General features: G+C 45.1%; 1 protein-coding gene and 1 pseudogene across 1 annotated transcript; both read left to right on the forward strand.

Annotated features, from left to right (window-relative positions):
* Nucleotides 1-51,641: 51,641 nt before the first annotated feature.
* Nucleotides 51,642-99,109, forward strand: CCDC97 (coiled-coil domain containing 97). The gene is made up of 5 exons (XM_078661057.1): nt 51,642-51,762; nt 56,324-57,025; nt 70,304-70,546; nt 71,044-71,173; nt 98,519-99,109. Exons 1-5 carry the CDS (start codon nt 51,756-51,758, stop codon nt 98,640-98,642), a joined length of 1,206 nt encoding a protein of 401 aa, XP_078517183.1. The 5' UTR covers nt 51,642-51,755; the 3' UTR covers nt 98,643-99,109.
* LOC144783038 (dynein axonemal assembly factor 10 pseudogene) lies at nt 82,316-83,371 on the forward strand (annotated as a pseudogene).
* Nucleotides 99,110-144,179: the final 45,070 nt, after the last annotated feature.

The raw sequence follows: 144,179 nt of genomic DNA on the forward strand, positions 1-144,179 counted from the left end.
GATCTCAGTGTAGGGGTGGGGGAGGTTCCTCAGAGGGTCTCCGCTGCCCGGGGTAGCAGTCGACCACCACGACTCCACCCCAGGTGGGTACCCAGCACGGCCGCCTCAGGCCCAGGCCCACGCATCAGTTACAAGGGTCTGATCGGAGGAGGGGGCACCACTTCGGGTCTCCCTTCAGCAGGTTGCAGACAGCTTTGATCACCACGTGGCCCCGTAGCTTTGGAGTCCGTCTGGTGTTTGTTATCCCAGTACATCAGTAGGGCCCAGTGCAAATGAGTATTTTCCCCGCAAGGAGGTCAGCGGGTGACAGGCGCCAATGTCCAGGCCCAGGTCACAGCCCGGCGGGTGCCGCCATTTTGGCTTAGGGCTGCACAGAGACCAGGAGGCAAATCCGGCACTACAGAGAGTTCTGCAGTGTTTCTTCGGTACAGGTAGGCAGCTGGGATGATACTTGGTTATTGGCAGTGGGTCAGAGGAGAGAGTGATGGTTGATGGCGACGGATCCTGGAGCAGATGAAGGAGGGGTCCGGAGCACACTTAGAGTGCAACCGCCATCTTGACGCTCCAAGCCATTCCCATTTGCTGTTTATTAATACAATTTCGACAGCAGCCAATCAAAATTGGCTTTTTAAATGTACTATATTTCCCATTAACCTTAGCATGAGTTTATGTTTCCTACACCAATCATGTCTCTGCTCACATAAAATGCATTTTTGCCAAATTGTTGTCCTCTTTCTTTGCTGCTTTTCCACATGATAGGATGACTTCGATTTTACTTTATTTGCTATTCTTTGTGCTTCTCTTATCTTCATGAAATGTTTTGATATACAATTCAGGCCACATTACATTGGCAGTCAAAGGGGGTGCCCAGAAGCAGAGCACTCCAGCACAAACAGGGGATGAAGTAGCACCAGCCTCTGGGCAGAAAGTATGACTGGGAGTCTTGGACATGTTTGCGGCCGGTTGGTTTATGACGGCTGACCCTGGTTAAAGGAGGTGATTAGATACTTCATGGAGGGGTGTTTGGACCTTGTCAAGGGCTGTAAATATGTGGCCAAGTATGGCCAGGTCTTTGGCGAACTTGTCGCTGAGTGGCCTTCTTTTGGCTAATGGCCTCCGCATTAGCAAGCTTTGTTGGTATAGAGTCACTGCGGATTAAAATTGAGCAACTGCATTCTACAGACAGTGCACAACGGGTGTTACGCAGAAGGCACAATGCTCTTTGGGACCATCCTGTCAGGACTTCAGGGTCCCCTGGGTAATCAGTGTCTTTGGCGAGGACCAACATTTTAAGAATTTTGCATAGCGGGCGCTTTAAACAGGAGGCTAAATGGGGATTGTGTGTGACCTGGTAGGGAACGTCAGGCCGGGGGCAGTCTGAGCAGAGGCTGCCATGAACGACCCTGTCATAGCTCTTCCTAAGGCGGTCATGGGCGTTGTCACTGATAACAGGAAGGGGCGTCTAGTCCGAAGAGCGGGAATGTAGTAGTGCATCCGGCTTGAAGTCCCAGGAGGTGTCATGGTCAGAAGCGGGTGGGAGTTTTCAGAAGTGGACTGGTCCTGAGACCTTGTTTGTGCCTTAGGATGAAGATGGAGGCGTTGCCTGAGTCAGGGAAGGGAGGGTCAGAGCCTTCAGTGTCGTCGCCTGGAGGAGAGCGGGAGGTGCATAGGCCGCTAGGGGAAGGAACCACTGGGGCATAAGGGTGGTCATGAGGTAGGGCTTGTGACCTAGTAGACATTGTCGTTATATGGGGCCAGATGCCCTTAGAGAGTGTGGTGTCCTGTTGGGGCAGCGGTGGGATCCAGTGTTGCCATGGACGTGGCATACTTCCATAGGTGTCAGGAGAATGGCCAGAGAACCTCGGCCAAGGCCTTACGGATAGATTGGGGCCCAGAAGCAGCTAAAGCTTCTACAACGCTGTCTGTCTGCATGAGCTCATCCTCCGCGTCATGGAGTCATTCTGGAATGTTGTGGTGCTCCGCAATAAGGGAGGTCTGAGGTACTCAAAGGTAAGAGCCAAAAACCAGATTATGTCTGGCTACCGTTTATGGGAAAGGTAGTTTATTTAAAAGGTCTGTTTTGGCTGATGTTGAAATTGTATCAATAAACAGCAATGCTATTTTTCTCAATAATAATAAAATAGTCCTTTACATTTGCTTCGCTCTCCTTTTTACTGATAAAACTGCTTGGGTTCTATGAAACAAATGATGCCATTATGTTTACAGTGTTCCCGTTCAACATAAGTTTAGAACTGCGCCCGGCTCGGAGATTGCACACAAACAAAATGGAGCCTGTACAAATGTAAAGGACTGTTTTATTATTAACTAGCTTACCCGTCGCACGTTGCTGCGATCTCCAAAGCAAGGAAATTCAAGGAAACTCGTCATGATAACATTCAATTTACATTGTGTCATTTTTATTGAAACTTATTCATTTTAATATGGAAAACATTTCAAAGTGTCGTTTTAATTCTATTTACTTATTCGGGTGCTTGTGGATACACGATTATTTGTTTTTCCGTCTGGTGCGTACATCAGTATTCAAAAGATTATGAAGGCCCTGGGGAGCCGATATTTAATAAAGTTTTATGCTAGAAACCTTCGCGGGAGTGTACTCAACAACTTCCCAAAGTTTCATGGCGATCGGATGAATGGTGTAGTAATGCATATGCCAGAAACCTTCGCGGGAGTGTACTCAACAACTTCCCAAAGTTTCATGGCGATCCGATGAATGGTGTAGTAATGCATAAAGGACAAACAGACAGACAGACAGACATACATTCGTTTTTAGATTTTGACCTGGCGTTACTGCGCAAGCAGTTCGCGCAGGCGAAATCGAATGTTTACTATATGGGATATGGGAACGTCCCCCGGCTCCCATTGGCTAGCTCCATAAATGGAGGCTAGCCATTGGAAGCCGGATCTGTCCGTCAAGGCCGGACCAGATTCGGGGGCGTTCCCGCGATTTTTACTCATCCCACCCCTTTCCCTACGTCATGCGGCGGTGGGCGGTGTTTTTTTTTTTCTTTTTCAAGCGATGTTTTTGTCATTTGGTTGCCTGTGGTCTCCGTGTTATGTCGTGCTTGGCTCGTGGCTGTCGTCTCCGTCTTCCGTCTTTCGTCTTTGGATGAGGTCATGATGCGAGGGTCCAACCCATGAAAGCGACGTGAAAGCGGTTTCATGCTTGTTCTTATTAAAATGAAAATGCTTTTGCTGTGGCTCGTGGCTGTCGTCTCCGTCTTCCGTCTTTGGATGAGGTCATGATGCGAGGGTCTAACCCATGAAAGCGACGTGAAAGCGGTTTCATGCTTGTTCTTATTAAAATGAAAATGCTTTTGCTGTGGCTCGTGGCTGTCGTCTCAGTCTTCCGTCTTTCGTCTTTGGATGAGGTCATGATGCGAGGGTCTAACCCATGAAAGCGACGTGAAAGCGGTTTCATGCTTGTTCTTATTAAAATGAAAATGCTTTTGCTGTGGAAAAAAAATAACTATACAAAAAAATCTTGCCTTCGGCCTTAATGACACCACAAGAAACCAATATAATTAGAGAGATATTTAAATAAATGTATTATTAATTGTCCGGGTAATCACATTTTTAAAGCAAATGTGCTCCGCATGTTTTCTGACAGGCGCTATAAAAAATATATTGGCAACTTATATGAAATAATCTATTTAAAGGCTCTTAAATAGCAATTGTTTCTGATCCCCAACTAGGTGAAATTCATGTTCGCACCTCAGAAAGATGAAAGGCTGACTCGCCCTGTCAACGTGTAACAAACGGATTGTCTTGTTGCAGGTGCTCAACCCACTGTCCTCTCTACGTGTAATCGTAAAATGCAAAGTCACGTTTATTCTGCACGCCTGAGGCTGAAATCGCACAGGAGTGATTTGCCTAAGGTCACACAAGGCGGTTGAAGGTTGAGGGTTATTTCCTCATTAAAAGAAGCCCATCATAAGCCCAGGGAACAACAGGGCACTTTACCAACACAACAATGAGGCAGGGCCTCTAACAAAGCTGATCTGCTTACTGTAGTCCATCGAGGGGACGTGTGACAGAAATAATGCGAGGTTTCTCTGGGGTGTAGCCGGGACTCTGAAAGTTAAGACTTGTTTATCAGATTCCTCTCACAGGCAGACATTATTAACCAGACCTTTGATTCGCCTTCGGCTCTAACTCTTAAAGAATCTCTCACAAGTTTTGAAAAATGTACATGCAGGTGTGTTTGGTGGGTGTAACACCCGCCTCCATCCGGGGCCCTGGGCAGGGAAGCTTCCATTCTATTATTTTTGCTGTTGTTACTGCTAGGGGACATTCCAAGCCCAGCTTCACAGGGCCGGTATCATGTTGACAAAATAGCCATCAATCACCCCACCAGCACGCACAGCGGAGGCGTCGCTGTACATTTGGTGATGGATGAAAGGCAATAGAATTGCATGAGGAGTGGGCGGAGCTATCTACTGTACGACTGAACTTCAGGTGACCCGGCCGGGTGTCCTCAAGGCAAAACTGCAATGCAGAGTGAGCAGCACGATAAAGTCATCTGTATCCGTCAACCACTAAATGCCGTTTGTTTTCGAGAAAGATGAAGACGGCTGCACGAGAGCGAAGCATAAATAAAGTCAACAAAGTGACAACCCTGGGGGAGGCAGCCTCAAAACTGTTCACACACTCACTTATTTCACCAAAATGTTCCCCCAGTCATGCTGGGGTTTGGGAAGAGTCCCATAATTGTCCCAAGGCGGATTAGCTGGTTCTCCCTTTTATGTTATGTTATTGGTGTTTTTATAGCGCTCTAATCACTCGTGGGGGTGTCCAGGCGCTATGTATTCCAAAAAGAAAAGAAACGCTTTGTATTTGCAAAACACAAAAGAGAGCTCTCAGAACCCGTCAATGAAAGCTCTGGTTTAGTAGACACTGTCGCAGAAATCAAACCCCTAAACCCGGTCTAGCCTGCAGGCAGAGGCTCGTACCTCACACAGACTTGTCAATCCTTTGAAAACCACCGCCAGAGATTTACAACATCACATTATCTCGGGCTTCAATAATGCAAGAGCCGCGAGGAAGGCTTTCGCCTGCAAAGTATGATTTCTTTTTTTAATGCAAAAGAAAATGGGTGTTTTGCCGCACAGAATATTCAGCTCGAGTGTTTTGTCGCTTGCACCCTGCAAAGGATGCCGCATTTTACATTCACCAATGCCGATTTTCAGGGAGTGATGTATATCAACAAAAAGAACTTCAACACAACAACGGCCGCTACACAAAACGAAAAAGACCTCAATGCACACACTTGAAGGCGGAGTGTAACAAACAAAGCAACACAATACGTACCAGGATTTCAAATAAATATCTGGCCAAAACGGTATGGTATAGAAAAAGTTCTCTCACGCCCAGATATTCAATGGTGCGCATTGTGGCCAGGGGGCTACTGCCTGTGAAGCAGCCGGTGCAATGCCCGGGGCCCAGAGGCCTGAGGGGGCCATTGAACACCGATTAATGCTGTGTTTTCTACCGAATTAACATGTAGGGGCATTTTCATTACTTAAGTTGGGACCCATGGCCCCCTAGCAACGCTGCTTGTGGCGAAAGCTGTGCACACTATGCAAGTACAGTCAGTACATTAACAGAAACAATTCACCTCTCCGACCATTAAAAGGCAAACTAAAGAAATCCAAGATCATCGCCTCTTGCTGCTCAAGCAGTGGCTGACGCAGCCGACAGTCTGCGGGAGGCTGCCTCCGTCACTGAGCCTCATGGAAATTGGCAAGGAACGGCGCTCATAAATCTATCTTTCAAGTAACAGATTTAATTGGATTTTAATATTGAGCTAGTTAAAAATAGACGAGACAAACTTTTTGCTGTTGCCGAAAAAGTCCTCAACCTTAGATGTACCCTGTTCAGGTTAATAACTTAAGCATCTCAACCCGTCACGCTTTCCCTCTTTGTTCTATCTGAACCATATTTAGCCCACTGCAGTGCCAATGTCCTTTGTTCCCTTCTGTCCGCTGACCCTGTGGGTTGGAGTGGAAACCCCATCTGCGGTGATCCCGAATTTTCTCACCTAACACCCTTTGTCTTCTGTGTCAGTCAGTAGATTGTTTTTCACACTGTACTGTAGACGCCCCGGCTTCAATGAGGCCGGATACAACTTTACAATGTGGTAACGAGGGGCGGTCAGCGTCACTCCACTGACCTTCATTAGCTCGGTGGGTTACTGGAGGGGCGCGCTGTGCGGGGTAGGGGGGGTGCATGACAAGCTGCCGCCTGCTGTCTGACATATGGTTAAGAGCCGCGCATGTGCGCACTGCTCCAGAGTGTGTGCGTGTGTGACTACTCCAGTGTGTGCGTGCATGTGACTGCTCCAGAGTGTGTGTGTGTGTGACTGCTTCTGGGTGTGTGTGTGTGACTGTTCCAGGGTGTGTGTGTATGTGACTGCTCCAGAGTGTGTGTGTGTGTGTGTATGTGACTGCTCCAGAGTGTGTGTGTGTGTATGTGACAGCTCCAGAGTGTGTGTGTGTGTATGTGACAGCTCCAGAGTGTGTGTGTGTGTGTATGTGACTGCTCCAGAGTGTGTGTGTGTGTGTGTGTGTATGTGACTGCTCCAGAGTGTGTGTGTGTGTGTATGTGACTGCTCCAGTGTGTGTGTGTATGTGACTGCTCCAGTGTGTGTGTGTGTGACTGCTCCAGAGTGTGTGTGTGTCTGCTTCTGGGTGTGTGTGTATGGGACTGCTCCAGGGTGTGTGTGTATGTGACTGCTCCAGAGTGTGTGTGTGTATGTGACAGCTCCAGTGTGTGTGTGTGTGTGTATGTGACTGCTCCAGAGTGTGTGTGTATGTGACTGCTCCAGTGTGTGTGTGTATGTGACTGCTCCAGTGTGTGTGTGTGTGACTGCTCCAGTGTGTGTGTGTGTGTGTGTGACTGCTCCAATGGGTGTGTGTATGTGACTGCTCTGGTTGTGTGTGTGTGTGTGGGGCTCTGGGTGTGTGTGGCTCTGGGTGTGACTGGCACTGGGTGTGTGTGGCTGGCTCTGGGTGTGGGGCTGGCTCTGGGTGTGTGTGTGTGGCTCTGGGTGTGTGTGTGTGTGGTAGTAATTGCTGTCTGCTGAGCTCGTCCGTAGGGTACAATAGTTCTCACATTTGCGAGAGATTAAGCTATTGGCAATGTAAATGACAATGCCATTTATTTATCTGTTTTCAAAACCAACACATAAATACAAATTTTGTCTTTTACAATGCCAATAGCTCTAACTTCTCCAAAGGCGAAACCGTTGCATTGTATATATAGATGAGAAAAATAACATGGAGTGCGTGGCTGGCAATAGACATTGGATAACTGAGGTACACTCACTTGTTATCTTATTTGAAACGTGCATGATAACTTTTGCCAGCACTTCAATGTAGCGAATACAACAGTGACATTTATTAGGTCTCGCCTGACCCAGCGCTTGTGCTGACCTGGCCAGACCTTAAGTAAGAAGGGCTTCAGAAAATGCTACCCCGGCTACAGCTTGCAGTGCATGTGCGCAGGCGCGCTCTTGAGCAGAGGCCCATATGGCGTGATTATGCTGCACGCACATGCACTGCAAGCTGTGCCCGGTGGTATCATTTTTCCTCGCGATCACTTTCGCCCCAGCGTGCCATCTGGTGCCAATACGCTTTGCGTGTTTTTTTTTGTCAGTCCCCCCCGGGGCACAAGCATGCATCCACTTCTGTCTTTTTTGCTGCGATCAGCGGTCCTAACAGAAGTGGATGCCTGCTTGTGCCTCAGGGGAACTGACAGCAAAGACACACATGCATCCACTTGTTTTTGCTGCGATCAGCTTGTTTTACGTGGCATATTTACTTACACTTGTTCTGCTGGCCCTTATGAATGCGCTCCCCTTGTTTTTAATTTGTACAACTGCTGCTGGAAAAGAAGACCCAGCGCATGCGTATTAGGTCGTAGTTAATTTTCCAATTTTTTTGTCTTGCTTAGCGCCCCTTTATTCCTTCGCGATCCGTAAACACCAATTAAGCAAGGGCTCACCTGATGGGGTCCTGGCCTCCATCCTGTTGTTAATATGTGCTTTTCAGAAACAAGCTGAGGACCTTATGTTGTGTCCAGATGCTACAGTAACCCCAGGTCTCAGCCGGCTTCTGAACGAGAAAGCTGAAAGATTCACTGCTGACTGGGTGTTGCAGTGAGGGAAGAAAATGTAGGTACATAGACATTGAAATAGGAATGTGACTAGCATATAGACATGAGAAAAGGACAACATTTCACTACACTCTTTGTCAACGCTGACCTAAAGTTCTCATGTTGGTAGCCAGTTTAGTCATCACTCTAGTTATATATTTGAAGTATGAGGTCATTATGAAGACTACTTGTCATAGATATGCTAAATGTACTTTGAGTTGTATTTTGCTGAAACTGTCTGCGACTGTGTGTTTAGCTGCTTATATCCATACTTATGTAACAGTCAATGTAGAAACATAAATGATGTTAGGGTTGACATATGAGCAAGAAAACAATAAAAGCAATCGCTACATATTTACAGTACTGCATTTTCTCTGACAGTAATAACACGGCTCTCGAACAGTAACATTTTCATTTAAAAAAATGGGATTTCATTATGTCTGTTCTACTCAACAGGCAACCTTTTCCCTCAGGCCGTTGTCCAGTTTCCATAAGTGAAATTGACAGAGTGCTTCCGGGTCTGTCTGAGCTGTACAACTTGTAGCTGGTTATTATTACAAGACTAACGTCGCAACGTCTTTGCAACAGTTTAAGGTATGACAGTCTAAAAATGCTTCTACGTTGTTTTTAAGTTAGGTGTAATATTTATTGAGTATAGTTTTTCAGTGACCCTCATTGTGAAAGTATGACCTTTATTTGTAATGCCCCAAAAACCAGTTCGTCCATGGCTGTTACAAGCGACGTAGTAATGAAGAGATTTTTAATACCCGGTACTGCAAACCAATCTCTCCATGGCTTGTGTGGGATTTTTAAGACCTTGGTTTTTCAGCCGACAGGCCCGTAAACATGCTCTGTCTTGTATAACGGTATTTATAATGTGAAACCTCCCCGCACGCTTAGTGCAGTTGACTGCTAACCAGTCGTGAAAGTCACAATCATCACACGGGGGGTCTTGGTAGCTAGTCTTCATTTTGTTTTCTTTTTTTTTAAAAAGCTTAATTTATTGGCATTTTTTAAAACAAACATACAGTTATCTAAACAATTGAACAGATACTTGTACGGAAACAATCCCCAGCAGGAGCTGAATAGTTCTACTCAGTTCAATATGGTGAATCCTTTTCATTTGGGGGTTTTGTTGCTCCATGATCATCATTGGCAGGGCTTCATCACCTTCCTTATTCTGGGCCCAGCTAGTCACCCCGGCAACCTGGTGTTAGCTCTGGGTGTCCCATCCACCTCATGTGGGAATTCAAGATTTGAGAACATACGTGACAAGAATTTTCAATTCTATTAAGGACAAGGAGGCGAGGATTATGCTTTCTCATTCCTTTATTAGAAATGCTCAGCAGCCAATTAGAAAACAGTATACAAAAATAAAAACTACAATAACCATGAACCTTTGGGTATCACATGACAGATCATAGAGTCACTGGTATAAAAGGTCCCATAGAGAATACCAAATCCTCTTTCTTTGGCAACTAAAACAGATCAAGAACGAAAACAAACAGCAGTCCAATAGGCAGATCCAAAAGGAAGGAACCAGAGGCAACAGAAATCCATGAGGAGAAGGAAGCCAGAGGCTTGCAGTCGCAGGCAACTTGGAAGAGAAGGTAAGAGTCAGGACGAACCGTGCTGGACAGCAACCTCTATTTGGGGTCAGATCCTGATAAGAAACATAGAGCCGTAATATACACATCTAGTGTCCAGAAGCTCAATAGAATAGGGGGGGGGGAAACAAGTAACAATAAGAAACAAATGCCATATGCAAATAGCAGTAATCAATAACAAGATAACATGTAAATGCAGAATATGGGTGGGATAATCCTCGCCTCCTTGTCCTTAATAGAATTGAAAATTCTTGTCACGTATGTTCGCAAATTTTGAATTCTAAGTCAGGACAGGAGGCTCCGATTATGCTTGTTCAAAGCTGATCCGCCAAACAGAAGCAATATGAGCAATCAGCTTGTAATAAAATGTTTTAAACACAGAATCAGAAGACCAATCAGCGGCCTTCATAATGTCAATCAAAGTCACTCCCAAGGAGAATGCTTTAGAAGCCACAGCCCCTCGTGCGGAATGTGCACCAAAGATAGAGACATCAATACCAGCCTCGGACATAAGCTATCTGACCCAGCGGGCCAATATCGCTGGGGCGACAGGGTGAAAAGGCTTCTGCAAAGCAATTAATAATTGACCATGCATATCCTGACGAAAAGGAGCAGTACTCACCTAGTAATCTTTAACACATTGAACTACGCAAAGCTTGAGATTAATGGGAAAAAATGGATAGGTAACAGAAGATGTATCATTTTTTGTGCGTCTGGAAAGAACAAAAGTAACACCCTCAGGCGTGAAACTGCGACCCGCCAGGTCCAGCGCTCGAACATCAGACACGCGTTTGCATGAAACTAGACATAATAACATAGTCAGCTTCGCTGACAGCTGTTTGCAGGATAACAAGGAATTGGAATGCCAGGCCTCTAAAAATCGCAAAACAACTGAAACATCCCATAGGGCCACGTATTTGGGACAAGGAGGTTTCGCCAGGCGAATGCCCTTAAGCAATTTGGAAATCAATGGGTGCTCACCTGCAGGCTTACCATCAATATGGATATGACCTGCCGAAATGGCCGAACGGGAATTATTATTATTATTAGTTTTTTTTTTAATGTTTTTGTGTTATTTGCCTTACCCTCTTTCCAAGAAACGCCAACCACCTTACGTGTCCTACTTTGAGAGACAGATAAGATCTCAATCCTCTCCCATCCCAGACACGATTAACATAATGGCGGGAGACGAAACCAGAAGACACAAGGAGAGAGGAAGGGGGGGTGTGGACCAGCATTTAGTCCATCAAGGCATTTTTCAACCTGTTGGACTAGTTACACTATCCGGGGGAACCAGCAACCCAAGGTCCATAGAGCGTAGTAAGGATAATCATAGGTACCGGAAAAAGAAAAAAAACACCCCGGAAATCCTATCTCCATTGAACCAGCAAGTCCCAGAAAGACAGGTTTCGTTTACTGCAAGGTCTGGCCAAGTCCACCTTAGATGTTTCATACAGTGACATCAACCAGCCTGCATGCGATGGTGGCGTGGTATCAACCCAAAATTTACAAATTTTCCGTCTTGCCAGGAGGATTGCATAAAAAAGGAAAGTCTTTGCCTGGCCGGTGATGCTTTTGTCTAGCCCAAAGATTATCAATGGCAGAGTAATAGACACTGAAGTATTAAGGATAGACTCCAGTGAGGACTTTACTTCTTCCCAAAATAAACTAATGGAAGGGCAATCTTTAAACATATGTAGATCGGATGCTTCAGGGAGATTGCATTTATTGCAGCTCTTTCCTGGCTGGAATTTTGATAGCCTTAGAGGGGAGAGGTAGGCGCGATGTAATGTGAAGAGATGATTACGCCTCAGCCAAGCTGGTTTAACGGTTTTATAAAGAAGAGTAAAAGATCTTATCCATAGCTCCTCGCATTGAAAGCATAAATCACATCCCCAAAGATTGTCAGGAAGGGTAAACTCCCCATCCTCCTACTCCAAAATATTCCAGTAGCAAATAGCCACCTCTTTGCCTCCCTCTTGCCTCTCTACCAGTTGTTGTTCCAGGTTGCTAATTTTCCCCATTTGGATACCCTTCCTACCCGTAGCCCTTGCCCAGCTATCGAGCTGCATATGTTTGAATCTGGAGAGAGCCGGACCTACCCTATCACGTAGTACTTCCCATTCTACCATTAGCCCCCCTGCTAATAACTCGCCCCATCTTACAATCCCTGCATCCTTCAAGGGGATTGCGAGACTATCCTTCAAACATGGTGGAAGCCCTGGGGAATCCCACAGGGGGGCAAAATTTGACAAGTAAGAAAGCCCTATTCTTTTTTTTTATCTGCGCCCAGGTTCTTGCCAAAGGTTGTAAAATCTTCAGCCTCACCTTCTTAAAAAACTTCTGGTCCCCAAATTTAAATAAGAATCCATCAATTGGCAGGTCCGCCCCTACTAACATGGCCCTAAACATTGTTCCTGTAGATGAGCTTGTTGGTGTTTTCAGGAGCATTCTAGAGTGGGACATCTGAAACGCCCATGAGTAGTATTGCAGATTTGGTAGTGCCAGCCCTCCCTTTTCCCTCCTCCTTCTCAACTTCATCCAGGCCAGCCTAGTCGCCTTATAGTTCCATACAAAGGAGTTAATCTCACGCTGACATTTGTCCAGCTGTTTAGGATCAAAAGCCAGGGGAATGGTGTTAAAAATGAATTAAATTTGGGAAGAATGGACATCTTTACTAAGCTTACTCTCCCTAGTATAGTAAGTGGAAGGAAAGTCCAAGATTTTAATAGCTTCCGACATTCACTAAAGACCCGATATAGGTTGGTCTGCACGATGTTTCCAACCTCTTGAGTAATCCGTATTCCCAGATAACGCATGGAGGGGGGTCACTGCAAGCTGTGTGTTAGTGATATTTCAGGTCATTACCTCAGTTTTGCTTGAGTTGATTTCGTACCCCGAAATCCACCCAAACTCCTCCGCGCTCTTAATAACCATGGGACAAGATCGACCCGGGTCCGACGTATATATGAGAATATCGTCAGCGTAGAGTGCTCCCACCCTCCAAATTCGAAAGAGGGGATATTATCCTCTTCTCTCAAAACCTGCGCGAACAGCTTGATATATATATTGAATAGGAGGGGAGAAAGCGGGCAGACCTGCCTAGTGCCCCTCGTAATTTTAATGGGCTCTGTCAAGGCACCATTGACCAACAGTCTAGCCCGTGGGGCCCTATACAGGAGATCAATAACACAACAAAAGTCATCCCCAAAGATGAACTTTTTCATTACCGCGGCCAGATAGGGCCAGTTGACCCTATCAAATGCTTCGGTTGCATCTAAAGTGAGGGTAGCCAGAGGAAGAGAGAAGGTGGAGGCGATGTCTATCGCTCCCACCAGGTCATGGGTAAGATCTGCCAGCTTGTGGTAAATAAATAAATAATACCTCTATTTTTGGATGAATAAATGAATAACAGATAGCTCAATAAATAAGAGTCAAGATTCGAGGTAGTAGGAGTTTTGCAGGTTTAATACAGCATAAGGACAGGAACAGGACAACCTGCATAGGAATAGGATGGCAGGGCCCAGCAGCTGCTGGGGCTGGATCTGGGATGAGCGCGCTAACATTTAATAACAATACACGATCATATATACTAAAACAGTTGCATTACAATACATACGATAGGCGGAGCAGTGGGTGTGGTCAGTAGCGGTCGCGAAAGATAAGGGTGAAAGTGGGTGTAACAGAGGCGTATACATAGACATGTGATGCAAACGTAACAGAATATGTCATGAATGGGGTGGAAACCATGGAGGGGGCTACCTGAGGAGCCGGGACCTCTAACCTGATGGTGCGCGCAAACTGGCAATGACGTATTACTAGGAGAAGCTGGGGGCTTCGAACTCTGTGCTAGGAGCAGAGACTGAAGTCTGGAGAGTCAGGGCGACATGTACCTAAGCAGTATCTAGTATCTGATGTTTAGAGAACATGTTGATATGAACTAAGAGTCAGGAGGGGAGAGGCTAACGGACTCTAAGACTGGAGCATGCATTATTCTACATGTAGTGCGTGATGAAGGATATTAAATGACCATTAAATGCAGTATTTCTCTTACATGGAGACGTAAAGGCTAGACAATGACGGAAACTATTGATGCGATTCAGTAGCTTTAGGAATGCAGAGAAGGAGGACTGAACTGATAACTGGAATCATAACATACTCTTGGCAGACTCAGAGGCAGAGCCAGGCTGAGCCGGGCACTGCGAGGCAGGAAGTAAGTGAAGGGTCGAGGATACAGGTGGGGGCTGTATCGCTCCTCAGCGAGGCTTCAGGAGACAGGAGACAGGAGCTGAATCTGGTGTCCAGGCCCTTCTGAGGCCTAGAAACGGGGACTTTACAATGGAATAACGTGCACACTGAGAAACGTGGCAACGTAACTTTACATAGGCCTGATATTCGTAGTATTCACGAGAACTGGAAACTGACATACTAGAGATGGACACAACTGTAATTGCGTCATTAATCGAACATAGGGAATGCATATGCATATTTAATCATGCACACATAACATATGATGGAGGACGCGTAGGGACACAGAACATGGCAAAATTTACTTTTCCACATTCCCTCCTTGTCACTACGTTTTCCATCAGGAAACATCAATATTCATGATACCATCTATCATTTCATACAGTATCATTTGTTCGTCTCGAATTATCCTGGAACGGGATCTAGAACGAGGCTTGGGACTAGGAATACATGATGTAGCACAAATGCCGCAAATCGCAGGGCCACATTGTATACAGAGGCAGCAGCTGAATATGATCGCTACTGCAATACCTAGAAAGGATAAGACTTTCCATCCCCAGGCGGAAATTATATTCCAGAACCAACCGGACCATGTCCAGGTGCCTGGATCTTGGTGTAACAGATGGGCAATTTTATGGAGTCTGGTTATAGCTGAATAAACAGACGGCGCGTTATTTGGAATGAAAATGCAGCAACTAGATCCGATGACTCTACAGGCCCCGCCCCTATCGGCCAGTATGACGTCAAGGACGAGACGATTCTGTAAAACGACAAATCTCATAGCAGATTGCTCTTCGGTTAAGTTACCTAGAGCAGAGGCAGTCTCATTGACTACAACTTCAAGGGTTCTGGTTAACCTACGGATTAGCTTACTATTCTGGATAGGTCCTATAAAGAAAAAGAAACCTCTGTTGAAATCTGTATACTGTTCTAGGGCAGTTTCAGTATAATCGACAATGGGGGACTCCCTTCTATGTCTAATGTGTACTAGATGTGTATTTCTATGATAATCAGATGGGGCTAGGAAAACTGGTGGCAGTAGGAAGGCAATGTAACAGGTTCCCTCCCAATCGAGGGGCAGACGAATATATGCAGTTTGACCACAAATAAAATAAGAATGGCGTGAAGCTTTGAAAATAGATTTCCCACTGTCACTATACTTGACAATAGTAGTACAATCGCTATGTCCTACGTGTGTAGAACCATTACTCCTAACACATAATTCGCCTTTGACTGGTAGTACTGAAATAGCAGGTAAGTCTGGAGTAGTATCAGACTGAACATTCAGGACCATGAAATTCGAAGAATAATTACCTAAATTATACACTTCATTTTCTAGATCTAACCCTGTTCTGTGGGGAAGACCTTGCTTGTCTGGAAAACATGTACTGTTAAGAAAAGACATATCTGTTGAGGATGACGTTAACGTGGACCATGCTCCACACGAACCATTATGTGAAAATGGATAAGGAAAGAGTGGCAGAACTCCCTTCGGTGTCTGGAAAGGGGGGAGTCGACCACACACCCAACAATTTGTGGCATTGCTGGTCTGGTGTGAATAATGTAACATGCGGATGAAAGAATTATTTCGCATAGCGAGGCGGTAAGAGAGTTCATGAGGAGGCAGATCACTAAACGTGTGTTCTACTGTAGCATTAGCAGACTTATTTACATGAGAAACTGAAAAATACAGATAAAATGCATAACTGGTGCAGGAAATCATAATGCTGAGAAATAATATGAAACATAGAAAAACGATACATCGGATTGAGTTTTGACTAACTCTCTCACTATGGGGGTCTATTTTATACATGTCAGAAACAGTCTAACCGTTTCACCTAGGGGAGGACTTAGACAATCAAACTGGCTGACTTATTTTACTAGACCGGAGTTTCAACTTATACTCCTGTTGCGGTGTTTTCTCTAACGGGGAGGGTGCAGTATCATTGTTCTTTGCGGGACAGTCCTTGAGAATAGTACTTTGGCAATCCTTCAAATCCTGGGAAATGTTCTTTGAGACGGGTTTCAGTCCATAAAATTTCTTTACGTGCGAAAGGTGCACCCAGCCTTTGCGTCCCTCCAACTTCACGGCTGTACGGGTGGCGAGGAGGACCTGTCGGGGCTCCTTCCAGCGAGGCTCTAGCGGACTTGAGCGGTCAAAATTGCGAACCAGGACCATGGATCCTGGAACGATTTCATGCGGTGCCACCTCGGTATTGTCTGGAAATGCGGCGGCAACCTGTGAACGACAAGAGTTGAGGGCAGACATCAAGGAAGCTAGGTAATCTGTCAGCATATTACTTGAAACATCGGTAATACTTCGGGGTCTGGGTGTACCCCACATGTTAGGGGGGCGGCCGAATACGACCTCATACGGGGACAGACCTGATCTGGAATGTGCGACCATGCGCATATAGAACAAAGCGACTGGCAGAGCTACTAGCCAGTCTACACCTTTCTCTTGACAAACTTTTGCGATACGGATTTTCAAAGTCTGGTTATGTCTCTCTACGAGACCGGCTGCTTCAGGATGGCGTACACAATGGAACTTCCACTGGTACCCTAACAAAAGGGAAACATGTTTCATTAACTCTGAGGAGAATGGCTGGCCGTTATCAGAATATACGACCCTAGGGAGTCCATAACGGGGGAAGAACTCACGAACCAACTGCTTGGCAGTGGTCGCGGCTGTGTAATCTGGAACTGGATATGCTTCTGTCCACCTGGACAAAGCGCATACCACTACAAGGACATACTTGAAACCTCGACATCGCTCCATCTGAATATAATCCATCTGGAGGACTTCAAAAGGGTGGTCAGGAGGTTGGAATCCCCCTTGTTCCACCGGGACACTTTTACCTGGATTAAACTGGCAACATATCATACAGGTACGGACTTTCTGTTTGGCTGCAGCTCGTAAATGCTTGTTGAACCAAATGTTCTGGATACTGTCTAACATAGCTTTTTCTCCTAAATGTGCTGGACTATGTGCGGTATTGATAATGACTTGAACCATAGAGTCGGGGAGAAACCATGTGGCTTTTCCCTTCGTCACCCATCCCTGATCTGTCTGTACCCCTCCTTGTTCAGACCATTTCTTGATTTCATCGGGAGTAGCATGTAACTGGATATCTATGACATCTTGAGTAGGGTCTTTAACTGTCATACATGTAGTCGGATCTGGAGTGTGTGTCGGTGTCTTATTTACTGGAATGTCTGGTGTCTGAGCTGTAAGCTTGGCTGTGCGATCTGCTAGATCATTACCTTGGGAAATGGTGTCAGTAACCTTCGTATGTGCTTTGCATTTCATGATAGCAATGGATGTCGGTAAATGTATTGCATCTAACAGAGCTTGAATAAGGAGACCATGCCGAATCTTGGTTCCATGAGAAGTCATGAAACCTCTCTCTTGCCAGAGCACTCCAAAGTCGTGTACAACTCCAAATGCGTAACGTGAATCGGTGTAAATATTAACTTTCAAGTTCTTGGCGTGTATGCAGGCTTGAGTCAGAGCAACTAGCTCTGCGGCTTGAGCGGACAGGGTATCAATACGGTGTGTCTCAATAACTTCAGTGTCAGTAGTCACTGCATACGCGGCTACTAGTTCTCCTGTACTAGTTCTCATGCATGAACCATCCACATAAAGTGTCAGGTCGGGATCTGGTAGTGGAATATCTGTCAGATCTTGTCTTGGCTTTGTCATGATGTTAACTATTTCCACACAGTCGTGTGTGGCAGAATTCGAAGTAACTGATGGTAACAGTGTAGCAGGATTTAAAATATTGCAGCGTCTGATTTCTATGTGTGGCTGAAACAGTGTCAATTCATAACCTGTTAAACGTGCAATTGTCAAGTGCTGAGTTTGTGTTCGGTTTAAAAGAACTTCCACGGCGTGTGGAACTTGTACTGTCAGGGAGTGTCCTAATACTATGGAATCACTTTGTCTGATAGCTAGTGCTGTGGCTGCAACTGACTTGAGGCACGCAGGCAGAGCCTGGGCTACAGGATCTAATGTGCTCGAAAAATAAGCACATGGCTTGTATTGTCCTGCTTGATCTTGTGTGAGAACAGATAATGCTGTACCTTCGCGTTCAGTGACGAAAAGTGTAAAAGACTTACTGTAGTTTGGTGTAGCTAGAACTGGAGCTTGACATAGGGCTTTCTTTAACTCATTGAAACTGAGTGTATGTTCAGATGTCCAGGGGAGGACAGTCGATACGGCTGCCTCCTGTGTCGTTAACTGTATCAGTGGCTTGGCTAGAAATGCATACTGAGGAATCCATTGTCGGCAATAAGAAGTGAGGCCGATAAAAGCACGTACCTCCTTCTGGGTCTTGGGCTGAGGAAGACTCGCTATTAATTGAATACGGTCAGGTGTCAACTGCCTACCCCTCTTGGACAGTAAGTGTCCTAAGTAGACCACTTGCTGGACACAGAATTGAAGCTTCGAAGGGGACACCTTGTGTCCCATCTCGGCTAGGAAATACAAGACTGTAAGGGATGCTCGCTCGCAAGCACGTTCAGAACGGGCTGTGATCAGTAGATCATCGACATACTGGAGCAGGGCAGTGTCAGTTGGCATGTGAATGTTGTCTAGTTGTCTCTTAAGTGCTTGACTGTAAATACTAGGACTTTCTGTGAAACCTTGAGGAGCTCGTGTGAACATATAGCTCCTTCCATTTAAACAAAATCCGAAAAGAAACTGGCTGTCTGGATGAATGGGAACACTGAAAAATGCGTTCTTGAGGTCAATTACAGTAAAGAACGTGGCTTCGGAATCGATGGCTGTCAATAGGGAAGAGATGTCTGGGACAACTGGGTACTGAGGAATAATACATTTATTAAGCTCTCGTAGGTCAATCACTAATCGATATACTGGGGGTGCATTTGGATCAGTACGTTTCATGACTGGAATGATCGGAGAATTGCATACATTGGAGTCAGTTTCTACAACCACTCCTTGAGCGATGAGCTCGTCAATAATTTTGGATAAGGCTGCTACAGCCTCAGGTGGCAATCTGTACTGTCTGATTCGTGGTAACACTACACCTGGCTTGAGAGTCACACGATGGGGTGTGATTTGCATATAACCAACATCAGTTGGACCTTGCGCCCATAGATGCGGCGGAACATTAGACAATCTGGGATCAAAATCTCGTAATACATAGTGACCCTTGAAGTCACGTAGGAACAATCGTATTCCCTCTGGGGAACAGCATATAACTGCACCTAATTCTTTCAGTGTTTTAATGCCTAACAGATTTTCTGGACATGACTTAGTAAGTAACAGATCAGTAGTGCGGGACAATGGACCTACTTCTAGAGTAACTGGCTTTGATATTTCATTTACGACAGGTTTTTCTGAAAATCCAAGGGAAACATTTCTTGAGCCTGAGAGCGGAGCCCCTGGAACTTCGGCGTGGCTAATTGTGGTCCTACTTGCCCCTGTATCAATCAAAAACTTTCTGTCTTTCCCTAATACTTGACTGTGAACATAGGGACCTTCTTGATCTACTGGTATCTCGATGAGAGGCAAGCCTACCTCCCTCTCTAGGCTGTTTCATGAATATGGCTGATACTCTGGATACTCGGACTGTGCATACTGGTACATCTGCTGTGTAACATGCTGTGTTGCAGCGATAGGCTGCGGAGCTGTAACTGTCTGTGGTGCATTCTGTGGCTGAGGAATCTGTGAAACTTGTTCTTGTCTAGGCGGACGTGGTCTTTCTTTAGTCTTACCAGTAGCTATGTTGTGTTTCAGAACTGCACACTCGTTTATAAAATGACCTGGCTGTTTACAATAATTGCAGTTCCCTTTAACGGGAGCTGCAGGATGACTGGCTTGATTCGGACCCCTCTTCTGACTGTCTTGAGGAACGGATTGTGCAACTAGTACTTTCATTTTCGTGTCTTTCATACGCTTTCTCTCGTGTTCTTGTTCTTCCCTGATTCTATTCTGGTGGTATTGGAGCATCTGTAACATCTGGGACGGGGTATTAGCTTGCCAGGTACTTTCGACTTTCAAAACTCGATTTTTAATTTGTGGGCTTGAATTCTCGACTAATTTAGTAACAAAAAGATGAGGGTATGACTCACTACTTGTCTTGAGGCCACTGTTTATGGTAAAACATTTCTCAAATCTGGAATAATAATCACTAATATCTTCGTCTTGTTTCTGTTTACAGGCTGAGATTGCATCCCAGTCTTCCTTTCTCGTTGTTAACAATCTGGGTAAAACTTGAATCAATAATTCAGGTAATTCTTTACATTTTGCTCCAAGACCGGTACCTGGTACTCGTGCCTTATCTTCAGCTTCTAGAATTGCCCAATCGATCTTTTTCTCCCCCACCTCCCATTCTTTTTCCTTGAGCTTTTCATACACCCCTGCGGGCAACAGAACCTTTAACATTTTAATTATATCTGGATACGTGTATTCTCCCATACGGAGCATGTCTTTTAATTCTCGATGGAACCCTGCTGGATCTTTATCATGACAGGGGATTAATTTTTTCATCTCTAGGAGTTCCATCTTTGTAATCGGAGTGTAAACAAACACTCGTTCTAGTTCGCCACCCGTTCCTCTAACTGGGTGGACTTCTCGTAACGGATTCTGTCTGTCCATGTAGAATGGTTTACTTTCTGGGGGTGATACATGAACAAAATGCGGGTTCAAAAACGTTCTATATTTGTGACGCTGTTCTAGAATGACACTAATTAAATCGGTACCTAAACCTTTCCATTTATACTGGAGTAACTCATTCAGGACATCGTGTAACGGACCTGGATCAGAATGTTGACCCTCATACAATGTAATGAGGTGTTGAATCATATACATACCCGCCAGTCGTTGCTCGGCTGGGGGCATTTTCAGAAACATTTGTGCCACTATTTCGTCTGGAAAAGTGGTAGAATCAGTAATCCATCGGACTGCTGATCGGACCAGTTCTTGTTCATGCATAGTACTTAACTCACTATAACCGATTCGTGATTTCAGAATGTGATCGGTAGCTTGAAATACTTGTTCTAGAGAACCTTGTTCTGGTGCTGGATGATGAAAAATAGACTTGTGTTCTAGGCGTAAATGGCGATCTGGAAATCTAGATTTTCCTACATACGCTATTCTGTCGGGATTCTCGTCCTCTACCTCTTCAGTATCAGAGTTACTTTCTTTCTCGCTTACTTGTGCTGCTTTACGTTGTTCGTGTATCCTTATTATTTCTTTACGAATCTTCTTATACATACTCTCTATAGCACCGATAGTCTTGTGCTTACCCTCGGCTATATTATCACTCCACTTTGTCAGGGTTCTCATTTCGGCTTGATCTTTGGTCGGATAATCTTGTTCTCGTATTAGACAATTAATCAAAAACTTTAATAGCATGAGCTGGACTTCAGCTTTTCTTTGGCACATGACATCACTAATACTTTCTGGATCATTCCCTGTACGGATGAAACGATATATTCTGTCTAGATCTTCTTTCATATCTGGTAGGGTGACTAGATACTCGGTCACCTTTCTTACGCGTAATGAATATAAAACCATACTATCCTCGCCTGGGACTGGATCATAGCCACATTCGTTAAGGGCTTTTCTTATTTCTGCTACAGACTGATGTCTGGGCGTACGCTGTGACGCTTGTGCATGTAATTCGGCTGACGTTAAACGCTTATGTGGCGGCGGGGTTTGAGGAGTACCTCCTCCTGCGGCCCCTAAACTAGAATCGTCGACTGATCCTCTTCGTACTAGTGTGGTAGGAAATTGAAATGCGGGCTGAACTGGTATGGCGGGCTGGACCGGGGGGACCGTAACAGGTACTGCAAGGGGTACCCCGGTGTCTGGAGGAACGGGAAGTGCCTGATTTACAGGGACTGGCGGAGCGCGAACAGGATTTGCATATTCTGGGACTGTGTCGTCCAAATAGGACGAAATAAAAATATCAGCTGCGGTCGGTTTGTGACGTAGCTTGGTCGGAACTAATGGTGGCGGGAAATTACTGGATGCCTCTGGGGTCGCTTTTGGCAGGCCCTCGGCAAGGAGAGGATACATACCCTTAATAAGAGCATGCCTCTGTCTGTCTGACTGTTCGGTTTTAACTCGTTCACCAATCTTGATTAATTCCCTTTCTTGGGCTCGTTCCAAGGATTCTCTACTTAATTCTGACTTTCTGATTTCTTTTTCGGTTCTTTTATGAGCTTCTTTGCGCCATAACTCGATGGCATCTTTCTGTGACTGTCTGGCTTTCTTTTTCCATAATGCTTCTTCTACTCGCATGATGCACTCGGCATCCCATGTACCCGATACGGGCCATCTATACTTTTCTTCTAACTGTTTGGTATACTCTACCCATAAATCTAGATATAATATGGCACTTATGCCATGCTTCTGATACATAAAATGACCTGGACTGTCCCTAGGCGGAACTGGAACTGCTGCTTCCAGCAGACCCTTTCTAGTTTTTAACTGACGTAACTTAGAAAACAAGGGCATGACTGGACTGTAATCTAGACACAATACAATACACAATGAACACGATACTTATTCCCCATTCATACCACGACATTAAAATACATGAAGAACATTTAAAATAACAGTTCGGACAGAATACTACCTGGAATACGGAACACAGAATACATGAATTTTCTCGGGAACAGAACTGACTGGAACAGAAACTAGATGCACTGCTGAAACAGTACGAACTTACCGGTCTCATACAGAGACACGTCAGGACCCGCATCCACCGAAGTGGACACTTCGTTTGTGGGTCTGTGTACCACCAACCCACGGACCAGAGTCAATCAGATTGACCCTGTCTAGATACTACCCCAGTAACGGTACTCACCGGGCAGCAAGAACGGAAGGCCTCGGACTGGACTGGACTGCTTCGACGTCGGACGGACGAACCTCGGACTTCTGTTACGGGTGGGCCTCCGGATACCTCGGACCTTGGACTCTCGGCTTGGGCTCTGGTCGGGACTCGCCGCGTTCCTCCACCGCCTCGTCTGGATGCTGGACCGCCTCCTCCGTCTCCTCCGTGGGCCTGAGGGATACTTGAAGCAGAAATATCTGCACGTGCACGGTATGGTTCCGTCACGGCTGCAGAGGGTCAGGGGGCCGGCGTGGCTTCACCGGCGCGTGGGGAAAGGGCAAGTCCCTATTCGGGCGCCATTATGTGGTAAATAAATAAATAATACCTCTATTTTTGGATGAATAAATGAATAACAGATAGCTCAATAAATAAGAGTCAAGATTCGAGGTAGTAGGAGTTTTGCAGGTTTAATACAGCATAAGGACAGGAACAGGACAACCTGCATAGGAATAGGATGGCAGGGCCCAGCAGCTGCTGGGGCTGGATCTGGGATGAGCGCGCTAACATTTAATAACAATACACGATCATATATACTAAAACAGTTGCATTACAATACATACGATAGGCGGAGCAGTGGGTGTGGTCAGTAGCGGTCGCGAAAGATAAGGGTGAAAGTGGGTGTAACAGAGGCGTATACATAGACATGTGATGCAAACGTAACAGAATATGTCATGAATGGGGTGGAAACCATGGAGGGGGCTACCTGAGGAGCCGGGACCTCTAACCTGATGGTGCGCGCAAACTGGCAATGACGTATTACTAGGAGAAGCTGGGGGCTTCGAACTCTGTGCTAGGAGCAGAGACTGAAGTCTGGAGAGTCAGGGCGACATGTACCTAAGCAGTATCTAGTATCTGATGTTTAGAGAACATGTTGATATGAACTAAGAGTCAGGAGGGGAGAGGCTAACGGACTCTAAGACTGGAGCATGCATTATTCTACATGTAGTGCGTGATGAAGGATATTAAATGACCATTAAATGCAGTATTTCTCTTACATGGAGACGTAAAGGCTAGACAATGACGGAAACTATTGATGCGATTCAGTAGCTTTAGGAATGCAGAGAAGGAGGACTGAACTGATAACTGGAATCATAACATACTCTTGGCAGACTCAGAGGCAGAGCCAGGCTGAGCCGGGCACTGCGAGGCAGGAAGTAAGTGAAGGGTCGAGGATACAGGTGGGGGCTGTATCGCTCCTCAGCGAGGCTTCAGGAGACAGGAGACAGGAGCTGAATCTGGTGTCCAGGCCCTTCTGAGGCCTAGAAACGGGGACTTTACAATGGAATAACGTGCACACTGAGAAACGTGGCAACGTAACTTTACATAGGCCTGATATTCGTAGTATTCACGAGAACTGGAAACTGACATACTAGAGATGGACACAACTGTAATTGTGTCATTAATCGAACATAGGGAATGCATATGCATATTTAATCATGCACACATAACATATGATGGAGGACGCGTAGGGACACAGAACATGGCAAGATTTACTTTTCCACAAGCTGACGCCCTTTTATAAACAAATAATCAACGAAGTCCACCTCATATATAGTTGGTGTATATACTGGTGTTAATGGAATACACTGTGTGTGTTAAAATACCCCTCACACACCAAAAGGGCCCTTGGTGTCATGCTTCATCATTGGGGTCTTCCCGCCCCGCTGCGGGACGGGGCGGTGCTGCGACAAGCGACTACGCTGGAGCACCTTTAGGGTACTATGTGAGTGGATAGGAGTGAGTGTCAGTGGGGTCGGGATTAATAATGAAATGTGAAGTTAAAAAATACCTGGCCAAGTGGTAGAAAAAACGATTTAATAGACACTGGCTGGTATTGTTAAAAGGGTGAAGCGGAGAGGTAAAGCAAGTTACTGGGCTTACTCTCCTGTGTGGGTCAACATGTTTCGGGGCACCATGCCCCTTCGTCAGGACCGGGTATAGATCCCCCTGTCACTCACTAATGTTAATACCACAAAATTGGGTGGGTTATATATTCTTATTATCAATATGTATAAATATATTATAATTATACGTGTTCCTATCTGTATCAGGAGTTCTGAAGTTGTAAGCCTGAAAGAATAAGAGCACAGGGTTATTAGTGCGCGGATCCCAAAGCGCTAGACTATTGGTCACCTGTAAGGGAGGAAAAACGAAAAAAAACAAAAAAAACGAAAAAAACACACACATGTAGACTGTGGTATCTGGCATTGCAGTTGAATCTGGGAAGTGCCATGTTACCAGTCATTGAAGTGTAAATGACAAACAGTGACAACACACATATACATCATAACACTTTAAGTCTGCCAACACACGGAGGAAAATTTTTGTCCAAGATACATACTTAGGAAATTGGGAGTCAGTGCCCCATGAGCCAAGACTGGGCGAAGGGTATTAAGGGGGTCCAACTGCAATTGGAGAGAAAATAGGAATAAAGGAAAGGAAATAAATTGTTGCTTGTTCCTTGTTGTGCTATAGGTGAGCTAGTTTTCAGGTAAAAATAGCGAAAGCAGCTCTTTTCTGGTCCATTCGGCTATGCCGTACTTACTCAACCCCAAGCACCACGGTGCTTCCTCCTTCGTCAGTGGCTTCCGTGTTAATGAGAAGCCGGGATGGGGCGGGTATTATATACTGTGGGGTTAATTGGATAATGGCCAGTTAATTGGTTTGGGATTCCAACTCGGGACAGGTGTGTCCGCGAGAGAGTCATAGAACACAGTGCTTGCGGCGGCCATTATTGAGTGTATAATTGTATGAGGAAAAAGAGGCAAACTGTTGAAGTCATGCGATCCTGAAAAGCCGCTTGAATATTCCCCACTCGGTTGTATTTAAAAAGAGTTTAGATTGATCTGCGGGAGCAAAAGCTAACGCTAGTGGCGACGCAGGGTTCTCAACGCATTGCGAATGCGCGAAGGAGTACCGTCTTTTTATGACGTACTGCGCATGGGCGGGGAAGTGTTCTGATTGCGCGCATGTGCGCGCTGTGTCTCTAATGTGGGTTTAGACGCTCCACAGAAAATATGGGAAAAATGACAGACCCGAACGAAAAAGGGTTTTTTTGTACACTGTGTGCCAATAATGATAAGGGCAATTAAGAGGTCCTTATAAAAAGGCTTAATATCTCCCAGCTCTTTCTAAGTAGGAAAAAAGGATAGTACAGAGGTTGCTGCCATCTTAGAGGTGATAAGGAATTTCCTAGTTACTCTTTTAGAACAAGTTAAATTTTGAGTTGGGACCAGGGTATTTCATCATTCAAGCCTGTCTGATGAGTACCTAGGCGGTACACCCAACGTTGTTCCTTGGATAGGAGGTCCTTGTCGTTCTTGAAAGCCTCTATGACTGTCCATTTCAGATCATGGATGCTGTGTCCCATTGTCACATAGTGGGTGGCCATTCTGGTTGTAGTTTTTTTGCAGCGTACATTGCTGCGATGTTCTCCCCTATGTATTCTTTCTTGCATGGGCAAGTAACCAAATAGACTACGTTACGGCTGTTACAGTTTGTGAAAGAGCATTGCTCCCAAGTGGACTGGTTGGAGAAGGTAATGCTGCAGCTTTTTTGTGTATATTGACAAGACGCACATGAACCACAAGGATAATGTCCGCTTACAGATGTTAGTTTAGGGGGTTCATCATTTGCGAAGATTTTTGGTCTAGTATGGACAAACAGATCTTTTAGATTCTTACCCCGTCTGTGTGAGAACATGGGTTTTGGAAAATTCAGTTTATCACAGTTGAGTATTTTCCAATGCTTGTTTACAATCTTCGTGATGCGGTTCGAATTGGTGTTATATGTTGTAACGCAAATGGGGCGTTGGTCAGGTTCTTTTGTCACTGTTGGTTCTAATAATGCCTCTCTGTTGTTATTGTGAGCTCTTTTGAAGCCTTTATTAACTACAGTTCTTGGGTAGTTTCTGTTCAGCAGTTTTTTCTCTAGATCAGCTGCTTGGGTTTTGAAGTCTTTGATGGCACTGCAGTTTCGCCTCAGGCGAAGAAACTGCCCATAGGGTAGATTATCACGTAAGTGTCGTGGGTGAAAGCTACTGTAAAGTAACAGGCTGTTCTTCGCAGTGGGTTTAAAATGGGTGCATGTTTCTAGTTTACCATTGATGGGGTAGATATTCAAATCAAGGAAGACTAGCCTCTCCTTGGAGACTGTGTGGGTGAACTTTAGGAACCGGTCTTGTTGGTTCAGCCAAGCCATGAACTGGTTGACTGAGTCTTGATCGCCCCTCCAAATGACTAGCACATCGTCTATGTACCTTTTCCATGTCACTACATGGTTCTTGTATGGATTCTGGTCATTGAGAATTTTGGTTGTTTCAAGGTGGTGTACATACAACCCGGCTAGGCTGGGGGCACAAGTGCTCCCCATGCTTGTACCGTGTTTCTGTAAATAGTACGTATTTTCATACTGAAAAAAGTTTTTCTTCAGGGATAATGATATACATTCAAGGACCACCTGTCTTGGTGTGTGGTATGGATATATGACGTTAAAACGCATACTTTTACAACGCATACCGTTACAACGGGACTTTTACAACGCAAATACTATTACAACGCATGTATTTACAACGCATTTTTTTACAACGCAGGTACCTTTACAACGCATACCATTACAACGTAAGTATTGGTAAGTATATATAATTTTTTTAATTGTATATTATTTAAAATTAATATAATTTAATGTAATTGTATTTAATTTAATTTAATTTAATTTCATTTAATTAATTTAATTTAAATTTAATTTTTTTTTATTTTTACCCTGTACCCCTTTACCCCAAAACCCAAAACTGACCCTGAACCCTAAAAATACCCTTTTACCCAAAAACCCCAAACTGACCCTGAACCCTAAAAATACCCTTTTACCCAAAAACCCAAAACTGACCCTGAACCCAAAAAATACCCCTTTACCCAAAAACTGAAAACTGACCCTAAACCCTAAAAATACCCCTTTACCCAAAAACTGAAAACTGACCCTGAACCCTAAAAATACCCCTTTACTCAAAAACTGAAAACTGACCCTGAACCCTAAAAATACCCCTTTACCCAAAAACTGAAAACTGACCCTGAACCCTAAAAATACCCCTTTACCCAAAAACTGAAAACTGACCCTAAACCCTAAAAATACCCCTTTACCCAAAAACTGAAAACTGACCCTAAACCCTAAAAATACCCCTTTACCCAAAAACTGAAAACTGACCCTGAACCCTAAAAATACCCCTTTACCCAAAAACTGAAAACTGACCCTAAACCCTAAAAATACCCCTTTACCCAAAAACTGAAAACTGACCCTGAACCCTAAAAATACCCCTTTACCCAAAAACTGAAAACTGACCCTAAACCCTAAAAATACCCCTTTACCCAAAAACTGAAAACTGACCCTGAACCCTAAAAATACCCCTTTACCCAAAAACTGAAAACTGACCCTAAAAATACCCCTTTACCCAAAAACTGAAAACTGACCCTAAACCTTAAAAATACCCCTTTACCCAAAAACCCAAAACTGACCCTGAACCCTAAAAATACCCCTTTACCCAAAAACCCAAAACTGACCCTGAACCCTAAAAATACCCCTTTAAAAAAAACCTAACATATAACATTTTAAATATAATTATATACTTACCAATACTTACGTTGTAATGGTATGCGTTGTAAAAGTACCTGCGTTGTAAAAACATGCGTTGTAAATAAATGCGTTGTAATAGTATTTGCGTTGTAAAAGTTCCGTTGTAATGGTAGTGCGTTGTAAAAAATGCGTTGTAATGGGTGTATACCGTGTGGTATACCCATGGTGTGGAGAAAAGGACTTCCTCTATAATTTCCAAAGTTTCTTGGTGAGGGAGGCTTGTGTAGAGGCTCTCCACATCAAGGCCCAGAAGGAGGTCCTGTTCTGGATCGAAATGTACTTCTTTGACCAATTGCAGGACAGCTTTCGTATCCTTCAAATAGGTATTAGTCGCTTGCACTATAGGTCTCAGGAAAGCGTCAGCAAATTTTGACAAGGGTTCAAGGATTGACTCAATCCCGGACACTATAGGACGGCCAGGTGGGTAGGTGGCATCCTTATGAATTTTAGGTATCGTGTAGAAATAGGGTGTTTTTGGATTGTTCTGAATTAGGAAATCGCTCTCTTGTTTGGTTAGCCAGTCATGTGCTCTGGCTTCCTCAATCATTATGAGGATACAGATTCTGACTTCTTCAGTCGGGTCTTCTCTGAGTACCTGGTAGTTGCGTCTGTCCTCTAACAATTTCCTGCACTCTCTGTCGTAATTGGCATAGGTCTGTATGACCGTGGCCCCGCCCTTATCGGCTGGCTTAATTACGATATCTTTGTTGTTGGCAAGTTCATGGAGTGCGACTCTCTCCAGTCTAGTAGTGTTGTTGTAGGTGTCACCCGCGTCTGTCGGCAATTGTTCTAGATCTGCCATGACTGCCTTCTCAAACGCTAGGAGTTCTACTGGTATGGTGGAGTCTAATGGAGTGAAAGTGGATTTTTTCTTTAGACCTGTATCCGATTGGTCAATGGTCTCAATGGCAGAATTCTGAAAGAAGGCTTTTAGCTTCAATTTACGTATAAACTCTTTCATTTCCTGACATAGTTTAAATTTGTCCATCTTGTTGGTAGGGACGAAACCTAACCCCTTACCCAGGACATTCTCTTGGGCCTCTGTTAGTTGGTGGTCTGACAAGTTTACCACTAGGTTCCTCGACTGGTTGAAGCTGTTTGGCTCCGGGTTGACACTCCTGGGGATAAAACTGGTTGTTGGTTCCAGTGGACCTGTATGCCTTTTCGATTTCTGTCCCTTCGGGGTCCTTGGCGCTGGCCTAAAAAAGGCGGTGGGCCATAGTAGTTAAATGGAGGTACCTGTTGGTCCCAGGGTTGGAATTGGTTACCCATATAGGTTGGTCCTGGTGGGTATTGCATAAACCCTGGGGGTCCTTGCATGAAGGGTGAATGCCCTTGATAGGGCCCCCAACTTCTCCCTCCTCGTGGGTAAGGTCTTCCAAGGGATGATGTCCCTCCTCTAGCTCCTTGATTGCTATTCCTACTTGAACTAGAACTATTAGAGCTTGTGTCCGTAAAATCGATGTCTTGATCGTTGTTGTGATTCTTGGACACGTGATCTTTTTTGATGTAGGGATATATGCGTTCATGCGTGAAACTATCAGTCTCTTTTTTGTGTTTCTTGTATTTGCTTTTTTTCAGGGTTACCTCAAAATCTATCATCTCCTGATTCAGTTCCTCTAATCTCTTTTTTAGAGCAGTAGGGGATAGGTAACTCTTGATCTTAACCTTCAGCTGAGTTATCTCTATTTTCAGTTCTTGTGTAAGTTTGGTCGCAGTTTTTACTATCAGGACTAGCCAGTCCCTAGTGCATCTCCAACTTATGAGAGACCAATCCTTCTTGAATTCTAAATCGTGAGTGAAGATGAATGGTTCGTTTTTCACTATTAGGCCGGGAGGGGCTGTTTTTGATTTAAGGTACTCTGACATGAGTAGGCCATGCAAGGCTGTCTTTATCTGTGTTCTCCTTAGAGCAGCTAGTTCATCCCAGTCACCTTCGTTTGTACCAGGTTCTGAGTTGCTCAGTCCCTCAAAAGGGCGTAGGGTTGCTAGGATCCTATCGACATCATCATCGTCGAATGTGAGGCCTCCAGCGTCCTCCATAGTGGGTAGCTAACAAAAAGTGTGTGTTGAGACTATGTGTGTAAAATAACTGTGATGTCCGTGTAAATGGAGTGATTAGGTAGAAGGGGGGGACAAAAAATGCCGAATTGGATTTCCTGTCAATGTCCAGAAATGCTGGTTTTCTCAATAGAGAAAAGAACTCCCACAGCTGCACGCTGTCCAAAGAGTAAGGAAAATCAAAAAGGGGAGTTGTCACTGTTTGTCATTTACACTTCAATGACTGGTAACATGGCACTTCCCAGATTCAACTGCAATGCCAGATACCACAGTCTACATGTGTGTGTTTTTTTCGTTTTTTTCGTTTTTTTCGTTTTTCCTCCCTTACAGGTGACCAGTAGTCTAGCGCTTTGGGATCCGCGCACTAATAACCCTGCGCTCTTATTCTTTCAGGCTTACAACTTCAGATCTCCTGATACAGATAGGAACACGTATAATTATAATATATTTATACACATTGATAATAAGAATATATAACCTACCCAATTTTGTGGTATTAACATTAGTGAGTGACAGGGGGATCTATACCCGGTCCTGACGAAGGGGCATGGCGCCCCGAAACATGTTGACCCACACAGGAGAGTAAGCCCAGTAACTTGCTTTACCTCTCCGCTTCACCCTTTTAACAATACCAGCCAGTGTCTATTAAATAGTTTTTTCTACCACTTGGCCAGGTATTTTTTAACTTCACATTTCATTATCACTCCCGACCCCACTGACACTCACTCCTATCCACTCACATAGTACCCTAAAGGTGCTCCAGCGTAGTCGCTTGTCGCAGCACCGCCCCGTCCCGCAGCGGGGCGGGAAGACCCCAATGATGAAGCATGACACCAAGGGCCCTTTTGGTGTGTGAGGGGTATTTTAACACACACAGTGTATTCCATTAACACCAGTATATACACCAACTATATATGAGGTGGACTTCGTTGATTATTTGTACATTCTGAAGAGGAGGATTCGTCCACCTCGGTGCCGACTGGCGCCACCTCTTCACTCCCCTTTTTGATTTTCCTTACTCTTTGGACAGCGTGCAGCTGTGGGAGTTCTTTTCTCTATTGAGAAAACCAGCATTTCTGGACATTGACAGGAAATCCAATTCAGTATTTTTTGTCCCCCCCCTTCTACCTAATCACTCAATTTACATGGACATCACAGTTATTTTACACACATAGTCTCAACACACACTTTTTGTTAGCTACCCACTATGGAGGACGCTGGAGGCCTCACATTCGACGATGATGAGGTCAATAGGATCCTAGCAACCCTACGCCCTTTTGAGGGGCTGAGCAACTCAGAACCTGGTACAAACGAAGGTGACTGGGATGAACTAGCTGCTCTAAGGAGAACACAGATAAAGACAGCCTTGCATGGCCTACTCATGTCAGAGTACCTTAAATCAAAAACAGCGCCTCCCGGCCTAATAGTGAAAAAGGAACCATTCATCTTCACTCACGATTTAGAATTCAAGAAGGATTGGTCTCTCATAAGTTGGAGATGCACTAGGGACTGGCTAGTCCTGATAGTAAAAACTGCGACCAAACTTACACAAGAACTGAAAATAGAGGCTGCCATACTCAAGGGAGTCTGCGGGGCAAGATGGCGGATGCGATAGCATCTGAGTGAGCAGCGGAGACGTCTCGCCAACGATCGCGTCCCCCGGACATCTCCCCCACACGGACAAGCCCTGGAATAAGCCCTTGCCGCCTGCTTAACTGAATCCGATGCCGCTGATAACATTTATTCATCTACCTGGGTATGAGGCCGGATACGAGGGGCTGCTACCGCCGTGTCCTGCTCGCTACTTAGCGTTCTTCTGCTGGGCTCGCGGCCAGTGTGGCGGATCGGCTGCAGGGGCGGAGTTGCTGGACTCCCGGCGTCTGCATCCCTCGCGTCTGTATTCCTCACGAGAACCCGCGGCTGGAGGGTCAGCAGGACCAGCGCTTCGCGTTGGTGAAATGGAGAAGACGGAGATCAAGGCATAGCTGTATAATGGCCCCAAAAAACCCTAATTCTGTGGTAGTGGCAAAACCTGTCAAACCAAAGACTCGAGCGACGACGGCAGCCATAAACACAACATTGGCAGTGGCTACAGAAGAGGGCAAACAGGTGGAACGGGCTAGCGCAGGAGCCCCGAATATTTCTTGTGATCCACTCTCTTCTTCAGTGCCGGCTCCAATCTCGGTTGTTAATGAGACAGTGCTGGTGCATGCTGGTAGTAGTAGTTCCGGAGCTATTCCGAAAATACCTGGAATGTTTAAGAAAAAGAACTTAGCTACCCCAGATTAAAGTCAAGGAGTTTCTAAGGGCATAGCTCATACACCCCTCCCAACGCAAGGGGTTCAGCCTGCTGAAACAATCTCTCAAAATCCTCGGAAGCCTGAAAAGACTGTCAGTGGACACGATATAGAACTGCCTCGTCCAGAAAATACAGCTTCCCAGGATCAGGTGAGCTTACCACCTTCTATTTGTGCTTTGGAGGCGGCGGAGTTGACAGGGGATACAGAATCAATAGACTCAGCAGGCAACTTTTATTCTATGTCAGACCTGTCTAACGCATTAGAACTAGAAAGTCTGGGGGAGGACACCGCACTGGAAGGAGAATGGAGGGATGATTTAAGTGCCACTAGCTCTGTAGTAGAGGGGCAAAATTTACTAACAGAGGAGGTCGGAGATAATGACACATTAGCTGTTTCTAGAACAGAGTGGGGGGCAGAGGAGAGTACCGTCCGTAAGATTAAAGGCGTAACCTGCAAGACGAAAACCAACAAATGGGATAACAATGGGTCAAAGAGCAAACTATCCACAAAATTTTTTTTTCTATGTGTCAAAGGGTACCACCGCGAAATCCACTAGGGGTAAATCGTGGTGAAGTAATTATTCCCATCAGAACACCAACCTGTACCGCCCTACATCATTTGGGATCCTTCATCCTGAAGAAAAGTGATGTAGGGCGGTACAGGTTGGTGTTCTGATGGGAATAATTACTTCACCACGATTTACCCCTAGTGGATTTCGTGGTGGTACCCTTTGACACATAGAAAAAAAAAATGTTGTGGATAGTTTGCTCTTTGACCCATTGTTATCCATTTGTTGGTTTTTGTAGTGTTAAGGGATGATAGCAATGCAAGGTCGTTAAATATTCCCTTCTGACCCCCCTTGTATTCTTTCTATGTAACCTGCAAGACCACACATCCAAATTTAAGAATGGTGGAAAATCAAGGCTCACCAATATTAACGAGTTTATCCAGTGCAGTATCAGAAGAAGATCACCCGGAAATTACTATAGCTATGCTTTATCAAGTAATGCTCCAGCATAGAGAGGAGACTAAATCTGAGAATTTACGCACGCAAGGAGCGGTACGAAGACTACAGAACAACTTGAGGCGTGTGGCTAAAGCATGCAATGAAACATCAGCAAGGGTATTAGAGGCAGAGGGCAGGATCTCTGCGATTGAAGATGCGATGTCATTGCAGAAATCACAGCTCTCGACACTTGAGACTGTAAGGGATGATATTAATTGGAAGCTGGTCGATTTAGAGAACAGATCGAGGCGTGACAACCTACGCATTTTAGGTATCCCAGAAGGAAGTGAGGGGTCTAATATTAGGCAGTTTGTTATCGACCTTTTCAAGGAAGGCTTTTTGGATCTCCCTCAATGGCAGTGGGATATCGAGCTTCAAAGAGTCCATAGATTCCCCTTCAATTCGAAAAAGGATTCTAGAGGTGTCTCGAATGCAAAACCAAGAGCTATACTAATTTCCCTGAATAATTTCCTGGCTCGAGAAGCACTGTACGACTTGGCAAGACCAGATCGGAAACGAAAGGGGAAAGGTGTGGAATTTTTTGTTCGGCCGGACTACTGCCATGCCACAGTCCAGCAGCGCTGGCAGTTCCGGCAGCTTATCCCCTCCTTTCAAGCCAAGGGAGCCCGGGCTTTTCTTCTCAACCCCTCAAAGCTAAAAGTGATACATAAGGAGAGAACCTATTCTCTAACTACGGAAAGCGCTGCAAAAGACTTACTAATGACTCTTTAGATTTTGTCTTTCCTTTTTTTGTCTCTAATGGACGTTGAATACTCCAGTGTAACTGTTTTTTTTATTATATATTTGCATATTCTTTGAGAGACAGAGTTGTAATACTAGTTGTGAGAGGTCCTTCTTTTTCTGTTTTTCTCTTCCGGGGGGGGCTCGTGGGAGGCGATTGGCGAGATGCATCATGCTTCTCAAACCATCATTTTGGGGACTCCTTAGTCCCTTTGCCTTTTTTTGTTGGGTGGGGTGTGGGGTGTACAGGGTGGGTGGGGTGGGGGGGTGGTTGTTGCTAGAGAGTGGGTGAAGGGGCACGGGGGTGGAGCAAGCAAGTACAGAATTACATGGTGTAGCATAAATGTTGTATTTGAAACATTCAATGTATTTTCTTTTTTTTTTGTCTGGTGGCCTTGATAAGCCTATTTTGTCAAGAGCTAATACTGTTGTTGTATTATTTAATGATCCATCATGGAGGGTAAAAACAAAACTGTCTGTAAATGGCTAACATTAGAATTTGCTCATGGAATATATGTGGGCTAAATGATCGGAAAAAACGAGGCATATGCTCCCATATTATACAGAGTATGAGGCTAGATGTATTATGCCTACAAGAGACACATTTGACATGGAATAATAGGCAATGGCTAAACGAGTTAGGCATGCAAACACTGGGATGTACTCGTCAAGGAACCATCACAAGGGGGTAGCAATCCTCATGAGAAGAGGGGTGGGTAGCTGTAAACGTATAAAAGTGGATTCTTATGGTAGATGGGTCATAGCAGAGATAGTTGTAGACACCAATTCATGGACTATCTGCTCGATTTATGGCCCAAACTCAGATGATCCGGAGGTCATTAACTTTCTTGATATAGAACTAGCTGGTTGGCCTGCCCCAATAATACTTTGTGGAGACCTTAACATTCATATTGACAGTGATTTTGATATTCGGTCTGACTCGCTATATGGGGGGCGGGAAAAAAAGACATATAAAGCCCTACGAGGGCTAGTAACTGAATTTGGGTTGCACGATGTTGGATTCTTGACGACTACTACTCACCCGGGTTATACCTTTTTTTCAGCCCGCATCAAAAATTTGTACGGTTGGATTATTTTTTCGTTTCTTCTATGTTAACTGACAAAATAAGGTTTCTAATCTATCCTAAAATAATTTCGCATCATAATCCTATACTGATAGAGATAAAGGTAGAGAGAGTTACTAGTTGTAAGACTACATTATGGTCATTTGAACGTAAGCTTTTGGCAGACCAACAATATATTCAACATATGACCAAGTGGATTAAAGAATTTCTTGATTTGAATTGGGGATCAGCCTCTAATCAAAATGTGTGGGATGCGTTTAAAGCCGCAGTTCGAGGGGAGACTTTATCCTTTTCTATTCATAAGCAGAAAAAAGCTAGGGATACGCTCGCTGATTATTATAAGGCAGTGCAGGAATGGGAAACCATATTAATTGTAGCTGTAAATGCTCTACAAGATACCGAGCATATTAAATCTACTCTTGCCATACATAAATCTAGACTTTTTGAGATCTTTGCTAAAAAACTGGCTGAACAAGTAGCAACTTTTCGTTCTAAGATCTACGAAGTTGGGGAACTGTCCGGACGGTTTTTGGCCAAAAAGATCAGGCAGAAAGTAGAGCTTAATTCTGTGGATGAGATTCAGGATGATTGAGGCCAAACTCACAAAAGCCCCCCTGCAATCCTAGAGGTTTTTCGTATATTTTACAGTAAACTGTATACGGAGGAAATCACTGCCTATTCATTCGAACAGGTATTACATTTTTTGGGCCTTGGCAACATTTCCAAATTAGCGGTAGCACAAATGGCGGCACTTGACTTGGAAATTACATAGGAGGAGCTGGAGACAGCTATTCTTTCGCTCGCAGTAGGAAAGGCGATGGGACCTGACGGTACAGGGTCTTTAGAAATGTTTTGAAACAAGATCTGCTATTGACGTTTATAGATGCTCAGAAAGGAGTAGCTCCTGTATCCTGGAGGCACTCGATCATTATGGCTTTTTTAAAAAAGGGAAAACCTCCTCTTTCCCCTGCATCTTTTAGGCCTATATCATTGATTAACGCCGACAGTAAGATTTTTTCAAAAATGTTGGCTTCTCGTCTATCTGCTGTCATAACAACAATCGTTTCACCGTGGCAGCACGGTTTTATTCCTAATAGGGACACTTCTGATCATGTGAGGCGAGTAATTGCACTTATGGATTGGGCACAAGCGACAAAAACGGAAATTGGTATTACCCTGTTGGATGCCGAGAAGGCATTCGACATGGCAGCATGGCCATATTTATGGGATATGTTGACCTTGAAAGGTTTTGGTCCTAAGATAATTGTAGCCCTAAAAACATTATATGCATGTCCATCTTCCTGTATCAGAATTGGTATGAATAAGTCGGCTTCCTTTTCTATTTTTAGAGGCACCCGACAGGGATGTCCGGTTTCACCACTTTTGTTTGCACTTTATATTGATCTTTTTTTTTAATAGACTTAATCAGGCAGAGGAGATTTCATCAGTAGAAGTCGCTCAAACAAGATATAGAGCACTCGCTTATGCGGATGACATCGTTTTGACTACAACCAATATTCAAACCGCATTGCCAATTGTTGAGGACCTGGCTAATCAGTTTGGAGCCTTTTCAGGTTACAAACTGAATATATTAAAAACTGAAACTTTATTTATTGGTCAGAATCCACCACCCCAACTAAAGACCGTGTCTGCAGCAATATATTTGGGTATTAAAATCACGACTTTAGTCTCTGATATCCCAGAGGTTAATTTAAAAGAAGCCATTCAAAAAGCTAACACTACGCTAGAACGTATTGACCATCTTCAGTTATCTTTATTTGGCCGAAACAATGTTTTAAAAATGATTATTCTTCCAAAATGTATGTATATCTTTAGGACAATCCCCCTCGAATTTCCTTTTACTTATTTTAAACAATTGGAAAGAATGACAGCAAGATTTTTGTGGGGCTATAAATGTCACCGAAGGTCGTACAAGAAAATGATACTTCCAAAGGTCAGGGGGGGATGGGGGACACCACATTTCTGTATTATTATATAGCAGCAGTTCTACAAAATATTAGTCCTTTGATTATTGGGGCAAGGGCACGAATTTTGATTTCACATTCTCCCTCAATCTACGAATTTGCATTAGGAGAAGAATGTCGTGGTTGCCTTGTTAGAAATATAGAGCCAAGCTATTATAAAAAAACAAAATTTAAGATATTAAAAGTGGCTTTTGGAATATGGAAGACAATTAAACGACATTTAGGGATCCAGAAAATGTTACTATATACACCTCTATCCTCACCAACTATATTTCCTGTGCCCTTTCGAGACCCGGTTATGACCAGATGGCGTAACCATGGAATTGTTTTAGTTGAAGAACTTTGGGACAGTAATCAATTATATACCTTTTCAGAGCTTAGGGAGAAATATAATTTACCTATACATGATTTTTTTTAAATATCTCCAGATAAATAGTTCTTTTAACACCCTTCAACCACAGGCTTTATCTGGACTCTGTAGAATCCCTCTCATTGATAGTCTGTTTTCTAAAAAAACAATACGATATAGAAATTCAATCGCTTAAATGGATGGGAAAATTGGGCTGTAATGATATTCAAATGCATGAGTCCATAGAACTAGCGAATTCTATTTTGATCACTGGAAGGCTACGTACGCAGCATTATATGGCTCTATACGATCTATACTATTCGCCATCAAAAATTTCTAAATGGGGAGGGACTGCCGGCACTGCTTGTAGCAGATGTGGCCTATATGCAGCAGATGCTGTACATATTTTTTTTTGTTGTCCTAAGCTGTCACCATTTATGGGTTCAATTCAGTTGTTTTTGTCAGAGCTGCTTGGCTCCACAGTTATTTTAACTGGGGAATTTGTATTAATAGGGATTAACACACAACCACTACTGGCGGCTGAGAAATCTTTTATATTTATCTGCATGGCATTGATTCGGGCATGTATTACACAAGAATGGATTAATCCAATTCCTCCATCATTTGATGCTTGGAGAACCCGTCTCCTTGCCGCCTATAACATTGAAACTGCCATATATAAAACAAAGGGTAGGAAAAAAAGTGCCCTTGGCCTGAATATTTGGGCACCTGTCCGCCAGTGGATTCAGGAGGAGGTGGATTAAAATATATATATATGATTTTCGCTCTTTATGTACTGATGCTAGATATTATTAATTTTGTATTGGTGTATCGATATATTTAATGGTGTAAATCAATTGCTGAGTAAAACTGTATATTGTACATTGTCTACTGAAAGGTTAATAATCTTTGTATTGTCTTGGTATTTGCTTGCACAAAAAAATGGGATAAAATTCAATAAAAATAAAATTAAAAAAAGAACTGAAAATAGAGATAACTCAGCTGGAGGTTAAGATCAAGACTTACCTATCCCCTACTGCTCTAAAAAAGAGATTAGAGGAACTGAATCAGGAGATGATAGATTTTGAGGTAACCCTGAAAAAAAGCAAATACAAGAAACACAAAAAAGACACTGATAGTTTCACGCATGAACGCATATATCCCTACATCAAAAAAGATCATGTGTCCAAGAATCACAACAACGATCAAGACATCGATTTTTCGGACACAAGCTCTAATAGTTCTAGTTCAAGTAGGAATAGCAATCAAGGAGCTAGAGGAGGGACCTCATCCCTCGGACGACCTTACCCACGAGGAGGGAGAAGTTGGGGGCCCTATCAAGGGCATTCACCCTTCATGCAAGGACCCCCAGGGTTTATGCAATACCCACCAGGACCAACCTATATGGGTAACCAATTCCAACCCTGGGACCAACAGGTACCTCCATTTAACTACTATGGCCCACCGCCTTTTTTAGGCCAGCGCCAAGGACCCCGAAGGGACAGAAATCGAAAAGGCATACAGGTCCACTGGAACCAACAACCAGTTATATCCCCAGGAGTGTCAACCCGGAGCCAAACAGCATCAACCAGTCGAGGAACCTAGTGGTAAACTTGTCATACCACCAACTAACAGAGGCCCAAGAGAATGTCCTGGGTAAGGGGTTAGGTTTCGTCCCTACCAACAAGATGAACAAATTTAAACTATGTCAGGAAATGAAAGAGTTTATACGTAAATTGAAGCTAAAAGCCTTCTTTCAGAATTCTGCCATTGAGACCATTGACCAATCGGATACAGGTCTAAAGAAACAATCCACTTTCACTCCATTAGACTCCACCATACCAGTAGAACTCCTAGCGTTTGAGAAGGCAGTCATGGCAGATCTAGAACAATTGCCGACAGACGCGGGTGACACCTACAACAACACTACTAGACTGGAGAGAGTCGCACTCCATGAACTTGCCAACAACAAAGATATCGTAATTAAGCCAGCCGATAAGGGCGGGGCCACGGTCATACAGACCTATGCCAATTACGACAGAGAGTGCAGGAAATTGTTAGAGGACAGACGCAACTACCAGGTACTCAGAGAAGACCCGACTGAAGAAGTCGGAATCTGTATCCTCATAATGATTGAGGAAGCCAGAGCACATGACTGGCTAACCAAACAAGAGAGCGATTTCCTAATTCAGAACAATCCAAAAACACCCTATTTCTACACGATACCTAAAATTCATATAGATGCCCCCTACCCACCTGGCCGTCCTATAGTGTCCGGGATTGAGTCAATCCTTGAACACTTGTCAAAATTTGCTGACGCTTTCCTGAGACCTATAGTGCAAGCGACTAATACCTATTTGAAGGCTACCAAAGCTGTCCTGCAATTGGTCAAAGAAGTACATTTCGATCCAGAACAGGACCTCCTTCTGGGCCTTGATGTGAAGAGCCTCTACACAAGCCTCCCTCACCAAGAAACTTTGGAAATTATAGAGGAAGTCTTTTTCTCCACACCATGGGTATACCACACACCAAGACAGGTGGTCCTTGAATGTATATCATTATCCTTGAAGAAAAACTTTTTTCAGTATGAAAATACGTACTATTTACAGAAACACGGCACGAGCATGGGGAGCACTTGTGCCCCCAGCCTAGCCGGGTTGTATGTATACCACCTTGAAACAACCAAAATTCTCAATGACCATAATCCATACAAGAACCATGTAGTGACATAGAAAAGGTACATAGACGATGTGCTAGTCATTTGGAGGGGCGATCAAGACTCAGTCAACCAGTTCATGACTTGGCTGAACCAACAAGACCGGTTCCTAAAGTTCACCCAAACAGTCTCCAAGGAGAGGCTAGTCTTCCTTGATTTGAATATCTACCCCATCAATGGTAAACTAGAAACATGTACCCATTTTAAACCCACTGCGGAGAACAGCCTGTTACTTTACAGTAGCTTTCACCCACGACACTTACGTGATAATCTACCCTATGGGCAGTTTCTTCGCCTTAGGCGAAACTGCAGTGCCATCAAAGACTCCAAAACCCAAGCAGCTGATCTAGAGAAAAAACTGCTGAACAGAAACTACCCAAGAACTGTAGTTAATAAAGGCTTCAAAAGAGCTCGCAATAACAACAGAGAGGCGTTATTAGAACCAACAGTGACAAAGGAACCTGACCAACGCCCCATTTGCGGTACAACATATAACACCAATTCGAACCGCATCACGAAGATTGTAAACAAGCATTGGAAAATACTCAACTGTGATAAACTGAATTTTCCAAAACCTATGTTCTCACACAGAAGGGGTAAGAATCTAAAAGATCTGTTGGTCCATACTAGACCAAAAATCTTCGCAAATGATGAACCCCCCTAAACTAACATCTGTAAGCGGACATTATCCTTGTGGTTCATGTGCGTCTTGTCAATATACACAAAAAAGCCGCAGCATTACCTTCTCCAACCAGTCCACTTGGGAGCAACGCTCTTTCACAAACTGTAACAGCCGTAACGTAGTCTATTTGGTTACTTGCCCATGCAAGAAAGAATACGTAGGTATGACCACCAGGCCAGTGAAAATCCGCATGGGAGAACATCGCAGCAATGAACGCTGCAAAAAAACTACAACCAGAATGGCCACCCACTATGTGACAATGGGACACAGCATCCATGATCTGAAATGGACAGTCATAGAGGCTTTCAAGAACGACAAGGACCTCCTATCCAAGGAACAATGTTGGGTGTACCGCCTAGGTACTCATCAGACAGGCTTGAATGATGAAATACCCTGGTCCCAACTCAAAATTTAACTTGTTCTAAAAGAGTAACTAGGAAATTCCTTATCACCTCTAAGATGGCAGCAACCTCTGTACTATCCTTTTTTCCTACTTAGAAAGAGCTGGGAGATATTAAGCCTTTTTATAAGGACCTCTTAATTGCCCTAATCATTATTTGCACACAGTGTACAAAAAAATCCTTTTTAGTTCGGGTCTTTCATTTTTCCCATATTTTCTGTGGAGCGTCTAAACCCACATTAGAGACACAGCGCGCACATGCGCGCAATCAAAACCCTTCCCCACGCATGCGCAGTACGTCACAAAAAGACGGTACTCCTTCGCGCATGCGCAATGCGTTGAGAACCCCGCCTCGCCACTAGCGTTAGCTTTTGCTCCCGCAGATCAATCTAAACTCTTTTTAAATACAACCGAGTGGGGAATATTCAAGCGGCTTTTCAGGAGCGCATGACTTCAACAGTTTGCCTCTTTTTCCTCATACAATTATACACTCAATAATGGCCGCCGCAAGCACTGTGTTCTATGACTCTCTCGCGGACACACCTGTCCCGAGTTGGAATCCCAAACCAATTAACTGGCCATTATCCAATTAACCCCACAGTATATAATACCCGCCCCATCCCGGCTTCTCATTAACACGGAAGCCACTGACGAAGGAGGAAGCACCGTGGTGCTTGGGGTTGAGTAAGTACGGCATAGCCGAATGGACCAGAAAAGAGATGCTTTCGCTATTTTTACCTGAAAACTAACTCACCTATAGCACAACAAGGAACAAGCAACAATTTCTTTCCTTTCCTTTATTCCTATTTTCTCTCCAATTGCAGTTGGACCCCCTTAATACCCTTCGCCCAGTCTTGGCTCATGGGGCACTGACTCCCAATTTCCTAAGTATGTATCTTGGACAAAATTTTTCCTCCGTGTGTTGGCAGACTTAAAGTGTTATGATGTATATGTGTGTTGTCACTGTTTGTCATTTACACTTCAATGACTGGTAACATGGCACTTCCCAGATTTAACTGCAATGCCAGATACCACAGTCTACATGTGTGTGTTTTTTTGTTTTTTTCGTTTTTCCTCCCTTACAGGTGACCAATAGTCTAGCGCTTTGGGATCTGCGCACTAATAACCCTGTGCTCTTATTCTTTCAGGCTTACAACTTCAGAACTCCTGATACAGATAGGAACACGTATAATTATAATATATTTATACACATTGATAATAAGAATATATAACCCACCCAATTTTGTGGTATTAACATTAGTGAGTGACAGGGGGATCTATACCCGGTCCTGACGAAGGGACATGGCGCCCTGAAACATGTTGACCCACACAGGAGACTAAGCCCAGTAACTTGCTTTACCTCTCCGCTTCACCCTTTTAACAATACCAGCCAGTGTCTGTTAAATAGTTTTTTCTACCACTTGGCCAGGTATTTTTTAACTTCACATTTCATTATCACTCCCGACCCCACTGACACTCAATCCTATCCACTCACATAGTACCCTAAAGGTGCTCCAGCGTAGTCGCTTGTCGCAGCACCGCCCCGTCCCGCAGTGGGGCGGGAAGACCCCAATGATGAAGCATGACACCAAGGGCCCTTTTGGTGTGTGAGGGGTATTTTGACACACACAGTGTATTCCATTAACACCAGTATATACACCAACTATATATGAGGTGGACTTCGTTGATTATTTGTACATTCTGAAGAGGAGGATTCGCCCACCTCGGTGCCGACTGGCGCCACCTCTTCACTCCCCTTTTTGATTTTCCTTGCCCTTTTATAAACCCCTTTTGGTCTTGATGGATGATTGAGCCAATTACGCTCCCCAGTCTAGTTGACATAATGGCTGCAAAGATTTTATAGTCATTGTTCAGGAGCGAAATTGGCCGGTAGGATCCGCAATCAGTCGGGTCCTTACCTGGTTTAGGGATCAGGGCAATCGTAGCTTCGCTCCAAGACTCTGGGGGTGCCTCCCCCTTCAGGAGAATACCGTTGAAAAGGGCAGTCAGTGTTGGAACTATGAATGCACTTAAAACACAATAAATCTCTCCTGGTAAGCCGTCCGGGCCATCTGCCTTCCCTCGCTTTAATTGTCCAATGGCTTTGCTCACTTCTGCCTCTGATATTTCCATCTCCAAATGGCTGCTCTGTGATGTTGAGAGAGTTGGTAGGGTGACCTTATCTAACCACGAATCCCTTGCCACAGGGTCATTAGTAATCTCCTCCTTATATATCGCCTGGAAATAATTAATGCTCCGATAAGCCAGACCGGATGAGGCAATGGAAGCTAGAAAATTAACGATCAGAGAGTTATCTGCTGAAGCGGGATCCACCTCCCGTTGAACACACCAATCACACCATCGCTTCCAAGACCCTGCATAACGTTTGTGAGTATTGGGTGACCAGGCTTCGCTGATAAATCTGGTAGCATCTCGCGAAAGGCCTGGGATTTGCCAGCGATCCCCGAAATTCGCCATGCTATTAGGAGAAGATGGCATGATTCGAACAGGGGATGCGGATTGCCGAGAGGGTCCAGCAAAAGATTCCACTTCTGGGAAACAAGGAGCGGCACTGCGCAACACATTTCCAGGAGAACTGGGAACCAAGCTTGAGCCCTCCACAGAGAAGTGATCAGAAACAGCTCTGACTGATAACGCTTTGTGCAAGCCAGGACCCTGGGAATCATCATAAATGGGGGAAAGCATAACACAGGAGCGATGGCCAAGTCTGCAGAAATGCATCTGTGGCCAGGGCTTCCGGGTCCGGTCTCCAGCTGAAAAATAGGGGTAGCTGAGCATTGAGATGAGAGGCAAACAGGTCTATCTGACACTGGCCCCAAACCCGGAGTAGAGAACGGAACATGCGAGGGTGAAGTCTCCAATCGCTGAAGTCCCGAAGGTGGCGCGAGTTCCAGTCTGCAATCAGATTGTTGCGACCGGGAAGGTATTCGGCAATAACAGTGATCTTCCTCTGTAGACAAAAGTGCCCGAAATCCTTGGCGATCTCCGCCAATATTCTGGACTTCGTTCCGCCCAGCTTGTTGACATAACGAACCGCTGAAACATTGTCCATGCGGAGAAGAATGCAACAATTGGACTGGCGAGGAGAAAGACACCGGATCGCAAAGGACCCCGCTAGGAGTTCCAGACAATTTATGTGGAGAGATAACTCCTGTTGGGACCACCGACCCCCCCGTCGACAACGGACCGCACCGGGCTCCCCAGCCCCACAGGCTGGCATCGGACTCTATCACCACCTCCGGCTATGTTCCGAACAGGGCTCGCCCATTCCAAGCATCCATGTGGTCTAACCACCACTGCATCTCCCACCTCGCTTCCTCTGAAAGAAGGACCAGATCTGAATAGCGAAGGCCTTTCTGGAGATGACGGATCTTCAAACGCTGAAGTGCCCGGTAGTGAAGAGGGCCCGGGAAAATCGCCTGAATCGAGGATGCCAACAGACCTACTACTCGTGCTATAGAACTCAACGATACATTCTGTCTGGATAAAACTAAATCCAACTCCCTCTTGATGGAACAAATCTTCTGATTGGGCAAGAGGAGTTGATAGGAGAGGGAATTGACCTGGAAACCCAGAAATTCTATCACTTGAGAAGGAAGGAAGACAGATTTTTGAGGATTCACCGGAAATCCCAGAGACTGTAAGAGATTGATAGACCATTCCAGGTGTGTCTTTAGCTTGCGGGAACAATCTGCCATGATCAGAATGTCGTCCAGATATATAATCAGACGAACTCCCCGAGCACGCAAGGAAAAAATTGGATCCTGCCCCCCAATACAACTTCTTCCGAAGCTGGAATCAACCTCACATGAAGTGTTGGAATCATGATGTCCTCCTTGATTTCCACCGAATCTTCCTTTCTTATACTGACCTCTCCCTTTGCGAGAGGGGTAGAAATTGGAACAGTAGTTGTAACCGGCATCTTGTCCCCCACCTCTTTGGGACTGGAATCCCCACTGGGAATTCTGTTGAGAGCCCCGGCCGAACGATCGTCCCCTGTGTCGTCCGGCCCTGGCAAAAACCGGTCGAAAGGTTCGTCTCAGAGAAGCTTGAGCCTTACCGAGCCCGCTAAAGGTAGCCACAAACTTTGTCAGTTCCTTAAGGAAAGGCTGGCCAAATAGTAGTCCCTGAGCCAACGGTCCGGACTCGGAAGAGGACAGCTCCGCCAATTTGGGGTCTAATTTCAGAAGGATGGAGCGGCAATTCTCACAAGAAATCGCGCAATTGGTATTTCCCAATTGACATATCGCCCTTTGGGACCACTCGATCCACTCATCTGGATCGACAAGACCAGAAGATTCCTTGGCCTGAAATCGTAGGTCCAAGATCTTAGTGAGAGGGCCCAGTAAATCTAGCATCTTATCCTGGCAGGAACGCCATGCTCGGTCAATACCCTTCTTCGGGTCCCAGGCATACTTCTTAAGGTACGTGACCATGGTAGGGTCAACCTCCGGAGTGTCAGCCAAATTGTCGGCCAGATCAGGACGAGGACACTCTGATCTTAGGCGGGCCCTGACATCTTTCTCAAAGGGCTGGCAAATATGTGCCTGAACATATTCTGCCACAGCCGGCGATGGAAGCCAGGAAGACGAGTTAGGATGAATGATGTCTGAAGGCTCAAAAGTGAGAAGGGGAGGATGCGTGGGAGTATCAACATAATGCTCCTTACGAGCTTTCTTCGAAGGGGGAGGACCATTCCGATCAGAGGACGAAGAGGAATGAGTGTCATCAGAATCAGTAAACTGAACTTGGGACATGGAAGCTCCCACGGAGGATTTAGCAGTTGATTGGTCAGAAGACAAGGCTTTTGCCAACTTTTGAAAATCTGACTTATGGGGGTCAGTGGGAGACTTAGAGGAAACACGAGAGGACAGCAACCAACCCTGCTGTTGCGCATACTTCGATAAATGACGCTTCACGGGAGTAATCGCCTGAACAAGCGCTTTATTGACAGACTGCTGAACCCCTTGATCCAAAGCCTCAACCAAATCCTGCTCCATAGAACCAGAGGCGTCATCCTCATAATAATAGTCATCCTCTTCATATATAGTCTGCCATAGTCACACAGAAGTGCGACAATAATGCCCACAGAGGAGACTGAAAACCAGGGTGGCCAAAGGCACAATGCAGGGGGAGTGACCAACCCCAAAGCAAGCCAAAAGCACACAGGTGGAAACTGTGAAACAACACAAATTTAAATGTGGAGGGAGGGCTTGCTGAAGTAGCCACTCTAGGCAAAGCCTATGAATATTGTACAGCACAAACGTAATATTTTTTTAGTCTGGGCGTAAATTGGGGCAAGCTGCAGGCTGTGGGCTCAACTAGGCGTGAACGCCGAGTCAAATTCCTGCTCTGGTGCCGGTATCGCCGAAAACACCGGAAAATGGCTGCCGCGCATGCGCGGTTCGGCCGCCTGGCAGAACACTACTAGAAGCACTCGCACAGTGCGCGCAAGCTCCTTCGCCCATTAAACTCCCACTCCACAACAAACACAGGTGTGGGAGCGTAGCGCCTGCCCCCAGGAGGCGAACGCGCTCTCCCAGAGAAGAAACTGAACGCGGCAGAAAAGACCGGCAGAATTGAAGCAAACAAGCCGGCAGAAACAGGCATAAGCAGAGCGCTGGCAAAGCATGTAACAGATACACAGCAAAACTGCCAGTACAGTAGCAATGAAACAATCTATAATGAACACAGAGAGTACAAAAAAGGTAGAGATGCACTTAACTGGCTGCGGAGCAGCAAAGAAAGAGGATTTGGTATTCTCTATGGGACCTTTTATACCAGTGACTCTATGATCTCTCATGTGATACCCAAAGGTTCATGGGTATTGTAGTTTTTATTTTTGTATACTGTTTTCTAATTGGCTGCTGAGCATTTCTAATAAAGAAATGAGAAAGCATAATCGGAGCCTCCTGTCCTGACATAGAATTGGAGTGCATCCCTCCAGTCATCATCATCTAGCTCTCTTACGTCAGTTTGCCAGCGGTACCTTGAATAGTCAAGCACTTTCTACGTGTTATTCATTGCATTGCGATAGGTGAGGGAAATTGCCTTCATGGACAGGTGGCCATTTAGCAATCTTTCCTTCAGTTGGGAGTCCTCCTTAGTTTCGTCCCCTGGTAAGATTCTTCCTTGCATCGCGTGGCGCTTTTGGAGGTATCTAAATATTTGTGTGGGTGCCATCTCATACTCCAGCTGTAGGTGTGCAAAATGTACAATACCAGTTGCATCCCGCACATTCTCTAAGCTGAGGAGTCCAATATCATTTCATTTTTTGAAGCCTGGTAATGTTGGCTCCTGGTCCAGTTGAGTGACCGACCACAGTGGAGTCTTTGGAGTCAACCTCCTCTCCCACTTCAATTACCCTAGTAATTTATGCCAGCTTCATACCACCGTCGCCGGAGTCAGGCGTCAGCCCAGAGCCCGCCACCATACAGTACCGGGAGATAGGCAGTCTCACCCAATGCCATTCAGTCTATTAAAAAGGCGGGATAATCCTGTTGTGCATATGCTCATTTGTTTATGATACCGATCCGGGCCGCTTCCTAATATTTACGCATGTTAGGTAATGCTATGCCCCCTTCTTACGTGGACCTTTGGAGTGCTATTCCTGGCAGGCTGTCCATCCAAAGCAAGGATCTCAGGAGCCGATTTATCTTAAGAAAGAAAGTATTTGGTAACGCTTAAGGGCTGTTCTGCAGTACATATGTGAATCTTGGGGTGGGGGAGCACAATGAGATTTCTCAGAGCCATGCAAGGTAAATGGCCTTGGCTATGTATACTTTTAGAACTGCCAGAGTGTGGTGATGTTATCCTGTGACATGCTTTAAGACATGTCTCTACGGTTTGGTTCTCAGCGTTCTCCAAGGGTCTCTATGGTTCTGTGGAATGTTTACTCAATAGAGTTTAGAATGTTTTTGGGAAGTTTCTTTTAAAGGTTCTATGTTGGTCATTTGCTCCTGTTGGTGTTAGGTTGCGGCTGCTTACAATAAAGCACCTCATTTTCTACACTACAGTTGTGGTACATTGAGTCTTTGTTTACCACAATTTGGGCTACGATTTGGCTCAGCCACAACCTGAGAAGAGCCCAGTTTCGAGGTCACCCTGAACTAGTCTTCGAAATCGGTGTGTGGAGAAAGACTGTGGAAGGAAACTGCAGAGGCCCACAGATGTACGCTGAGCTACACGGCTGGTCAAGAGCTGTGCAGATGTAATTTCAAGTACAGGCCATTGTGCGCAACGTGTTCTGTTTACCGTGGTGGTGCAGGAACTTTGCAGCCTACAACAGCATGGTGCGCAACCCAGAGCGAGCTTAGTCACCTCCTCATCTGCATTGGTTTTGTGAGCCTTGTAACATGACGTGTCCAACTGTGAGGGAGGCCAGCCTAACTGTTGCTTGGCAACGCTGTACGAGAGCCTTGTTTGTATGGCGGTTCTTCGAAACGAGGTGTGGATTTCCAAAGTCACGATGCACAGTGTGTTGCTAGGTTACAGCCTAACAATCTTGCACAAGTTTGTTCGCCCAGATCGGTCTTTCCTGTAGTTCTTTTTTTTCTGTGTGTTACCAGCAAAGAACAAACAAGCATTGGCATAGCCAATAGGTCTCGCCTTGGGGACCTTATAAAAGTTTAGCCATGCAACGGTTGATGTTGTTGCACCAAGGATATTGTGCTGTATAACTAAATACTTATAAGGTCCCAAAAGCGAGACCTATTGGCTATGCCAATGCTTGTTTTTGAAGAATGCAGCGCTCACACTGCTATTTACCGATTGGAGAAAAAAAGAAATTTAAAACTGTAGAGTCACGTAAATGCAATTCTTTGTTCAAACACAAGTGTTTGCACAGAAAGAGAAATGTACCTTTAAAAAGTTGCAAGTTTGGGAAAACAGCTGTAACTCTTCTATTGCAACGCAATTGGCACCACCAGTGGGAAGCATTTATATTGTGTTAATTTAGTGTGTTTTTGTGAGGTTGACAAAGGCTGCGAGGACAGCCGAAATGCATTCTGATTTCTTGTTATTGAAATTAATGGTGCCAGATATTAAACAGGATAATCTACATTTAACGCGAGTGCTGGCTTCTTTTGAATGCGGAGAGGGGGCAGTGCTTTAAGTGGAAAATTAAAAGTGCCGGTACTCACTAATTTACAGTGACCGAATGTCCCGGATTTGCCAGGAGAGACCCGATTTTTCAGGAAATGTCCCGGTGTCCGACACTTATTGCAAAAATGATCAAATGTCCCGGTTTTGAGAGAGGGTCGGGTGAGCACGAACATTTACACTTTGCTGTGAAGGCTCACCTTCACACCGGCCCTCTCAAGATACCAGGGGCAGAGAACAGTTTGAAAGATTCTCTTACTGTGCTGCCTGACTTAATTCAGGCAACACAACAGGGTTTAATGAAGGGTGAATCAACTCCCTGCAAAGCATATTACCGGAGGCCAGAATCACAACGCTCCCTGTGCAACACACCCCAGTTTGGCACTTTCATCGCTGTACAACATATTGACAGAGCAGGGTCTGTCTAGAGACCCTGCCATGTTAATCACTGTGTGACGAGCGCCAACTCAAACCCCTGCAGTTTGGGAACAATGAAATGGGTGCTTCTAATCTTCAGCAGCAACTCCGCAAAAGGGCGGCTACTTCACGGCTCATTTACTTGCAAGCTGCTCGGAAGCCCTGCCCTGCCCTGGAGAAGATGCCTAGCCTGAGCCTACCGTCGATGAGGGTACCGGTACTCTCCCTGTGCTACCGAAACTGAGGACCCAAAATGTCAGAAGTGCCGGTACTCAGTACCGGTGAGTACCGGCCCATTTAAAGCACTGAGAGGGGGTTAGAACAAACAAACTCGCACACAAGCGTGCGCGCTCCATGGAGTACTGAAAAGCAACTAAAACAAACATTGGCATAGCCAATAGGTCTCGCCTTTGGGACCTTATACATGTTTAGCCAAGCAACAGTTAATGTTATTGCAGTAAGGATATTGTGCTGCATAACTAAATACTTATAAGGTCCCAAAGGCGAGACCTATTGGCTATGCCAATGCTTGTTTATTTAGCTTTCATAATGTAGGGGAGTATGAGTGCATTTTCTACTGAATTACTTTAACTTGCATTAATTTATGGGCTATATTTGTTATGTATTCACTTGAATGTGAAAGGTCAACAAAATAACAGCAGAATATTTATGCTCTGTAAACATGTCTAAGGCCCCACCCCCATTCACTTGCCTTGCCCTATTGCACTCGGGTTTTTTTTGTTGCAGTTTTATATAGCGCCAACTCGACTCGAAAGCTTTACATGAACAGCAGTTACTTTACAAGTTAGTTTTTTGTAGGCACAGGGAGATTAAGTGATTATTTGTCCAGAATCACAGGATGCTGAGCCGACGCCGGCTTCAAATGCCAAAGTCGGCAGCTCTGCTTGTTACGCCACATTCGCTCCAATCACAGTCTCCATGTTTTTTTTCATGCACTTCAACCGCTGCTTGCTCTAAAGACAAGTTGCAATTGCTGTCCACAAATACATGTCACCTTATTTGCAGGCGTCACCATGTTCCCTTATTTGTAGGTGCAACTATTACTGCAAGAAACGGGACACGTTTTCACTCCAAGATGGTTCCTTTTGGTTTGTAAGCACAGCCCTATCTGGCACTGCAAGGAACGCATAGTTTCAGCAGCAAACGCCAATCTCCTCCCTCCCTCCCTTCCAGCATGGCCGCCGTTTTGAGCACTGGTAGTATTTTTTCTGTTTTCACACCGGAACCTTCGTGCTCTTGCTTGCGGGTGACCGAAAACATCACGGACATGTTCTATCAATTCCGGAAGTCCTGTGTCAAGCAGGCAATTTTTGATGTGAGGAATGTGCTAGCCTTGTGGCCCTTGGCGGATAATGGAAGGTAAGGGAGGGCTGAGTACGAGAAACGGTGTGATACAGGGCACCAGAGGGTGGAGGATTGGGGTATTAAGAGGTTTACATAAAGACACCAAACACTGATCATATTATTCGACAAGAGCCAAGAGGTAGTTGGTTTCGGAGATCAAACGATACAGGGTATCTAAAACAAATTAGACATATAAACCAAGGGGACACGGACGGGGTGCACGCAGGGCACAGGAACAGGGCGCTAAAGACTGAGGTCGTAAGCAGGGTTACAGAAACATTAGTGAGCCAAGTGGTGTGCTGCAGCATTTTCGCCGATAACCGAATCTTAAGACTTACCGGTAATATACACCAGCTGCCATCAGAGCCAAATTAGCCTGGGTCTGAATAAGAGGAGGGTATGACTTCACGAGTGACAGAGGGAGATGCCAGGCAGGGATGGGAGATGAGGCATATAAAAGTGTGGCTAAAGCAGTGATGACCGATGAGGGACTAAACAAATAAATATACGCAGTAGAAATTCGGGGGCTTATTTACAAGCCCCGTACGTCATTTTTCCCGTTAAAAATGACGCAAAAGTGGCGCTATGGGCTTGTAAATAAACCCCTCGGTGTTATTGTCTTATTGAAGGAAGGGTCTGCCTAACTATTCAGTTCTTTCTTGAGCGGTCACCCTTCTCGTGTTTTGCGAGAAGGCTTGCCTTATAAAATGCGCATTCCATTATATAAGAAGGGAAATTAGGTAGGCAGAGCTTGGCAGTTATAAGAAACAGACAAGACTGATTAACAAATACGCCTTTCCAGAGGAATGACGATAGCCTCTACATTTAAAAATGCTTAAGATACTACTTTTTATACAGACTTTGGGCCAACTCGATTTTTGATTTACTTTTCTTATGGGTTCGGTTACATGTGTTCTGCCATAATTTGAGTTTACCACACTAGATCACTCTGAAGTTCTCCTTTTAGATACAAGTGGTGTAGCATACAAAGAAACCTAATATTCCTTTACGTAAGAGCTCACTAAATGGTAAAGAAGCTGCTGCTTTGTAACGCATGAAGGTACTAGACAAGCATATTTCGAGGGTTTGAATGAGAAGAGCGAGCCCGTGATGAGGTACTTTCACATTAAAATGTGAACCACAAGTTCTGATGGTGCTGGACACACAATGGCTTGCTGTACTATATACTGTAAATCAAATGCTAAATGGAAAAAAGTTACCATTAAAAAATAGCTCTACCTAAGCAGAGAGTGCTCACTTGATTAGTAGGGTGTTGGTAAAAAATACAATTATTTGTGAATCATCCTCATGTATTTTCTTTGGGTACTTGATCAGTCAGGAATTTGGTTGAATAATTTGATGGCACTGTCATTTATTGTGTGTCAGAAATGGGATTGGTAATTTGTGAAATAAGTACCCCTACTGGTTTAAACCCACTCTGGTTAGGTCAGAATTAAGTTGTTATGATAGAATCTCTGGTCATCCCCCAGGTAGTCCGGGCACAAACAGCAAGCCTTCTCCAGAAAAGTGTTTTTCAATTTCAAGCAGTACCAACAGTTTCAAAGTACAGAAAACAACCCAGAAAGTTCTCAAACCAATTAAAAATTTGAGAAAACTTTAGCAAAAATACACCAAAATCATCCAAATAGGTTAAGGGGAACCAGAGGTATGCATTTTTAAATAGTTAAGGTAAAAAGCACTTAAAAAACGTCAAGCCCTCACGAAAAACAACAGTCCCTGGTGGACTGGGACCTAGGTACAATTTCATGCCGGTCACAATGGAGCGGAGGTCCTATACATCAAACGGGTGGTCCCAGTCAAAGGTTTTAGCTTCAGTTTTAGTCTCCAACTGCTGGTAAACCTTATTATGGTCAGTCCTGCTGCCCCTAGCTCCTCAGGGCAGGCTTCTGGGCACCAGGTCTCTCTCCAGCCAAGTCTCCTACAGGGTCTAATCCTCTTGAGGCAAATGGGCCCTCTTGAAGTCAGGAGTCCTTCTTTTTATGCCTCTTAAGCAGGTAAACAGGAGGCCAACCACGTGGCCCTTTGTGAGCAGTTCCAGTTTCTGGGTGCTCGCTGTATTCAGGGGTCCTTGTGTGAGTCCTTCCTCCGTCAGGAGCCAGTAAGCATGATTCCTCTTACAGCAGAACCTTATTATTTAGATGTTTTCTTCCTAGGTACATAAATGTTCTTAGGAGGTTGTGGTCAAGGTGCCAGAATTATCCTGAACAGAGATGATAGAAGTCCCAATTACAAAAGGAACTAATATCCTTAAGCTGAACTGAAACTTAAAAATTAAAAATGAAAATTTAAAATAGAGAGAAGCTAGTGCCACAATAATCAATACCCCACTGTGAGAACAACAATTTTATAAAAAAGGATTAAAAGTAACATATTAAAATATATTCTTCATTTTATTCAGTACAATAAACCTCAATTTTATAAACATCAATTTTCAAATAGTCAAATCATGATAAGTAAAAATCACATAATAAAAACACATTTCCTGTGAAGTTACAACGTTCGAGAAGTGGTTGTCGACGCAGCGTTTCGGTTTAACGGATAAAAACACCTTCCTCAGGACAAATTCTCAAACACACAATTTTCAAGCGGTACCCAAGACGAATCTTGATTTAGGTTTCAAATGTTTAGTTTATCAGAATCCAACTGGAAATATGTGGATACTGCTTTCTCACGTCTAGTTGTATGGCCTCAGATTGTGATTGGAGGTTTCTTTCACGTACAGTGGAGCCACCGATATTTTATATGGACGTCAAGGTAGACTCACGTTGCAATAAATCACAGGGATATAGCCGCAGCCCCGATTTGGACTCTGCCGCAGCCTTGATTTGGACTCTGCTTAGATAAACGGCATCTAGTATACGTGGGATGTCCTCTCGTATTCTTATAGAGCAATTTATTTAATCATTGAAATGGAATCCGGCCTCCCTGCTCGATCTGTCGTGAACCGTATCTCGGGATCCTATACTAGATGCCGTTTATCTAAGCAGAGTCCAAATCGAGGCTGCGGGCTTACAAAGTGAAATACCTTTGGGGTCTTATTTCGCTATTAGGGCACTCTAAACCCAATATATTGTGTGCTTGTTTTTATAAATTAACACCATGCTCTGTAGGCTTAAAAGGCCAACGCTTAGGGGTGATTTATGTCTATATAAAAAGAGACTTTTTCCACTGTACCAAATACATTTTCCTTCCAGTGCTTTTAAGCTGCAGCCCAGCCACCCAGATCACAGTGGTGCTCCTGGTAGACATAGATGGTGTCACATATTTATAGGTGGTGTAAATACGCACTGCAGCCCACATCTGACATTTAACTATCAATTTCAAAAATGTATGTAGGAAACTATTTACAATGGTCTTATAGGGAAGTTAATTGGCTAACTACGGAGTTCCAATATACAGAACATGTTTTAGCAGGGAATCACTCGCACTGTAACTAATGGTTAGCATTGGTAACGTGAACAGAGTTCTAAGCCAGCAAAAGATGTAACATCTGGGTTGACCATGCTGAAAATACATATTTGCTACACCGTTGATCTCACGGCACCCATAGCACTGCACCCAGTTTGGGTACCCAGTTGCTCATTTTGAGCAATTGACAGTCGGGTAGTGGAGTATAGCAGTTAAGACTTACTTTCAGAGATTGCGTGGTTAGAAACACTGATACAACACGATACTGAAGGTACCACTCAATAAATTCTGTGTTTATCCCGTGCTACGTCTTTAAAGAAAAATAGGACTTTTATTTACAGGTATGTTATTGGGCAGTGAAAACTGTGATGCAGCAAGAAAACTAGATGCTGCTAAGATATGTTGGGGGAAGATGCAACCCAATTTTTTTGGTGTTTAAGCACTAGATGCGCTATATTACAACATTGACCATGTGGCTAGCGTTATTCCGAGGGGCTGTGCTCGGGAGTGCTCTGGGACCGACAGTTGAGAAGGTGGACTTCTATAATATTTGGTTTAACTACAGTGTGTGCACACCAAGTCATAGTCAATATAAGGCTGAGGTGCCATACACAATTGTCACAGTATAGCAGCCTTGCCAAATCTCTGCTTTAGTAGTCTCTGGCCATAGATTTACTGCAGGACAGCTGAACCTCAGTGTCAGTTTAAAAATTATTTAAATCCCCTTTGCCTGGTCATCCCGTAAGCAAACCCAGAGGGCCACCACTCGACTAATGAGCGATGGAGTTTTAATTTGCCAAAAGTCTTATTGAGTGTTTCATTGGCGCCTGGGGTTCGGGAGGGGTATAGCTCAAGCTTTAGAGGCAATATTTAAGATAATGGGGAACTTCCGCAGCAGCAAAAAGCTTAAGTAATTGATCTTCCAACATGGCTGGGTCCTAATTCAAGAGACTTGCTTTAGCTGGAAGAAAGCTCTTTTACCATCAAAAGTACCCTTTTTTTATTAAGTTTGATGCGTCCAGTAGTATTAAAATTCACAGGTTTTTGTTTCTTACTTTATGACGTGAAAAGTTGTGGAACTGTGCAAAATATGTTGAGGTTCTGTTTTTCTCTAACTTTAATCCACTGTGACCTCCCTACTCAACAGATCACATTCTAGATGATGAGATTCTCGTGATCCGGGCTCAGTTGACCAGCATAGACGGTGATTTGCCTTCACCGCCTCCACCTGATGATGTGGAGATTCCACAGGCTGAAAAGGACGATCTTCCAGATGAAGTAATTTTGCAACCCCATGTAACTGCATCTGCAGGAGGAGTAGACTTGCAAAGTGAAAATGGAGACCGAGAACGCATAGAGGCTGTTCAGCAGGCATTAAAGGACACCAGACTAATTGATGCTGCTGACAATGTGGGTCCTGAGAATCTGAGTAATGCAGATTCTGGTGAAATTGGCTTCCTAACAGACATGGTTGCTAAGAATGGATCTCCTGAGAGCCCAAATGATGCTGATGGTGCAGAGCTGGCAGAAGATGGCCTCTTGATGAACATGTTATATGTGATTGCTAGCAGCAAATTACAGATTCGCAGTCAGCAGAAGGACGAGCCAGACTTTACCCAAGAGCAGAAACTGGGGATTCTCCTGGAAATGTACAAGTCCAAACCGGTGGTGTTTTTGGAACGCTTCCGGAAGGCTCTCAAGGAGGAGCACCTTGAATGTTTCAACCATCTGGCAGGTAACTATGAGGTGGACTTTTACTGTCAGGAGATCAGGAAGTCCTCGTTAAAGAAGGTGCACCGAACGCGGGTCCGTAACAAGAGGTATGCTGCCCTGCAAGAGCTGATCAAAGGTATGTTAACATATTCAGATCATTTGTTTCTTTTTTCCTGTTGAGACTATATTTAATTTGTAGCCCTCTTACCGATGTGCACTGACAGCAGCTTGCTACCCAGAGTGTTGGTGCAAGAACAAGTTAGTAAGCTGTATTTATTTAATAAAAATGGAGAGAGAATAGTTCAGATGTCTTGTTTTTTTAGGTGTTTTTTATGTTCATGGCACCCATTTTAAAACAAGTAGTAGCTTGCATTTATAAATGTATGCAGTGAGCCAACAGTCTTCTTTGTTTCATAATGCAAAGATAGGAAAAAGCACATGCTTGACTACAAGGTGTACAGTTGTCATGTCTGTGAGATTGTTCTATCTGTGCTGACCAACTGTTTATGCTTAGTAGTTGACATGTGCAAGAGTGAATTTGTAGGCAGAGGGATAGGACCACTGCATTGTTCTGGTTAGATTGCACCCTGTGTCAAATTCCCCATAGGAAATTGTAGTGTTTTTGAACCCCAGCACATCAAACACAGCAATAATGTGTGAGCTCAGAGACCTTTCCAAAATATGAAGTCTGAACTACAGTTTGGACTGTGTGGTAGGTATGGCACACTATGTGTGCCTTCCACTTAAAGACAGTAACTCCTGTCACCTCACCAACCAGTAGATGACTGACAGTGGTTGTAGTAAACCGATCGTAGTAGCATGCCTCAGTAGCAGGCCAGGCCTTTTTACCTGACCTCTGCTAGGAGAGCAGCCTACCCGCCTCTCTGGTATCATTACAATTGTTTACTCCTCTATATAGGATATGGATTTTGTGTATATCAGCATTACTTGAGTGTACAAAGTAAGTGTGCATGGAGCCTATGATACTTGTAGCCCTACCATGGCTCGATAAGTCTCTGTGGAAATAGCAAAAGTGCAGAGTTGTCTCTAATCGTTCACGAAACTGAACTGCTGGAATGCACACAGACTTTCTGAAATTTGTCTATAAAATGATACCGCAACTTCTGGTACTAGTGTCAAAATGTTGTAGCCAAAAGCCTACTGCCCCCCCCCAACAATGTTGACTAGGAGATCACTTACAACACCATAGTTAGAGTATCCATTACAAACTTCCCCTGCCAGGCTCGAGACCAGTAATGTGGGGAAAACTCCACAAGTCTTCCCTGCTTCACTGGAGACAGCTTACTATTTATTACTCAGGAGGGACCTGAAAATTCCCTTGACCGAAAAAGCTACTGTGAAGTAGAGGAGGCTGCGAAGCTGCTCAGTTTAGACAACACAAAGCCCCCGTTGTGGTGCCACACCAGCAGAAACTGCATCTCTGTCCCGGAAGGCATGTCTGAAAGTCCAAGGCATGTTCACACTTGATGGGCGACTGGATGCTTGAAGCGACCCGATGCTGTTGAACTCATATGATCATGAGTTCTCTATGAGCGTCAAGCTCCAGGAAGCGTCTGAGTTACTGAGACCAGCACCTACTGTCTATGGTTAATACTAAAAAGAATTACCAGACCAAGGAGTGATCAGCATAGGCACATTAGCTAGTACCAGCCAAGGCCTTCCCACCTACGGCCTGAGGTGGACATTTGGGTGGCGGGTTTTGTAATTGGGGAACAATCCCAGCTGCAGGTATACGGAGACCACAAGCACAGCGATCCCAACTCAGCCTCCTCTTGACTGGTGCTGGGCCGTGCAGCCGCTGCTTCTGTATTGCACACACCGGCACTTGTCAAACATATTGGTCCTGCAGCTCCAACAGATCAGAACTGACTTTACTCCATCTCCGTGGACTGGATTTAAATTGCTACACCAAGAACGGAAAGGTACGAGGCAATACAGCTCCGCATGGGTGGGACAAGTGAACATCTAGTTGCGAGCTGCACTGCAAGTGAGCCACATTAAAAAGTCTGCACCTATAAACCCTCTGATTCCCCCTGCAATGCCAAGGACATATGCAATCTACCATTATGGACTGTCCCTGCGGTTACCATCTGTAGTGGTCCCATTAGCGCCTCTGAGAAATGCCTTCTGTTTTTTATGTATGGTAACTATGTTAGATTAAAGTACTTGTCCAATAGTAACAGCAGCAAACATGATTTAAACATAGGACCCTAGGAGTGCCCTGTATAATTTTGCTCCTGTGTTACAAATGAATAAGATTAAAATAGAACATAAAATGCACAACGATCTAAAAAAGATGTGAGATGCAATTCATTCTATCTGTTAAAAGTTTAAAAGGTAACTAATAGTATCATATTCTCACTATGAGCCCAGGGATAAAAACATGCATTATAATTCATATACTATACAGCTCTCATATTGGTTCGGCCTGATCATCAGCACCTCTAGAAGGCATAGACTAATGACTCAATCCTCTACATGGCCTGGAGGCCATCTCATGCCTAGATCTATTCATCACGAGGTATTATACCACAGATGCGTTAGATTAGTTTAAAAACAGATGAAGTGAATAGTAATCAGTCTCCCCCACTATTCAGTAGCTTCCTCCTTATGCCCTATTTATTTCGCATTTATTTCGCATACTTATAGAGCGCAGACCTGTCACCCAGAGGGCATCCTGGCGCTTTGATCAGAGAAACCCCGCACAAGACCAGAGCAGTCGCGCAGCCATTACTTGGGAAAGAGATAGGTCTTTAAGGCCTTCCTGAATGGAAGATAGTCCTTGCAGCTCCTGAGAGTGAGTGGGAGAGAATTCCACAATTTAGCTGCCGCCACTCTAAATGAACGGCCGCCCATCCTCACTCTTTGAAACCTAGGCACCACCAGAAGGTGAGCCGATGACGACCGCAGAAGCCGTGGGGCAGAATACCATGCAAACATGTTTTGTAGCGGGATAGGGCCCAAGAGATGTACCGCTCTAAATACCAAACAGGCCGCTTTAAATTGGACCCGTAGTTCTACCGGGAGCCAATGCAGGTCACGAAGCGCAAGAGTAGAAGAGCTAGATCTGGGTCGTGAAAGGGCCAGTTTAGCAGCCATATTCTGCACCCTCTGCAGCTTCCCTATCAGATTATTTGGGGCCCCCAAAAGGAGACCATTACAATAATCCAGCCGACTTAAAATAGTCCCACGGACTACTTCCGGCCTGGACTGAGCAGGGAGCAGAGGCAAAACTCTGCGGAGCATACGGAGCAGCATCATGCATTTTCCCGTGGTTTTATTAACATGTAGGTCAAGTTGTAAGTTAGGGCCGAACATGACCCCTAAATTACGAGCTGACTCTGATGCCGACACTGGTTCGGAAAAAGTGCTAGGCCAAAAGTCGGTAGGTAGAGCCCGCGGGATCCGGTCAGTGGAGCAGTGGAGCACTTCCGTCTTCGAGCTATTGAATTGCAAAGAATTTGCTCGAAGCCAATCTGCTGTAGCTGCCATGCAGCGATGGAAGGTGTTCAGCGAGATCGCATTGCTCCCTTCCAAGGAAAACACCAGCTGAGTGTCATCAGCATAATTAAATGCCGAGACCCCAAAAGATTTTATTAGCTGGACAAGCGGACGGAGGTACAGATTGAACAATATCGGGCTGATGGCCGAGCCCTGTGGCACCCCCTGTCCGATTTTCCTTGGCTCCGAGCTAAAAGGCGGAAGTGACACCAACTGATGCCTGCCCTCGAGGTATGAAATCAACCAGTCTCTGGCCCCCTCGCAAATCCCGCACTCTTCCAGCCTCTGAACCAGGGTCCGATGGCAGACCGTGTCGAACGCGGCCGACATGTCGAGCAGCACCAAAAAGGCTGCCCGACCACTGTCGACACGCGAACGCAGATTGTCCAGCACGGTCACAAGTGCGGTCTCCGTCCCATGACCAGGTCGGAAGCCAAACTGGGCCTCATCGAACCACCCAATATGTTCCAGGTAGCAGGAAAGAGAGCGAGTTACCCATTTCTCCAAGATCTTGATTGGGAAGGGAAGCAAGGAGATCGGCCTGTAGTTGGAAAGAACCGCTGGATCTAAGGTTGGCTTTTTTAGCAGAGGCGACACCACTGCTAGTTTCCATCAATCTGGGACAGACGCCGATTCCAGAGATTGGAGACAGATTGAAAACAAAGGCGGGAACAGTTCTTCATGAAAGGTTTTCCAAAATTTGGGGGGCAGTGGATCAAGCGGAGATCCAGATGACACCGAGCAAGCCGTTTTACAAAATTCTTCAAAGGACGGGAGGGTGAAGGAGTCCAACCGTGGTGGTTTGGGTGAGGTGATCAAATCGCCCGCCCCGAAGGCCACAACGGCCGACTGGGGTCGACTGGGTGAACAACCCGGAGCTCCCACGCCGACTGGCTGGGGTCGACTGGGTGAGCTGCCCGGAGCTCCCAGAACAGAAACCCACAACCCAGAAACTTGGCAACTGCACAAACTATCACTTGTTTGGTATCGGATCCGAATATGCATAGGGTATCACCATGGTTGCGCGTCCCTAGCTGCTTGCATGATGGTGTAAGCCACTGTGCTCTAGGACGAAAATAGGCAGGGCAAGCAAATAAAACGTGCACTGGCAATTCTGGGGTGGTAGTGCACAAAGGGCAGAATTGTGCTGACGGCATTTTGTTGCACAATGAGGTTGTGAATACATGAAGGGTGAGCGTGCCGAATCTAAACTGCATGTATAGTTTCCTGTCCGAAGACGTCTGGATAATATCTAGGTAGGGTTCTAGGAGGGCAACAAATTTTAAATCTGTAAAATCCGAGCTTAACTGGCCACCGTTTACCATAGTAGCCGCTCTCTGGTCGACCCCGCCCCCAATATTGCAATTTAATTTGGTCTTTACTGGGAAATGAGGCCAGGTCCCTATTTGCCTACTGTTCCTCTAGCCCAATATTCGCTAATACCATAAAAACGGAAGTAGGTTCAGCACTACACATGACCAACCACTGGAATTGCAACACCCTCCCACTGAAAATAATGGAAATGGGTACTTCAAATAAAAAATTGATAAGAAATAATTTTGAATTAAATAACATTATTTAAAATAGTTAAAACCTATAAATAAATGTTAATATTAAAAAAAACAGTAGTACATATTTATTATTGAATAACTTAGTAACCTGTACTGAAGTTAAAAAGTAATGTAATACAATTTATTTTTAAAAAAACTACATTGATTTCAATTCTACAGATCACTTTGAATAGAAATCACATTGACAAATGTTTATTCTTTACATGCATATTTACTTTTCCATTTAAAATTCAGAAAAATAATTTTAATGTAACATTTCTTTTAATTTAAGTTTTAATTCAAAATTATTTAATAGTGCTGTAGCATTTTTAATATGTTTTGCAGTTCAAGTAAATATGTCAAATGAATTTACATTGGTATTTATCCTAAAAATATTTGCATATTTATTTTAGAGTTTTATACATATTTTTAATTTTCCCTATAATTTACCGTAGGGAGACTCCGCAGTCCAGGCGGGATTTCCACATGGTATAGTGTAGGGAAAAATAAAAAAGTGTATTTAACCCCTTCGTTACTCATGAGCCCAGCTCGTCATGAGTCACAGTGGAGCTGTGTTCATGACGAGCTGGGCTCGCCATAACTGCCGCGGTTCGCCCACCCGCGATTGATTCCCCGCCTGTGCGTGAGAATTCATCAGTGGGCAGGGTCGTGACAAGCCCAGCTCGTCATGAGCACAGCTCCACTGTGACTCATGACAAGCTGGGCTCATAACGAGCACCGCGGCGCCGTGGGCCCCCCGCGCCGTGGGGGAATTACCCCTGTGGCGAAGGGGTGAACTTGAACATAAATATTACAAATATTTTTGTTAAGTATTGGGAAGTGTATTTCATTATATATTAACCTTACCTTAAAAGTAGGTAAAAAAAATGCTCCAGAACTATTCATTTTTAATTAAAACTTTAATTAAAAGACATATAGGTCTGAAGTTGAAAAAAAGTCTTAACCTTTTTTTTATTTGCCTTAATAGTTATTAAAAATTTGATATATAGAATTCATTTTCTATAATTTTTTCATGGAAACTCTTACAATCTTTTTATATAAAAAATAAGATTATTAAAATATTTTAGAATTAGATAATAGCTATTTGACATTTTTATATTTTTAAACATTAATTTAGAACTGTTTATATTTGTAACTATTTTAAATAATGGAATGTAATTTAACACCATTTCCTGTGCTGTTGTATTTTAAGTACCTTCCCCTATTATTTTGTATGGAAGGGTGTTGCAGTACCCGTGTTTGGCCATGTATAGTGCTGGTTTTAACTCCTTTTTTGTATGTTTTTTTTTTTGCACTAACTTGCACTCTGATATTTTCCCGAAAAGTATTAAACACGCTCCCAAATTGTAAGTTACCTTTATGAATCAAGCCCTAGGTATCCTGTGCACATTTAAAAAAAATTCATAGCTTCCATCATTCCCCTTTTTATTAATTAATCAGGATGTACCATATGAGTTACTGAATAGTCTGTACACAATAAAACATCTTTACAACCTGCATCTTGATTGGTAGCTTTGAGTATCTTGTGTTTTTGCACAATGAACAACCACTATATATCCCTAGGACCGCAAGGGTCTGGCACGCATAATGGTATGTCACTTTTATATATCTTGACAATGTTCCAATTCCGCACTCCAAGTTTATGCATGTATTTGACTAATTGAACTCGTGTTTAGTCCCACTGTGCTAACTGGATGTGTGCAATTCCTCGTCCTCCATCTCCAAAGTATTTAAACAATCGTGCTAGTAGTGGAACACCACTTGCCTGCTTCAAGTCGCACTTCGCTGTGAACCGAAGGTTTTTATACCACTTTTGTATATCTGCCATTGAGGAAAAGAAAATTACAGATGGAAGCTTTGGCTCCAGTTGCTATTTTTTGTATTTATTTTTATTGTTTTTTATTTCAATGATTAGTTTATTTTTGAAAAACCTTGAGTAATCAACAGAAATTACATAGGACAATTGCTACATTCTGAATTTTGTGTAGTTTTCAGAAACGTATAGGTGTCCAGGTTCACCCACTAGTTACACCCCTGTTGTCACCGAATCTGCAAGTAGGTTGAAACAGGAAAGAAATAGAAAATGGACTACCAGTTTTAAAAAATGCAAAAGCTATGGTAAACAATGGGTTTTGTTTTACAACTCTCTTTTTTTTTTTGCAGAGTTTTTATATAGCGCAAACTAGAACCGAACCGAATCAGTTATCAGAGCGCTTTACATATCTTGTTCTTGAAAGCTGGGACGGGAGCAGAGCGAACCTTTTGCTGATACCATTTTTAGGTAGAAAAAACTGTATGCTTTCTTGTGCAGCATAAGTTAGTTCACATATTTTTTTTCACTTTGTTTTTATTCTGAGATATATATAGCAGCAATACACAGTCCGATCACGTGCAAAAAAACTAAAACAAATTGTGCACAGTGGATGACAAAAAGAGTTGCAGTTTGTAGGGTAAACACCGACCTTGATATAGAATGCAACTAAAGATGCTAAGGGCCCTGCATATCCCCAGTAGGTGAAACAAGAAACAATGATGCAGAAAATCAAATAGATACTATTAAAAACTTGGCAGCGATTGACAGAACATTAGTTGCATATATCCCCTAATAATATAGACTGGCTTCCTCATACAACAGTATCCATCCCGCACTCCACTTTGGATGGTCTCATAGTATGCTCGGTAACAGGTAGACGAGGCCATGCCCCAAGGAGTTCCCATTTTTAGGTTGAACCTAGAGGCCACGTGCATGCACTGCTCTGCGAAGCATATTGTGATCGCTCTGTGGGCTAAGGTAAACGCCCAACACTTTCCATTTGCTACTTCGTGTGCCATTCAAAATTGCTTTCTTTTGATTGGTGAAACACTGCGCTTTGTCACTCCTTTGGGCGTGTTTTCACTTTCCTGGTGACTGCCCCTGCTACAGGTGCATTTACGGTTGGGTTTATTTATCATTTATTCTGCGCACTCTGTTATTTTGGCATTGAATGGTCCTACTCTGTTTTCTCCATTCCGTCAGCCCTCTTCTTCCCTCTATGGATATCTAGGATCTGCTGCTATCTTCAAGCGCTACCTGTTGTCCGTGCGCCTTTGCTCCTGTCCCTTCCAGTTGTTCTTGTCCGCCACCTCCCTCATCCTCTCCCTTTTCTGGGCACGTGATCATTTTTAGTTTGTGGACAGTCACAGAATCGAAAGCACAGACTTTCATTGAGTGTTTTTATTTATTTATTTAAATCCATTGCCATGACTATGCTTTTGTTTGTGCCTGTTCAGCTTTAGCGCCCATTTGTGCCACCCCTCTCCCTATCGCTTTGTTCCTGTTGCCTGCAAAGCTGAGCAACCGGATCCCGGCTCGCTGTACACTACCTTAATCGCATGCGCGCTAGCGGTTTTCCCGCTGTGCGCTGCGTTTTTTTAAAACCCACGTTACATGACGAGCTCAGCTCGTCATCAGCGTACGACAGGCGTACCTCATGACGAGCTGAGCTCGTCATCAGCGTCGAAGGGGTTAAGGGAATTTTCAGTTTGGTTTCAAGTTCTATTTTCAGTTCACTTTTGGGGCGTTTACTCACCTAATTCCCACCCCTGGCCCCTTCTCGTTTGGAGCCTGCTAAGCCCCTGCAGCTTCTCATCGCACTGTCACCAGCTGCAGCCGCCAGTAGTGGTCCTCTTCGTCCGGTGTCCTCCACTGCAATGCTGCACCTGCCTGGTTACCAGCCTTCTATACCAAGGACGCGTCACAATGGAAACTTGTCAACGTGTCATCATACATCACCCCTTTATGGGTGATGCTATGTGTTTCACTTTAAAAGGGAGTGCGGGCGGCAATGGGGGGAGTTAGTTTAATTTCTTGAGAGAATCCAACTTTTTGGTCTGAAAAATGATCCTGGAATGAACCTGAAAGAAGATCTTATCCTGCCCGACATTCATCCCCAACAGTGGTCTCACCTTTTGTCTCTGCTGCTGCGGAGTACTCCCCTCTGCAGGTAGCCTGGACCTCGTGACATCACATTGGAGTGCCGGTGATATCACAAGTGTTCCATTCACAGGATTCTGACTATGTGGCTGCCTGGCAGACACGGACTTTCACGTGAATTTAAAATGCAGGGGTTCCCTCTGTCTTTGTTTACAATAAATGATATTTTCATCTTTTTCTCAATCTTCTTTTAAAATAGATGATATATTTATCCTATGATTATGCTTATTACATAGCCTTTTGGTATAAAAATGTATTTCTTTCGTAGTACCAATTAAAAAGTGCGTCATTTTTTTATCTGCACAGCCGAACCCGTGACCTACAAGTGACACACCTCGGCATCGGGTTCTTAGCTCAGTAAATCACAATTAAACTTCAGAGCTAGTTTCCACCCGCAGAGCACATTTACCAATCCATGCTTTGGTGCCGGTGATGGGGCTATGGAATAATATTTTGGGTGTTGTGCCTCTTTCGGTCTACAGAAAGAGGTCTACGCATCATGTGCTTTGATATGACGTGGAGTGCAGGAATCATTCAATTAAACATATGCCCCAGAATGTAAAAGCCTCGCTACACTAAAAGCTAAAAACGTGTGGCCTTCAAAATCATTGACCAAATTAGTTTTTATGAGGGCTCAAAAAAGAAACCGTACATGCAAGCAGAGAAGGAAGTCATCAGCGCCACTCCTTACAGCTCCTAATGTACCCTCAAGTGGCCGCAATTTGTAGCGCTCTGCGTTATTTATCCAGTTCTAAACACTTCCAACCTGAGCTGCTATGAAGAAAAAAAATGCACACAATTAAAACATTAATAAATGTGAATAGTACCCGGGTGGCTGGGTGGCTTATAAGGAAGGCATGGCGGAATTGCCCAAACTGCAACAAGCTGACAATGTGTTGCTAATTTTAATACCCAGATTGGTCAACGAGCTAAAGTTAAACGCTGCTACTGACCAACATGCGATCTGCAGTTACAATTCTGAATTCAAGTAATGTCAGCTGGGCCGTTCATCCTTCCGATGTAAATATAAAGTAATAGTAACTCCTGTTGTCTAGAACTCTTATAAACGGGAAGCCTCTCCGTTACTTGCTACCTCGTTCATGGCATTTTTTGAGCAACCAGCTCACCCTGGATTCCTGCCACCTCCAAATGTCAGTTTGGATGAAGTTGTGTTGGGGGCTGATTTCTCTTTTCCACCTCGGGATACTTATAGGGACAACGAGTGGGTGGTAAAGTTCATTGGCTGAGCTCCACACCGGAGGACTGGCTTCCCTTTGGTATGTGAGTCATCACAGAGGGAGCAGGGCCTGTGGTGCAGCGCAGAGAGAGCCTACAGTATATGGCAGGCACTGGGTCCTTGCTGCCAACAGCAACTGCAAATGTGTCGGTCAACTTCTGTCATTGGTTCTCATGCACATGTGTACACCTGTCTGAAAAGAAGTACGCTTGAGTGAATACTTTAGTTTGTCAATGGTTCTTCTTTCCATTCTTCATCAATTTTTCATTTTTTGGGAATCCTTGGGTGTTTATGCTATTTTTTCAGATTGCAATAATTCAAAGCAAATGGTATAATTTTTTTGCACCAATAAGAATCATATTTTTGTGAACTTACAATGGTTTCTAAATCTCTTCCAGTACCCATTCTCCTCTATTAAAATTATAAGTGTTTTATTTTTTTAGTTTCACATTTTTATTGGAAGCATATAATCACCATGTTTAGGTAGTGGTATGTTGTATTTCCCTCATAGGCTTGCAAACAAATATATAACCACTGAACCAACTTGCCGAGGCCATACCTATAGGCTTCACCAATTATTTTCTTTTTACTACAAAGCATGTAGTATTTAGCCCATTTCCTTGTATCCATGGAGGGAGAAGATTCTGCCCTTGATATTTCCCCCAAAAAGTCTACAAAAGGGAGCTTTTAACTGGCTTTTTACCTCGCGGGCTCTGGCAGATTAGAGCACAGATGGGACACAGAGACAGAACTAGAGAGATGTGTACATAGGCTGTATAAGTGGCAGAAAAGGGGAGCTACGTTAGTGGCACAAACATAGAAGGAAAAAGACACAGTGAGATACAGATATGTAAAAACACATGTTCGACACCGAGGAGACATGGATATTGAGGTGTGGGAAAGTGCCTCTTTTTGCATGGTTCGACCCCACTTTTTGCCTGATTTTGATGTGGTTTCAATTGTAGTACACAGGGTCCCTGCCATCCAGGTCCCCTGTGCCAGTGCTTCTTCCCTAAAACATATCCTCAATTGGTACTTCTACCCCTTGTAAGTCCATAGTATGTGGAACCCTCAGTACCTAGGGCTTGGGAGCTGAAAAGGGTCCCCTGGGACGCCCCTCTCTGGGACCATGCCACTGCCCTTGCAGCTTGGATGCCACTGTGATGGAGAAAACGACAGTGTTGACATGGCATACTGCCTGGGTGCCATGCCAGCCAGAATTGCCTGGAGGTATTGGTAAGTCACCCCCTCTAGCAGGCCTCACAGCCCTAAGGCAGGGTGCACTGTACTACAGGTGAGGGCATATCTACCTAAGAAGCAAGAATACGACCCTGCACAGAAGACGGATGATAACTGCCCGGCCCCCAGCCCTACCGGCCTGTCTCCAGCTTCTGCGATCCTGCTACTGGTCTTGCAGCCAGCAACCGCTGAAAACCCTGGGAGGACTTCTGCCTTTGAGAAAGACTCCAATCTCCTGTGGACTGCCGACCTGTCCAGAAGAAACCGACTTTAACAGCTTTGGATCGTGCTGGAACCGTGATCCCTGCCCACTCTGCACGCGACGCCCACAGTCCGAGTCTGAGTGGCTCCACCGTGCAGTGAAGTCTCCCCAGCGATCATGACCTTGTATCCATCCAACATTGGCTGACCTTTTCTGATTCGTCGGCGGCGCCTGCAGTGTGAATACAGAGGTTCCCTCCTGACCGTGACTGACCCCATTAAGAAGACTGGGACGTTGAAAGGCACCTCTGCCCCGTAAGCCTCAGAGCCTTGGTGAGCTGACAGATGGTGTCCCTACGAGCCCCCACATCTCTACTTACCTCTACTGTCGTTGGCCTACCATCTGCAATCTCCGGTTCTCCGCCTGCAGCCTGTTTGCCAAAAGAAGAATCCCTATTGAGAAGCACTGGGCGCCCAATGTCGAAATTTCACCCGGCTACCCCTGTGCTCTTGGTGGTATATGGTAGGTGCTGCTATGTGCCTCACACGTGCTCAACCCAATCCACAAAGCTTGGCCCCTGCAACCAATCTACTTCCCTGCAAGCAATGCAGTTCTAGGCACCCCCAGTCCCCATTTTTGGGACGCATTGGGCCAAACTCTGATTTTGACCTCGACTGCCCCTGTGCTGCTGCTGGTGCAGTTTTGGTACTCACCTGACTCTTGCCCCTTGTTGACTTTTGGCCCCGAAGACTGGAATTGGTACTGCATGACTTACCTGTTTAACCGCTGTATTGCCCCATAGGATAACATTAAACTGTTCTGAATTTACATTAAGCTGCTCTGGAAAGCTTCGAAGTGTCAATTTCTCAAAGTGAAAAGTATTTTATTAAAAAACACACTTACCTTATTGCGAAGATTTTGGTCTTAAATAAAAGACAAAGTATAATGTTCTAAAATCGGTCTGGATCTCCTTCTTGAGTCGTGTGTCCATTATTATTTATCACTGTTGTGCAATACTTGTCTTACACTCCTCTGTTAGGCCTAAGGCTTCTCTCCCACACTACCACTAATAGAGAACGTTGGGTTGTACATTGAGCCCTCTTCACTTTTGGGGAACCCCTGGACTCTGTGCATGGTATAACGACGTAGGGAAATACCATATTCCTACATGAGGAGGCCATAATTGCATAACATTGGGAGGAAGACAGGCACATGGGAAAAAGGGAATACAAAAAAAGGTACAGAATGATACTAGGAACACGATATGACGTATCTCGCTGGGTTTCAGACAAGGGAAAAAACATGCATAGTAAGGCATGGGGAGTCCTCATTGGGGGGACACGGACATCCAGAGATTTGCACTGTTGTGGGATATAGATTGTAGACCAGGGAGGTACAAAAAGGCATGAGGATCTGTTCAAACTGGCTACAATCCTGAGAACACTGCAGAAACACTGGAGTGCCACAAAGCCATAGCAAAGGCATAATCATTCTTTACAAAGTGGAATAAATAGGCGAATGACTACTTACTTAACCCAGCACCACCATACCCTTTATTAGGTTAGTACCTTCGTAAATTATATAATGTTTGCCCAGTGCTGCTTGTTCCTTCTTTGTGACTGCTTTTTTAGCACACAGCAGTGCAGACATTTTCTTTCTTTCCCTTTTAGGCGGAGACTACTTCAGTGATGAGCAGATGCGACTACGGGACCCCCTCATGTATGAACACTATGTTGGACAGTACCTGACTGAGGAAGAGATCATGTTCATGAACAGCAAAGAGCTGGCTGAGGCCAATTGTCTCTCCAAAGTCATGATGAGCTCTTACGAGGAGCAGATCCTTCAACGCAGACTGCACAGGCAGCAGGAGCAAGAGGATGCATGTATGGAAGAGGAGGAGGAAGACTCTGAAGGTAGAAGGCCACTCAAGAGACTTAATGCACTAGATTATCGTTTCAGTGAGCTAATAATTAAAAGGGGACTTCACTGCCATTTTAAGTGTTCTTTAACCTTTTTATGTCTGATAGTTGGGTAAAAAATGTCCATAAAGACTCCCGTGATCATGAGACGCGAGAAACTTGAGGGTAAACCAGATAATGTTAAGAACTCCAGCTCTATTAGGACCTCACTTCTAGGTTTGAGAAATCCAGACTCCTGTCATCTCAGCCAACATTAAAAGTAGTGGGGCTCAATATTGTGCTAGTATAGTAAGGCATACTCCTCACTATCAACTGACTTAAGTAACATTTTGTGTAGCCTTCCATCATTCTCTCTGGTTCTGTGCCTAATCATTTACTAGATCCATTGGTGACCTTCCACATCATCATGGCGCCCACATTTTGTTGAATTGGCAGTATTGATTTTGGTGGTGATATGCAACACTGATATGGGCTGTGTGTATTTCTTTCAGAAGAGTCAACCCACACAGAAGACGAAGATTGTGTCCCAGATGGGGATGAGAAGGCTATGATGAGAGAAGAGTTTGTGAGCCGGATGCATCAGTGTTTCTTGGATGGAAAGGACAGGGATTTTGATTACAGGTGAGTTATTGTTTTCCTGTCTCCACAATGTAGATACATCTGTAGTAAATCTTAAAAGGAAGGCCTGTGAATGTATTCATGTTGCACTATGCCCTTGACCACTTCGCACTCGTCTGACCTAGGGCTATCTTCCTGGAACTGTTAGAGGTTTTCAAACTTTGATATAAGCTTAACTTTAGCCCAGGCTCCCGACAGCTGTGCCTCAAAGTGAAATAAGTACAGCCCCCTTGAGCAAGTAATTAATTTGGGCTTTGAGGAGATCCTGCACACCAGTGTTGGGAAAGAAGTTTGCCAGGGGCCGAACCCTTGTGGATCACCTCAATTGCGGCGGGTGTGCCCTGAAGTTTAAAAGAATCCTTGCTTTTATGATTGACTGGAAAAGAAGCCAACTCGTTGCCTGCTAAAATGACCTGCACAAGGCCCAGGTGACTGACTTTAGCCATGAGATCCTTGCAATCCAGCTGGCGAGAGCCACTTAATCAATATAATCCTCTACTTGGGTTGCGGAGCTGTGTACACTTTCCTGCAAACCTAGCCTGCTGGTTAACTCCAGAGTCTGTATCTGCCCTGTCTAGCTCCAGTAGCACACAGACATTTTACCTCCACATCTGCCATTGGGGTGGTGTCCCCTTCAACCACATTCCGAAACAATCAGACCTATCTGCAGCTCAACTGTTATGGAAGTATTATTTTTTTAAATTGACGGCAGACCCCCTTCTTAAATCACTGTTGGTACTCCCGGAGTGGAACAGTCGTCACAGGTCCTTAATTTACCCCGTATCGGTGGAAAACACTTGGCAGACTCATTTTGAGATATGGGCCCCTGAAGTGTGGTACCTCTGGAGGATGCCTATGGGATGAAGAGACCTTTCAGCTTTTGTCTCCCATTTAAATGGCAAAGAGTGTGATATCAGTTCGACCCCTATTAGGTCTCACTGTGAAGAGTAAATGAAAAGCACATAAGAGTGTCCCTGAAAGTACACAATTTAAGGGGGAAGCAACCAGGGGAAAAATACAGTAATATTAAACACAAACACTCCCCCACTCAATGTTCTTAGTGATTGGTAATGTATCCAGAATAATATGTCCTACAAAACATGTGATTTAGGTCCTTTTATTATCAAAAAATATATATCATTATTTTTGTTAAGGTATTTTTTTTATCTTTATAAAATTACATGTTCAAACATGCTGCATATACTAAACAATTCACAGCATTGTACATAGATGTTATGTTATGTTATGGGTTTGTTGAGCGCGACAGCTGCCCAAGCAACGGGGCGTCCCGGCGCTAAGAACCATAGCATAGCCTACATGGAGGGGGAAGGGAGGGCGGAAGCTTACAGTAGTGGGAACAGGTGAGTTTTCATTGCTTTGCGAAAAGCGGACAGGTTGTCAAGGCGGCGGATATTCAGGGGAAGGGAGTTCCAGAGTTTAGCTCCCAATAGTCTGAAGGAGCGACCTCCGATTCGGCAGAGTTTCGTGCGGGGGACCACTACTAAGTGTTGACCCATGGAGTGAAGATTGTGTTGGGGGGTGTAGGGTGTTAGAAGCGGACGGAGGAGTTCGGGGCCATCAGTTTTGAGGATTTTGAAGGCGGTGGTAAGGGCCTTAAATTGAGTACGGGCTTCCACAGGAAGCAAAGCAAAGCCCCAAAAAACACATTATAAAAAACATACAGTGACTGTACATGTCTCCAAAATAACAAACACCAACAGGAACATTTAGTGGCAAAACAATACAGTGATGGAATGGGCTACAATGAACATACAAACAACATTACATACAATGTTTAGAAGATACAGAAAAACTGCGCCGACGCGCGTTTCGGTGGTACCGTGTATTAAAACACTCCATCAGGGCGCTGAATTCATAGTTTATGCAGTGGTCAATTTATGTGTTTTTTGGGGCTACGCTTTGATCTATGTACAATGTTATGAATTGTTTAGTATATGCAGTATGTTTGAACATGTAATTTTGTAAAGATAAAAAATACCTTAACAAAAGTAATGATATATTTTTTGAAAATATAAGGACCTACATCACATGGTTTGTGGGGCATATTATTCTGGATACATTACCAATTACGAAGAGCATTGAGTAGGGGAGTGTTTGTGCTCACTGTGAAGAGTGACATTACTTGGCAAAAATGACCACTCCACAAATAGCCCTGTTTAACAGGACATTGAATTTCTGAATTAAGCTTGGTCCATGTAACCTCATACTTTACATTTTTGCATGATGGCTCATGCCACAAGCTGAAACTAATTCAGTGTGTTGTTTAACCAGAGGACTCCTCCGCGGAACACAGCTGCAGGATCTGTTGCATCAATATTACAGAATTGGATCCATTGCAATTCATGGACTGTGAAGCATGCAAGGAGGTGCCTAATCTCCTTTCTTTAAATGAGGCTTCACTATATTAGAATGTCAGTGTGTGCTTTTGTTGAGACAAGTGATGCACTCTCAGGAGTGATTTTCCAGGCAGGAGATGCAAGTATGTGATTGGCAGTTAAAGAGGGCATGTAGTAAAACACTAGAATATTTGGGAGTGAGTCGTTCAGAAGAGTGAAAACATAGAGGTCACTGAGAGCGTACAGCAAGAATTGGGAAGTGTGGTAGATAAAATGCATGCAGTCCAATATTAATTGTAACGGTTGTTTATTTGCCCATCACAGTCGGAGGTTCCCCGCCTATTCCAACCATAATATGTCCCGGCGCGGTCGTCATGAGCTCGCATCGAATGCCACGGTGTGTATTCCATGTGTCCCCTGAAGACGGCGCACAAGACTGCCACGGGATGTGGCATGAAAACTAAGCAAAAGCATAAATTACAACAGAAAGTTGATTGGAGTTTACGGCCAGGAATTTATCTCAAAAACACATATTCTAGATTGAGGAGGTAGTGGGTATAAGCATGGGCATAGTTAGCAAGCATTGGTAATGCATCAGTATCACCTATTTAGTGAATAAAGAGCTGTTTTCATGAATCATCGTCTGGGAGAAGGAAAGCGCGCCCTGGCATTTAACACGGGCGTGGAGAGGATGTGGCGCAACAGCCAGAGCTGCTGACTCGGGAGCTGAGGATCCCTGTTCAAGTCTCGGCGGCGCCGCGCAACATCCTGTGATTTTATGCAAATCACGAAATCTCGCGGGTGATAAATTGTTATATAAATATGCGGCAAGGGTAAAAGGCAAACGTTACGAAAATATAGTTCCACCAAAGTGGATGTTAACAATATGTCGACGGCGGGAAACTGATAAGAGAAGCAGGTAAGAAACGAGCATTGGTAAATGCAGGAAAACATGCTACAGCCAATAGAAATGGAAGAAAGGTAAGTGGCACGCACAGGTACCAGGGAGAAGCCCTTTTAAGTTTATAGTGAGAAGCCCTTTTAAGTGTACAGCACAAGTGATGTGCAGGCGAAACCTTAAAACTGTACATAGAAACAAAGGAGACTACAGAGAGGAAAGGGAAGCCAGCAGAGAGAAGCTAATGAATTGTTGATCAGATTTATCGAGGGTAGCTTGACTAAAGCTAGATTAAAAGATTTTCAACCTAATTTGAAGGTTGGAAGAGAGTATTGCGGACGTTTGTTTGGGTGATACTTATAACATTTGTCAAAGGTAGCTTGCCTAAACCTAGATAAAACATTTTAAACTTAATTAGAAGGGCGGAAGAGAGTATAGAGGAAGTTTAAGAAAAGAGAGACAAACATATGTATATACTCAAAATGGGTGGAGATGTGGTGTTCACACACATTTTAATCTGTTATGGGGAAACGTTTTCTGACAGCCCAATTGCGTGCTGTCTTTTTAGAAACACACATGCAAAGCTACATAGAAATAATGCTGGAAAAAAAACCACAAGCTTGTGATAAGTCCACAGTGATTCCAAGAGGCCGATTTCCTAGAGGAGCACATGCGCGCTGCGCTAGGCTCGACCTAAAAAGGGCTCAGCTGAGCCAGCCTTAAGTGGGGGCCACTCAGGACACTGAAAGGTAATGGTTCTCATGTACAGCTCTGCAATCTCACCATGTTTAACTTTAATTTAAAACCCTTTACCCGCACAACCTCTGTTTTTTCCTAATTTGTATGTAAATCATTACTCTTACTTCTCACCCCTTCTAAGGAGGTGTTTAATTATTTTATTTTCTTGTAATGTTTTTATCCAACAAAACATATAAATACATATCATATATCGAGAAAAAAGTTATTCACAAATAAAAAATATTGATGCATATAATAGTTCTTAAAAACTTAACAATAAAAACTTTCAGAAGGCAATAAGTACAAGACAAGTGTAAAACTTATTTTTGCATGACATCTAAAATCACAGTTTTGATAATACATGGGCCAAGTGAGCCATAAAAACTTTGTTGAATAAAGTGCATCATAAATTAATCTGTATTATTTTAGGCCATGCATAAAAAGGTTTAAACATCAATTAAAAAGGCAGGACATTTAAATGAGAGCAGTGTGTTCTTAGGTCATAACCGAATGCCCGATCTCTTCCTTAATAGCCAGACTCAGAATAGATAGCAACTGAGACTATAAAGGGGCTGGTGGCTGTCCGAAGGATTCGGTAGGCCGCTTTACAGTGTCTCACACCTAGAGTAATGCAAATTGTCTTAATCCGGGTCTGTCCCGGTTTTACATAGGCGGGACAAAAAAATAGTACATGTTCAACGTCCTCAATCATTTTGTTACAAAATTCACAGAATGGAGATTTGGTTCAGATGGATTTTCAGTTACAATTGAACTTGTTGGCTGACCGTGTACCAAACCTGAATTTTATGAACAATGGGCCTGGCCTGGCGCGGTTGGATTGCGTCCATATATGGTCCATTGCAAGTGCAGGTATAATAGATAAAGTCTCTCACCAACCCCCTGAATTGACGTTACAATGGAAAGCAGCGATCATGCTGAACCAAAATGCTACTTTTACTACAGCATTAGCACTATTGGTAATTAATGAGGGGTTGCTCCAGTATGTACTTAAACCTATATCAATAAAAAGGGATTTAATGTACGAGAACCATGGGATAATCTGCGCTTGGGCCGAGTTCAGGACTTCTTCTGCGGTGAGCAATCTTGGTGTAGCTCGGGAGTTGACCACAACCCAACCCAGATAAGAAAGGGTTTTAAAGATGTTACTTCACCATTCCTTTTGAGCACTGTGTCAAGGAATAATGAGATAACAGGGGTGATCTGGGGCAAACTGAATAAGGATCTTCAGAAACTGTTTTGGACCAGAGTTGCTGTCTTGGGCCAAAGTCAAAGCCGCCCATAGGTACATAAAGACCATCTCCAGATGCTGCTTGGAAAGCCTAAGGTTTTTCTAGATAATAAGACTGAGTAGAAAAATATGGTTGATTGTACTCACCCTGGTGCGAACGTCTGCCTGGAAAGGAGATAGAATGCTAGCATTATCTATCCAATCAAGTAATTTAGCAAAGACTTGGTGGCAGAACACCTTCTGTATTATCAATTAAACTGATAGGCCAATAATTACTAGGGATTGTTCCGTCACCCTTTTTAGGTTTCGCCTGGCGTAGCATTGCGCAGCAGTGTTCGCGCAGGGGAAATCTTATGTTTACCAGTACGGGGCTTTGCCCCGCCTCTCTCTTCCATTGGCTAGCTCCATAAATGGAGGCTAGCCATTGGAAGAGAGATCTGTCTGTTATTCTCCGAGCAGATTCGTGGGCGTTCCGGAGAATTTTTCTCATCCCGCCCCTTTTAGAACGTCATGCAGCTGTGGGCGGATGTTATTTTTTTTTGGGGGGGACAGCATGTTGTGTTCAGTTCATCGTGGCTTTTGCAGTAGTGGGCTGCGCGATTTCTGTTGCCGGGATGTGTTCCTCGATTTGCGAGCAGGTAAGCAGCATTTTCTTATAATTCTATTGTAACTTTGTACGGCTTTCCGTTTTTGTTGTCTCTGTGTATTGTTGTGGCTTCTCTCCGTCTTGTCGTTTCCGTGTATCGCCGCCCACAGAATTGGTGTAAACTCGTGGCTGTCGTCTTTGTTTGCCGTCTTTGCGTGGCTCGTCCCCCTCACCCCTCGTTGCTTGTTCTGACTTTGTAACGCAATTATCTCCAAGGTTGTGATACTGCATCCGCCGGCACCGTTTGTGGTGGTGGTGGGTATTTGCTGTCTTAAACGTGGTTATGGGCGACATAGCAGTTAACTAGTGTATGCGATTATTTAACGCTGAGGGGGGCTCTACACAGCCATTGCGCTGGATGCTGAGGGTGGACACAAGCAGACGACTGGCCCGGTGTGCTCACACTTCTGGGATGCCCTCCAGAGTCTCCCCCGCAGCACCGCAGGTCCGATCACTCGGGAGCCGCCGGGCCTCACAAGGTCGACCGGGGCACACCCGCTATCCGCTTTGTCGTCTTATTTTTGGCCAGATAGTTTCATTCGCGAGAGAACCTAGTTTCTGCAAGGGTATCACTTATTTATACAGTTTCTAATACTACTTATTATATGCTCTACATGGCAGCTTCAAGGCGCTTTGATATTGCTAAAAAATCGGCATACAGGCAGAGTCGCTACGACATTAGACACAGTGCACAGCCGAAACCCCACAATGCCAGTCTAATGCACAGATGTCTGGGACACTGCAAGGCTTTCACGTTTTCACGGAGGGTTTGTGCTTGCTTGTCCAACGTGGGCTTCTGTACGCTTTGTAATTGCTATTGGTTGTTGAAGATGTTGTTGATAATTCTTAATTTTGTCATCATAGAGAGAGTTTTAGCAAATTCAGATATGGATGTTCATTAATTATAGACCATTTTGCTGGTTCCAGCGAATGTACTATGTATTCTAAACACAATCAAGTTACATTTAACTTTACGCTTACGTGCACAGCTCAACGGGTGAAATTGAAGGGGGTTCTAAAGGTCGATCCTTAGCACAAAAATGACCTCATAGTTTTGATGAGTTGATAATTCGGGTGATATGTGATCATGTGCCTAAATGACTAAAATAACAGGTGTAGTCCAGGATAAATGGATTCTAAAGCCAGCATCCCCGCTTGATCAACAGTGTGATCCTCAGCAAATTTTTTGCCGTCCTGTGCTTCACTTTCGCTGTATAAAAACGGTATAATATTGCGAAGCCAGGGTGCGCCTTTCTAAAAGTGCGCTGGCTCATCATGTGCTCTGTTTTTTGTGCCTTTACAACCTGCTCCCTCTCAAAACCGTGCACATGTTTACAATTCTGTAACGTGGCTCCTTTCAAAGAAAATAAGGCACACCCAGAGACACTAGAGCCCTGCTCGATTCAGAGCACATCTCTCTCGCATGCTTCATTTTCCCGTCAGCTACCCATCACAGCGCTTAGAAACTAGCGATCTCGCGGTCGGCACTATGCTAGTATACCTGACACACGCAGTTGTGTTTTGCAGGGCTGGACAGTGAGCCGGGTTGAGAAGCACGTGTTCTACTATCTGCACCCCCTCTGTTTCTGCTGCTCTGATGTCATTTATTTCTTGCAATGTAAAACGTGGCTCGTAATAATACCCCGCCTGTGGGACCAGCTCACAGAAAGAGTGGTGCACACCGGGCTATTCAAAGTCACTATACAATCCGTGTACCTCTTCTGTAGTAATCTATACAACCCGTGTGCCTATAGTGATCCGAGAACCAAGGTATCCCTTAACCTCAACACCTTACTTCTGTGTTAACGTAGAAAAAGCACTTCTTCTTAGATATGCATGTATTGTAATACAACACTTACTAAAGTTTAGCACCTGGATCTGTTACGCCCCTCTCCTCTATGACCACACACCACTTTCAAAGTGTTTTGTATATCTCAGACTCATGCTCTTTACCTGCACAGAAGGAGCCCTCCCCTCCCACTGCTGGGCGCGCCTCGGCACAGAGGCACTTGTCACTTAAGCTGCACTCCTTCGCTCTATCCCAGACTTGCCTTGCGTGCGTCTGTGTGTGTGTGTGTGTGTGTGTGTGTGTGTGGGGGGGGCTCTGTGTGTGTGTGTGGGGCTCTGTGTGTGTGTGTGTGGGGCTCTGTGTGTGTGTGTGGGGGGCTCTGTGTGTGTGGGGGGCCAAGGGAGACAATGACCCTGTCCACCTGACAATCTCACAGGTCCACAAAAAGTTGCTTGTGCTTGCTGTCCTGCCCCCCCCTCGTTGCTTGTGCTTGCTGTCCTGCCCCCTGTTGCTTGTGCTCGCTGTCCTGCCCCCCTTGCTGTCCTCCCCCCTCGTTGCTTGTGCTTGCTCCCCTGCCCCCCGTTGCTTGTGCTCGCTGTCCTGCCCCCCTTGCTGTCCTGCCGTTGCTTGTGTTTGCTCCCCTGCCCCCCGTTGCTTGTGCTTGCTGTCCTCCCCCCTCAGTGCTTGTTCCCCTGTCCCCCGTTGCTTGTGCTCGCTGTCCTGCCCCCTTGCTGTCCTGCCGTTGCTTGTGCTTGCTCCCCTGCCCCCCGTTGCTCGTGCTTGCGCCCCCCACCTCCTCATTGCTTGTGCTTGCTGTCCTGCCCCCTCGTTGCTTGTGCTTGCTCTCCTGCCCTGCTATTGGCATTGTAAATGACAATGCCATTTATTTATGTTTTAAAAAAACATAAATAAAAATAATGTCATGAGCAAAGCCAATAGCTCTAACTTTTGCAAAGGCGAAACATTGCATTGTAAATGCTTGTTGAACAATGAAATTATCTCAGCACTGTACTACAAGTCTGCAATTTTTCCTCCTGCCATGATCCTGTTTGTCAGTGCATTTATATAAGGGCCCATATTGTACGCTCAGAGAAAAACAAGTCGTCTGTAACGTTGTTGGGACCCAGAACCTTCCCAGGACTGAATGGCTTTAGGAGTATCATCTAATGCAGAGGTCTTCAAACTTTTTTTAATTGAGCCCCCCCAGCTGAATTATTTTAGATGTTGGGCGTCCCCACCAACTGTCAGAAATTTCTGGAATCTTGTACACCATATAATCGACCGCCATCCGCATATCCCAGGCCATATTTGGCAAATAACTGATTGAACCTACTACATCCACAGCCACTTAGAAACATTAGCTCAAAACTTTACTGCTTGAAGCTTAACAATGGGCATTGTACATCTCAGTAGAAAAAAACAAATTAGAATGTCGTTCAGCACATTAATCCTTGCGCATAATGTTCATATCGTTAGATTTCTGAAACCATTTCTATATATCTTATTAAAAAGGAGAAAGAAAGTGAGATCATTGGTTCCTTGCTATATAGATTACCATGGAGTACACCAGTTTCATGGTTCAGGAAGTTTCAAACTTTCCCTTCCTGGAGGTTTAGGTGCCTTATTATTGCATGTTGTTCGGTATTCTGCAGCTTTTACTACAAATTGATGCTTTTATCTAGCCTGCTTACCCTGATTCCTCAATCTTTCCACACGTGTTCTGCTGCTGTGCCTGGGCTACTAAAAACTCTGCTGCCGCTGCTCACCCTAAGCCTGGTCTGTTGATGTTAAGTTTGGGTTATGCTAGCTTTCTCTCCGTGCCCATTCTGCCCTACATTGCTGTAAAGAGGAACTGGACTAAAGTGGACAACATAGTCAAGACTATCTCACTGAGCTCCCATGCTGACTGGGTGTACTTTTCTAAATAACTGAAAAAGCATGCTCCTAAACCTGCCTATTACCACTGTCCAGGAGCTCCATCTTGCCCTATCTTTTTAGTTGGGTACACCTTGATGCTTGTTAGGAAATCTCACTCATACGCCCCTAACATTATTGAAAAGCTATGCCTCCAAATGCACATTCCTCTGGAAGAACAAATAATATAGCAGTGCTACCAGGTATTTTTGACTCTCTTTAGCTTTATCTAAAAACAAAAGTTCTGTTGAACAAACAGGGCTTATCACCATTCCCATTGCAAGAAGACTAACTTTGTGAGTGAACCTCAATCTAGCTTATCACAAAAAAGGAGATGTCTTATCTCATGGTAGAAAGCAAGATGTCACTACTTAAATGTCTTAAATGTATCGCTGGTGGAGCTCCTTACTGACCAGCCTTTCTTAATTACTACAACGGATAATGCACGCTAAAGTAAAGGTTGCACTCCACTTCTGACTGAATCTACATACATCCAAGTGCTCAACGCCTGTGACCAACTAGTAGTGGACCCTCTCTCCCCCAGTAGGCCTAGCTACTCCATTTCCAGGCCTTACTCGGGTACCTTCATATAGTGTCTTCTGCTGCTTTCAATGGGATCATGAAGGGCAGTTACTACGAGGGCTACAATCAGTTTTTGCCCTGTCATGCCTCCAGCTGAACTACCAGCATCTGGAGTATAAACATCCAGCAGGCATAGGTGCTTTGGTGATGGAAAGGTTATACACAATTTTAAATACCTCATTGAAAAGATGGGTTGGCAGTCGCCATTGTCCTCTGCTAAAATGACTTGGGTGTGTGCATGTTGCACAGCTGTTGGGCATACCTCTTAGACCTGCTTGGAGGCCAAAAGCCAGGACACCAGAACTTTGACCCCAGTGACAATACAGGAAGAGACATCACCTGGCCTTTGACAAAGTGACATTGCGTCTTTGCTACTCAACTAAACGGCTATCATTTTATCAACCTCAGAAACATGTTTGGCTGAGTGGACCTACAGGGAATCGTACGTGTGACCATGGGATCAAAGACATTTCAGAGGAAAAAGAATGGGCCTGGCACAGCAGTCAGACAAATACACACAAGTAAATTTTTATCATGTAACTGCGCTAAGACAGCTGCACCTTATCAGTCACAGTTCTGAAAAACACGGACGGTGGATATAGTAAAAGAATACACAAACTTGTTCAATGGCGGCGGTTAAAAATCTAGTGAGCACCTGAGCATTTTCCTCCACTGGGCTCTGATCTGTATTTACAGATTTCTATATCTCACCCATTTGATGGGGAGAGGTGAGGCACAGAATAACTCCTTTTACTTTTATAGAAAACAGGCAGGCTCTCTGTGTGTATGCACATGTGCAGTTTTTTTGTGGTCGTTTACAGTGATCATAGACACTGAAGAGTGCTCCAGTTCTTGCTGGTAGGTATAGCGCACCAAGTCGTTCTTCTGTGCCCAAAGCTGAGGGCGGAGCGTTGCTCATGTATTGTTGTCAAGAGCCGAGGCATAGGGGTTCCGACTGCCATAACTGCCACCATGTGCAGCCCACTGGAGAAGCCGCAGATCTGCCACATCCAGAAGTCGCTTAACTACACTGTCTTTGATTGCAAGTGGCTGCCGCACAGTGCCCGTTTCTTTTGTTTGGGCAACTACACACGGGACACCGGCGTACTACAGATCTACGAAATCCAGCACGGAGGGGTGCAGCTGTTGAGCGAGCTAGAAAAAGCACAAGCCCATCAAATGTGGAACATTTGGTGCTTCAGTGCTACAGCATCGGTATCTTGCTACAGGAGATTTTGATGAAAACCTCAATGTGTGGAATTTGGAAGCAGCAGAAATCCCAGTTTACGGTGAAGGAGCGCCAGAAATTGTTACTGGGGACAGAGATGGAACTGTGAAGATATGGGATACTAGACAAAAAGGTATACCAGTCGCCAACATGGAATCTGGAGAAGGATAAACTAAGAGAGACTTTTGGACTGTAGCGTTCGGACATGCATGCAATCAACAAGAACGTGCTGTCTGTGCAGGATATGACAGTGGTGATATTAAGCTGTTTGACCTAAGAACCATGTCTCTTCGGTGGGAAACTAACATTAAGAATGGGGTTTGCAGTGTCGAGTTCGACGGGAAGGATATAATAATGAATAAACTGGTGGCCCCTTCATTGGAAGGGAAGTTTCACGTTTTTGACATTAGAACCCAGCATCCCAAAAAAGGTTTTGCTTCTCTTGTAGTAAAGGCTCACAAATCCACAGTTTGGCAAGTTCGCCACCTGCCACAGAACAGAGATATATTTATGACAACAGGAGGAGCTGGGAGTCTGCATCTTTGGAAGTATGAGTATCCCGCTCAGCGGACGCAGAAAGATTCTGAAGGCGTGAAGGCGTGGAGGAGAGGGTCGCAGGATCCGTCGCTCTTCTGCAGAATGTAACTGTCCGTACAGCCCATTGCTAGCATTGAATGTAACTGTCCGTACAGCCCATTGCTAGCATTGACTGTAGCCCGGACAAACCAGGGCTGTGCATCTGCACGTCGTTTGACCCGACCGTGCGAGTCCTCACAGTGACTAAACTTAATAAAATCTAAGGCAGATTGACGTCCAGAGAAAGCGCCACCAAAGACTGGAATGTAACCAAGGATGCTTATTTTTTTTTTTAAGTAGCTGTATATGAAATGCCGGTTAATTTTAAACGGAACTACATGTATACATACCTCTGTTGAAAGTTGGACGTTAAAGAGACCTTGTTTGATTAAGAACTTGCTGCCTAGAGGAAGCACCATAAGCAGGAAACATGTTTTCCTTTGATCCTTTTGAAATGTATATTTCGGTCAAACTTTTACAGATGTTTGTAATTGTGCGGAAGAGGGCACATTTTCTTACCGTTTGGAATTGCTGTCATGTCTTAACACAAGGGCAGCCAATGTGCCCTACAGGCAGAGGCACAACTAGGGCCAAATCTCGGGCGGGTGGGGGCTCGAATTTATTTTTGGGGGGGGGGGGGCTGATTATTCCATCAACATGCAGAGTGGAGATGCAGGGTCTCTAAGAAGCCGTGAAAAAATAACAAAGGCGTCATTAAAAAGCAAATGGTCTTTAAAAGACCTGTGAAGTGCTCGGGTGCGGCTGTGTGTGTCCCCGGGAAGCGGTCTCATCCCGGGCTGCCACACAAGCAGGGTGGGAGAGTCGGCTGAAGCCCTTTGACCTTAATGGGGGTTGCGCGCCTGCCTGCACGTCATTGTCTGAGAGGCAGGTTTGGACCAGACCCCATTCACAATGTCAGAGTCCCCGAGAGAGCTGAAGACAGCAGACAACGTTTTTCTTTAAATTCCATGAGTATGGCACGTCGCAAATGTACTTGCGACATGGGACTGTGAGATTTTAAGGTGGAGCGTGCGCCCCCCTCAAGATGATGGCGCGCACACCCAGGGGGGCACGCCCCACAGATTGAAGAACTCTGATCTAATGTGAATTGGATGGGATCATTATCTTTAACACTTCCCAAGTCCTGTATGTCTATTTTATAAGTAGTTACTGTTGTGATGCCCAAAAAACAGTAACCATAGCAATGCCAAAGAAGACAAATATGCAAGTTTAAGATGGCTGGGCTGTTTACACATGTATGCGTTTAGCCTGCTGTTCATTGCTATATGCAAAGTGCGTCAGCAAATTTAGAACACAATTTCCCTGTGCGGTACACAATCAGGCACCCAGGTTAAAGCAACACTCTTATGTATTTTAGCATTCTTTATGGTCCGTGATGGCGAACATATATAGGATGCAATGCATCTTTCCCAAAGCTGTTATTTTCTGAAGGGCCTGTTGTACTAAGTATGTTGAGGTGGTTGATTCAGTCACAGGATTTATGTTGAGGTGGTTGATTCAGTCACAGGATTTGCGGCACCCACAGAGTGCGCGGAGTCTTGGCTACTTGCTGGGGAACTGGGATTTAGAAATCCAAATCCTACAACATTTTAAAACATATTATCTTCAGAACCATCATGCATGGAGTGATGGTGGTTCAAACAATTTTGGAATCAGGTTGAGCATCCTCTACAACTGAACATTACCATAAGCCCTAGTGTAAAAGGGGGGAAACATTTTGTCTCCCTAGAGCTACAAACCGGGGAATCTGCTTTTTATCAAAATTTAAGAGGTGTGTGTAGGCTCACCACTCGTCATAGTATTTCAGCAGTGACATGCACGCAGGGCAAAGGTGACTTCAAGATTTGTATTTGGGGTTTGGCTGATAAGACATTTCCAGCAACCGCAGTTCGTTTCCAGGGAGATGTGACAGAGCCACCTAAGCACCCGAACCGTCTGTCAGACCTTTTACATATTTATTTATTTTACATTTTGATTAAGTATAAATAGCTGTACATAGAAATGGTAGATCCCTTCTTTTCGCCTTCTCCATTGTGAGGCGCAGTACGGACTCGAAGCGCTCAGCTGCTGAGGAGGGCGCCTGGCTGAGTAGTCACACTCCGCCTTCCACGCCACATTTTGAGGTGGGACACTAAAGCCTGCGGGTGTAGAGAACTGGAGACACTATCGGAACCACCGGAGCAATCTGAAGCGTGGCCAGCGGCCGGACTACAACGCGGACACCGCTTGACCACATGCTTTGAGGCCTACCGCTCCAGCTGCCTAGCAGGCCGTCATGGGAAAAGGCGACAAAACTCAGACAAAGCTAGCGTTCGACCAGCGGCGATCGAGGACTCCATCATCTCAGGAGCCTGAGCCAACGCAGCAGAAGAAAGGACTGGAGGGCTCAATATATGAAGACATCCAAGATCTGCTGGTGACCATGGAGAAGGGCCTCCAGGACAGCATGGCGTCGATAGGCACTAAGATCGACGCCCTCACATACCGCATGGATCGTATGTCAGAGAGGGTGGACAAACACGCGGAGCGTCTCGACATGACCTAGAGACGTCTGACCGAAGTAAAAGAAGCACAGACGGAACTAGATAACGACCGAAAGCAGTTCGGGAGACTTCTCCAGGTCATACAAGATAAGTCAGAAGACTTGGAAGCTCGCTCGAGATGCTCCAACATACGCATCACGGGGATTGCGGAGATGATGACCACCCTGCTGGGAGACGACATTTTCTCACCCATTTTCATTGTGGAGAGAGCGCACCGCACGTTAGGCCGGCGCCCAAAAAACGCCCCCCCCGGGACCAATCATTGCAAAACTTTTGAATTATCGGGACAGAGACACGGCGTTGCGGGTTTCCAGAGAGAAAGTGCAGGAGGAACGGCGGCGTTTCGCTCTGTACAAGAAGCAACTCCGAGACATTGGGCTTGATTATGCCATGCTTTACCCGGCCAAACTGCGAATCAATAGACAAGGACACTCGCACTTCTTCACTGACCCTAGAGAGCTCCAAAAATCCTTGAAGGTGTGGACTAAGGAACACAGGAACAGCCCCAGGAGACAAGATGGCGACCAGGACGATAACAGCCATCTGGACGAAAAAGGAGTAGGCTACATATTTCAAAAGTGGGTCTTCCCGCTTGTGGAACTGTGGGACAGCGGATTATTTATGCAGGGACTGGGGACTATTTCACAGAGAACTCTGCTCGCTGTCCAACAACGAACTACGAGAACTACTGGGGCCTATCGATGATCCTCCGACCTAAAGCTGGGTGAGATCTTTCCATTACATTGTTGTCAGTACGCCAGCCAGAGCCCTAAACCTGCCGGGAGTAGTAGTGGCTCCCGCGTTCAGCATAATCGGACCTTCTAATCGGCCCGAACAACTGTTGGGGGGAGAGAAAATGTTGATGTGGGGGGGCACTTGAAGGTGCACTGTGGTACGCTTTAGGCTTATGTTGTCCGATACGAAAGGGGTGATGGCGCTAGGGGCGACATTGTGGTGCACTCTGGTGCAGTGCTGTTATTTGATCTCCTGGCTACCTCTGCCCTAGCGCTGTATGCACCAATGATTCCAAATGGGGACAGTTTGGGGATTCTGGGACTGTTTGCGGAGGGATGTTTTGTCATGCGAGGCCCAGTTGGGGTTGGTCTGCTGTGGGTGGGGGAGGGAAGGTTTCTGAGAAGGGGGGAATGTTACTGTACAAGTGCATACACACTGAGTTCCTCGACCACAGGTTTTAGAACGCCTAATTGCACCACAACTCAAGCTTGCGGCGGAAGCGCCTCATTACATGTCCGGATGCCACATGCACTCACTGCGCGCATTATTGCTGCTCTGCTTAAGCTATGGCTGACCACATAGGAAACACGAATCCAGTCAGGCTTAAAGCGCTCATGTGGAATGTTAGGGGTCTCAACGATCACAGGAAGGTACGCAAAGTGCTCAGCTACCTGCAGCGGCATCATGTAGACCTCGCCCTGGTTCAGGAGACTCACCTGCCTAATAATAGCACAATGCTGAAATGTAAAGGCTTGGAGGGAAATGTAGCGGGATTCACAACACACGCCAGGGGGGTCATGACATGGGTAAACCCGAAGTCAAAATTAACACAACAAACCTTGGATGCAGACACGGAGGGTAGATATGTAATCACGAGATGTATTGGTTTAGGCATGTCACTTGTAATCGTAAACACATATGGTCCCAATTTCGACTCCCTTAGAGTTTTATCAAGCACTGGCGAGCAAAATTCGACGTTACGACTCTAACGATCTTTTGTAGGGGGAGACATGAACCTCACTCTTGATCCTGCCCTTAATAGGTCTGCGGGTGCACATCGCAGACCTGCGGCGGCAGCCGTTGAACTGCAGAGTGCGATGACGTGCCTGGGCTTGGAAGACGCCTGGCGGTCCCGCAATCCACTGCAGGGGGGCTACACTCACTACTCTACGTACCATGACATACACACCAGGATTGACTATTGGCTAATCCCTGCCCTCAAGTTAGACATGATAGGTGAGTGTAGTGTACTCCCTAGGACTCTCCCAGACCACTCGCCTGTACTCTTGGGGCTTAAAACTAGGAGCACGGCCATCCCGCCATACACTTGGCGGTTCCCGCCATATTCGTTACTAGATCCGGTGTTCAGGGGGGAAATTGCGGAGGCAATTGAGGTATTCTTTGACACTAATATAGGTTCGGTGGATAGTTTTCAAACTGTCTGGGAGACCTTTAAGGTATACATACGAGGTGTGGTGATCGCCAAACATTCAGGTGTGCTGAAAGCCATTCGAAAACGGCTGGCAGAAATTGAGAAACGGCTGGAAGCCCTGGAGAAGAGACAAGTAGAGAGCGCTAATAGTGAGGTGAGCGAAGAAATTAAAACACTTCTGCGGAATTCCACGATGAGGCTGACAGAGAGGTCAAACATATGGGAAAATACGCCACTGCTAGGGTATATGGAGAACGTGATCGGCCTAGTGCTCTATTGGCTAGGGTCATAGAGGGAGGGAAAAAACGACAACAAATCAGAGTTAAAATCTGACACTGGGGAAATACTAATTGATCCAATCGACATAGCTACTGCATTTAAAACTTACTACGAGAAGCTGTACACTACTGAGAGTGGGGACCTTGAAGACTACATTGAGGAATACTTAGGCCATATTGAGATACCTGTACTAACGAACTCAGACAGGGAATTCCTTATGAAACCAATTGAACAAGACGAAATCACTGACGCTCTGGCGAGCATGAAGTCTGGGAGCGCCCCAGGGGCAGACGGTTTGACGGCGGGCTTTTACAAAACATTTCAAGATCAGCTAATTCCTTATTTGTCCGCTCTTTTTGACGATATATGTGTTGCGGGATGCATGCCCGAATCAATGAGGGAAGCTCTGATTGTTACGATCCCCAAGCCGGGTAAGCCCAGGGAGGCATGTAGCTCATATAGGCCCCTGTCTTTGCTGAATGTAGATGCCAAACTATTTGCTAAGGTTTTGGCCACTCGGCTGCCTCTCTTGGCGCCTAGTCTGGTAGCTCCGGAGCAAGCTGGTTTCATTCCGAGCAGAAACCTAACGTATAACATCCGAATGGTGTTTGGTACGATGCAACATGTACGCCAAGATAGGAAGGCCCTAGCAGTCTTCCTAGACATGGAAAAGGCCTTTGACTCGGTGGAATGGTCATTCATGAGGATGGTTTTACAGCGCATGGGACTAGAACAGCCTTTTCTACAGATGATAGGGGCTCTATACTGCAGACCACGGGCTCGAATTAGAATAAATGACCTAGTTACGGACTCCTTTATGATCACTAGAGGCACTAGGCAGGGGTGCCCACTCTCGCTTCTCCTGTACGCTCTGGTGGCAGAACCTTTGGCTTGTCCCTTAAGGGAATACCATGGCAATGAAGGTGTGTGCTTCCCGAACTACAAGATAGTGGTGTCAATGTACGCGGATGATACCTTGCTATACGTCCGCGACCCAGATAACAACCTGTCTTCGGTCCTAAGGGAAGTAGTTCGATTTGGAGCATTATCGGGACTTCGAGTAAATTGGTCGAAGTCGCTTGCATTTCCCTTGACCCTTATCACGCAGCCTACGGACATGGAGTACCACTTCACTTGGACCACGGACCCAATTAGATAACTGGGGGTTCATTTGCATACGGACCCAGAGACCATATTTAGAGCTAACTACGGCACGGCTTTCAGTAGACTGGATGACGACGTCACTGCCTGGAGCAAACTTCCGCTTTCTCTATTGGGGCGGATTGCTGTTATGAAAATGGTAGTGCTTCCCAGATTTTTGTTTTTATTTATGACTATCCCGATGGTACTTCCTAAGATATTTTTCCAGCGGCTGCAGCAGGTGATGACGAAATTTGTGTGGGCGGGTGGTCAACCCCGTGCGCAATGGTCACTACTCACCCTACCGTACAAGATGGGGGGTCTCGGAGCACCGGACCTGGAGCTGTACTATCGTGTAGCGCAGGCCGCTCATTTGCACACATGGGTACATGGGAACCGAGACATACCACACGTTAAAATGGAAACCCTGTTTGCTAGCCCTCTCTCCCTCCCACACACGATTTTTGAACCACCTGATCGCAGAACGGGGAACCTAGACTCACTAGCAGCTACGAATCATGCGTGGCATAGTCTCCTTCAGAAGCAGAATGTAGTTCTGCTGTACTCCCCCATCATGCCCATTGACTGGACTAGATGGCTGCCTCCGCTGCGAGAGAAGGGAGTGGTAGCCGAAATGCTGAAACTAAAATTAGAGACAGCTGGAAACCTGTTTCAGGACGGAGTAGTTAAGACTTGGGAACAGGTGTCGGCTGGTATCGAACCGCCATCACTCTTGACGCGCTTCCAATACTTCAAGGTTCGACAGGCTCTTTCTGACCTTCTAGGGGGCAACAAGGCGGAACCGCCAGAAGTGCAAGAACTCACATATGTCATAAGGGCGTCCTCACCACAGAAACTGCTATCTCACCTATACAGCCTATCGCAATCACACAGGGAACATACGTACACCAAAGCGCGATCGGCGTGGCAGTCAGACTTACAAACAGTATTAGATGATGACACTGGGACATATTGCTGCACCAGGAAAGTATCACTGAATGGCCGACACAGATTGGTACACTTCAAATTCCTAAATAGGATATATTACACACCGGCTAGACTTTTCAGATATTGTCTCCGCACCACAGCGGACTGTGAGAGGTGTCATGCACCAGATGCTGATTTTTTACATCTAGCGTGGCTGTGCCCGGGAATAAGTGACTTCTGGATCAAGATTTGTGAGGAAATCAGCACTGTCACAGAAGTTGCCATTCCCCCAGACCCTTTGATAGCATTATTAGGATACACCAAACAACTTCTGAGAGCAATCCGCAGACTAGCTGACATGGGGTTTTTAATTGCGCGCAGAGTAGTAGCATGCTGCTGGATGAGGGGACCAAAGCCGACACCTCAGAGATGGGCACATGACATGTTGTACTGCTGTACGCAATCCGAGAACTATAGTGAACTCCTTCCCCCAACCAGCAGACCCAAGAACTTCTGGGGGCTATACCATACTTATCTGGCAACACGGGCGAGCAGCACTGCCGCAGCGGAGCCGCAGGAAACCTAAAGCTGACTGCTGGTCTGCCAGACCTGGGATTGTTGAGCACTCTTTTGATTTAGGCGCCGGGCGCTGTGAATTTTGACACAGGAGTTTCCTGGCGCTTCCTGGATAATTTACAATTGCACACATTCGTGCTTCCACTGCCGCCTGCCCTACAAAGTGGGTTGTTGGCTAAAAGACTGTGTAACAGCGCCAGGAAACCTCCGGTGTCAGCGCGCTCTATAAATACAGCATAAGTAACCATTGGAAACTGTGAGGACAGATGTCTGCGAAGGGGATTCACTGCAAAATTGGGGGGTGAGGGAGGGGGGAGGGGTATGTTAGCAATACTGTAACTTGTATCCGAAAGTTCTATAAATAAAAAAAAAACAAAAAAAAAAAGAAATGGTAGGTCCCTTTACTAAGAATACATAAAGCAAAAATAAGAAGGATGTTGGCTATGCACCTTTTAAGAGATACAGGCCTAAATAAGTGAGCCAGTGGACATCTCCAGCTTGGCAGGGACGAGAAGATAAAATAAGAAAAGACGAGTTAAAGTGTGTAGAGGAATGCGAGTGGGTTGAAAAACAAGGACCAAAATCATATGGAGAAGGATAGGAGAGGATAGGGGAAAGGGTATAATTGCAAAGAAATGCAGCCAGTTGGAAGGGAAAGTGAAGAAAGAAAGATTAGCAATACTAGTTGAATAAAAGTACAAATATGTTATTTAAAATTGATTTTTCTGAGACACGTTCTTGATGCTTCTCTGCTTTTCTTCAAAGAATTTCATACCCTGGACGCCACTCCTGAGAATAACTGAACTGTTGCAAATGGCTGCTTAGATTTTTCCCCTCGAGTTGAAAATGTGTTTTTTCTTCTGAGGGAATTTTTTGCTGTCGGATATTTTCTGGGAGATGCTGATGTGTCCATGTTTTTCGAGGCTCAGGATTTTGAAAATAATCCATGATAATTTGAATTTCTTTCTCGCCTGAAGTGGGAACTGTGCAATACTGTCAGAATGGAAATAATGTGATCAGTTGTTTTTTGTCCAAGACCAGTCTAAATACAGAATGCAAAATATGTTTGAGTAGTTTTAGGTTGGCTTTAATTCCTCACACAAGGGTTGTTCCTTCAGTCGATGCCAGAGTTGACCAGTGTATGAAGAACAGGATGGACGTTCGAAGGTTGAAGAAGAGGGTTTAGTTCTTTTAGCTAATCTAGATCCATCTGGAAGATTTTGCATTGTGTACAATGTGAGATGACATGGTGATGCAATTAACCGAAACCTAGCAATTTAACTTCTGGTGCCAGGGAGTTTATCAAAGTGAAAATATTTTGAACTGTGGAAAGTTGAATATAACAACATACACAAGAACCTTCTTATTTGGAGGGCTGAGAGGATGAGAGAGAAACACTGTATGGGCAACCCTCCCTTATAATATAACCACAATAAAGCAAAAATACCCAGGACAGGCCCTCAAAATATGAGAACCAGACACCCATATTAATGAGCCTTCTTACTCATTTTAGGATGTTTTGTGCCCCAATGAACAAGATGGCCTCACACACCCCTTGGATGTCATGCTTCATCATTGGCCATCCTGCGTTCCCAGAGAATGCTCTAGTGGCAGGCAGCCCTTGTTGTTTATAGAGGGACTGTTCAGGGATGTTCACGAGGAGTGGGAGATCCTAATAGGTAAAAACTCCATACACCTACGCGTGTTTTAAATTCCGTCATTTATTAATGGGTGCTGTGGAGGTGCTTAAAATAATTACTGCGCACAAAAGGAGTTAGGTCCTTGTCGGGGCTGAGGGAGGGCTGGACCGTTTTAGGTAAAGTTTTAGCCAAGACCAAATAAACAATTTCATTAAATCTGGTCCAGTATATTTATTTATACCTCTTAATCATGTATTTTTCAAACAAAAGGATTTTTCAATGACAGAGAAAGAAAACACTTTCCAAAAAATGCTTACGATCTTATTCAATCAGTAACTTACATAAAACATTACACACATATCTAAGACAATAACATCAAAAAACATCCAACAAACAATTCAAATTCCAGTTCATCAATTTTACAAAACACTAGATCATTTCCATAGTCACAGTTTCTTTCTTATTTTTTTGAAAAAACAAATTAATTCATAACAAGAGCCAACAAGGCTTTTATCTCTTGATCTAAAGACACTAGATGTACTGATTGGCTCTTGAAGGATTGTTCTTTCTCTGTCATTGAAAAATCATTTTCTTGTTTGTGTATAGATATATAAAATAATTACTGAACACAGGAAACAGTCATTACAATGCAGCAGCTTCCACGCATGCTATTGCAACGCAAGCGTTACAACGCGTCTGTCGTTACAACGCATAGACTTTACTATGCATTTTTTCTACTACGTATATGCTTTACCACGCATGCCTTTACAATGAATTTTGTTGTAGAGGTATGTATGGTGAAAGCATATGTGGAGTAAAAAACTATAGGCATAATCGTGGAAACAGCATTTTTGTTAGAGGAAACAGAGACTCTTCCACTTCCTCACAATGGCATGCACCACCCCCCTCAGATGAGCTGCCTGCACCGCATGAATCATGAGGAGAGAGGTAAGGGGGTTGGGCTTGGGGCCAGGAGGACTACTATTTTAGGGCCTCAGTGGGCAAGGGAGGTCATGCAGGGATAGTGTTTTAGGGTTTAGGGTAGGAAAAGGGCTGGGGGCACGGGGGGGTTGCGCATGGGTAGTGTTTTAGGGTTTTCGGTAAGGGAAAGGGCTGGGGGCTAGGGGGTGTCACTCAGGGGTAGGGTTTTAGGGTTTTGGGCAGGAGAAGGGCTGGTGGCCTGTGGGAATTGCTTTGGGGTAGGGTTTTCGGGTATAGGGCAGGGAATTCAGTGAAACATTTACCACGCATATGCTTTTATCAAACATGCTTTTACAACAAAGTTCGTTGTAAAAGCATGCATGTTAAAGGCATAGTCATTGAAAAAATATGCGTGGTAAAGGTGTGCGTTGTAATGCCATTCGCGTTATAATGCATGTGTGGTAGAAGCAAGCGCTACAATAGAATGCGATAGAACGTCATACAACCATTGGACACTTGAGGCACCATAATGCAACTTGTGTCCTCTCTAGGTCGACATGTTTCAGGACTAGGATCCTGTATGTCCCTTTTTAATTACTAATGGCTATGAAGGTTAATGATAGGTTCCTAAAAAGACATTAGAATTGTATACTCATTTGCTGAACGTTGTGCAGACCCCAACAATTGGGAGTGTTTAAAAACAGGCAAGACCTGCTGGTGATTTCCGTTCTCGCAGGATTCAGCCATGCCAATTGTGGGGCAGCATAACCGCCGTTTAAAAATTTGTGTGTGTATGGTGTGGTCTCACTCACACAGCATGTATATAACACAAGGTTGCACAATGGATGCAGCTCTCCTGTTTAAAATTGAACGTGGATAAGACCTAATTCATGCTCCTAGGCAACTCTCCTATCTCTAGCATAGGGCCGCTATGGCCAAAATGTTTTGGCCCCACCCCACCGGAAAAAAATCAGATTACAATTCTGGGTATGTGGCTGGACCGCTCACTGACTTTTGGATACCAAACAGACAAACTGCCAGCAACATGCTATGGCATCATGAGGATGCTTCGTAGAGTTCGCCCCCTTCTCCCGTACTTTGCAAGATGGATAATGATCCAGGCTCTCATTCTTTCACGAATGGACTATAGAAATGCACTATACCTGGGAGCCCCGAAGGTCACGATAAACAGACTTCAGATCACCCAGAATTGTGCAGCTTGTCTGCTTCTGGGTCTCTCCCATAGGCAATCAGCCAAACCCGCACTGAAGACTGTACACTGGCTGCCAATATCAGAAAGGATCAAATTCAAGGTGCTTTGTATTGCCCATAAGTCCTTTCAGGGAAGGGGACTGGTAATCGATGAGCCCCTGATCATCCGATACCAGCCAAACAGAAGCCTTCGTTCATCGAACATGCTGCTTGCAACAGTTCCAAAAATAAAGAGGGCAAGAAGTGGTGGCCGCTCCTTCGCTTATAACGTGGCTAAATTGTGGAACACCCTCCCCCTTGACATTCGACAGGAAACCAACCATCTGTCTTTCAGGAAACAACTTAAAACCTGGCTATTTTAACTTTAACTTACCACTTAGCCGAGCTGGCCTCTAGGTCCACGTTCGCAGATAGCGCTGGGATGCCTTAGGGTAGCTATGCACTCTATAAATGTTTATTTCATTCATTCACAAGGTGACAAACTGTGCTTTTATTCACACACTTGCCCACATTCTAAATCTTACCTTAATTTTGGGACAGATAAACTTCATGGAGGACTGGGATGAGGGGAGGCTTGTAGTCACACACTTTGAGAGAAATTCTTGGGCCTATTACGATGTCGGTCAGCGGTCCAAACCTTCTAAATATGAGGTCGCATTCTCCCATTTCTCTATAGGAGTTTGTGTTATGACCGTAAACTGGCCGTAACACAAGCTTCCATAGAGAAATGGGTGATTGTGTTAATCCCTGCACCCCGTGGCAGGCACCTCAAAGTGCCGGCCACAAGGTGCAGGAATTAACAGGGGGGCGCCCTCTCGGTCCCCAACACACTTTCCAACAGGGTTTCCATGTCGGAAAGGCCATCATGGATCCCTGCCAGAAACCATGCATTGTAATCCAGACATCGTAAACCGCTGTCCCTATAGATTATGGGCCGATTCCGACTGGCTGACAGGCTCCTTGAGGCCACCGGAAGCCAGCCTGAATGACCGGCCAGTTTCAATTCTGACTGCCTAGAACATAATCTGACGGCTGGAATTGAAAGTGACGATGTCGGTCGTAAAGCCTCTGACCGACATCGTAATAGTCCCCAAAATTGTTGCACTATACATGATATTTAATATCTGCAAGTATCCTCTTTCAAATACTGCAGCTAAATAAGTTCACACACTCATTCTGTCTTACTTCATTAAAGCACCTATTCGTGAGTCTTGGTACTCCCGATGGTGCCTTGCTATTGCGGCTTGCTGGTAGTTAAGAACTGGCCCAAGGGAAACGCACATAGGTGAGCGGGCGGTAGCTTGTGATTATGCGGCCGTTCCAATGAGCACACTGGGAATTAGGGTCCCGTGTGCACTCCAAAGTCAGCATCCTATTGGGCAAATCATGATGGTAGTTTGATGTAGTCTTTAGGCCGAGCCTGTCCCGCGCATGCGCTGCTCTGCGAGGCATGCTGTATTGGAGTATGGACTTGAAGCCCTGACCACTCTCTGCCCATATTTGTCATTGGCTTGTGTCACTGTCCTTCATAAATGCTGGCTTCTGATTCTTTAACCCCTTGACCGCGGCGAAAATTCCACCGCAGAGCGGGTGATTTATGGCGTGGGCGTGGTTCGGACGGCCCCTGGCCGTCCTCCGCACACGCCCACCGTGACGTCGGACGGCCGGCATGGAAGGGGTTAAAAGGCTTGTTAGTCCCTCCTTAGTACCGCCTTGTCTTTATTTGTAACATCCCATGAGTACTGGCCCTTTAACTTCGGCTGTTACCCAGTTTGTCTTATTTAGTCTGTAAGCTCTATTTTCTTTAATGCATTTCTCCTTCTGCAGGCAAGACATGCTTTCCTGCAACACTCCGCGCACCATGCGCACCTTCACAGACGCTTTTACAAAAAACATGTGTTTATCAACTTGACTGCATTTTTTTGATAAAAGTGCCCCATACAGCGATTTAACTTTAATAGCGGCCGTGGGCCTTTCTTTAGACACGGCTGGCTCGTCTAAAGAAAGGGGCGTGGCCTCTATTAAAATGAATGCACAGCATGGTACGCTTGTAAACAACAAGCATTTGCAATGCAATAGGTCTCGCATTTTAGAAACTCTAACTTATTGGTATTGTAAGTGGCAATGCCTTTTATTATTGCAGATTTTTTAAACACATAAATAAAAGGCATTGTCATTTACAATGCAAACAAAAGGAGATGATGGACGGAGCACTGAAACGTTTCAGACACTCACCCCCAGTCTCAGATCTTGGTTGAATCCTTCATCGTTCTTGAGCTCACCTCACCACCCCAGTTCAGACATATACGAATCAGTCTTGACCCTGTGCCTCATGGGAACAGTCCAGAGTGTTATATTGGTGAAGGGACGTGGGGAGATCATCTCCAGAACTACCCATGTGATATCTTTGTATGTTGTTTCTCCAGATAGTATTTTTTCATGCGGGTGGCACTCTTCTTGCATCGGATAGTTCTCCGATGTTCACTGATCTTCCGTGTCTTCATCCCCACATAGCGTTCTTTACAGGGACATGTGATGATATAGACCACATTTTCTGGATTACAATTTGTATGATGTTTACTTACCTAAGGACGACCAGTGCCAATGTCAATTTCCTTGTATTGTTTTTTAAAAGGAAATGCCGTGCATGTGCCAAATGAGAAAATTGAACTTTTTGTGAAAATTGTGTGACAAATGTCGTTTTGCAAATGGAGACTTGTGTAGCAAATAGCATTGATGGAGGGAATCTATTTGATAGACTGTTTAGAATTTTCATCCTAACATTTCATTGTAATGATTTAATGTGTATGTTATATAAATGAATTGCACAAAATAAATTTACATTGGAATCTTGCCCTAGACACCTTTCAAATAATGGCTTTTGCCCCTCTAGGTCAAGATATGTTTCTAGTATAGAGGCATCTAGATGCTGGCAATGCCAGTGAGATAATAAAAGCAGCTTAGTCACGGGCAAAGGGAGGAACTCTGACTAAAGGGGAAGATTCAAAGGATGATTAAAATGCTTAATGTGTGATGTTTGGTCCTTATTTGGGTAACTTTCAACAGTTTCGCTATATTAAAGTTCTATGGAGGTGTGCACTTTAACCCCTTCGCTGTGGTGGCAATTCCGCCGCAGCGCTAGGGGGGTGGGGCGGCCGCGCAGCGCTCCCATGCTCGTGACGGAACCGCTCCGTCACGAGCCTCGGGTGCGTTGTGCTTATGAAGGAGCGGTTCCGTCACGGCCCCGCCCGCTCAATGGAACGTCCAGCGCAGGCACGGAATCTGCGCCACGCAGGCGCGCCGAGCGGGCTGTGACGGAACCGCTCCGTCATCAGCATAGCGCGTCCGTGGCTGGTGACGGAGCGGTTCATTCACCAGCATGGGAGGGGTTAAGTAACACATTTGTTACACTTTTAGAATGAGTAAATGTCATTCTGTTTTTTACGGTTCATATTTTCTTAACTGTAAATATTTTATTTTACATGCCCCTCCTTCTTACCATATCCTGCATTGGCGAAATGTTGGATGTTTTATGCACCTGTTTCTCTTGTCGAAGTTGGATATAAATCTGGTGCACAGTCAAGCGTGGGAAAGAGCCTTTCAGCTTTTCAGTTAATATCCAGTGCTTATTACTTGTGGTTCAAAACACTATTTTCATTGGATTTGCCACTCCACGAAATCGATATTTCTCTTAGTAAAGCACTAGTTTCCCTTCCAAAGTGCTCCGTGTGTAATTTACACACCTGCAAATTCAAGTAATGTACAACAATTGGACGTCTATTAAGCTTTTTTAATCAATTGTAACATGTATGTCTAGACTATCACTTTTTTCAGAGGCAAGGCAAGAGTGCAACATCAATTTCCCTCTTCTTTTGGTGTATTATCTGGTAAATGATACTTTTTTGACAAGTGGAGGATTACTTCTTTGATGTTTTTTCTCCACAGTGAAGTGGATGATAACCCGGACTTTGACAACCTTGAGATTGTGACCCGTGATGAAGAAGAGCGTTACTTTGATGACGAAGAGCCCGAGGACATCGAAGAAATGGAAGCTGATGAGGGGAAGTGAAAAGGAGGTTTATTCTCCTCTCTTCAAGAGCCCGATCACTATGCCAGTGATGCTGGTGCCACTCCGAGTTAATTTCCAATATTCCAGGGAAGAGCTTAAGACTGAATTAGGAAGCTAGAAGGAAATAAGCAGTTCTACTTGTGTCGAGTTGTTGCTTTCAATCACAGGAGTTGTTTTGAAAAGATTTTGATTTGCCCAGTTTATTGTTTCACCCTATGCCCTTATTCCTTCCAGGAGCATGCATTTTCTCTGATTAAGACAAAGCAGATGAAAACAGGACGTTCTGAGACCCAGAACAATGGATGTGGATACCTAAATAATATGGGTCAACAAATCATTTTAACATAAGAATATGTGACTGCTTGTCAATGTATCACCTCCCCAAGTATTTGTAAAATAAATATCTTGGCTAAGCCAATTGCTGATCCTGGTCCCCAGAATAAGTCCAGGTCAGCAGTGTATTTGTGTTTTTGGTCTTTGAACACTTTATGCCTTGTTTTTGCTCCTTGATGTTGTTTCTGTATATTGTTGAACACAACCTTTAGGTGTTAGTAGACTTAAAATTGGTGGGAAATGTTTGCCCACCAACGATGTAAGCAAAGAACTGCTTCCTGATATACTGTGGAAAGTTCTCAAACTAGGATGTGCAAATTGTACACCAACTGGTTTGCAAGCTGCCCTTGGTTTTGCAATGCTGTTGAATAACAAAATGGTTGCAAAAACTCCTCCCTCATGAATATTAATGAGACGGCACATTTTGCCAGACACAGCAGAACGTTGTTCCTTTGCAATCCCTGCAATACAGATTTTTCTTTCTGTTTTTTAAAATTTTTTATTTAAGCAGCCCGTGCCCCTTAACTAGACAAATGCTGCTTCATCAAAAAATAGTGATGTTCAGGGAAGACATCAGGGTAAACATGCAGTTGTTCCCTGGACCAATTTGTGCTCCACATGAAGCCACCAGAAAGGAATTAGTTACCATCCAAAGATGACGCTTGGTAACTGAACAATGGTTTGGTGCCATTATCTGTTGATATTTACCTTTGCATCGGCCCCTACTAATTTCGATTCTGAATGGGTTGCAGAAACCCTTTTGCGAATCAAAAAACTCTTCGACTCTACTCAAAAGGAGTTTAATGCATCACAAAACACTATTGCAGGGGAAAACACTGTGGTTTTGAAAATCACATAGCTTGGAAATACAGAAGTGTTTCATACATCAAATTCTTATCTGTAAATCTGTGTAGCTGATCTTCTCTGCAGAAATATGTTTTATTTGAAACGCTACATTCCTCACAAACCACTTGCAGCAGTGTTTTTAGAATGCAGAACACTACCTTTTGTTTGCCCAATGTGGAGCTTTCACTGTATTGCCTGCCTCATGTGCATTTATATACTGACACATTTGCCCGTCCAACTTGTAAGTCTGTTATGTTGGCTGTTCAATGGGAACCTTGAAATCCGCCTCAAAAACACAAATCCAAAGAAGACTGGAGGGAGCTGTTTGAAAGTAAAGTTGTTTACTGAAAGTGGTTCTTCATCATCCGTGCTTTCATTTGATTTTGTAAGAAAACGTATATACTGAATTTTTCCCTATAGATTTGTCCACGTGCAATAGTGTTACTTTGAGTATTGTTTTTTTGCCTGCAAGATGACGTTAAATATTCATGCCTTCTGTACAAGTGCCTTCGTCAGTCATGCCCGCATCATCAGTTTTCTTTCTATTCTGTCATACTGATTGATTTCAATTTAGCCAAAATGTTTTCTGTTTTCAGACTTTTTTTGTGAGTTCTTCAGAGTCTGTAGGGCTGATTTCAGCGCATATTCAGCATTTTGTCAGGTGTGTTCACCAGAGCTTGATCAGGTTTTGTGTGGATTCCCAGGTGATACTTAACAATTTGTTGTGTGCCTATGCTGCTTTGGTGTCCCAAAGTACAGTAGAGAGGGCTCTGTTCTTTTATTCAGTTTGAACTTTTCTGTCACACTTGCTCAATTGATCAGGAACATTGTTTTCTGCCTCACCAGTTGACATTCCATACTGGCTCAGTGAAATAGCAGGATTTTATATGAATTAATAGTGCCAGCCAACAGGAGCGTGCCAGCCAACATGATCATGCCATTTGACACCCTGTCCTGACTCAGGGAAACATCATGATGTCTCTGAAATGAGTCCATCATGCCATCTGACCATTTATGGCAGCACTGACCAGCACCAGACCTGTCATTCTGGAAAGCTAGGCAGTGTGGTACCAGAATTTAATATCAGCATATCGTCTGACATTAACGTTGTCTACAAAAGTACCTCCCCATGGCAGTTATTAAATGAAAATCCTCACCTAATGGGTGGGTATTTCTGTAAATGATAGTTAGGATAAGAAGTGTATGTCCGATGATATTTTGTATACAAAAGTCTGACCTACAACCCCCCAATGAAAGCATGACCACTAACATGTTGTATTAGCTTGAAAAGACAAGTCTTTATAACACACCTGTAATTCCATCAGAGTATCTGTTCTAACATTAACACGCCTCAGGTTTGCACCCATGTAGTAGTTGTTATCATGCTTGAGAATGTCATGAGTGTAGATAATCTGCCTTTTTTTTAGTTGTTTTTCACCTTTTGCTGGACACTAGATTTGTGCTGTCTTTAGAAATCTCTTCACTTTACCTCCGCTAACCAGCAATAAAGTGCATGTGCTCCCCCTTTAAACATGGTTGAATTGGCATATTCCCAATTGGCATATTTAACTTGCCTTTAAGTCCGTAGTACCCAGGGCCTGGGTTATCAAATGCCATTAGTGGAGTGCAGCACTTATTGTGCCATCCATTACCCTTAGCTGACTTATTGTTTATTAAATTGTACTCCTTTTTTCTAATTTGGTTTGGGTATTTTATTTCTTTGCATGTTGACTTTATTACTGTTTCGGTACTGCATAAATGCTTTACCCTAGTTTTACCCTGTCTGCTCTGTGACGTAGCTACCAGGAGGTTGAGCTCAGGTTAATTTAGTGACTTTAAGGGTTCACCCTGACAAGAGTTTTGATTGTTCTTTGAGGTGGGTAGTCGCCTAACACAAATAATAATACAATTTCTTTCACTGCTTCTTTATACATACACACACTTACCCACACACACACACCAGTCCATCCTTGTCAGACAGCTACAATTTGACCTACCCCATGTACTATCAAAAGAGTTAAAATGCAAGTTAGAGGCAAGAGCGCTATAAAGACAGACATTACATAAATGACAATCACTGCATAGCTATTCATAATTGCAACCTGGATAGCTGATGATACAGCCTCTACATAACATACACCACTACATCCAGAATATGAAGTCACTTAAACCATTGATATGGAATGGCTGTGGAGTCTCAATTGTGAATGAGTCATTTTGCGCAGCATGTACCTGCATAATTTTTCAGCAACTGAAAGAGTACTTCTAGACAAACACCATCCTTCTCTCCATTGACACATTCTCCCTTTCACTAAGTTGCTGTCCTTCCCCCAACCAAGTATTTTGCGACAGCCTTCTGCAATTCTTTTGCCTCTTACTCAAAAAGTCTGTCTTAGCTGCCTCAAACAGATTGCGAAAAAACAAAACTAAGCCTTCTGTCAAGGTGAGCAGTCATTTACACCCTGGGAGCTTTTTCATCCACACAATTCATTGCTAATCCCGTGCACATTGCAGGACATATTTTTGGTAGAGTCGTTGGTGAAACTGAAAGCCTAACCCCTTACCATTGACCTCAAGAAACACTCTTGCCTTTTCCTCATATTCCAAACACTGCAATGCCACAATTACAAGTTATGCAGATTGTATTATCCCTGTGCACACTAATTTTTTATTTTTTTATTTTTTATTGGAAGTTTTTCACGTTCTGGTCAGCGCTGCTCCTGTTGCACGTCGTCAGACCGTGCCTTGGTAAAACGAAGAAGTGGAGTGAGAATGAAACTTCTCACAAAGAAGGCGCGCTCAATTCCATGTGGAACAATTTGTTCCCTTTCAATATCTCAAAACTGATTGTAATTCAAGTGACTCATTTCATTTTATCCATGATTTAAACGTTTATTTTCATCATTCAAATGATAGATCTGTTCAACTTGTAATTCCATTGAATTCATTTCCCAATCTTCAAAATAACACCCAATGCATTTCGGGTCAAAGAAAAACAAGGACCCTTCTTCAGGGGTCTGTAAGGAAAACATACAGGACCAGGTTAGTGACCTACTCGATATCGTAGTAAAGCATCATAATATACATCGTCTTCTGAAAAACAATACATGCTCTATAATTGTGAACCTGATGTTATATCGGGGCATATCCTATACATAACGTCAACAATTTCACTCGATATGACGTGAATGTGCAGATAATCTGACATTAGCTCAACAAATCGAAACACAAGCGATCATGTACAATTAGATTACTGCCAACATCGTCATTTGTAAACATCATTGAATGTTACATGAGTTGACTTAAGCGTATGCACTTGGCTAAAAATACATTGAATTGCCACTTGCTCTCGCACTTACTTGAAGATACGGGACAAAACGCCTCTACAAACGTTTCAGACGCCATAAGCGGGCGGCTACACTGTGTGTTTGGGCCATGGCGGGAAGGAAATTCAATATGTGACTGTGGTCACATGACATGAGACTGTCAACGTCACGAGGTTCCTAAACCAATCAACTCCTAAGGACTTTTCATGTGACGCAGTCACGCCCTCGCTTCGCGCTGCCATATTGGGTTCGAAGTAAACATTGCGTCAAGTACATACAAACACTTTAAAAAGAGCAAAAATCATTTAGCATTCAGAATGATCAAAAAGGGAACGGTCACAAATATGAATATTTCACCGCATAATTCATATAGTACTGCATAACTGAACAATTTAACGACAAATGTTCATTAATTAAGCAATTAGATGAAAAGGACACCTGGGAAAAGAGCAGGCACTGTCCCCAATGCTCGGATAACTTTATAAAAAGCACAAATGTTCAATCCTGTCATTCATCCCCACAGGTTGTAGGGTATTCAGTTTTTTGATCCAAAAAAACTCTCTTTGTAATCTTTGTTTATTGGGGTCCATGTCAAGGCGTTGTTTTCCCACCTCAAGAATTGTGCATCTTAGTTGTGAAATTTGGTGCCGTAATTGTATCCAGTGTTGAGCTACCGTGGATTTTGTATTAGCCTGTCTGATATTACTTTTATGTTCTGTGATACGGACTTTTAGTTTGCGTTCTGTTTGGCCTACGTATACCTTTCCGCAAGGACACTTGATTGCATAAATGATGTTCTTGGTATCACATGTAGATGAATGCTGTAAATCAATTTGATATCCTTTGGTTGGGTGTGTGAACTGGTTGCCAATCATCATATTGCCACAATGAACACAGTTCTGGCATCTGGACATACCTTTGTCTAATGTTTTGGTTTTGCTGGGTTTATTTAACATTTCTTTAAGATTGTGTGATCTTTGATATGCAAATGTAATTCTGTCATTATAAAGTTCACTCAAATCCGGTTCTCTCACAATCAATGACCAATGTTGGTTCAAAATTCGCTTAATACGTGTTGCGTCTGTGGAATATTTCAGCACACATACCGTTTTGCTCATACTTCGTGGAACATTGGTCTCAAGTAACGACTCTCTGGATCTTGCTTTCACTCTGTTCAAAGATTCATTTAGGACTGTTTCCGGATACCCTCTTCTACGATATTTTTGAGTTTGAATCTCCAGTGATGTTTGTAAATCTGTTTCATTGCTAGTTATGCGCTTCAATCTTGTATATTGAGACGTTGGCAAATGTTTTTTTAATGTCTCAGGGTGGAAGCTCTGAAATAGTAGACAGGAGTTCCGATCAGTTTGTTTTGTGTACACCATGGTGCTCAATTTGTTGTTGTGTATTTAAACTTTCACGTCCAGGAAAGCGATCGATATGTCTTCCACAGTGTATGTGAATTTAATCCTTTCGTTATGTGTATTCAGTCGCTCTATATTGTGTATCAGGTCCGCTTTTTCACCTTTCCAAATCACGAATATGTCATCAATATAGCGCTTAAATACTACTAAGTCATTGGTCCAACAAGGATTATGCAGAATGTAGTCTTGTTCAAATTTATTCATGTAGATATTGGCATATGAGGGAGCCCCCCCAAAGCCCATGGATGTTCCGTTGCACTGATTAAAGAACTTTCCTTGCCATTCAAAGTAACTATAGAACAAGGCGAATTGCATTAATTCCAAAATGAAGACTTGTTGTGATTCATCCAAATCGCTTTGTACTAAGCTCCATTCTAATGCTTCAATCCCCTCACTGTGCGGGATCGAAGTATACAGAGATACTACATCTATAGTACACAGTGAATAAACTGAGCCTTCTTGGAATTCAATTGACTGTAGTAGTTTCAAAAATGCTGTTGTATCCTTGATGTATGTGGCACATTTCTGGACAATGGGCTGTAGGAATTGGTCAACAAATCTTCCTATCGGTTCTGAGATGGAGCCACAAGCCGAGACGATGGGTCTGAATGGAGGATTTACGGGATCCTTATGTATTTTAGGCAACATGTACAGTCGCGGTCTTCTCGGGTATTTCACTTCAAAGAATCTTTTGGTTTTATCACTGATCCAATTCATTTCTCTTGCATGCTCAATAATTTTCTGTAAAATTGTTTGGTATTCTTGTGTGGGATCTTGATCAAGGGGTAAATAGATATTTTGATTGGCGACGTGATTATTGACACTGTTAATATAGAAATCGGTGTCCATCACGACAAGGGCACTCCCTTATCAGCTTTTTGAAATGTTAACTTCTTGTTGTTACACAAATTTTTTAATGTATTCCATTCTTTGGTCGTTAAATTGGTTTTAGCAGGTTTCGCAAAAGGGATTTTTTGTACATCCGCAAGCACAGACCTCTCGAAAGCTTCAATAGTCTTATGAGATGTTGGAGCACAGAATGTGCTCTTAGGTTTGAAATCCTTATCCCAACTTACTTCAACCGTTGTTCTTGGTATATCTTTGAAGAAATATCTCAATTTCAGAGAGCGAAAAAATCTGAATAAGGCTATTTCCGTTTCACCCAATGATGATCTATAGGTCGGAACGAATGTTGTACCCTTATTTAATAATCTTTCTTCTGCTGCAGTCAGCTGTTTTGATGATATATTCATGATTAGGTTGTTTTCGCCATTTGGCTCCTCTTTCTTTTTGCAATTTTTTCCTCTGTTTCCTTTTCCCCGTCTACTACGTGAGGGGGAGCGTTTGCTGCTGGGCTTGTCTCTAAAAAAGAAACCTGTTTGGTCACGCTCTGTTGTTGTTTTTGAACTTGTTGCGCAGGTCTCCTAGATTGTGTCATCTCAGAATCTGAAACTATACTCTCCTGTGAGGATGTTGCCGTGGTTTTCTGTGGTTGAGCAGAAGGTTGCCATTTCTTTTGGTTATAAATTTCGGCCCACGTATATACTTCCTCTAACTTGTAGTCTATGGTATCACGGCGGTACTTGCGTACTTTGCGTTCATTCACTTCTTTTGCGTATCGATCAAGTTTTGCGTTGATGTCTTCAAGTGTTTTATCTAAATCCGGAATTTTGTTAATTTCTGATTTCAAGTTCTTAATCTCGTCTTCCAATTCAGTTAGAACCTTTGATAACTCTTCAACAATTAGTAAAATCAAATCTAATGAGCATTTGTTGAGGATCTGGTACCATTTTTCGATGAACTTTTTGTTGTTCCTGCAAAGCATCGGTTTCAGGGCTATTCTTAACCCTCTAGGTATCCTTTGATTTTTATGGTAGTGGATCAACGTGGTTGCATGCAACCTTTGATTAATCTCTTTTCTACTGATGTATTCCAATTGCTTTAGAAGTTGTATCCACTACCATAAAAATCAAAGGATACCTAGAGGGTTAAGAATAGCCCTGAAACCGATGCTTTGCAGGAACAACAAAAAGTTAATCGAAAAATGGTACCAGATCCTCAACAAATGCTCATTAGATTTGATTTTACTAATTGTTGAAGAGTTATCAAAGGTTCTAACTGAATTGGAAGACGAGATTAAGAACTTGAAATCAGAAATTAACAAAATTCCGGATTTAGATAAAACACTTGAAGACATCAACGGAAAACTTGATCGATACGCAAAAGAAGTGAATGAACGCAAAGTACGCAAGTACCGCCGTGATACCATAGACTACAAGTTAGAGGAAGTATATACGTGGGCCGAAATTTATAACCAAAAGAAATGGCAACCTTCTGCTCAACCACAGAAAACCACGGCAACATCCTCACAGGAGAGTATAGTTTCAGATTCTGAGATGACACAATCTAGGAGACCTGCGCAACAAGTTCAAAAACAACAACAGAGCGTGACCAAACAGGTTTCTTTTTTAGAGACAAGCCCAGCAGCAAACCTCCCCCTCACGTAGTAGACGGGGAAAAGGAAACAGAGGAAGAAATTGCAAAAAGAACGAGGAGCCAAATGGCGAAAACAACCTAATCATGAATATATCATCAAAACAGCTGACTGCAGCAGAAGAAAGATTATTAAATAAGGGTACACCATTCGTTCCGACCTATAGATCATCATTGGGTGAAACGGAAATAGCCTTATTCAGATTTTTTCGCTCTCTGAAATTGAGATATTTCTTCAAAGATATACCAAAAACAACGGTTGAAGTAAGTTGGGATAAGGATTTCAAACCTAAGAGCACATTCTGTGCTCCAACATCTCATAAGACTATTGAAGCTTTCGAGAGGTCTGTGCTTGCGGATGTACAAAAAATCCCTTTTGCGAAACCTGCTAAAACCAATTTAACGACCAAAGAATGGAATACATAAAAAAATTTGTGTAACAACAAGAAGTTAACATTTCAAAAAGCTGATAAGGGAGTGCCCTTGTCGTGATGGACACCGATTTCTATATTAACAGTGTCAATAATCACGTCGCCAATCAAAATATCTATTTACCCCTTGATCAAGATCCCACACAAGAATACCAAACAATTTTACAGAAAATTATTGAGCATGCAAGAGAAATTAATTGGATCAGTGATAAAACCAAAAGATTCTTTGAAGTGAAATACCCGAGAAGACCGCGACTGTACATGTTGCCTAAAATACATAAGGATCCCGTAAATCCTCCATTCAGACCCATCGTCTCGGCTTGTGGCTCCATCTCAGAACCGATAGGAAGATTTGTTGACCAATTCCTACAGCCCATTGTCCAGAAATGTGCCACATACATCAAGGATACAACAGCATTTTTGAAACTACTACAGTCAATTGAATTCCAAGAAGGCTCAGTTTATTCACTGTGTACTATAGATGTAGTATCTCTGTATACTTCGATCCCGCACAGTGAGGGGATTGAAGCATTAGAATGGAGCTTAGTACAAAGCGATTTGGATGAATCACAACAAGTCTTCATTTTGGAATTAATGCAATTCGCCTTGTTCTATAGTTACTTTGAATGACAAGGAAAGTTCTTTAATCAGTGCAACGGAACATCCATGGGCTTTGGGGGGGGCTCCCTCATATGCCAATATCTACATGAATAAATTTGAACAAGACTACATTCTGCATAATCCTTGTTGGACCAATGACTTAGTAGTATTTAAGCGCTATATTGATGACATATTCGTGATTTGGAAAGGTGAAAAAGCGGACCTGATACACAATATAGAGCGACTGAATACACATAGCGAAAGGATTAAATTCACATACACTGTGGAAGACATATCGATCGCTTTCCTGGACGTGAAAGTTTCAATACACAACAACAAATTGAGCACCATGGTGTACACAAAACAAACTGATCGGAACTCCTGTCTACTATTTCAGAGCTTCCACCCTGAGACATTAAAAAACATTTGCCAACGTCTCAATATACAAGATTGAAGCGCATAACTAGCAATGAAACAGATTTACAAACATCACTGGAGATTCAAACTCAAAAATATCGTAGAAGAGGGTATCCGGAAACAGTCCTAAATGAATCTTTGAACAGAGTGAAAGCAAGATCCAGAGAGTCGTTACTTGAGACCAATGTTCCACGAAGTATGAGCAAAACGGTATGTGTACTGAAATATTCCACAGACGCAACGCATATTAAGCGAATTTTGAACCAACATTGGTCATTGATTGTGAGAGAACCGGATTTGAGTGAACTTTATAATGACAGAATCACATTTGCATATCAAAGATCACACAATCTTAAAGAAATGTTAAATAAACCCAGCAAAACCAAAACATTACACAAAGGTATGTCCAGATGCCAGAACTGTGTTCATTGTGGCAATATGATGATTGGCAACCAGTTCACACACCCAACCAAAGGATATCAAATTGATTTACAGCATTCATCTACATGTGATACCAAGAACATCATTTATGCAATCAAGTGTCCTTGCGGAAAGGTATACGTAGGCCAAACAGAACGCAAACTAAAAGTCCGTATCACAGAACATAAAAGTAATATCAGACTGGCTAATACAAAATCCACGGTAGCTCAACACTGGATACAATTACGGCACCAAATTTCACAACTAAGATGCACGATTCTTGAGGTGGTAAAACAACGCCTTGACATGGACCCCAATAAACAAAGACTACAAAGAGAGTTTTTTTGGATCAAAAAACTGAATGCCCTACAACCTGTGGGGATGAATGACAGGATTGAACATTTGTGCTTTTTATAAAGTTATCCGAGCATTGGGGACAGTGCCTGCTCTTTTCCCAGGTGTCATTTTCATCTAATTGCTTAATTAATGAACATTTGTCGTTAAATTGTTCAGTTATGCAGTACTATATGAATTTTGCGGTGAAATATTCATATTTGTGACCGTTCCCTTTTTGATCATTCTGAATGCTAAATGATTTTTGCTCTTTTTAAAGTGTTTGTATGTACTTGACGCAATGTTTACTTCGAACCCAATATGGCAGCGCGAAGCGAGGGCACTCATGTCATGTGACTGCGTCACATGAAAAGTCCTTAGGAGTTGATTGGTTTAGGAACCTCGTGACGTTGACAGTCTCATGTCATGTGACCACAGTCACATATTGAATTTCCTTCCCGCCATGGCCCAAACACACAGTGTAGCCGCCCGCTTATGGCGTCTGAAACGTTTGTAGAGGCGTTTTGTCCCGTATCTTCAAGTAAGTGCGAGAGCGAGTGGCAATTCAATGTATTTTTAGCCAAGTGCATACGCTTAAGTCAACTCATGTAACATTCAATGATGTTTACAAATGACGATGTTGGCAGTAATCTAATTGTACATGATCGCTTGTGTTTCGATTTGTTGAGCTAATGTCAGATTATCTGCACATTCACGTCATATCGAGTGAAATTGTTGACGTTATGTATAGGATATGCCCCGATATAACATCAGGTTCACAATTATAGAGCATGTATTGTTTTTCAGAAGACGATGTATATTATGATGCTTTACTACGATAGCGAGTAGGTCACTAACCTGGTCCTGTATGTTTTCCTTACAGACCCCTGAAGAAGGGTCCTTGTTTTTCTTTGACCCGAAATGCATTGGGTGTTATTTTGAAGATTGGGAAATGAATTCAATGGAATTACAAGTTGAACAGATCTATCATTTGAATGATGAAAATAAACGTTTAAATCATGGATAAAATGAAATGAGTCACTTGAATTACAATCAGTTTTGAGATATTGAAAGGGAACAAATTGTTCCACATGGAATTGAGCGCGCCTTCTTTGTGAGAAGTTTCATTCTCACTCCACTTCTTCGTCACAATTACAAGTTAACCATATTCTTTAAAAAATAAAAGATTATGATTGGAAGGATTTGCAGTATCGCTCTGGATCCTATCATGACTAGCTCAACACCCAATCCCAAGACCTTTGGCTGCCTCACTTCACTGTCACTGGAAGTGAGTGAATGGCTGTCAAAGCATTTATCTGAAAGAGACACGTTAGTGATAGATTCCTTACCTCAGAATATCCCCAGGCGTAAGACTGGATCCGGAAATCTTTTGCGTAGCAGTACCCATGCGCGTCGGTAGGCGTCGTCCGCGGCTCCACGTCTGTCGTGGGCGCCGTGATGACGTCGTTGGAGTACTTAGACGCTGCCTCCACGTGCTGACGTCAGTTCTTCTTTTTTCCGCGCCAGCTAGCGCAGATCTGGAAAAAGTTGTACCCTAGTCACTTTTTGACTAACCTTTTGAGATCCTTTTTGATCCATTTTCGATGTCTATTCGACTCCGTCGGTGCCGGTAGGGATGCCCGGGTTCAAGCCCTGTGCCGACTGCAACCGACTGATGTCGGTTACCGACCCCCATCGCCGGTGCCTGCACTGTTTAGGCCTGGACCACGACGACAAGTCCTGCTCCGACTGCCGGGCCCTGACGTCTAAGGCTAGACGGGAGCGGGCCCGTAAGCGACTTGAGCTTCGGCAGTCCGCCCCGTGCCGCTCGAAGTCCCAGTCCGAAAGGAGGTCGAGGGACCGATCGTGGGGGCGCAGCCCCCACAGTTCCGGGAGTCGTCATTGGTCTTAGGGCTCAAAGTCCTCAGTTAAGAGGCACAAGAAGTCGAAGAGGCATCATCGCTCTTCTGACTCCCCCCGATGCTCGCGCGACGATGCCGGGGGTTCGGGCGACACCGCCCACGCGGCTCCGCTGGAGCCGCAGGTGTCGCGGCCTGCTCTACACCCCCGCCGGTCCCTGGGCAGGACGCAACGCCGGGGGAGATTGCAGACTTCCTCATGGCCATGAGGTCGCTCGCTCCTCCGTCGGGTTCCGCGGCGCCTTCGGGCCCGACGGTCTACCTCACGACCTCACCGGCGTCAGCCCCCACGGGTGTCGCCCCCGGCGCCATCCCAGGACAACGTCATCCCTGGTCCTGCCCTCGATTCAGGTCCGGCGCCGGAGCGGCGCAGCACTCAACGCCGATGGGAGGTTTCTATTTCTATGACCCGAACCCATCTTTTGAGCCTGAATACCAGGCGGTGGGTGATGAGGATTGGGAGGGGTCTGAGGACCCTTTGGCATGTGAGTGTCAGTCTTCTGCGGACTGGACAGGAGAGCTTGGAGAGGCCAGTGGTCTGGACACTTCGCCCTACACTGGTTTTGTCTCCCCTCCTAGCGTGGCTACGGAGGAGGGGGCTGCTTATAGCGTGGTGCTGATGAGGGCGGCCAAGGCCCTGAGCCTTGAGCTCCCCGTCGCGGCCGTGAGGACTAACCTCCTCACTGAGGTCCTTAAACCGCAGTCAATCTCGGCCGAGCCTCTGCTGCCGTTTAATGAGGCCTTGTCAGACGTTCTTTTGGGCACTTGGTCCAGGCCTGCCACAGGGCAGCCTGTGGATAGGAACGTGGCAAGACGCCACCGCCCTGCTCCGGGTGACCCTTGCTTTCTGTCTACCCATCCCACCCCTGAGAGCCTGGTTATCCAGGCCTCCAATTCCCAGACAGCATTCCCGTCGGCTCCCTCCGACCGGGAATCCAAGAGGTACGAGACTTACGGGAAAAAGGTATTCTCCTCCCTGAGTTTGGGATTGCGGTCAGTCAATACCACGTGCCTCTTGGGCTGCTACACCCACTCTCTGTGGGACACGGTTGCGGCCGTGCTGCCAGAATGCCCGTTGGAGGTACGGGCAAAACTCGGCCAGGCCCTTGTGGAAGGCCGAGATGCGGCACACTATTCCATCCGGTGTGGGCTGGACACTACTGACTCTCTAGGCAGAGCGATGGCAACAACTGTGGCGATTCATCGTCACGCCTGGTTGAGGTCCCCCAATTTCTCGGCCGATGTCCAAAACACACTAATGGACATGCCGTTCGATGGCCGTCGCCTCTTTGGCGACAAGGCAGACCATGCGCTTGAGCGCTTTAAGGACTCCATGGCATCGGCCAAGTCCTTGGGCCTCTCGGCCCCGCGCCAGCAAACGGCTGCCTTTCGCCCCTTTCGTGGCCAAGGAAGGGGCGCCCCCACACGTTCTGCCAGCCGCGTGCTGCAGACTACCATCCAGTGCGGTGGCGGACGTGGAAACCGCCGTGGTGGCGGTCGGGGACAACGGCGAGGCCAGTCCACACCTGCCCCTGCAGCATCCGCCTCAAAACCCTCCTAGTGCTTTCAGGCCCATGTGACGCCAGTGGGGGGCAGGGTTCGCCATCACCACCTTCACTGGCGCACTGTCACATCAGACAGGTGGGTGCTGCAAATCGTCCGAAGGGGCTACTCCCTCCCCTTCGAGGCGACCCCTCCAGCCATGCTACCGCAATACCACCGCGTGTCGGGGGATCACTTGCAACTTCTGCAAGAGGAAGTTACGGCCCTCTTGGCCAAGGGGGCCATCGAGCGCGTTCCTGGGCCAGAAGTAGGGTGTGGTTGTTACTCCCACTACTTTCTGGTACCCAAGAAGGGCAAAGGGGGCCTACGCCCTATCTTGGACCTACGGAACGGCAACGGCTTCCTCCGGCAGGAGAAGTTCAAGATGCTGACATTGGCTCAGGTTTTGGCTGCCCTAGACCCTGGAGACTGGATGGTAGCGTTGGACTTGCAGGATGCTTATTTTCACATCCCCGTCCTGCCGGCCCACCGCCGTTACCTGCGGTTCACGGTAGGCCACGAGCATTTTCAGTTTACCGTGCTCCCCTTCGGCCTTATCAGCGCCCCACGGGTGTTCACGAAAGTGATGGCGGTGGTCGCAGCTCATCTGCGCAGGTTAGGGGTTTCAGTCTTCCCCTACCTCGACGACTGGTTGTTGAAGGCGGGCTCGCCCCAGACAGTTGTCAGCCACCTCCAGACTACGGCCGACCTCCTGCACCTGCTGGAGATCTCCATCAATGTGCCGAAGTCACACGTGTGTCCCTCTCAGAAGCTCCTCTTCATCGGAGCGGTTCTAGACTCGGCGCAGTTTCGGGTTTATCCCCCTGAGCAGCGGGTTCGGGATATTCAGGCTCTGATTCCGATCTTTCTGCCTTTATCCCGAGTCTCGGTCAGGTTGACACTGCGGCTTCTGGGGCTGATGGCCTCCTGCATCCTTCTGGTGCATCATGCCAGGTGGCAGATGCGGGCTCTGCAGTGGGACCTGAAGTTTCAGTGGGCCCAGCATCAGGGCAACTTGTCCGACCATGTCTTGATCTCTGAGGGCACTTCAAGACAGTTGCAGTGGTGGCTCACGGACCGCGATTGGGTAAGCGGCAGATCCCTCACCCTACCCCAACCGGAGCACGTAGTTGTGACGGACGCGTCCCTCCAGGGCCCGCGGGGTCACATGGGAGAGGCGGGGATCAGAGGCCTCTGGTCTCCGGCGGAGTCCCAGCTCCACATCAACCTTTTGGCGCTGCAGGCGATCCGGCTTGCACTGTAGGCATTCCTCCCCTCTGTCCGGGGGAGTGTAGTGCAGATGTTCACGGACAACACCACCGCCATGTGGTACTGCAACAAACAGGGCGGGGTGGGGTTGTGGACCATTTGCCAGGAGGCTCTGCACCTCTGGCAGTGGCTGAAACATCAGGGTGTGACTCTGGTGGTTCAACACCCGGCAGGTTCTCTGAATGCCAGGGCGGACGAAATCAGCCATCGGTGCATGATGGAGCACGAATGGCGTCTGAACTCGGACGTGGCGCAAGGTCTCTTTCAGCAGTGGGGAGAGTCTTGGTTAGATCTATTCGCCACAGAAGAGAACGCGCAATGTCATCAGTTCTGCGCGTTGGAATTTCCAAGGCGGCACTCGCTCGGCGACGCTTTTCGTCGTGAGTGGAGTTGCGGTCTATTGTACGCCTTTCCGCCTATACCACTTTTGCCCAGAGTGCTGAAGAAGATCAGGCGTGACCGGGCCCAGGTTATCCTTGTGGCTCCGGACTGGGCACGAAGATATTGGTATCCAGAGCTACTCAGCATGCATGTCTGTTGATCCCCGATTCGTCTGCCTCTTCAGGAGGACCTTCTGTCGCAGCAGCAGTGGACGGTCCTCCACCCAAACCTGTCCAGTCTCCACCTACAAGCTTGGAGATTGAGTGGCGACAGTTGAGACCATTTGACTTGCCTCCTGAAGTCTGTAATGTCATTCTGGCAGCCAGGTGTCCCTCCACAAAGTCTGTAAACGCCTGCAGGTGGAACAGATTTGTGGCATGGTGCACAGCAAAGGCTGTGGATCCACTCTCTGCACCCCTTTCTGAGGTTCTCCTCTACCTTCTTTCTCTTGCCCAGCAGGGCTCTGCTCTGGGCACTATCAAGGGCTACCTCTCTACCCTTTCCGCCTTCTTAAGGCTACCTGATCAGCCATCCTTGTTCAAGTCCCCAATTGTAAATAGGTTTTTGAAGGGCATCACACATGTTTCCTCCTGTTCCTTTCGTGATGCCCCAGTGAGACTTGAACCTTGTGCTTACTTATCTAATGTGTGCTCCCTTTGAGCTGCTCCATACCTGTCCTCTCCGTCTTCTTACTTTGAAGACTGCTTTCCTGGTCGCCATCACCTCTGCCAGGAGAGTGAGTGAGCTCCAGGCTCTTTCTTCCACACCTCCTTTCCTCTCTGTCCATCTGGACAAGGTTGTGTTGCAGACAAGACCCTCTTTCCTGCCCAAGGTTGTCACGGCCTTCCACATCGGGCAGTCCCATCACCATGCCCACCTTCTGTCTACCTCCGCATCCCTCGAAAGAGAGGCTCCACGGTCTGGACCCAAAACGTGCGCTCTCTTACTATCTGGATCGCACACGCCAGTTCCGGGTGGATGACCAACTCGGTTACGTGGGCGCTAAGAAGGAACGGGCGGTGCACAAGCGGACCATCTTTCGGTGGATCATCTTGTGCATCCAGACGTGTTACTCCTTGGCTAAGAAGGAACCTCCTATTGGGCTGAGGGCTCATTCCACTCGGGCCACGGCGACTACAACTCCCCTGGGCCGAGGTGTGCCCTTGCAGGACATTTGTCAGGCAGCTATGTAGGCCTCGCTGCACACGTTTGCAAGACACTACTGCCTGGACAGCCAAGTCCAGAGGGATGGCTTTGGCCGTTCCGTCCTCCAGGACTTTCTGGTGTGATTATTGGTTTGCAGACCCACCACCGGGGTTGGTATTGCTGGGGTATCTATTTTAAGGTAAGGAATCTATCACTGACGTGTCTCTTTTGGATGCACAAGTTACTACTTGTGTAATGATATATCTGTAAGAGACATTAGTTAGTGATAGATTCCTTACTGGCCCACCCATCCTCCCCGTTCTGCGATCCGATATCTATGGTTAAGGTCCTCCCCTTTCAGGGCCCCAGTGTTGGTTCTATCATGGCTCTGCGTATCTGGTGCGGAAAAGTTGTGTATAAGAACTAACGTCAGCACGCGGAGGCGTCGTCTAAGTACTCCGACGATGTCATCACCACGCCGGCGACGGACGCGGAGCCGCGGACTACGCCTACCGACGCGCATGGGTACTGCTACGCAAAAAATTTCCGGATCCAGTCTGACGCCTGGGGATATTCTAAGGTAAGGAATCTATCACTAACTAATGTCTCTTACAGATATATCGTTACACAAGTAGTAACTTGTGCGATACATCATTAGAATCATTCCACTCCTACAGTCTGGTGAGCAGACCGGTTCACTAAGGAGCTTGCTTTACTCAAAGAGCACTTGAGCACAGATGGAATTCAAAAATAGACCCAGAGAGCAAAATTAGAAATTCCTTCTCACAGCCCCCAGCTAAACATTTAAGAATTACCATCCAAATATTAAAAATAAATAATACCACTCTTGCAGCTCCTTTATATCGTGGGTTTCACAGTTTAAGGCCCCCTCCACTCTACCTTCAACAGCTTATTTGCTAACAGTCTGTAATACTTTGGCGTCTCGTTTCTTAAGAATGACAAAAGAACTGGCCACTCTGGTTCCAAAAAACTGCCTTTGAACAACCAATGATCCCTCCCAGCAACAACAACAAAATCTAGATCTTCAGCTGAGCCCATGCCTTCTGCCCAGACAATTTTAAAGGAAATCCTTCTTTTTAAACTTATTGCGGAAACTGTTCAGCTGATAAACAGTGCCTCTTTTTTTTTTTTTATTGTTTCTATGCCAAATTAACTAAAACGTTTGTTGGTTAATTCTCTTCTAAAGAAACCATATCTGGATGCAAAATACCCTGCCAATTACAGTCCAACAGAAAACCGAGATATCCCACACTTAGACGCTGACATTTAAGAAAAAAACAGAACATTCTTTTGATTGCACAGGTTGGCTTAGACCCCTGGAAAAGTATCAAATCAATCCTATTCCCTGCGAGAAATGGGCTCAGGATTCAGGTGGATTCAAATGAGGCAGTCTCACTGATCCTTATAGTCCTTTCTACTGTGAATAGTGCTGACCTTCTCCCAACACTATTAACCAGACTCCACAATGTGGGTGTTTATGGTTTAACCTTGGATTGATTTTCCCCTTGCCTGTCAAACCTTAACCACATTATTGTACAACCACCTCTCACGTTCACACATTCCTACCTGGATGCTGGTGTTATGTTGTGCTCAACAATCTCACTCTCTTCAAAATCTAACTTGGCCATCTCCTTTGGTTGGTTTCTTTGCTCTTTATTTGCGCTATCACTGTGATAACACACAGATCATCTTCATGGTCCAGCACCAGAGTGACACCCTGACCTCTAGGCTTGCACCTTGAAGTATCGCTGTGATAAATAGTTGCTGATGAACATCTAATTCTCAACCTAGACAAAACTGAAATCCCCTGGTGTGGAAACTTAACACTGATATGAGAGATCTCTGTTAGGCCCACAGATCTAGGGCTGGCACCCTCTGTATTGAAATTCTCTATGAATATGATCACAATGACAGCTATTCAACCACCTAGAATTGTCCCAAATTGTTAAAGCTGTATCCTGTCTTGCACCATGTCACCTGGATTATACAAACAGCCTTTACACAGGTGTGCCCACATTTTTCTTTAAAGAAATTATATGTGCAAGCTCATCCACCAGTCTACTCTTAAACCTGGAAACTCGGATTTTAGTACTCCAGTTCTTGTGACTTTTCCCTGGCTCCCTTATTTTGTCTTTGCATATCACTGCGCACTGCAAGGAACTGGTTAGGAACTTCTCCAACAAAACTATAAGTCTCTTAATCCTAGATGTGTCCTCCTTTTGAACTCATTCCTAGAACTTATAGTGCCATGCTTTAACAAATCATAACTTTGAGGTTCTTTCTTAGCCAAATCTAACAATTATCAATTCCACCACACCCGTGATAATAAAAACACACCACCACCATCCTGGAATGCCATATCAGCATGTCTCTAAGGTTCAGACCCTCAAATGATTCATTCTGGATCCACCTGTATGATATTGCATATCCTCCACTGAGTAACAGAGAAAGGAGTCGAGATAAACCACCCTCTATGCAATGACTCTTTGACCAAGTATCTATGGACAGAGCTGCATGAAGTATGCTCGGTAACACTTTATATGTACCGTAAACAGGCATGGATGCCAGCAGAGATGTTACTGGGCCAAGATCGACCATGTGTCAACCTCATGCACCAGACCCAACTTTATGCACACAGGAAATACTATAGCCAAATACCTATGCAATCAAATATGAAGGACCACCTGTAATCTGCTTCAGATCGAGTTCCAGAACGATAGAATGAATGAGTAGAGGGGTTGTAAATAGCACAGCACCTGAAGACATTTCTACATTGACACAACATTAATTTGCAGACACTTGTTTAACTAAAGGAAACCTCAAAAAGGTTCCTTTTTTTCACTTCAAGCAATATGATTAGCAACACTGCATAGCTAAACTGGGTGTTCGATCCAGACAGTAGCCCCAAAGCATGAAAACTATTACCCTCTTAGTGACATGTGTTGTATCTTTGATATTTGCAAGAAGAATGAGCACAAAAATCGCGAACACAGCAGAGTCCACAGCATTGGCTGTACTGGACTCGTACACAGTGAATTAAAAAGTAGTCCATTTGTGGACTGGAAGCGTATAAAGTTCTAACAAATAGTTAATAGCTGGTGGTGAGTAAAATTTAGCAGAAGAAAGGCACCTGTTGGCGAGGCCCAGCAAGCTAGAATTCCTGCAGTCTGTCTCAGAAGAAATCATTGTTTGAATCTCTAGTCCCTTACTTTCTAAAGGGATAAAGGCGAGGATGCTCTTGAGTTTTCAGTAGAGCAAAATGAGTTTTTAAGCTTTTTAATTTAAGAAGTGAATGAAAGAGCCTCATATATAATGATCCCAAGAATGTGAAATTGATGCAATTGAACCGAGGAAATAGTACTGATGGACTCCAAGTTAGATGACTGAAAGAAGGCTGAATGTGTGGTTAGAAAGACTGCTAGTCATTCAGGCAAGACCATTTAAGCCATTCTATGGACACATCTTAATGCAAAAAAAACAACAAAAAACACCTTTAGTAAGACCCCACTTAACTACCACATTGAGTATTATAGAGAAATCAAGCAGGATCATGGATGGTATGCCACCAGAATCCAGAATGCTCCACAGATAGTCGATAGCGGCTATGGGACTGTGACTGCTGTGCTGTGGCATGAAGGAAGACTGCATTGGATCTAACATTTAGTTAACTTCCAAAACATTTGTCACTCGTGGTTTGACTTCTTTCTCTAATTTTTTTATGTAAATATTGCATTGAAATGGGATGAAAATTCGATAGGACACAAGTCCACAGAAGGTTTCTTTAAAAGAGGGGCCGAAATTGCTCGTTTGAACCTATGTGGTCCTGTACCAGATATGAGAGAATCATTTGCTGTGGTGAATCAAAGGAGACTCTATATGAGTGATATTTTGCAGCTGGGCTCGAGGACAAGTTGCCAATGGAAACCTGGATGTAATGGTATTTATGCTCTACCTATTCCAAAAAGAGCAGTGTGAATGTATTGAGCATAAATGGTAGGTTCCAGGACAAACAAGGCAAATGCACCGGAGGGTGGTAGATAGAAGATATTCCTGAACTGTCTATTCTGTAAAAAAAAAAGTTGAGAGATCAATACATTGTTTTGCTAAAGAAGCATTGAGGTTGTGCAGCAAAGAGGTTCAGCAAACAAATGATGGATGGAATGCTGGCAATGCAAACATTCTCCCCCAGTCAATGGATCTGGGTTAAATCCATTGTTCTTTTGCCCACTATGCCACTCCAGTTTGGACCCAGCCATATGCAAATCAGTCTTGACCTTGTGCCCCATGGGAACAGTCCCGACCAAACTGCCAGGCCAGGTCCTCCCTGGACCGGGAACAAGCATCCTGGGACCGGTTTCAGGGTATGTCACCCTTCTTCAGCCAGGCTAGCTTGAATCCAGTGGCACAGTGAGCACGGGACCCACATCTGGGCATACCCATCCCACTTAGGGCGAAAAGTGTTACAGCAAACAAATAATGGACAGAATGCTGACAATGCAAACATTCTTCCCCAGTCAAAAGATCTGGGTTAAATCCATCGTTCTTTTGCCCACTACGCCACCCCAGTTTGGACCCATCCAATCAATTCCACCACACCTGTGATAATTAAAACACACCACCACCATCCTGGAATGCCATATCAGCATATCTCTAAGGTTCAGACCCTCAAATGATTAATTCTGGATCCACCTGTATGATATTGTATATCATCCACTGAGTAACAGAGAAAGGAGTCGAGATAAACCACCCTCTATGCAATGACTCTTTGATCAAGTATGTATGGACAGAGCTGCATGAAGTATGCTCTGTAACATTTTATATGTACTGTAAACCGGCATGGATGCCAGCAGAGATGTTACTGGGCCAAGATCGACCATGTGTCAACCTCATGCACCAGACCCAACTTTACGCACACAGGAAATACTATAGCCAAATACCTCTGCAATCAAATATGAAGGACCACCTGAAATCTGCTTCAGATCGAGTTCCAGAACGATAGAATGAATGAGTAGAGGGGTTGTAAATAGCACAGTACCTGAAGACATTTCTACATTGACAACATTTATTTGCAGACACTTGTTTAACTAAAGGTAACCATCAAATGGTTCCTTTTTTTCACTTCAAGCAATATGATTAGCAACACTGCGTAGCTAAACTGGGTGTTCAATCCAGACAGTAGCCCCAAAGCATGAAAACTATTTCTCCAGTATTTGGGGTGTCTTTCATAGATTCACATGCCTGAATCATTCCCCGTCCTCGGAGTGGGAGTCCCACGGTATATAAAATAGCAATAATATGCCTGTAATAACTAAAAAACCTTGGTAATTACCAACCAGGAAGTAAAGTAGCCCTAGCTACAGGAGCAAAAAGCTCCCACACTCATGACTATCCTAGTCATTTTGTATAGACCAAACTGCAGCCAATCAGGCGACAGCACCCACCAGAATGCTCTCCCCAGAGGCTCAGGCTCTCAGATTTTCTACCGCACGTCGTGTGAAGGGAGTCTCCCTGAGCTCTGCTCAGTTTCTTCTTACTTTGGTTGGTTCTTTTACCTTCAAAGGATGTCTACTTCTAAATACCTCTTTAGGGCTTGTGATTCCTGTGGAAAGTTAAGGCTGTTCAAGGAGGATCCTCACAAGAAATGTATATACTGTTTGTATCCGGATCATGAGGCAAAGGAATGTAAAATCTGCAGAACCTTCCCTCAAAAGACTCAGGGACAGAGAAGGTCGTCTTCTCCTGTGGCTTCAGAGGATAAAGGACAAGGATCACCCTGTTTCAGAGGTAGGGAGCATTGCCTCGGGGTCTTCTGTTTCCTCAAAGAAGAGGAAAACTGAGGTTGAGGTGACTTCTCCCAGGGCGAAAGTGTTGAAGAAGGCCCAATCCTCTCAGGATTCTGGTGTGCCTACTACTTCCAAGAAGGTGTCTCCACCTGTGAAATCTGTGCCCTCAGGGGTTTCCAAAGTCCCTTCTCAGACAATTTCACCTCAGATTACACCTCTAGCCATAACAGAGTCAAGTACAGCCTCATCGTCGCCATCTTTTCATGTGGCTACTTCTTCCACTTCAACAGTGACTTTTTCCTCACCAAAATCAGCTATGGTGATGTCTTCAGCCTCCTCACCGTCGACAATAGTTCAGGTTCAAATTAGACCTATCCCGTTGACGAAGATAATTTCATCGATCGTCGACGCTCCTCCGTCGACGGGAATCCTGAAGGTACCATCGACGAGTTCTTCGTCGTCGATTCAGCCGTCGACGAACATCCCACCGTCGACGAAGAAGGCCTTACCGTTGACATCCTCGTTGACGAAGTTTCCGTCGACGACGCCCACGTCGACGACGAAGTTACCGTCGACGACACCCTCGTCGACGAAGTTACCGTCGACGAAGAAAATGATCCCGTCGACGAAATCCTCGTCGACGAAGCTAACACTTCCGTCGACACCGTCGACGAAGAAGAAAACAATCCCGTCGACGAGTTCACCGTCGACGAAGACGTTACCGTTGACGGCCGCTCCGTCGACGACGGATCTGACTACACAGGGGGATCAGGCTTGTCATCAGCACCAGTGGCTCCTTCGACGCCTCCACTGTCAACCTGTACGGCGATGCAAGTGTGGTCAGCCAAGACATCCACTATACCTTTGCCATCGCCGGCTACCACCGCTGCGCTCCTACAGAAGCGTGGTTCATCCTCCACAGCTTTGTCTCCTTTAAAGCTGCCAGATAGAGTACTGGATTCTGAAGAAGAGGAGTCCTATGAGGACAACACTTTCCGTGCTGCCAGGAGCCCTTCTGACTTGCTCATAAAGGTTCAGGATATGGATCAGGAGGAGGAAGACCTTTTCCAGGAGCACTCTAATCAGGAGACTGTGTCGGCGCCTAACATGCAAATGCCTATGGAGTTATTCCAGAATCTCCAATATATGTTGAGCGATTATTATCTCAGGTTTCCGCCTTCAGAATCGGGTGATTCTCATGTCTCTACGCCTAGGCCAAGGACATCTACGACAACTTTACAACCGCAAGAATCAGGGTCTCAAGTGGCAACTGATGAAGCACGACCCGCAGTAACTTCTTCACCGGTACCATCTCATCAAGCAGGGGGTGAGAATTCTTCGGAAGACGAACGAGAGGACGGTGAATTGGACGACAAGTCCGTGTCGTCGGAGTGGGACGATTATCAGGCACAAACCCCCTCTCCAGCGGGCCCGCCTACTGCGGATTCTCCACCGGTGGACATTGCCAGTTTCCACAAGATTATGGAAAGGGCTACAAAAAGGTTCCTCATCACCATGGAAGCTAAACCACACAAATGCTTCCTATATGATTTTAAGGATTTGCCGCAGAGACAGAGTTGGTCTATTCCAATCATTGACTTTATATGGAAAGAAGGTCTGAAAATAATGGCTACACCAAATTCACTACCCGCAGTTCTACCTCGGGTAGATAAGAAGTATAGAGCACCTACTACGTCACCGGCATGCCTTATTGGTCAGGCTAAGACGGATTCTGTAGTTACACAAGCAGCTCAAAGAAGGGCCAAGAATCCATCTGCACAGGTCTCTGCTCCCCCTGATAAAGACGGTAGACGTCTTGACTCGATAGGGAAGAAGGTGTCAACTATTGCGGCAACCACGGTCCGAGCCGCAAATTCACCAGCAATACTTGGAAGGTATGATAGGCAGATGTGGTCTGACATATCACCTTTCATCGAAAAACTTTCGGAACCAGATAGAGCTGAAGCAAAAAGATCCTGCTAGAGGGAGAGAGCGTTTCATCTGAAATAATTGATGCTGCTGTGGACGTGGCAGCGACGGGTTTCAGACAGCTGGCGGGGGCAGCTGTTCTCCGGAGGCAAGGCTGGTTAAAGGCTACATCCTTTCGTCTAGAGGTCCAGACCAAGATCATGGACATGGCCTATGATGGGGAGTTCCTTTTTGGACAACATGTTGACGAGGCTTTGCAAGCCATTAAGAAGGATACAGAGACGGCGCGGTCGCTGGGCTCTCTACAATTTCGAAAGTCGTCCTTTCGTGGCGCAAGAGGAAGAGGTAATTTTCCTAACAGAGGAAACTATTCACAACGACGCTCCTACAATACCACCCAAGGAAATCAAAGATACCAGCCATACCGTCAACAAACATATGGCCAAAGGAGAAATAATTACTCTCAATCAAGAGGAAAACCCTCTTATCGAGGAAGAGACAACAAGAGCAAGTGAGAAACACATCCTGCCACCACTTTGTCCCAGCCTGAAGCAAATGGGAGGAAGAATATCCTGATACTATTCAAACTGGTCCAAGATTACCACGGACAGATGGGTCCTGGACGTGGTTTCCAGGGGTCACATTCTCGAATTCGTAAAAACCCCTCCAAATTCTCCCCCAAAAGGACCACCTCCAGCTCACCTCAAAGAGCTGTTTTCCCAAATACACTCTATGATTCGAAAAGGAGCAATAGAAAAGGTACCTCAACATCAGAGGGGAACAGGATTTTATTCAAGATTTTTCCTGATCCGCAAGAAGTCGGGGGAATGGCGCCCCATCCTCGACCTGCGTGTCCTCAACAAGTACCTCAAAAAATTATCTTTCAGAATGTTGACGCTTCAAGAAATCCTCCAGTTTCTCACAGTAGGGGATCACATGGCAACACTCGACCTTCAGGACGCATACTTCCATGTGCCCATTTTTCCCAGACACCGGAAGTTCTTACGGTTCAGAGTGGCTGGCAGGGACTTCCAGTTCAAAGTACTCCCCTTTGGACTGCGTTCAGCCCCCAGAGTTTTCACAAAAATGTTGGCACCGGTGGCCGCACACCTGAGATTAGAGGGAGTTCAAATTTATCCCTATTTGGACGACTGCCTTATCAAGGCCAGTTCTATAGACGTGGCAAAAACTCCCGTTCAGAGATGTCTATCCCTATTCCAGAGCCTGGGGTTTTCGGTGAATTTCAAAAAGTTTCACCTGAATCGATCGCAGAGGAATTCCTTCTTGGGAGCGACGCTGGACACAAGTCTCGCCCAAGTGTTTATATCAAAAGAAAGGCAGGTGAAGATTCAAAAAATGGCCTTAGCACTACTAACAAGAAAGTGCGTTTCTGTCCGCAAGTTCAAGTCTTTCCTCGGGATGATCTCATCCTGTATTCCTCTCACCCCCAACTGTCGCCTACGAATGAGACCCTTACAGGAGGAACTCAGTCGTCAGTGGGTGCAAATAACAGGCTCATTTGAGGACGTCATCAAGATAACCCCTCGGATGAAGAGCTCCATCCAGTGGTGGGGGCAAGGAAGAAACTTGAAAGTGGGATGTACGTTCCAGGCAGAAGGACCCAGATTCATCGTGACCACGGATGCTTCTCTGGAGGGCTGGGGCGCCCATCTCCAAGGGATGACAGTCAGTGGCAAATGGAGCATACAGCAGAAAAGATGGCACATAAATCTGCTGGAACTAAGAGCCATTTTTATCGCCATGAAATCCTTTCAGGCGATCTTGGAGGGATCTACGGTGTTGATACGAACGGACAACACAACCAGCATGCATTACCTGAACAAGCAGGGAGGCACAAGATCGGCCCGGTTGTCCCATCAGGCGCAGGAAATTTGGAATTGGGCCCTGGATCACAACATCAATCTGTCGGCGGTCCATGTCCCAGGGATGCCAATGTCCTAGCGGACTCACTCAGCAGATCCTCCGGAAGCAATCACAAATGGGAGCCACATCAACCATCCCTGGATCAGATATTCCGGGAGTGGGGTCATCCCGACCTGGATTTGTACGCAACAGATCAGAACCGAAAATGCTGACGCTTTGCAAGCTGGGTTCCCCACAAGGACTCGTGCGGGGATGCCCTTTCGATGAATTGGTGTAGAATATTTGCATACGCTTTTCCGCCAATTCCGTTAATTCCCAAGATCATCAGGAAGATGAAGAGTCAACCATGTCGCCTAATCCTAATTGCTCCAAGGTGGCCCCGGCAATATTGGTTCACCGAACTTCTCCTCCTCTCGGAGTGCAGGCCAATACAACTGCCTCGAATACCGAATCTCCTGACAATTCAGAGAGGCAAGGTGTATCATCCGGACCCAGTTTCACTGAAATTATCAGCTTGGCTCCTCAGCACAATGAATTCGCCCACTTAGACATTCCTCAGGATTGTCAAGAGGTTCTAGCTAACGCCAGAGCACCATCAACGGTTAAGACCTACAAGCTCAAGTGGAAGCGTTTCTGTGCCTGGTGCCAAACTGTTGATCTGCATCCCATTCATGCTACACCAGAACAGATATTGCCTTTCTTCCTGCAGCTGGCTAGATCGGGTTTGGCGCATTCAACCCTAAAGGTGTTTCTAACAGCCATTTCCCGTTTCCGTCAAGACGGATCGAACTCTGTTTTCTTCAAGAATAATCCAGCAATTTTTCAAGGGGTTATTTCGTATGTTTCCTCCGATTCGACGACCACCTCCTGTTTGGCATTTAAACGTAGTGCTAGCCCAGCTCATGCGTCACCCCTTTGAACCGATCCATAAAGTTGACCTTAAGTTTATTACTTGGAAAGTCTCCTTGTTATTGGCTTTAACCTCTACCAGAAGGGTCAGTGACATTCAAGCATTCACGTCTAAACCACCTTTTTTACAATTTACCTCTGATTCGGTGGTGCTGCGAACCAATCCAAGGTACATGCCCAAGGTCCCTTCGGACCTTCGGATCACCGGCTGAACGAGCGTTACACTCCTTCGATATCAGGAGATGTCTTAAGTTTTATCTTTCAAGAACAGCAGCTGTACGCAAGACAGATCAATTGTTTGTGGCCTATGGCAGACTGCGCCAAGGCTGTGCAGTATCCAAACAGACTATCGCCAGATGGGTCTCCTCAACAATTGGACTCTGTCATCAACAGGCAGGAAGACCCTTACAGGCCTTACCAAGAGCGCATTCTACAAGGGCAGTTTCCCTCTTCCACTGCTTTGTTTGCTGGGGTGCCTCTTTTGCAAATCTGCAGAGCTGCAACGTGGTCCAACAGACACACCTTTACGAGGCACTACTGTCTGGACTCGGCAAGTGATGCAGATGCTTCGGTGGGAAGAGCAGTTCTTCGCAATCTTTTCCAATAAGGTGAGCCTCTGTTCTCCCGCCTCCTCTATGCTCTTTTAGACGCTTTAAAATGTCTTTTGTATTTTATCTTTATGCATGTATACTATGGTACATTTAGCGTCTATGAGCATTATGTTATGAGTACTGCTATCTATTCTGATTCAGGCATGTGAATCTATGAAAGACACCCCAAATACTGGAGAAGAACAATAGTTACTTACCTGTAATCTGTGGTTCTCCAGTATTGGTGTCTTTCATAGATTCACATGCAACCCGCCCACCTCCCCTCAGAGGCTCCCTCAGGCGATTATGTTGGTTCACTCCTATGCGAGAAAATCTGAGAGCCTGAGCCTCTGGGGAGAGCATTCTGGTGGGTGCTGTCGCCTGATTAGCTGCAGTTTGGTCTATACAAAATGACTAGGATAGTCATGAGTGTGGGAGCTTTTTGCTCCTGTAGCTAGGGCTACTTTACTTCCTGGTTGGTTATTACCAAGGTTTTTTTAGTTATTACAGGCATATTATTGCTTTTTTATATACCGTGGGACTCCCACTCCGACGACGGGGAATGATTCAGGCATGTGAATCTTTGAAAGACACCAATACTGGAGAACCACAGATTACAGGTAAGTAACTATTGTTCTTCCCTCTTAGTCACATATGTTGTATCGTTGATATTTGCAAGAAGGAGCACAAAAATCGCGAACACAGAAGAGGCCACAGCATTGGCTGTACTGGACTCGTACACAGTGAATTAAAAAGTAGTCAACTTGTGGACTGAAAGCCTGTAAAGTTCTAACAAATAGTTAATAGCTATCTGGTGGTAGGTAAAATTTAGTAGCAGACTGGCACCTGTTGGCGAGGCCCAGCAAGCTAGAATTCCTGCAGTCTGTCTCAGAAGGGATCATTGTTTGAATCTCTAGCCTCTTACTTTCTAAAGGGATAAAGGAAAGGATGCTCGAGTTTTCAGTAGAGCAAAATTAGTTTTTAAGCTTTTTAATTTAAGAAGTGAATGAAAGAGCCTCATATATAATGATCCCAAGAATGTGAAATTGATGTTGTTCCCAATACCTCGATTCACCAAACAGAGGACCAGGTTGAAGGCCGTTTACCTAACATAAGAACCCATGGTTTGTGTAAATTCATCTTTAATAAAATTGTGTCATCCTTAATGAGATTGCTGACAGACCTTTGTGGCAAGACTGAGGAGATGTTGAGCCAGGCTCTTCAATTATCAAAAGCTGTGAGTACAAAATGAAAACCTAAATAATCTAATAAGATTTGATAGGGGAATAACACATTAGAAAGAATAGAACCGAGGAAATAGTACTGATGGACTCCAAGTTAGGTGACTGAAAGAAGGCTGAATGTGTGGTTAGAAAGACTGCTAGTCATTCAGGCAAGGACATTTAAGCCATTCTATGGACACATCTTAATGCAAAAAAACAACAAAAAACACCTTTAGTAACACCCCACTTAACTTCCATATTGAGTATTATAGAGAAATCAAGCAGGATCATGGATGGCATGCCACCAGAATCCAGAATGCTCCACAGATAATCGATAGCTGCTATGGGACTGTGACTGCTGTGCTGTGGCAGGAAGGAAGACTGCATTGGATCTAACATTTAGTTAACTTCCAAAACATTTGTCACTCGTGCTTCAACTTCTTTCTCTATAATTTTTTGATGTAAATATTGCATTGAAATGGGATGAAAATTCGATAGGACACAAGTCCACAGAAGGTTTCTTTTAAAGAGGGGGCAAAATTGCTTGTTTGAACCTATGTGGTCCTGTACCAGATATGAGAGAATCATTTGCTGTGGTGAATCAAAGGAGACTCTATATGAGTGATCTTTTGCAGCTGGGCTCGAGGACAAGTTGCCAATGGAAACCTGCATGTAATGGTATTTATGCTCTACCTATTCCAAAAAGAGCAGTGTGAATGTATTGAGCATAAATAGTAGGTCCCGGGGCAAACAAGGCAAACGCACCGGAGGGAGGTAGATAGAAGATATTCCTGAACTGTCTATTTATTCTGTAAAAAAAAAAGTGGAGAGATCAATACATTGTTTTGCTAAAGAAGCATTGAGGTTGTGCAGCAAAGAGGTTCAGCAAACAAATGATGGATGGAATGCTGGCAATGCAAACATTCTCCCCCAGTCAAAGGATCTGGGTTAAATCCATTGTTATTTTGCCCACTATGCCACACCAGTTTGGACCCAGCCACATGCAAATCAGTCTTGACCCTGTGCCCCATTGGAACTGTCCAGAACAAACTGCCAGGCCAGGTCCTCCCTGGACCGGAAACTAGCATCCTAGGACCGGTTTCAGGGTATGTCACCCTTCTTCAGCCAGGCTAGCTTGAATCCAGTGGCACAGTGAGCAAGGGACCCATGTCTGGGCATACCCATCCCACTTAGGGCAAAAAGTGTTACAGCAAACAAATCATGGACGGACTGCTGACAATGCAAACATTCTTCCCCAGTCAAAAGATCTGGGTTGAAACCATCATTCTTTTGCCCACTACGCCACCCCAGTTTGGACCCATCCATATGCAAATCAGTCTTGACCAATATTCCCTCTAATTTTTTTCATCTGTGTTCGGCAGTGCAAAATCTCTGTGCGCTGCACCCAAGGCTGTGTGCGCCACATATGCAAGTGCAGCCTGCGAGTATATAAGTCTGTGGCAATTACCACTCAAAACTTTTGGTTGTAAAGAGATAGAGAACAAGTGCATTTCGTACATGCAGCTCTAATTAACAGGGTTTTGTGACAGTTTTGCACTGTGGAGTCAGATCATCATGACATTCATTGTTTATTCTAGTTGCACCTCTACTTCAGGCTTAGAAAAGGGCAAGACTCAGAAGGGAGCCCCATTATAATATTTTACTTAATATTCTTGATTGGAGCACTGATCATTTGGTGGTGATTGCTGGAAGACTATTCAAGAGAATATATATTTAGCAAGTTGACAATTACATATCACAGTTACACTTTGATGTACAACGTAATGATTAATTTCTTTGCTAAGAGGAAGTGTGTGAAATGTGCCCATCTAAGCCAAACATAGACTGTGGGAAAGGGTGGCTCAGACAAGTCAAGGGCCATCACTAGATGTGTGACTCATATGCGTCTCTCGTTGGTCCATGCCATTCTTCCAGTACTGATAAATTATATCAAGGTCAACTTTGCAATTTAAGAAATAGGCCTTTGTCTTCATCAGCATAACCAAGTGATTCTCCTCCAGTTTAGTTCTCGATTTAGACTTGATAATGTTCAAGTGACTGAATCCTGGTTCACAGTCTGCACTTGAAGACTGAAATGTTGGAACATGGCTGACAAGCCACATAATGCAAAGCATGCTATTGGTTGGGCATTCAAGAACGGCAGGTGTATAGGTCAATATCACTTGGCTAACCTGAGAAGAAAAGATAAAATGTAGTTCTTGTATACATTTATCAGGATACTCAGTGAAACATATTGAGCGTTATCTCACATCCATTTTGTTTTCATAGATCTACTCAGAGATGTTTTAACACATAGGCAAAGTGGGCTCTGGGCCAGGACCCCAGCTTTTTAGTGGGCCGCCTGAGAGAGCCAGCTTGGTTCTGCAGAGTTGTGCTCTAGCGACCCTGAATAATTCTTACACAGATTGTAATGGATTCTCACACATCACCCCTATTCAAAATAAATGAAAGGAAAACGGTATTTGAAAAATACATTTTGCAGAGAAATGAGTTTATGTTTCATTCTTTCAGATCAAAGCAGAACCTGACATATTCACATATTACAGATATTATTTGTAGTGCTATTAGTGAACTGCTGCTGTGTTACAATATTGAAAACGCACTTCACTATCCCTAAATATTAGATGTAAACACATTTAGAATGCCGTGGCTGGTGAATGGTTTAAATCTCTAGCTAAGTGCCCACCCGAAGTCAAAATGCTATATATTTGCTCTATGATGGATATGAACACCCATCGCAGTGCTAAAACAATCTAATAAATCAGGTTGTCCAATTTATGTTCTAAACTGAAACACAAACCGTATTAATAAGTATTAACAATTATTTGTCATATTTGTACATGTTATATGCTACGTAATTTATAAATACTTATTTACTATGGCTTTGCTCGGGGATTCATTTTCACGCCTGCGTGTCTCTAGCGCCAAGTACAGAGCTTCTCTGGAACCGGCATGCTTATTTCTCCTAGTCTGCCTCATATGGGCCTGGTACATTTTCAATATTGACGCTGTTCTGCCCAAGCAGCTAGGATCTGATTAAACCATGAGCATACATGATGCTTAGCTGACAGAAGAAGCGTGCATGAAGCATAAAAAACTGATATCAGTCGTAGAACTGAGCATCAGCTAAGGTGGCCAAAAGAGGCCTTGACCACCACCTGTAACCTGATTGAAGAGAGGGGCAGCAGCAAAGACTCTCTAAAACATGGGTGCTCACAAACTTTCTCTCGGGGCCAAATTTACAGTGTGGTTTGTGGATGAGGGCCGCACTGGTGGGGGCGGGGTCAGTGGCCTTCGTCCACTGAGCCACTAGACCCGGCATACACACATCTTTCTCTCTCTGTCTCCCTCTCTATCTCTCCCTCTATCATTGTCTCCCTCCCTCCCCCCCTCTCTCTCTCCCCCTCCCTCTCTCTATCTCTCTGTCTCACTCACTCTGTCTCCCTCTCTCTGTCTCCTTTCCTCTATCTCCCTCTCTCTCTCTCTGTTTGTCTCCGTATGTCTCCCTCTGTTTCTCTACCTCCCTCTATCTGTTTTGCTTCCTCTGTCTCCCTCCCTCTGTCGCCCTTCTCCCTCTGTCTGTCACCCTCCCTCTGTCACCCTCTCTCTGTCTGTATCCCTCTGTCTCTCTACCTCCCTCTGTCTCCATCTATCTGTCTCCCTCCCTCTGTCGCCCTCCTCCCTCTGTCTGTCTCCCTCCCTCTGTCTGCCTCCCTCACTCTGTCTCCCTCCCTCTGTCTATCTCCCTCTCCCTCCCTCTGTCTCCACCTGACTCCCTGCCTCTGTCTCTCTCTGCCTCCCTCTGTCTTTCTCTCTCTCTCTGTATCCCCTGTATCCCTCTCTTCCTCCCTTGGTCACCCATCTGTCTCCCTCCCTCTCTCTCCGTCTCCCTCTCCGCCTCTCTGTCTGTCTCTGCCCCTATCTGTCTGTCCCTGCCTCTGTCTTTCCCTGTCTCTGTCTGTATCAGTCTCTATCTCTGCTGTCTCCCTCTCTCTCTCTCACTCTCTGTCTCCCTCCCACCCTCTCCGTCTCTCTCTCCCTCTCTCACCCCTCTCTCTCTCTGTCTCACTCACTCTGTCTGTCTCCCTCTCTCCCTCCCTTTCTCTCTCTCTGTCTCCCTCTGTCTGTCTCCCACCCTCTGTCTCCCTCCCTCTGTTGCCCTCCTTCCTCTGTCTGTCCTCCTTCCTCTGTCTGTCCTCCTTCCTCTGTCTGTCTCTCTCCCTCCCTGTCTCCCTCTCTCTCTGTCTCCCTCTCCCTTCCTCTGTCTCCCTGACTCCCTTCCTCTGTCTCCCTCTGTCTGTCTCCCTCCCTCTGTCTCCCTCCCTCTGTCGCCCTCCTCCCTCTATCTGTCTCCCTCCCTCTGTCTGTCACACTTTGTCTCCCTCTGTCGCCGTCCCTCTGTCTCCTTCTCTCTCTGTTTCACTCTCCCCCCTCCGTCACCCTCCCTCTCCGTCTCCCTCACTGTCTCTCTGTCTCCATCTGTCTCTGCCTCTATCTGTCTGACCCTGCCTCTATCTATCTGTCTGTCCCTGTCTCTGTCTGTCTCAGTCTCTGTCTCTGTCTCTCTCTCTCTCTCTCTCTCTCTCTCTCTGTCTCTCTGTCTCCCTCCCTTTCTGTCTCTCTCTCCCTCCCTCTCTCTCCCTCCCTCACTCTGTCTCCCTCTTTCTCTCCCTCTGTCTCCCTCCCGCTGTCTGTCTCCATCTGTCTGTCTCCCTTCCTCTGTCTCCCTCTATCTGTCTCCCTCCCTCTGTTGCCCTCCTCCCTCTGTTGCCCTCCTGCCTCTGTCTCTCTCTCGCTCTCTCTCTGTCCCTCCCTCTGTCTCCCTCTCTCCGTCTCCCTCTCCCTGTCTCCCTCTGTCTCCCCCTGACTCCCTCCCTCTGTCTGTCTCCCTCCCTCTGTCACCCTCCTCCCTCTGTCTTTCGCCCTCTTTCTGTCTCCCTCCCTCTTTCTGTCTCCTTCCCTCTGTCAGTCGCGCTCTGTCTCCCTCTGTGTCTCCCTCTGTCTCCGTCCCTCTGTCTCCCTCCCTCTGTCTTCCTCCCTCTCTCTCTCCCTCCCTCTCTCTCTCCCTCCCTCTCTCTCTCCCTCCCTCTCTCTCTCCCTCTGTCTCCCTCCCTCTGTCTCCCTCCGTTTGTCTCTCGGTCACTTGTCTCCCTCTTTGTCTCCCTCTGTCTCCGTCCCTCTGTCTCCGTCCCTCTGTCTTCCTCCCTCTCTCTCTCCCTCTGTCTCCCTCCCTCTGTCTCCCTCCCTCTGTCTCTCTCGGTCACTCTGTCTCCTTCTCTCTCTGTCTCCTTCTCCCTCTGTCTCCCTCTCTCTGTCTCTCCCTCTCTCTGTCTCCCTCTCCCTCCCTCTCTCTGTCATCACCCCTCTCCCTCCCTCTGTCTCCCACCCTTACCCTCCCTCTGTCTCCCACCCTTACCCTCCCTCCCTCACTTTTCCTCTGTCTCCCTCCCTCTCCCTGTCACCCCACCCTGAGTGTGTGTCAGCCTGGCACACACACAGCCGCACCCTAGTACTTCCACCTGATTCCACCTGAGCTCACCAAAAAAGCCGCCAAACGCTTCAAACACAACTTCCTGAAGGCCCACCCCGAAACCCCTGTCGTGGACACCTATTTTTCACTGAGTAATGGAGCCAAGAGCACCAATATCATCTTCTACACTACACGTAGAGCACAATGGAGAAAAGCGCTTATCTCCTTACTCACTATCTCCACCACCAGGAAATCCGCCCATGGCCTAACACTTTCTATCACACCATCCCAACTCTTCCCAGGCTGCGCTACCATCACTATCTACAACAATGGGATCATCCTATTACAATCCACAGACAGGAACCTTGACCTACTCGACAATTTGTTCCCCACATTCAAAGAACATATCTCCAACCGTCGGACCTCCAATCCTATCACCTCGGAGTGCACATCACCCCCTACCCCTAATCGCCTATCTGCCCCCACACTCAACCATTCTAATCTAGCTCAGCATCAGAACGTCACGCACCTCTCCCCTCCCCCCAGCACGATAGTCACGCACCCTCTCGCTATAGCTACTTCACACCCCTCACTCACATGTGTAGATCACTCCCCATCATACATTCTCCACACCCACACCCTCCCTACCCCCCCACCTAAACACCCTCACACATCCTACTAGTCGTTCCGAACTCCCCACCTCCCCTAACTTAACTCCCCCTCCCCGCAACAGGTCCATCTTCCACTCTATCTCCCCCCCACTCTCAGTCCCCACTACCCCACTCTCCCAACTAGTCTCTCAGAACCCACTACCCCCCTTACCCTAAATCCTCCTCCTCTCAACAGGACCCTCCCCCATTCCATCTCCCCCCCATTCTCAGTCCCCGCTACATTACCTGCAGCCCCGCAACCAATAGCCTGCACTCAGCCCCCAACTCGCCTATGACGCCTCCCATCGACGCCCTCACTCTTACCACCAACCTCCACCCTACTTCATCCACACCCTTCGCCCCCAAACTCTCTCACATTACAAATACCAACCCACACGCTAATACCACAGTGCCCGGCCCCAACGCCAGCGCACCCCCCCCCCCCCCTCACTCTAGTACCCTATTTAACCATTCACCCTCGGTCCCCATCCCCAGTCCCACACTGGACAAGATTATGTCCACCCTCCTCCAAGTCAAAGAAGATCTCCACACTATCAAAGAACTTCTATTCATACACCCCAGACACCCCTCACCCATCACCACTTCCCCGCCTAACAAATCACCCACCCTCCCCACTGCCCCTCTCTCTCAACACTCCCTACCTTGGTCCTCTATCCCTGTTCACAATCAAACCAACCGCCCCCTTCGCGCCCTCAATACCCTTTCGGACCACGACATTCACACCCTCCTCCGCTCATATGTCCCAGTCCCCCTTACCCACACAACCACCACACACCTTTCCATACCTACGATTCGCTCAAACCCCCTTAGGCCACCCACACAAAACAACAGAAGCTCCATCCCCAATAACCTTAGAAAAGTCCCCCTCTCTCTAGAACAGGGGTCTCCAACCTTTTGTGTAGTGAGAGCTACTTGTGGTCCGTGAAAATCGTTGTGAGCTACTAAACCCCAAGCAACTCGCGCATTTTTCCGAGAGATCCCCCACGCCAAATCTAATAGCTAAAAAGTAGGCCACATTTGCAAATTAAGTTTTAAAGTGTAAAATGTAAAGAAATGTTGTATAGGAGGTGTTTTTCAAGGTATGGAAGACTGGTCTATTTGTGCTTGCAACACACAATGTTTGGTAATATCAGAAAAATTAACAATAAAAACCAGCCCACCAGCCAATAAAATCAGCACACAAACAGCCCAAAAAACAACCAATGCACTGATCAGTCAGGCCAGCCCTTTGGGAAGGGCCTGTTTCACCTGTGGGCCATTCCCATCCCACTGACCTCTCGAGTGCAGTCCTGTCAAATGGCGTCACTCCCACCATGTAAATATGTTTTAATAGTCAATAATGTTACACATTTAACAATTGTGGCTATATACAAAGTGCACATTACAAACAGACATAATTTTCTGGTTCATGGCAGTTTTGTCAGAGCATCATAAGTGAGGAAAAGTTTATGTTTAAACACAACAGTTTTTACCCAATCATGTCAACTCTGTGATATAACCCACTGTATATAGATACCATCTTACCTGCTTCTCCTATCAAATATAAAGATGGCAGGCTGAAAAGGCAGGTGATCCGGTTGTTCAATACAACTTGCACCACCTGCACCAGCACTTGTTGCGCACAATGAAAAGCGCTGTGTTAGGGTGGTAAAGGCAGAGGGCACACAGTTGTATGCTAATTATGTGAGCTCGCTCCTTGCAACTTAATTGGAGTTCTGCCTTAATTAGTCACTACTACTATAACCATGAGGCACTACAGAGGTGATGTGGTCCACCCATGTTGACAGTTTAATTACATTTGAGCAAGCTGGTTTTAGCACACAAAGGGCAAGAGAGGACACAGGGGGCCCCAGTAATGTGCTACTGTTGCAGGCCTCTACTATTGTCAGCCCAGGGATTGGGTTTCTTTCTATGACAAACAAGAGGTACAGTCTTCCTTTTTCACCTCCTATGCAGAGGACTGTTATTCAGAGACTCAATACATACAGCTATCACCAGCCTGAGCTATCAGATGCTGGGCTCTTATGTTAAAACTTTTTTGGTCATGCATGAATGCAACCAACGCAGGTCCGGCTCTAGGACGGTGTGATTTATGACACCACACAAGGCACAGGGTGCCACGTCACTTTGCATGGCACCACTCGTTTGGGGAGGTTAGGGACTGGTAGGCAGACACCAAAAGCTTATTGCTTTCACGTTGCTTCACAGAAGCCTCACGCTCGACTTTCAATTCTGATACCAGTGCTTCAAGAGCAGTCATGCTCCTTCAAGTACGCTTAGTAAGACGCTCTGGAATGGATATTTACAGACGTCTTGAATTGACTATCAATCACTGCGTACCTGGTACCATAACTTCACTGCTCTTATCAAGCAGCACATCCTGAAAAAAAAGCTTTGAGTTTAAAATGCTTTCTTGAGAATGTGTCATGGCGCATCAGGAGAGCTGTCACAGGACTGAACGAGGTACAATCAACTAGGTGCCATCAACGAGATATGTTACGCTTTAAGTGTGCACGATAATACAGTGCACAGTGGCATGATGTGTAGTCATTTTGTTTCATGCACAAAAATGCTCAACAAAAGAGAATCTTTAAATTAGCATCCTTTGTTTAAGTGAGAAGAAACTACTAGTGTGAGAAAGTAAAATGCTATAAAACACAAAATTAATTTTACTTTAGAATATTAATGTTTTCTCTGAGCATGAATTTGTTCGTCATGTCAGATCGTTCCCTTTGATTTTGCCCAGTCTTTGAGTATTGTACAAACATTTTGGGCATGATTTTGAGAAGAGAATTTTGAACTTGGGAAAGATGCAAGTTTGGGGCCTAAATACATACAAGTGGGAACTCCTCAAACTCCCCACAAATACCAGTCCCTTATTGCTAATTAATGACCGCTACTTACTCGACCCAACAATGGCAGCATCTCACTGCCAACCAGTGTGATTTCATCACACTGTACCCCAGTCCCAGCTATTCACACTTCCCACCAATTCTAGCATTTGACACTGCTCACTAGTGACAGCAACGTCTGTGGCCTACCAGTGCCCTCTTCTTACACTTCTCAGTAGTGCCATCAATATACACTACCAGCCGGGGCCCTGCCCTGGATTCTGTCCACCACCACTATTCATTGCTACAGTGGTTGTTAGTGCCTCCGTACACTGGGAAGTAATGCCAACTCTTCACGCTGCCCATTTCACCGTGCTTTGCATAGTTCACTCCTGCCTAGGGATTTACATGAAAAATAACAAGAATAGACAATGAAATAACAAATATACCTTTGGGAGTAAAGACTGAAAGCTAATGCAATCAACCCCAGCTTCGATTGGTGCAGCTTAACCCCTGTGGTACTGGCTTCAGATAATGGTGCCTTTCAGCTGCAAGCTTCACATTTCACCAGCAGCTTTTTCTCCATTCCTCCCCTGCCCGACTAGGGCACCATAATGCATCACGGGGACTGTTTTTTTAAAGCTTCTGATTTAAGGAGAGAGTTTGGGAGAACCCTGTGGGGTCGAGTTTTACTAGATGGATATCCTGCTACATATACTCTCTAAGAGAGCCCCTACACAGCAGACCTCTTCCAGCTGCAGGAATAGCTGTTCTGTCTGTCCAGGGCACACTGGGGCCTCTGCCTCCCTTCACAGATCACCGACTAGACCTGCCTCCTTATACCTGGCAGGCGTAGAAGAGGCCTCCACCTGGCTGGCAGACAGCACTAATGATGTGAAGCACTTATTGGTGTTGCGCTGTGATAATTGCAGCATCCGGAGTCGAATAAGATGGCATGGGCCATGGAAGCTCGAGAGACGTTTTTCCACGCGTGGTACAGCAGCACTGCGAGAGGTTAACAAAACCAGGGTAAAACTAAGGTGTTTTTTAGGCAAGCACATGCAAAGAAGCCGGAAATATGCCACGTCTGAATAAAATCATTTATCTAGAAGTGTAAAGTTTACTTTTACAGGCTTAAGTGTTGTGGGTCCAGGACTCGGGATGTGCTCCCACGGCTTACCTGCTGCTTGGATGGTGTGTGTCCCGGCAGTTCTATACTCTGTTTGCGTGACCTGGAAATCAGCTGCTTTATTCTGCCAGGCCTGCTTTAGCTCCGCACTAGCACCTTTCGCGCTCGTGACTCAACCAATTAACAGCGCGGTGCCAGTGAGGAAAATGCAGCAAGTGTCACGAGCTACTCAGAGGGTCTCGGCGAGCTACCGGTAGCTCGCGATCGACCGGTTGGAGACCCCGGCTCTAGAACAATCTACCACCCTGTTCACTCCTCGACTCAAATGCATACTACTCAACTGCAGATCGGCCCCTAGACACTCCTCCGACATCGCGGATCTCATCATAACAATGGACGTTGACTTAGCCATCCTGACCGAAACCTGGCTTACTGAATCTTCTACACCTATTATGGACATTCTAGTCCCCCCTAACTACCACATCATTAGACTTGACAGGATCGGCAAGATGGGCGGGGGAATCGCATGCATTTTTAGGAGCAACATCTCTGTTACTAAAGCCACCTCTCCCTCCCTCTCCTGTGAACTCATCTGCCTCAATGTCACTAGCGAGGGCAAACCCGTATGCTCTCTTCATATCATCTACCACCCACCCGGGGACAACCTCTCCTTCACCCAACAACTCATGGACACGATCCCAACCAACTCCGGGCGGCAGAATACTCAAATCTACCTGGGTGACTTCAATCTCCACTGGAACGATCACAATGACGTGGTGGTGATTAGTCTTAAAACTTTCCTCAACGCGCTTGACCTCACCCAAATCTGCAACAGCCCGACCCATGACAAAGGCTCCACCCTCGACCTTATCATCGCCAAAGAGGACTCCACCCAACTGGGTGCAATCCAACCCTGTGACTGGTCAGACCACCACATTGTCACATTCTTCATCAACGAAAAAGTTAAACTTAACCCGGCTCAACCCACCAAATCCAAGATTTGGAAAAGGGACCTAAAGAATCTCAACCCCAACTCCTTATCTTCCCTCAACTGCAATCTCCTCCTTCCCCCTACAGGCACCTCGGACGTACAATCTCTGACCAACCACTACCTCGACTCTATGACCTCAATAATCAATGAAGCCGCCCCCCTGCGACTGAAGTGAGTCTCCACCAAGAACTCTAAACCATGGTATGATGGTAGTCTCAACGAAGATAGGCGTGCCATGCGAATGGCAGAACGCACCTGGAGATCAGACCCCTCATCACTGCACCTTAAAACGCTTAAGGAAAAGAGAAACACCTACTTTAGGAAAATCAAGCGCTCTAAAACAAACTTCTTCAGCCTCCAGCTCGATCAAGCAAAAAAACGACCAAGAAAACTGTTTGATCTAGTCAAAACTCAAACCAAGGAACAACCACTACAATCAAATAGCTCAACAGGCGATATACCATCCTGCGAAGACTTCTCTGCTTTCTTTGAGCTTAAGACTGATAACATAAGAAGCGATCTCCTCAATGATGTAAGCCGCTATTCCTGCCCCAACTGCATAACCTCCACTCAACCTAAAAACAACGCGTCCTGGTCGTCCTTCGACACCTACTCTGAAGAAACAATTAACAAACTGCTGGGCACATTGAAACCCTCTAATCACCTCACAGACCCCCTACCTGCTAATGCTGTAAAAGACTTCATCCCCTTGCTCCTCCCACTTTGGACTAAAATCATTAACAGTTCTCTTCAACAAGGACTCATCCCGGACTCCCTAAAAGTGGGACAAGTCACGCCTATACACAAGAAACCTACAGCTGACCCTGCTGACCTGAACAATTACCGCCCCATCACCAATATCCCCACTCTGGCCAAACTACTGGAAAAATGCGTACAACTCTAACTGACAAAACACATCGATCAGTTTGACCTCCTCAACCCTCATCAGTCAGGCTTCCGAGGAAGACACAGTACAGAAACGGCCATGACACACATAATTGATGACGCCCTCCAAATTCTAGATCATAATGACACCTGCCTCCTCATCCTACTTGATCTCTCCTCAGCATTCGACACCGTCAAACATGAGAATCTACTTGAACTGTTGAACACCAGAATGGGTCTATCTGGGACTGTTCTCAAATGGTTCACTTCCTTTTTACATAACCGATCTCAAAAGTTCAAGGTCAACAACGTGTTATCCCCATCTGTGCCTGTAACATGAGGAGTCCCACAAGGATCTTCCCTATCCCCAACTCTGTTCAATCTAGTCATGGAGCCACTCACCACCTTGTTACAAGCATCTAATGTACACTTCCACATGTACGCCGATGACACTGAACTCTATCTCAAACTACAGTCCCCGGAAGACATCAAACTTCTGAACTCTACGCTCAGAAACACCCAATCATGGCTGGCCGATAATCACCTCAAACTAAATGCTCTGAAAACTGAGTTCCTTCTGATCTCACCGCCTGCGAAAATCTCCACCACCCAAACCTGGCTCAAGCACCTAACTGCATTCAATGTCCAACCCACTATCGTGGCCTCCGCAAAATCCTTAGGCATCACACTCGACGCCAATCTCAACATGCAACAGCATATCAGCAAAGCAACTAAGGGAGCTAACTTCCAAATAAACACCTTGAGGAAACTTAAACCCTTCCTCCCAGCTAAGGACTTCCAAACTGCAGTACAAGCCCTAGTCATCCCACGCATAGACTATGGAATCGTCACTCTCTGCGGACTTCCCCTAGCAACAACTGCACCCCTTAGAGCCACCCTGAATGCTGCAGCGAGACTTATCACTGGATCAAAAAAACATTCGCATATCTCCCCTGATTTAAAATCTCTGAACTGGCTGCCTTTTGAAGCCAGGATACAGTAAAAAATTGCTTGTATGACTCACATGGCTGTACATCACAAGTCACCCAACTACCTCACTCAGAAGCTGACTATATCAGGGGGCTTGAGATCCACCAGAAGCACAAAAAATCTCCTCTTGAAACCGCGAAGATTCCGGAAGGAAAAAACCTATAAACGATCCTTCTCCGGGATGGCTCCCAGGATCTGGAATGCACTCCCTCTCGAAACAAGGCTTATCTCCTCCACTGCATTTTTTAAGAAAGAAGTAAAAGCCATCCTTATGGCTAAATTCACTTGAACTTTTTTTCTTTTGGAGATATCCAAAACATTGCACCAACTTTGTATTCTTTGTATTATATGAATGTTTAATTGTACTTTTGTTTTTATCTGATTGCTATCCTGGAGAAGTGTGGCTTACTGGTTAGAGGCGGCAGACCCGTAAGCAGAGAACGGCCCGGGACCAGGGTTCGATTCCCGATGCGGCAGGGTTGTGGACCAGGGTCAGCGGACTCGATAATTCTCGCCTCGGTGCCTACTCTAGTCAGAAACCACACTCGGCAACTCTGGGCATCAGCTTGCCTCATCTTCACAATGGCCCCCCCAGACCGCCGGGGATGCTTGGTCGCACCTTAGAGATACCCATCAGGGACCATCTCTCAGGGTGAGCCAGGACGGGTTCCCCAGCGGTCGAAGCGTGGAGATACTCCTCCGGGAGTCGATTCCTAGCGCTATATAAACCCACAATTAAATTAAATTAAATTAAATCCTATTCTGCTACTCACACACTACCTATTACTATTGTGTACCCAAAAGCTTGTTTAATCGCCCCCTTGTTTCCCCTACCCCTTGTCCTGTAAAGCGCTCTGATATCTGCAAAGATCTTGTTCGCGCTATATAAAACTTTGAAAATAAAAACAAATAAATTCAATCAGTGCTCACAGCAGCGGTCAAAAGATCTGGGTTCAATCCATCGTTCTTTTGCCCACTACGCCAACCCAGTTTGGACCCAGCCATATGCAAATCAGTCTTGACCCTGTGCCCCATGGGAACAGTCCAGACCGAGCTGCCAGGCCAGGTTCTCCCTGGACCGGAAACAAGCATCCTGGGACTGGTTTCAGGGTATGTCACCCTTCTTCAGCCAGGCTAGCTTGAATCCAAAGAGGTTCAGCCATTTCTCTTAGACACTGAAGCATCTCTAGTAGTATTAGCTGAGAGACATTCGCCATTTTGAAAGAACTTGCCACTCTCAATGGATATTTACTTTTTATACACCGTCTGTTTTTGCTTGTACAACTTTTTTAACACATTTTCTAAATTCCTGCACCACTGCTACCCTAAGTGGTTACAAAAAAACGTGAATGCTTGCAGTTCGAGAGAAAATCAGGGTGCCATTGTGATCCCAGATTACAGCAAAGGTGTCAACCACTGAATGAAAGGGTTTATGGTAATAGTAATGGGTATTCATTTAATAATACACGACCAACGAAGGTACTTTGTGCTGTCAAACAGATAGATAAAAGAACAAGGCTGCTGATCTAAGAGAGTGAGAACAAAGATAAACCAGGAAATTAATGCTTTCTCAAAATAAAACATATTTGATGGCTGACTCCTTAAATTAATAGAAACAGAGTTAATCCCTGGATTCAGCACATGCTCCTGACTCAGCTGAAAATATCGGAACTGATTGTGATAGAACCATGCTGATGCAATCCTAGAGCCGGAGCGTGCTCTATAAATGCAAGAGGATTTAACATTTGCGCCATTTCACTATGCATTTTGGTAACTTTAGCCTAATTCATTCTGCACATCTTCGCAGATGGAATATCCTAACTTGTTAAGGTCAGCAAAGAGCTCCTGCTTCTTCGGGAGCCCCTCAAAAGCAAGTGTGTCTACTGGCTGCATCCATTCAGACTTGCCTGTCGTTCTAATCACACTTTAACTTTCTTGACCTTCAGTACACTTTGTATAAGACTTTTGTGAGGTTACTGTTATCACTCGTGTCCTCTTATTACAGACAGTATGAGGATTTCATTCAAAATAGAAATGATAGATTCCGTTCATTGTAAACCACCTTTGTGGAGAAGCGTGGCTCAGTGGTTAGAGGCGGCAGACCTGGAAGCTGAGATCAGCCGTGGACCAGGGTTCGATTCCCCGCCTCGGCGGGTCTCGGGCTCAAAAATTCCACGGACTCGATAATTCTCGTTCCGGTGCCTACTCAACTCACGGGGTCACACTCTGCGACTCTGGGCAATAGCTTGCTTAATCTCCACTACGGCCCCTCGCGGCGGGATGCCTGGCTTTCACCTTGTGGACACCCTGCCGGGGTATCTCACAGGGGAATACCAGGACGGGTTCCCTAAGCAAGCGCCGAGATGCCTATGGGTAGTCGTGCGCTATACAAGAGCCTAATCATTTCATTTCAGTGGCAGTACTAAGCACCTAATTATGGCCAATATAAGGCACCCTCCTTATTGACTTGTCTATTCCTTACATCACATCTAACTACTATGGGAATTGGAGATCAATCACGTTACATCAAATTAACTTATAAAACGTGGACCAATTGAATCAAACCTAGTTCGAGCATGCTGGTTCTATTTAGTTGGGCTAATTCATATTGTATATCTCTGTATGGTAATACCACTCAAATTAAAGGTTATAAACTTCATTGATTCCATTGAACCCCCACAATACCTCACAACTAAAGATATCTAGTACATCAATAGTGCAATCCAAGGCTTACCTCCTTATTATCTCTAGTATTCACATCACATCCAACTAATATGAAAAATCACATACCAAAAGCATGAGTTTACTTGTACGTCATGCACTAGTTTAACAGTCCTAAGTATATCACCCAGATTCTTTATAACTAGTTACTGTCTTTCATTGCATTATATACCTATCCTAAACGGGGTAAAGGCCTTTACAATGCAAGCTGATCCACACATGCGTTTCCCCACAAGTGGAACCACGCTTGCCTTTACCGCACATGACTTAACCACGCATATGCGTGGTTAAGGCAGTGCGTAGTCTAGAAGCGTGGATGGGCGGACAAAGGAAGAGCTAGGATCGGGAGACATGGATGTGGTCTAGTATTGCTTTTCTTTTGGTTTTGAGGGGGGGTTGTTATTAGGGCTTGGGGTTGGGGTGTTTTTAGGGCTCGGGGAAGGTCAGGGTTGTATTTAGGGCTCAGAGGGGGTAGGGGTTCTCTTTAGGGCTCAGGGGCAGGTCAGAGTTGTTTTTAGGGCTCGGGCGGTGGGGTTTATTTTTAGGGAGTGACGTTTTTAGGGCTGGGGGAGTCAGGGTTGTTTTTAGGGCTGCGGGCGGGGTACTCTA

The sequence above is a fragment of the Lissotriton helveticus genome, chromosome 9 (genome assembly GCF_964261635.1).
Source record: "Lissotriton helveticus chromosome 9, aLisHel1.1, whole genome shotgun sequence".
Classification (NCBI taxonomy): Eukaryota; Metazoa; Chordata; class Amphibia; order Caudata; family Salamandridae; genus Lissotriton; species Lissotriton helveticus.

Excerpts from the sequence above, each read along its gene's own strand:
- CCDC97 (XM_078661057.1), top strand. Across the intron at positions 57,026-70,303 it reads CCTGCAAGAGCTGATCAAAG|GCGGAGACTACTTCAGTGAT; the intron begins GTATGTTAACAT and ends TTTCCCTTTTAG. Across the intron at positions 70,547-71,043 it reads GGAGGAGGAAGACTCTGAAG|AAGAGTCAACCCACACAGAA; the intron begins GTAGAAGGCCAC and ends TATTTCTTTCAG.